This window comes from Rosa chinensis, chromosome 2, assembly GCF_002994745.2.
Source record: "Rosa chinensis cultivar Old Blush chromosome 2, RchiOBHm-V2, whole genome shotgun sequence".
NCBI classification, from domain to species: Eukaryota; Viridiplantae; Streptophyta; class Magnoliopsida; order Rosales; family Rosaceae; genus Rosa; species Rosa chinensis.
In genome coordinates this window covers 85,884,453-86,025,740 of record NC_037089.1, presented here as the reverse complement: position 1 = coordinate 86,025,740, position 141,288 = coordinate 85,884,453, and the positions used below count along the sequence as shown (strand labels likewise).

At 39.0% G+C, this 141,288-nt stretch overlaps 11 protein-coding genes and 2 pseudogenes across 18 annotated transcripts; 5 read left to right on the top strand and 8 right to left on the bottom strand.

Annotated features, from left to right (window-relative positions):
• Positions 1–1,129: 1,129 nt before the first annotated feature.
• Positions 1,130–1,816, bottom strand: LOC112190984 (60S ribosomal protein L27a-3). Its single transcript, XM_024330507.2, has one exon. It carries the CDS (start codon positions 1,732–1,734, stop codon positions 1,294–1,296), a length of 441 nt encoding a protein of 146 aa, XP_024186275.1. The 5' UTR covers positions 1,735–1,816; the 3' UTR covers positions 1,130–1,293.
• A 1,665-nt stretch (positions 1,817–3,481) lies between these two features.
• Positions 3,482–5,403, bottom strand: LOC112187515 (chaperone protein dnaJ C76, chloroplastic). 2 transcript variants are annotated; one of them, XM_024326355.2, is made up of 6 exons: positions 5,191–5,403; positions 4,922–5,096; positions 4,591–4,786; positions 4,232–4,338; positions 3,948–4,158; positions 3,482–3,856 (listed from the first exon to the last, which is right to left on the bottom strand). In XM_024326355.2, exons 1-6 carry the CDS (start codon positions 5,283–5,285, stop codon positions 3,849–3,851), a joined length of 792 nt encoding a protein of 263 aa, XP_024182123.1. In that variant the 5' UTR covers positions 5,286–5,403; the 3' UTR covers positions 3,482–3,848. The 2 variants fall into 2 exon arrangements, with proteins under 2 accessions (XP_024182123.1, XP_024182121.1); XM_024326353.2 differs by having other exon boundaries at positions 3,482–3,842; positions 5,191–5,400.
• A 162-nt stretch (positions 5,404–5,565) lies between these two features.
• On the bottom strand, positions 5,566–8,406 carry LOC112187514 (high affinity nitrate transporter 2.7). Its single transcript, XM_024326352.2, has 2 exons — positions 6,935–8,406; positions 5,566–6,082 (listed from the first exon to the last, which is right to left on the bottom strand). Exons 1-2 carry the CDS (start codon positions 8,092–8,094, stop codon positions 5,833–5,835), a joined length of 1,410 nt encoding a protein of 469 aa, XP_024182120.1. The 5' UTR covers positions 8,095–8,406; the 3' UTR covers positions 5,566–5,832.
• Positions 8,407–12,455: 4,049 nt separating this feature from the next.
• On the bottom strand, positions 12,456–19,418 carry LOC112185613 (protein MICRORCHIDIA 6). Of its 3 annotated transcripts, none has more exons than XM_040513721.1 (20): positions 19,225–19,415; positions 18,600–18,761; positions 18,229–18,303; positions 18,102–18,136; positions 17,758–17,836; positions 17,576–17,665; positions 17,426–17,492; positions 16,799–16,877; positions 16,197–16,331; positions 15,965–16,063; positions 15,792–15,881; positions 15,535–15,708; positions 14,977–15,069; positions 14,676–14,730; positions 14,461–14,572; positions 13,595–13,857; positions 13,384–13,487; positions 13,203–13,267; positions 12,953–12,995; positions 12,456–12,770 (listed from the first exon to the last, which is right to left on the bottom strand). In XM_040513721.1, exons 2-20 carry the CDS (start codon positions 18,754–18,756, stop codon positions 12,669–12,671), a joined length of 1,917 nt encoding a protein of 638 aa, XP_040369655.1. In that variant the 5' UTR covers positions 18,757–18,761; positions 19,225–19,415; the 3' UTR covers positions 12,456–12,668. The 3 variants fall into 3 exon arrangements, 2 of the variants coding, with proteins under 2 accessions (XP_040369655.1, XP_024179644.1); XM_024323876.2 differs by having other exon boundaries at positions 15,562–15,708; positions 19,225–19,414; XR_005805623.1 differs by having other exon boundaries at positions 12,672–12,770; positions 13,143–13,267; positions 19,225–19,418.
• A 1,331-nt stretch (positions 19,419–20,749) lies between these two features.
• LOC112189605 lies at positions 20,750–25,170 on the bottom strand (annotated as a pseudogene).
• Positions 25,171–31,408: 6,238 nt separating this feature from the next.
• Positions 31,409–42,901, top strand: LOC112185288 (annotated as a pseudogene).
• A 10,539-nt stretch (positions 42,902–53,440) lies between these two features.
• On the top strand, positions 53,441–55,540 carry LOC112183411 (AT-rich interactive domain-containing protein 3-like). Its single transcript, XM_024321784.2, has 9 exons — positions 53,441–53,511; positions 53,593–53,670; positions 53,948–54,057; positions 54,180–54,231; positions 54,312–54,387; positions 54,517–54,583; positions 54,666–54,716; positions 54,809–54,869; positions 55,289–55,540. Exons 3-8 carry the CDS (start codon positions 54,016–54,018, stop codon positions 54,824–54,826), a joined length of 306 nt encoding a protein of 101 aa, XP_024177552.1. The 5' UTR covers positions 53,441–53,511; positions 53,593–53,670; positions 53,948–54,015; the 3' UTR covers positions 54,827–54,869; positions 55,289–55,540.
• A 13,679-nt stretch (positions 55,541–69,219) lies between these two features.
• On the top strand, positions 69,220–104,074 carry LOC112185668 (DExH-box ATP-dependent RNA helicase DExH17). Of its 3 annotated transcripts, none has more exons than XM_024323941.2 (28): positions 69,220–69,392; positions 69,983–70,065; positions 70,402–70,585; positions 70,961–71,122; positions 71,545–71,782; positions 71,899–71,935; positions 72,038–72,084; positions 72,874–72,911; positions 72,997–73,018; positions 73,153–73,365; positions 73,464–73,620; positions 73,704–73,755; positions 74,006–74,077; positions 74,249–74,298; positions 74,409–74,526; positions 74,621–74,684; positions 74,812–74,895; positions 74,990–75,115; positions 75,207–75,403; positions 75,503–75,691; positions 75,808–76,059; positions 76,161–76,210; positions 76,371–76,388; positions 76,698–76,780; positions 76,890–77,079; positions 77,199–77,236; positions 77,338–77,712; positions 77,862–80,192. In XM_024323941.2, exons 2-28 carry the CDS (start codon positions 69,998–70,000, stop codon positions 78,347–78,349), a joined length of 3,612 nt encoding a protein of 1,203 aa, XP_024179709.1. In that variant the 5' UTR covers positions 69,220–69,392; positions 69,983–69,997; the 3' UTR covers positions 78,350–80,192. The 3 variants fall into 3 exon arrangements, with proteins under 3 accessions (XP_024179709.1, XP_024179710.1, XP_040371206.1); XM_024323942.2 differs by lacking the exons at positions 77,338–77,712; positions 77,862–80,192 and adding exons at positions 101,106–101,480; positions 103,582–104,074 and having other exon boundaries at positions 69,262–69,392; XM_040515272.1 differs by lacking the exons at positions 69,220–69,392; positions 69,983–70,065; positions 70,402–70,585; positions 71,545–71,782; positions 71,899–71,935 and having other exon boundaries at positions 70,986–71,122.
• LOC112185669 (jacalin-related lectin 3) lies at positions 97,821–99,324 on the top strand. Of its 2 annotated transcripts, none has more exons than XM_024323945.2 (4): positions 97,821–98,018; positions 98,092–98,424; positions 98,525–98,842; positions 99,014–99,324. In XM_024323945.2, the coding sequence occupies exons 1-4, from the start codon at positions 98,016–98,018 to the stop codon at positions 99,233–99,235; spliced, it is 876 nt and encodes a 291-aa protein (XP_024179713.2). In that variant the 5' UTR covers positions 97,821–98,015; the 3' UTR covers positions 99,236–99,324. The 2 variants fall into 2 exon arrangements, with proteins under 2 accessions (XP_024179713.2, XP_024179714.1); XM_024323946.2 differs by having other exon boundaries at positions 97,822–98,018; positions 98,122–98,424.
• A 6,211-nt stretch (positions 104,075–110,285) lies between the features above and the next one.
• On the top strand, positions 110,286–110,952 carry LOC112185667 (putative cytochrome c oxidase subunit 5C-4). Its single transcript, XM_024323940.2, has one exon. It carries the CDS (start codon positions 110,436–110,438, stop codon positions 110,631–110,633), a length of 198 nt encoding a protein of 65 aa, XP_024179708.1. The 5' UTR covers positions 110,286–110,435; the 3' UTR covers positions 110,634–110,952.
• A 1,439-nt stretch (positions 110,953–112,391) lies between these two features.
• LOC112185666 (cysteine-rich receptor-like protein kinase 42) lies at positions 112,392–115,897 on the bottom strand. Of its 2 annotated transcripts, none has more exons than XM_024323935.2 (6): positions 114,977–115,897; positions 114,565–114,672; positions 114,126–114,479; positions 113,724–113,958; positions 113,362–113,515; positions 112,392–113,257 (listed from the first exon to the last, which is right to left on the bottom strand). In XM_024323935.2, exons 1-6 carry the CDS (start codon positions 115,713–115,715, stop codon positions 112,883–112,885), a joined length of 1,965 nt encoding a protein of 654 aa, XP_024179703.1. In that variant the 5' UTR covers positions 115,716–115,897; the 3' UTR covers positions 112,392–112,882. The 2 variants fall into 2 exon arrangements, with proteins under 2 accessions (XP_024179703.1, XP_024179702.1); XM_024323934.2 differs by having other exon boundaries at positions 112,393–113,257; positions 114,565–114,681; positions 114,977–115,885.
• Positions 115,898–118,307: 2,410 nt separating this feature from the next.
• LOC112185287 (putative cysteine-rich receptor-like protein kinase 43) lies at positions 118,308–119,238 on the bottom strand. Its single transcript, XM_024323530.1, has 3 exons — positions 118,999–119,238; positions 118,554–118,881; positions 118,308–118,450 (listed from the first exon to the last, which is right to left on the bottom strand). Exons 1-3 carry the CDS (start codon positions 119,236–119,238, stop codon positions 118,308–118,310), a joined length of 711 nt encoding a protein of 236 aa, XP_024179298.1.
• A 576-nt stretch (positions 119,239–119,814) lies between these two features.
• On the bottom strand, positions 119,815–127,974 carry LOC112185665 (polyribonucleotide nucleotidyltransferase 2, mitochondrial). The gene is made up of 16 exons (XM_024323933.2): positions 127,565–127,974; positions 126,813–126,968; positions 126,552–126,722; positions 126,318–126,443; positions 126,071–126,232; positions 125,814–125,933; positions 125,169–125,306; positions 124,923–125,085; positions 124,134–124,259; positions 123,769–123,899; positions 123,287–123,506; positions 122,840–122,923; positions 122,317–122,396; positions 121,692–121,835; positions 120,909–121,559; positions 119,815–120,286 (listed from the first exon to the last, which is right to left on the bottom strand). Exons 1-16 carry the CDS (start codon positions 127,904–127,906, stop codon positions 120,182–120,184), a joined length of 2,919 nt encoding a protein of 972 aa, XP_024179701.1. The 5' UTR covers positions 127,907–127,974; the 3' UTR covers positions 119,815–120,181.
• Between the last annotated feature and the right edge of the window lie 13,314 nt (positions 127,975–141,288).

The following is a 141,288-nucleotide window of genomic DNA, read 5'->3' as shown; positions in this document are numbered from 1 at the left end:
AATGAACACTCAACTGGTGTGATGCAGCACAAGAACATCTCGAGGCAAACCTAAAAACTTAACACGCTTAACAAGGTTAAGGTGTGCAGAAAAGAATGAAAAAAAGAAGTGATCAAATCTGCATGATGAAGCTTGAAAAAACTAGTCTTCTGTTGCATTATAAGCCATTGCACCAATTGCAGTAATCAGAATTCATTCTAGCTCAAGGCGAAACCAGAAGATGTTCCCAAAAGACGCAAATGCAAGACAAAAATTAACAGGGGGAAATGATGTGACAAGAAATCCATACAAGTCTTAGGATGGTCACTGACCATCCCAAAATCGAACTGGGATGTACCTGAGTTTTCCGAAACTTCAACAATAAATATTACAAACTTACTCATGGTTCTAATAGAACGTTATATGTAAGACATATCTATCGCAGTGTCCATGATTCACCAGCAAGTAGATAACCTATGGCTATAATACCCTTTCACGACTCATCCGTGAAGTTTAAGATACATATCAAATCCATGATGCAATACTCACCATTGGTGCATAAAGCAAAACCAGGAGAACCTAACACACTTTACAATGCCTAGAGAATACATTTCTAACAAAGAAATGATCAAGTAGGCTGATACTTAACAGGACAACGGCTGCGACCAGAAAAGAAGCCATCTTATAGCTACCTAAACAAAGATGAATGAATCCACATTTCCTAAAAACTGCACCAATCACTATGACCATCTTATAGCTGATTTTTACAATGCTTAGAGAACACATTTCCAACAAAGAAATGATCAAGTAGGATGATACTTAACAGGACGACGACTGCGACCAGAAAAGTAACCATCTTATAGCTACATAACCAAAGAAGAATGAAACCACATTTTCTAAAAACCGCACCAGTGACTATGACCATCTTATAGCTGATTCTTACAATATCCTAAGATATATAGCAGTATACATTATTCACCATCAAACACAAGACAAACAATTAGGGATACAATACAATTATAACTACTCCTGCACATATTAAAAACAAGTCGAACCACACTCCTAAGAGGCCACAAGGCATTTTCCTCATGCGATCACATCATTTCCTATCACATCATTTCCACTGTATTCCCAGAATGAAACCACGGAATCAAAAACACACACTAGAATAGAATAACCATAACATCAAAACTGAACAATGAGGCACAAAATTAAGATCCAATTTCATTCTAAACATTAGGATAAAACTCTCAATTAAGCTCAAGTAGCATCATATTATAAACTTAACAAAAACACAATTCCAAAAAGTAAAACCTAGGCGGTGAGCACGACGGCGCCACCAGCCTCCTTGATCTTCTTCTCGGCGACCTTGGAGATCAGCTTGGTCTTCACAACCAACGGCTGAGATCCGGGAAGCTTCCCCTTGCCCAAGACCTTGAAGTAGCCGAACTGAGTGACGTCGAGCATCGGAGCCTCGCCCTTGGTCGCCTTGTCCTTGACCTCCTGGGGCACCATGGACCAGAGCTTCTCGAGGTTGACGATGGGGCAATGGAACTTGTTGCGGAGCTTGTGGAAGTAGCGCATCCCGACTTTACCGAAATACCCCGGGTGGTACTTGTCGAACAGGATCCGGTGGTGGTGCATGCCTCCGGCGTTTCCCCGCCCGCCGGGATGCTTGCGGTGCTTGCCGATACGGCCGTGCCCGGCGCTGACGTGGCCTCTCTTCTTCCGGTTCTTCTTGAACCTCGTCGTCATGGCTGCTCTCTCTCTCTCTCTCTCTGTGAGTGTCGTAGGGTTTTGTGGAGCGGCGAGAGAGTTATGGAGGAGCTAGGGTTGAAAAGATTATATAGAGAGAAGGAATGGTCGAAACGGCGTCGTCGTTCAGCTATGATTGGGAGATTGGGCTCAAAATTTCTAGCCCAACCGTATTGACCATATAAGGCTTTCTTTGTATTGAAAAATCCACATGTATTAAACACTTTCAGAAACTATATAGGCATATATGGGACATGGGAGTATGGGACGATATAACATTGTTCTCGGTCACATTGTCATCTAAGAAGTTTAATTTCCCAGTTATCTAACATTAAGCGATCAAAACAGTTTTATTTAATTTTTACGATTGAAGTTAAATCTAATGAGAAGTAACTATAAAATTCATGGTCACGATCAAATGAACATCTATTTATATTATATATATAGAGATTACTAATAAGTTGCGAAGTAAATCTTATCTTATATTTTTATTTCCACTTCTCTTGAATAATAAAAGTATATTTGTTTGTTTCCAGCCTAATAAAACAAATTATGCTTTACAATTTGTTTGCAAAACAAAACAAATTTCCTAACCAAATCCCTGTAGAAGATATGCTTTTTCTCCTCGTTGATCTAGGAATAGCTAGCTTGTCATTCCTAATCCGGGTAGAAGAGAAGCTTTTCTCCTCGTCTATATATAGCTAGATGTACATATATACCATAGTTTAGTGACCATCAATATTCATATCCCTACCACTTCTTCAAGCATGTCCACCGAGCAGCATTACTATTTTAGCAGAGTGTTGCAAGAAGAAACAAATGAACCTGCACCAGCCGAGGAAGACTGTCTTCCGATCAGTTTTTATCTCGTCAAGCAAAGCCGATGTTGGAATGATGAAACTGTTTCATGTGTAACCTCCCCAGGTGCAAGATCAAGCTCTTCTATCCTTTTCTCATGTAGACACCACAGACGCGTCTATACTGAACTTATGGCTAGTCACCTCTCTAGAATGGGTGTCCCCCAAGAGGAGCGGCCAACTATTCTTGAAAAACTATTTCATGTGGTTCAAGCGGCCGTCCCAGGAGGGCACATTTTTGTGTTAATAGCCGACGTGACTGTGCGCTTATTGGGTAGCTTTAATGATCATGGTAACATTGCTCATCCTTTAAGGGAAAGTTCCATTATCAAAATCCATGTAAACAAGTTGTGCTTTAAAACATATGAGATTCGTGATATTGACTATCATATTATCAGTTCCACTGATACGGTTGCATCGGAATCCCTTGAAACTTATAGAGTCAAGTTTATTCCTGCAACTAGGTCATCAATCGAGGGATTACAGAGAGTGAGGCTTGATAGTTTGGAAGAACCTACTATCAAACAGAACCTGTCATGTAGTATTTGTATGAATGAATTTGCACAAGGCGGTGTTGATCAACTGATTACTCATTTGCCTTGCAGTCACCGTTATCATGTAGTTTGCATTATTCGGTGGTTGGAGACGAGTCATGTGTGCCCCTTGTGTCGATACCCCCTGCCAAGTGTGGAAGATGGCGAGCCTTCAAATTCGTAACGAAGGCCAAAAAATACACATACATCTTCAGAGACAAGTATATCAATTGATCAATTAGCTAAGATAAGCCAAATTGTTTCATCAAAACTGTATGTAGCTAGTTCAACAAATTTTCTAGTTTCTTGTATGATATATATTATGTTATTTGATAAATCTATGTTCAACATCTCACGTGGATCACACACGAAATATATCAACAACCAAATCAGTAACAACATACATGGATGTAGCAGCATGCACAACCTTCATTCTTGTGCCTTTACTTTTTTATGTAACCTCACTATTTTCAATCCCTTCATACTTCTGTGTTCTAAATCTTTCTAAAATTCTGGAACATATAGCCACCCCTTTCAATATCTATCTGAATATATATCACTATATCACCTATTAATTCCGAACCCTCCCCCAAAAGGGTTTCTTAATTTTACTTTTGCCAGTGCCAGAATTTTGAGAATGCTTCCATCTTGATCTTCATACTTGCTTCGGCCCGCGCCTTTGCTTGAGCAGGGGTTTCTTCTTCCACACTCTCACTTGCTGCAATCAAACCACTGTAATTAGTAACTTGATGAAGTCAGTTAGGTAGGCAGTACTGATGAACCTAGCTAAACTGATCCATAGCAATCAGGTGAGAATTATTACTATTTCGGTGATGGTTTCCATTTTCAGCCTCCTCTTTCAGTTGCTTATTGAATGACTTAGCAGCCATGAACACATTTGCTGGTCTTTCCCAACCTCCTCCAAATATTCCATGTCCTTCTGTTGGCCGAGGCTGGATGAGGAACTCGAGCACCGGCAGTTCTTCTCTTTCCACCCAATGAATGCAGTTCACAGGGCATGAGTCAACTGATACCTGTAACTTTCCCAGTTCAATATCACATTTTGATCAGACAATGTTTCGATTGGCAGAAACTTGGTTAGTTTACCTCAATCTTTAGATCATCGTCACCGTATTGAAGTTTAACCCTTGCACATCCGAGAGACTCATCAAACATGTAGGTAGCACTTGCTTGGTGCACACATTGTCTGCAACCTGCCAGAAATTCAGCAGCCAAGGTAGAAATGCTAATCTACATTTCATCTTGCATTGGGAAGTTCTTGACTATTAAAAGAGGCTAGGTCATATGGCATTATTATTCGTACTCCCAGAAAGTCATCCTGCACTCCTTTCTAAGAGTGTTCCAAAAGTATTAACAAAGCTGGAGCGCATAATGACTCTCTAAGGGTTTGAACATATACACTTATAGAAAAGATCTGCAATTTTGTCTGAGCTAGAAATGATGACCTATGCAAGCATTTTCATCAACAAAGAGTGCTTGGGGTCTCAAAACTCCATTCCATGAGCTGCCATCAAAGGTTGAGCTGTTTCCTCTGACAGTACTTACTCTCCTTTGACCAATAGAAGCATCATATTCCTTCCTCAGATTCTCCCTAATCAGAACCTTATAGGCTTCATTCAGCTTTAGGGTATACTCATGACCCTAAGCAACATTAGGCAAATTTAAACACCCTTTTCAATCCAAATCACAGTACTGATTTATTGGCTTAGTTATGATGGTAATTTCTGTTCTTAAACAAACGAATAGACATATATATGTAGTAAAGTGTTTAATTACCTCTTGGCCTGCAATATCTGGGTGATATTTCTTTTGCAAATTCCTATAAGCTTGTTTGATTATCTGGGGGTTTGAATCAACAGCAACTCCAAGTAATTCATAGTAATTCTTCCCTATTGTATTTGCTCTTTCCCCTGACTCTTTGTTACAACATCTTATTCCACTGCATCCCTGCCTAGCATAAATATAAATAAACTAACCAAACTCAACTCCAAATTCAAATTCATTTTAGAATTTCTAAAAAAATTCAAAGCTCTGCATGAGATTACCTCAAGATAGGCTTGCTTGTGGTGAACTGGTGTTGAACTTGGAAACCTTTTGGTACTGAAAATTGGGAAATTGAGACTGCTGCTACAACAGACATATTGGATATGGTCTCTAAAACTTGGCAAAGATTAATAACCTATGATTCTGTGATATCTCGGAAGGAATCTATAGCCTCTAGGAAAATCCTGATAGATATTTCGTTTAGATATTTTCTCAACTTGTCAAAGGTTTTGCCTTGTTTTTTTTTTGTTCAACTATCAGTGTCACATCATCAAAGTTGGGATTAAATGACCACCACAGTACTAAACGACATCGTTTGTCATTTCTTTAAGAAAGGCCAATTCTACTTGCTCCATGGTACTTCAGGCTCAAATATATAAAAGCCTAGTCCTTTCTCAGTTTATGTCTATGTTATCAATGAGGTAAGGAAACGTCTCATGGTACAAGTGTAAGTGAACGCCATTCATTTCTATAAAGAAAGGATACTAATTCATGTAGGATATGTGAGACCCTTTTTAACTGTTGATTTGTATATATAACAGTACCAAACTAATAATCCTCAGTTTACATAAGTAATTCATCTTCCTACTTGCTCCATGGAACTCTGAGGCTATTAAGACCCTTCTTGCTTGTTATGATTCGATCTATTTGAGCAAGCGATAAAGATCTGCTTCTGGATCGAGATCAGGATGATGGGCAGGGCCACAGAGCATTCCACCCCATTGAGGGAAGTACATGAGTGACAGTGGGAGAGTACAAACGATCATCATGATTCCCATAAGAGAAATGCCTGTTTGCTTCGAGTATTTAGAGCCTGAAAACAATAGGAGCTGGGTTATCACCGCCCCCATAGTCCCTCCACCGCCTGTTATCCCTGAAATCACTCCTAGTGACCTGAAAAACCGCATCACACATACGTTATTTGATACATTTTGCCATGTTGCATTGCTGCACACAAAAAATGTGTCATGTCTTCAAGAGTACAAGGTCAACTTGGTGGTCAAAGCAATATACCCAAGAGAAAGATAAAACTTTCTACTCGAGGACAATTGCTTTTACCTCGATGAACCATTCCAACTATGAAACTTTGGTAATCCAATATAACATGCAATTCTGAATCAAAAGACCTTCGATCTCTTTCAGCCAAAAAAGAAGAAGAAGACATTGTCTAAACACAATATGCATACAAATGCAGGTTTTTTTATAATACTAAGTCTGCATTTCAGTGAAAAATACTGGATTTAGATTTCTGTAATTTCTATAAAAGATAATCAATTTTTCACTTATAAACAATCGATTACATTCGTAAAGAGCGTGAATATTGTGCGTATGTATAAAGGGCCAATGGAAGACGTACAATATGAATTTCTACACTACTATCTTAGCTTGTATGCAAAGGAATAACAGTTGGATGATTGAGACTTAATTACTGTCGTTTTATAAGACAAGGTGACAAACTTAACAAGTGTCCATGTTCTTCTTTTTCAAATTTCTATGCATTGCATGTCGTTTTTCGGAAAGACCTATGGCAAATTTGAAAGCTAGAAGTCCAAAACAACAGGGAGAGGGGTGAGTAATGAACTTCATGACCAAACACCACACACCCCTCGCTTACTTCTAAGCACCACCATCATCATCATGAAACAGTTAAAAGGAAAATGGGACACACGTACACAGAGCCAACGACGTCGATGAGTCATCAACGGTCGCCGTGACATGTAACGTAAAACCTGAAAACTCTTTTACCTTTTGGAAACAAATGGAACCACCCCAAACGTGAGTCCCGCGGCGGCCTGAACAAAAACTGAGAACACACACATGACAAGTATGGAGCTCCAGAGAGAGTTAACTCGGCCGAGTAACAAGCACAGCAAACCCGCCACAGTTTGCGTCGCCCACAAACCCCACAGCCTCCCTCTCATCCCGAACCTCCTCCCCAACATATCGGAAAACAAACCCCCGCTCGGCCTGGAAAAGAAGTTCGCCAATCCGAAGCAGGAAGCTATGGTTCCGGCCATCTGAATGTTCACGCCGAACCTGTCGTAGAAGTACTGAGCAATGATGTTGTCAGTGGTCAGCTCCACACCGAAGGAAAACCCGTAGGTCAAAGCCAAGATCCAACCTCTGTAGTTTTTTATCCCGTGGAAGAAGACCTCAAAAAAGCTGTCTTTCGAGCCCTTCTTGGAGGTACGTTTGTAGCTTCCAGAAGGTAGGTCCTGGCCGTAGGTCAGGACCAGTACAGCTGTGCTGGCTTGGAGCACGGCGGGGACTATATATGACAGTCGCCAGGCAGCGGAGGATGGCAAGTTGAATGCTGACATGATAAAGGAGTAGATGAGTGGCATGACAAGCTGGGTGGCGCCGGCGCCCGTGTTGGCCCAGCCGGCGGAGACCCCGTTGGCGAGGCCGACGACGCAGCCTGAGAACATGCGGCTCATCCAGAACTGGTTGGCGACGAAGTTGGCGAGGGAGAAGCCGACGAGGAAGCGGATGGTGATGAAGGCGTTTGGGGAGGAGACGAGGGCGGTGCCGAGGATGATGGGGGAGGTGAGGAGGGAGAGGGTGGCAGAGGCGACCCGTGGGCCTAGGTGGTCGCAGATGGGGCCCATGGCAATGCGGGAGAAGATGGAGCCGATGAAGGCTGCGATGGCGGCGCGTGAGGTGTCGGTTTCGGTGAGGTGGAGGTCGTCGCGGATGACGGCGAGGAGTGGAGGGATGGAGAAGGTGGAGAAGAAGCAAGAGAATAAAGAGAACCATGCGAGGTGGAAGGCTCGCATGTGTGGTGATGCCATTGAGAATGGTCTGAATTCTGTGGCTTTTCCATCTTCATCAACTGGTAAAGCAAAGAGATGAGCAGGGACAGCTTGTTTTAGTGGAACTTGTTCAGGGGCGTGTTCATCTTCCATGGTGGTGGTGCTTAATTAGTTGTTCGATTTCGGTGGAAATGTTAAGTTTAATTTGGAGGAGGAATTGAAGCAAAGAAGAAGATTAGCTAGAAGCAAAATTTAAACTCTGGTGTTGATGTTCATAGCTACATATTTTGGTGCATGGTTTGCTGTGAAGTTTTGAATTGTGTTGGCGTCAGAGATGCTTGGAGAATTTCTGGGAGGGAATGTCTGCGTGTGGCATATATAATATGTAGAAAAGGCTTGTTTGATGGTGATCGATACTATCACTACTCACTTGGCTTCTGGTTAATAATAAGGAGTGCACAAAAAAAAATAATTGCTTTATAAATTAAGCTTCCAATATATGTAGTTTACTTCACGGCATCTAAACTTTTTACTTAAACACTCCTATTGGTCGATATATTTGGATGATTAAATGATTTCCTACCAACCTTATCTCGAAAGGACAATTTAGAAAATAAACTATTGGATAATAACACAACATTATGTCACATATGGTAAAGAACTTGAACGCAAATCGTGTTCAACCCCGTTTAAACGTTATATATGCTTAGCATGCAGGGGCATTAATTACTGCAAAATTAAATGCTCCCTACACCAGTTCAGCCTGTTATCTCAGATTATTTTGTTACTGTGCTCATAATACCTACGAAAGGGAAATGGGCGGGAATTATGAGCACAATGACAGAACGGGCAGAAGTTTCCAAATCTCATTTAATAAAAACTAAGACGTTTGTGTTGGTGATGTCAGATTGTTGTATGGTGGCTTCTTGTTTGCCTTGCATCAAATGCATGTCTCTAGCTATTTGTCACAACGACGGTTACCCCCCCAGGCCCCAGCGAGCTGTTGCTGAGTTTCTTCTTAATTCTGTGATGGTGATCAACATGGATGTCTAGGTCTCAGCTGGGGATGGTTTCTTTTAGGGCACATTTGAATAAGCTTGGCCTTCTTTGGTTTTGTACGTGTGATCAGATCGATACTACAAATCCAGGTCTCAGCTGGGGATGGTTTTGAGCATGTAAACGAGTCAAAAGCAAACAGTTCAAACTTTTGTCCTGGTCATCAATTTGGGATGATCTCTATCATCAATTTATGAGACATATCCTTTCATGGTTAACTCTATTGTATGTCTCCGCAATATATATCATTCATCCCTAAGCTCTATAAATCATGGTGCAATTCGACCGATGTTCAAAAGTGGAGAGTTTCAAATTGCATCCCCAACCCAAAGTAACAACGCTCTTTATCTCGATTTATGTTTTTTGACTGATTTCTTGTTTGCTTTATGCATTTAAAGACATAGCCACAAAGGTTTCATTTATGATATGTTTTTACTATTTCTTTCAACGTACGTTGAAGTTAAAGTTGGCATTATTACGTTTTGGTCTTGCATGTCCATATTTAATTAATATCCTACAATTAGACTAAATTGTAGTTTTCCCATTACTTTTGAGTTTAGACACGAAGTTAAGGTCTTTTGAACGTCAAAATGCACTACTTAGAGAGGATAAATAGTAATTCACCTATAGTTTCTATGTTACCGGAAACTTGTCGAGCTGATTTAAGTTGTTCCTTAATTATTTGGTTCCGACAAAGGTTTCAAATCATAAGCTTGTTGTTCTATATCTTAAACTCTATATATGAACGATATATATTCGTTTGTCACCAAAAGCTATATAATCACGCCATCACTGATAAATTTGACAAAGTTCTACATATTTCATTTACTTTTGATAGAATATTTGTTAAGAGATTGTTGTGTCCTGTTACGTGGGTACACGTACATCTTCATAGGCAAGAAGCATAATTAAATAGCTAGGAATCCTTTGATTGTGAAATATACCGCCAGATACACATGGGAGAAGTCCTTTTTAAGCATAGAGCCGGAGTAAATTTCTGGTTCGGTAAAACTTGTCTACTTTTGAGTAACAGAAACCACAAGTGGTGAAATAAGATGATGAGATGATATTGATGTCGACGAAGGACAATAATGGATGGAGAGGGCAATGATACACCGTACACGTGGATATGAGTGCGAAAAAAAACATAATGATTTGGAGAAAATTTGATATGTCTTTATCCGTTTATGTCAAGCTTGCAATTTGCATCAAATCAAAAATTGCTTAGTGACGACTAGTACGATAGATTCGTTAAGAAGATCGACAACATCATCCCGAATGCACTGGGACCAGACCAATCATGGTAGTGGTATTACGTTATCCTTTCGTCGGTCATGTTCTTAATGCCAATTTGATTCAACGGTAATTATCATAGTGATGTCATAATATTATGGTACACATTTATGTGAATGGTAATTGAAGTATGACTTACAAGTGTATAGACAAGAAGAAATTGTACGTATATGTATTAAATAGATGTGATTCCTCTATAAACAATTCGAGCTAAAATAAAATGTCACCGAGTAATCAAATTTCTGAATTGGGAAGGTGGGGGAGTACTGCAGGCTCTGATGGGATTGGAATATTGGATCTCCATCTGCCAATTCCAATTAGACTAGATACATGAGCGTTTCTTTGAAATTTTTCTTCTATCGTCTCTACGGTCGATGTGTGACTTGCGGGTCGCTGCAGTATGGGTCTCGGAGATGTCCGCTGGCTCATACGCCACCGGTTGCACCGATGATGGAGTGGTTGCTCGTGGCCCCGAAGCAAAACAGACTCGATTTACAGTGGTATTGGTTTCATTCATACAAGTCCTTTTGTAATATAACTACATTATCAATGAAATTATTATTTCTCCTTAAAAAAAAAACTCGTAAACAGTTATTTCTTTCTTTTGTTGAAGGATATTAAAATTCAAATATTCACCATTTTTTTTTTTTGAAATAAAGAGTTGTCGATCTATTAATAAGCTAAAACGTTGGTAACAACATATAGAAGTCATGACTCACCCTAAAGAGTTACATCAATAATGTCATATTAAAGTAACTTAAATGTCTTAAAAGTAACCAAAACATTATTAGGGTGATGGACTAAACATCATCCTAACTTATTCATAAAATCCGGAACCTTCTTAGGACTTCCACACATCACAGGAACCAATGCACCGATTTTATTTAGGGAGAAAGAAAAAAATGAACGAGAAATGATGTGATAATTTAACAAAGCAAAAAATTGAAAAAACCAAGGTGGCTCCAGTTATGGCCTTGGCCATTCTTCTTACCAATTCAAACACGTCAAGACTGGTCCAAATTTCTCATAGGTTGCGGTTAATTGTTTGATTAATAATCATATTAATGGGAGAAATTCCGAAGCCTTGAAGCTTTCCAGAGGATGCTCGAGTCTTGACTTAAGAAAGATGTCAGTAGCTCTCCTTAATTACAGGCTTGTACTGCAAGTGTGGAAAAACTGAGGATTTTGGAGAAGAATGTAGTTTCGTAGGCGGGTCTTGTGTGAATGGACAAATGGAAGAAGCTGGAGTGTTATTTGATAGGATAAATGTGCCAAACAATGTATCTTGGTATACCATGGTCGGAGGTTACTTGGAAATTGTACAAGGCATTTGAAGTGTTTAATGAGATGCTTTTGTGTGGAGAAACCCCAAACACATCCACCTTCTCGAGTACTGTGCTTTCTGGATGTGCAAGCATAGCGTCGTTAGAGATTAATTTGCTGTTGTTCGAGGAAATGAGAAGAATTTCAACTCTTGCTCCTAATGAGCTCATGCTCTTATCAGTTCTTTTTGCTTCTGCTCACACTGGCTTAATTAATCGACAAAGGATTGCAGTACTTTAATTCAATGGAAGGTGTTTATGCTATAAAGCCAAGGGGAAGACATGCACTACAACTCTGAGGTGGATATGCTGTCTCGATCAGGAAGCCTTTCCGAAGCTGAAGAGTTCATAGTGTCCATGACATTTGAGGCTGAAAGTAATGCCTGGGCAGCTCGATTCATGAGATTGCGGAAAGGACAGCCCGGAAGCTTTTGGAGTCGGTAGAAAAAAAAGTCTCTAGGATATGTAATATTGTCGAACATCTATGCTTTGGCTGGGAAATGGATTGATGTTCGGAAGATTAGAAGATTAATGAAGGACGGGGGATTGAAGAAGAGTGTTGGTTCTTGGTTGTAGTTGGGTTGCGGTGAAAAATGTAGTCCACTGTTTTTATGCAGAAGATGCATCTCACTGCCAGTTAGCTGAGATAAATGATCTTTTGGAACTTCCACGGATAGAATTATCACCTAGCATTACTCTTTCGCCAAGTAATGAAGTTCAAAGCCTTCTTATATATGTGACTCTTTGAATAGCATATGAGCCAATTTATTGGTTTTTACAATTTCTTATTCTTTAACTTCAATTTAAGTAGATACCAAATGCAAATAAGTACACTGACAAGTCTACTTGCAAAAGCATGAAACTGATTTCTCTTTTCATATAAAAAGGCACGTCCTCAAGAACAAAAACCGTCACCAGCGTAGTCTGGACATGCTATGTTATCTACCCTCCTCTGAAAAAGGGTAAGGTTATGGTGATATCTAGTGACCTAAGGAGAATGACAATAGAATTTTATACAAATGTTAAAAGTGATTTCTTCTCCTTTATCTAGAAAGTCTAGAAAAAATCTATACTGTTCCCCTCCAACAATTTTGCTTCGAGCAGCATCTGTGTGAATTCTAGCCGTAAGCTCTCTTGTTCACTTCTAAGTTGTTGAACCTGCACAAAATTTTAATTTCATGTTGAATATAGTACTGAAATATAAGGAACTTAAGAACTCAACTACCACAGTGCTAAATGCGTAGCAACAAGTCAACAACAAAGGTCTAAAAAGGAGAAGACTTGCAAATGCAAACACATCTTACTCGACATGGTAATATGTAAGGTATAACCTGAAATACCTTCAAATTGAGTTCTTCCACCGTTTTCTCCTTTTCTGACAACCTGGAATATACAAGACATTGAGAAATTCCAAATTTCACTATAGTTCAAAAGATATAACTATTATTCCAATGAGACGAGCTCTAATGGCACCTAAATCAGCTCTTGTAGCCATAAAGTGGTTGTCTTTAATTCAAACAACGAACTCACCTGAAGGCTAGCTAGAACTAGGTACGTGCTAGATAACTACTATAATTGCTTTGTACTTACTGTGAGCGGAGCCTTTTATTTGTTTGCATCAGTTTTATCTTCTCTGAAACTACAGTGCTATCAGGCTGTCAAAAAATATCACAAGGAACAGTAATAAGTATTTAACACTATACAAGTGAACTAATTATTGCACTCTTTAATAAGCATGATAGAGTTAGTAGTTTCTCAGCATCCAAAAGACCTGTTCAGTATCGTGTTCGATCTGAGTTCCACAGGGCCCCATGTGCCTTTTTGCATGTTGTAGGCTTACTGGAGGATCAAGATGCTTCCTCTTTACGATGAGTCCTAGTAGACAAACACAATTCAAGTTCAAACTCAACTTGTGCACTAACTAATAGGTGTCGAAAAAGAAATTTCAATTGATCGATCAGTATTGACTGCAAAGTATATACCTTCTTGGTTCCTGACTTTGTGGATGTCTGTTGACTTTCCCAGTCCTCCTGCTGAGACTTCTAACGTAGTGACTTCAGAATCTTCAAAGAAACCCACTGCATTCAAAGATGCTCCTGAATTTTCATTTTGAGAACCATGATCTAGTGACTCAGGCTGGTAAAAGCAATTTCGAGTTCTTGAAGAAGGTGATTCCTGATGATCCAATTCTATACGGTGATTTGTTTTAAGTTTCGGATAACCAATTAATTCACAGTGTAGATGCCTGCCAAGCCACAGAGTTAGAAGTTTTTGGACCCAAAATCCTAATCAAGACATGAGATTGTGAAAAACCATATATACATAAAGAACATAATGTAAATTTACTTTAAAGGATCCAATGATAGAAGCATTGGCAAATCTACTTTTACACCAATAAGAAAGCTCCTACTGTCACATGACTAGCATCCAAATATGAAAAGTCATTTTTATTTAAAATATTGCCAACAGAAAGAATATTCAAACAGTCCATTGTTCTATGAAATATCTCATCACTGTCATTACGTGGCACTTAATAACAATATCTCATTGCATTTGCCTAGTGTTTTAGCAAGGTAGTGGCCGCTTTCAGAGTCTAATCTACTTTAGGTAATGAATTTCTGAATTTATCCTTGGTTCGTTTCAGAGTACTATTGCTAATCTGCATGCCTCTCTGTCTGTTAAAAAACCATGGTTTCTTCATATAGACATTCCGGAGCTTGTTATATACTTGCTCAAATATCTTGCAACACAATTACATCATTTTCAGAATAGCTTTTTAAATTCTTTTAAATAAAATCATATTAAAATTAATTATAAGGACCATGCAACTATGCAAGATGAGGCTCACCAGTACTCCAACGTCATTTGCCTCAAACGATCTTCAAGCTTTTGGAAGAGGGGAGTTTTCTCAAAATCTTGCTTATTGTGAGTAGGCTGGATATGATTGGCTTCCAAAACACCTAAAATACCACTACATAAATCATGACCCATATCCAACAGTTTTAACTAGATACACCTTTGAACAAAACCTTGAGAATAGGAAATGCAGTCAGGAGTTCTCACCCACAACACCTTGCCCAGTTCTATTTGTCATGGTTTTCAGTGCACGACAAAATGGCTGCCAAAAAGTAATGAATGCTGAATAAGTAAAACACAAGTGATGAAAAAGGAAAAGTTCATTGTTTTTCTCTCTTTTCTGAGATTACATAGAGCCATAGTATATAAACCCAGGAAATATATCAACAAAATCTGGAATTATATTTTAAAGTACTTAGAATTATATTTTACTAGTATCTAAACTGTCAGAGAAGGCCAGTAAACTTTATCAGATAATCTGGGTAACAATGTAAGAGATGAGAATTACCAGTATTAGACGATTCCGATGGTAGATACAGAAACCATGAATATTCACATGTGGAGCTTCCTTCAGAAACCCTATATCGGTAGTTAACTCAGACTGAACAATGAACAATGAACTAATTAGCAAGAGGGACAGCCAGTGATACCAACAAAACCACATCCACAGTTATATAAACAGAACATGCACACATGCATGCACTTGATCAATAACAGATAGAGTGAATAGGAATTGGGCAGGGGTAAGGGTCATTTTTCTCAATATAGACCCACTTTTGAGCATAATACAGTATTTTAGAATCTCTTCACACATGGTTTGAAATAAGTTAACATGAAGATAATTTCATCCCACTTCCTCACGAAAGCAATAATCTACTCTATTATTCAAGAAGACATGTTGTCCCTGGTCAGAAAACAAAAGTGCAACATGTTTAATTAGCTCCCTCTTAAGGCTTTCAAATTATGATAGTTGCCAATAATCACCACTACTTCTGTAAGAATTTGGGAGTGTTCCATCTAATCGTCCATTTATTACAAAGTATCATTCAACCGGACATTGACTTACAGAAAGCAGTTCATGCGATGCACAAACCTTCATATTTCCAGAAGTTTGTGGCCTATACTTGATGATCTCATGAAACTTAAGATCCAAGGCAATATTGTAGTGTTCAACCACTCGTCCACGCAATATTATTTTGAAGTACTTAGGTAACCGCCAATACAAGATCGATGCATACACCTATGAGGTTGAAACAAGAGCTTAATTTACTGCAGATAAATTTATTTTCATTGTTGACATCAAAATGTGAACTCAATACTTACACGAAGAGAGAACTGAAATTGGTTAGCCACATGATGGTAAAAAATTGGTTTACTTTTCTGACTTGTTTTTCCACCATTGATACAAATATCCTGCAACAAAAAGATTATGGAAGGAAATTATCTAATGTGCTTCAAAGATGAAGAATGAAATAAAGCAAAGGCAGAAACAACACCTTAGGATCAGAATTGAAATCTAGTTCCATATCCCCATCATCATTCAACCAAAGACTGTATATGACAATTTTCGTCCCATGAGGCCCTATATCATCAAACTGAGCATAGGGATAAATCACTTCATTAACAAAGAGCAGTATGTAAAGCAATATATAAAAACTCTGAAGTACTTGTCATGAGGAAAAGTTTAATGCTAAGATTTAATGCGAAATTATTATTTAGCAGGCTTACTTGCTTCAGCAACTCTTCTTCTGTTGAATAAGGAGACCATTGCAACATCATGGTCAAATTTGAGGACAATTGTTGTTTACCATGTTGCAGTAAGGGCTGATATGTTCTAGATGATATGTTAAACTCATAATCCACCTGTAATATGCATTAGTGTCATTGCAATTCCTATATAAAGAGGACTATTAAAGAAAGTGAAAGTACAAATCAGAGCTACAAAGTGAACTCCAATTGAATTAACCAAAAAAAAAAAAAAATCAGCTCATAGCATTTCACCCTGACAAATATACCCAAAGGTGGGGTCAAACCCTGATCCAACAATATAATATGCATATAGATTACTTTGGTGGTCTTGTTTATGGTAACAACAAGGTGATGCAGTGAAGCAAGTAAAAGTACTGACCTGTGTTAACTTTAGGAATATTACTATGAACATGATCACAAAGATGTTCACCTTTAGGCCATTTTTAACTATCAGAAAGGACACTAGAACATCATGTTCACCTTGTTATACTACCCAATTTGGAATGCATATTACTGAATTTAATATTGCATGGACTTGCAAAAGATAGTACCACATATATAAGGTGTTATGACAAACTCACCGTTGGTACAAGTATCTCATCACAGCCCATCCGACTCAAAAATGTATATGAAAGGAGTCCCACACTTTGAGTCAGTGACCTGGAATGGTACACCACCAATATAAACAAAAATTAAGGACTATATACTCACACTTTAAATGTCTATATACAGAAATAAGCACTATATCTATTTTCAGGTGCTTATCTCTATTTTCAGGAAGAGGTTTGTATCTTAATTCCAACATGCTGATGGTTTTCTCCACTTTCTAGTAATTGAGATTGAAACAATTGTACGGGAATCTGTTTGACATTAAAGAGAATAAAAGATCACTCTTCCTAATACAACCAAGATTAGTACATGGAACTGTCAATTGGTTTCTTCCTAAATAATAATAGTTACCAAATCCCCCTTTTTGGACAGTATTTAGAGAATTTAACGAGACTACCAGTACCAGAGTTATCTTTCTTTACTCTCTCTCAAACTCATATACATATATTTTGCAAGGAAATCTTGAGGAAGGGGATCTCTTGTTCATTGAAAATCAATAAATTAATGATTAAATGGATACTTCACGTATGCTGCTATATAAAAGCAATCTTCAATCTCAATAAGTGAAATAATACGTCATTAAGTCAGAGTCATCATACCTGTGGCGACTGAAGACCATAACATCTGCTCCAAGTCTCATAGAGCTGGTCTTGAAACCATTTCCATCTGAAAGGCTAAAAGGATGCTGATCAATAAAAATTCACAGTACATTATGCAAAAAGATCCAATGGCCTGAATACAATTCATACACTGTCCAATGGTCAATTTTGATATCTTATCTGTAAATCCAAAGCTCATACAACGCCTTATAGCCTCTGGGTCCATTCCGCCGCCGTCATCTTTTTGTCAATTTTTCAGAAACCAAAAGTTCATATGAGAATATTGTCCATATGTAGCAAGTTAGCAACTAGCAAAAGGTTTGTTGGCTAACCTTGAATTAACAAAGCTGGCTTCCCATCCCATGGAGTAGAACTCTTGTCTATGGAAACATAAGTTGCTCCATTTTGTATCTAGCTCACGCAAACAAAAGTAAAAATATAAGTGCCAGTCAAACATAACTCAGAGGGTGCCACAGTTAAGCATGCTCAGACACACACATACAGGCAGAAAGAAGAAGAATATAGGTGGTTAACAAGCCATAAAGCCCAATAATTCAATTCCAACCTACTGGAAAAGAAGAAGAGAAAGAATGCTTGTAGTTGATGCATTATAAAAAGGAACCTTTCAATGGATAAACAGAGTAACCAGAATGATACGGAGGGCATTGCAAATTACCTCATCAACTGCATTGTCGAGCAACTCTGCTATGCCTGCAAACAAGTGAAGAAAAGGCCACAAGAACTGAATACGAGCAAGCACATGATAAGGGAAGCAATTGAAACATATTAATGAAATATAGTACCTCCAAAAGCCCACTTATGTGAAGTGGCATTTGAGTGAAGGAACATAGGGTGTATGCGCATATGGTTTTGTTGATCTGCAATTTCGCAACAAAACTCAGACAAATAGGAGAAGCAGTATCATGCAAACATTCAAACAACTATCATTTTGGTTTTTAGCCTATTTCACGCGGCGTAACTTGTTTAGTTCTCAATTTTTTTAAGCTACTCTAATTACTCTTCCCAGTAACAAATTTGACGGGCCACTCATAGATATTGACCATTATGAAGGTAATACACCAATAACTTAACCTCATATGATCTTCCTAATCCAGTATTACAAACTTTAAGCACCCAATGCATGATATAATTATAACTGATAAGAAACTTTTACTTTTATTTCCGGCTTTATGACCCTGTCTCTGTGCACTCTTGTAGTTTCCAGCTTTCCAGAATTGCCGAGATACTGGCGTTGGAGAAACAGAGTTCGAAACGCCAGTTTCATCATCATCATCATCGCTAGATAAATCTACAAAGTTTGAATTGCTCATTATTTCTGCAAAGAGAAAATCAATTTACAGGTGAAGAAGTAATGATTGAATAGAGAAGATCACAGCAAGTCCAAGTCAAATGAAAAGGAGTACTAAAAAAGTAAAAAGGACAGTGAAAAACTGAAATTACAGAAGGCAAGAGACTGAAAGGTGAAAAAAAAAGAGGTCCAACAACCACCTCAAAAAGACTGATGTGCTGTGTTAAGCAATAAATTTCAATTTTTCAACAAACCCCCAAACCAAAACAAGAAAAAGAAGCTTAATTTCATGCTGCATTGCAAAACCCACAAACAAGAACACAAACCCAGCTCAATAAGCACAAAAATAATAAAGCATGCATGAAGATGAATAGTATAACAAACCCAAAAGGTAAAAATATAGTACAAATCCAGAGGAAAGAAACCCAACACTAAAAACTGAAATGGCAGAAAATTCAGGTGAAAAAGACCAACGTTTCCAGCAACCAACCTGAAAACAGAGCAGCAAAGGAAACCCAGTTGTTGAAAGGACCAGGGGAGCGAGAGAGACAAAAGGGCCACCAATAATCTGAGCAGGAAGGGTATTTTGGGAAAATGAAAAGAGGAATCAGTGGAGAGGGTTTGATGAAAGAGAAGAAGTTAAGGTTTGATTTGATGGGAAGCAGGTGAGGAGTTGGCTACAGTACCCAAAACGGTCAAAAAGCATGAACCTTTTTTGGGGGGCCAGAGGAGAAAATCATGAACCCGAGTGTTACCATAAATGTGTGTGTACTTTAGCTTGTGACAGAAGTAAGGATTAACAGAGTTTTACCGTTTATAGAAACAGGTAATGACTAATTTTTGAGTTGGTTTTAATTTACATACTGTTTATTATGCTAAGGTAAGAAATGTTAATGGTAAACTGGAAAATAAAAAACAAAATGTACATCTATTTTCATTGATTTGATTTTGAAATTTAAAGAATTAGAGAAAAAAAAAAAATAGAGTTGCCTCCCACCTGATAAATTGACTCCGGTGACTGTTTGATCTCTCTCTCTCTTCTTTTCCTCCTTTATCTATCTATCTTTGATTTGTAATGGATCTTGACTTCGAGCAGCATATGAAGTTTCATCTAATCTCGCTTTTGTTTGCATCCCAAGATGGCCATTCAACTCGCCAGTTTAAGAACTCACACAAAATGGATTGTGAGATTAGGCCGTTTCTCTAGGGTTATTTGTTTCTTAAAAGCAATATACACCTCCAAATTTAGTCATATTTTTACCCATTAGCAAACATAGAACCCACCGGCCATTAGCTCATCTCCCCCCGGCTACAATATCAGCCAAAGGCCTCACTGTAAAATATGAATAATTTCCATGAGAAATGTTACACTAATTATGAAGAAATACAGAAATGAAAAAAATGCTAGCTAGACGTGCGTTCCCCAAGATGACCCAAATAAATACTTGTCATTATAATTTTGACCCAAAAATGATATGGGGTTGGGTGTTAGGGGAATTATAAAATGGTCCCGGATTATAATACATGTGATTCGGGGTGATATTATTGATCTATATGACTCGTAGTAATTTCTGATTGGTCTCTTAAATTAATTTTTCTTTTATTTTTTAACATTTTTATATGGTTCCCACCACATTCTAGTGATAATATTAGTTGGAACTACCATATTTCAAATTTTTGGAGACCAGAGAGAGCTTCCTTCCACAAGTCTTCACATCTCAGGTCAAGCTGTTAAGAAATTCATATAGGAAGAAAAAGCGGATAGAGAATGTAGTTGTCACTCGGCAAGACGAATTTTTGCATCGATTGCTTTTAAGAACTCAATTTTACAGTCGATAGGCACTGCATGTGTTTCAAATTAGGACTCTAAAGATCATGGATGTGCATAGTAAGAGTATGGTTGGTCTTAAATAATCCGTTAGTGCAGCAGCATCCAGCAGCTGCTTTCATTCATCAAGTGACTTTTGTGGTTTTGAATGCACCATTTGCTATAAGGAGCCGCCTATAGTCCCAGTTGTGACACCTTGTGGACACCTTTACTGTTGGAGTTGTCTACATAGATGGATTTCGCTTTGTTCAATAAAGCGTCATTGCCCAGTATGTACTGCTGTTAGCGTGAGCTGTTAAAGTGCTAGGAACCACATGGAAGAGCATCATGTCGTGAGTGGTAGACATCATGAGTGTAGTTATGTTATAATGGTAGACATCATGAGTGTAGTTAAGTTATAATGGTAGACATCATTAGTGTAGCACTTGGAAGAGTTTTATATTCTTGTAAACGTCTGTAAACCTTCTATATAAACATATGCAAAACAGATGAACAAATCATCAGAGAATTAAGTCTCATACCTCAATCGTGTTATACTTGACTACTGCTACTATAGAGCAAATGAAATTGATCTATATCAAGGGAGGATGGAGTCCATTTTACTGCGGCCGTAGATCGCCATTCGAATGCAACATTTGCCTAGAATTAGCTCAAGCTGAGCCAATTATAACACTATATATGTGGCCACCTTTACTGTAGACCTTGTCTCCACAAAAGGATTCATGTTCACTCAAATTCCAAGAACTCTAAGGACTCCAATAGATCATCTAGCTGCTCGGTTTGTAATTCCCATATAGTGGAGAAGAAATTAATCCCTCTTTATGGACAAGGGATCAGATTATCACATAAGGATGATTCGGAACCAAGTTCTCAGTCTCTACGACCTATTCAGATTCCAAATAGGCCAGAAGCTGGTCATGAAGGACCAAAGTCCTCTGCGATTGCTCCAATTATTCTCACCGGGAACCATTCGTCTTGGGTGTTCGGATAAAAAGCACTCTTATCGTAGTGGTAACATTTGTTGCGACATTAATAGGGGCATTGATCTATGTCCCTGCAGGCAATGCTCCAACTATTTCCAATAGCTTTGCTGCCATTGCCTTTTCTGATCAGAATTGTGATAGTCCGACTTAATTACGACTTAATGAGTTTAAGAGGAGATTTGAGAGATGAAAAAGAAAAAAGAAAAAAAGTTGGGACTACCACGTGACAGTGCCATCCGGAACTACATGTGAAACTACAAAGTTTGAATTGCTCATTATTTCTGCAAAGAGAAAATCAATTTACCGGTGAAGAAGTAATGATTGAATAGAGAAGACCACAGCAAGTCCAAGTCAAATGAAAAGGAGTACTAAAAAGTAAAAAGGACTGTGAAAAACTAAAATTACTGAAGGCAAGAGTCTAAAAGGTCAAAAAAGAGGTCCAACAACCTCCTCAAAAAGACTCATGTGCTGTGGTAAGCAATTAATTTCAATTTTCAACAAAGAAAATGATTTATGGCCTCAATGAGGCCTAAGATGTGGCCACAATCTTAGGTGTCATGTCATGTCATCTACACAAATCACCTATTTATCAAATCATGTCATGTCATTATTGAGAAAAAGACCATCTTATCCTTCAAAAATCTAATGACTCTAAATTATTTTGGCTTTCTTCTAAAAAAAAAAAATTGGCTTTTATTTTTTTTTTTCATTACACTCATGCTTAAATTTAAACAACAATTTTTTTTTTCTTCAATCAAGAGTAGAAAAAATTTCATGTAACTCAGTTAATAGATTTGCACGTACATTCGATTAATAGATTTGTATAACACATGTATATGAATTCAACATTTGTTAGGTTCCTGCAAATTTTGAAAATATAAGGTAAATGAATATGTATTTTATGATTGTATTTATTCTTTTGTTCATTGTTTTCTCTTTATGTAGCTAGGGTTTAAACGTTAAATCTGAATTTATTATTTTTTGTTTGTCTTTCCCTTATATTTAGATTGCAGATGTTAATTAATGGCTGCTAACATGTAATTTTTTTGTACCTCTTAATTTAGAAATAAGTATTTCTCAAATTCAATTAACTAATGCTATATTTTTGTGGATGAAATTAATCAATATTTGGAAAGAAAAGTTAACGTCTATTTCTTGACACATAATTCAATATATTAATGCCATTTGGGAAGAAAAATTAAAGGAAATAATTTAATTAAATGAAGAAAAATATTGATCAAAGAATCTGTAGACATATCTCTTAAATTAATAGCTGATATTTTTTTTTGTCACCTAATTAAATTCATTAATGTAATTGATTCACTCCCTAATTAACATCTAAAAGGAAATGTAAAAGGGTAAAGTTGGTGTTGAAATAGTATGATGTGGCAAAATATATTATATGGAATTGAAAATAAATTTTTATTTACTTATATGACATGACACCTAGGATTTGAGGCCAAAAATCTTAGACCTCATTGAGGCCAAAAATCTTAGACCTCATTGAGGCCCTATATCATTACCCTTTTCAACAAACTAGGGATGGCAAAAATCCCCATCGGGTAGGGTACCCATTGGGTATTCGACCCTAACGGGGAGAAATTAGGGGATAATCGGGTAACGGGGATGGGGATCCCCAGTATTCGAATTCTGAAATCGGGTACGGGGTGGGGATGGTATTTTGATCCCCATCCCCATACCCACCCAATAAAAATTATCTGAAATACATATATATATATTATATATTTTTGATATTATTTATAAATAAATATTTATGTAAACTTTATATTTTTGTTAATATTTAAATTCTATTAATAAATATGTTCAAAAAAAGGAAGATTCTTTTAATAAGAGATCTTTATCAACATGTTAATTTTCCTTAATTGAAATAAGAAATGTATTTTATTTTGATGTTTAATTTTAACTTCATATTTTATAATCCATAATTATTTATATAAATTTTTATATAATAAATTAGTAATATTGTTAACGGGGATTTGGGCGGGTACGGGGACCTAATCCCCAATGGGGATGGGGACGGGGAATCCCCAATATCTTATTACGGGGATTGGGGAGGGTACGGGGATGGAAAATGAAGTCGGGTATGTGGATGATAATTTAATCCCCTTACCCTACCCTCCCCATTGCCATCCGTACAACAAACCCCCAAAACCAAAACAAGACGTAAAAGCTGAAAACTCTTTTACCTTTTGGAAACAAATGGTACCACACCAAACGTCCAAACGTGAGTTCCGCGGCGGCCTGAACAAAAACTGAGAACACACACATGACAAGTATGGAGCTCCAGAGCGAGTTAACTCGGCCGAGTAACAAGCACAGCAAACCCTCCACCGTTTGCGTCTCCCACAAACCCCACAGCCTCCCACTCATCCCGAACTCTCCTCCCCAACATATCGGAAAACAAACCCCGGATCGGCCTGGAAAAGAAGTTCTCCAATCCGAAGCAGGAAGCTATGGTTCCGGCCACCTGAATGTTCACGCCGAACCGGTCGTAGAAGTACTGAGCAATGATGTTGTCAGTGGTCAGCTCCACACCGAAGGAAAACCCGTAGGTCAAAGCCAAGATCCAACCTCTGTAGTTTTTTATCCCGTGGAAGAAGACCTCGAAAAAGCTGTCTTTCGAGCCCTTCTTGGAGGTACGTTTGTAGCTTCCAGAAGGTACGTCCTGGCCGTAGGTCAGCACCAGTACAGCCGTGCTGGCTTGGAGCACGGTGGGGACTATATATGACAGTCGCTAGGCAGTGGAGGATGGCAAGTTGAATGCTGACATGATGAAGTGAGTGGCATGACTAGCTGCGTGGCCCCGGCGCCAGTGTTGGCCCAGCCGGCGGAGACGCAGTTGGCGAGGCCGACGACACAGCCGGAGAACATGCGGCTTATCCAGAACTGGTTGGCGACGAAGTTGGCGAGGCAGAAGCCGACGAGGAAGGCGGATAATGATAAAGACGTTTGGGGAGGAGACGAGGCCGGTGGCGAGGATGATAGGGGAGGCGAGGAGGGAGAGGGTGCCGGAGGCGACGCGGCGGCCGAGGTGGTTGCCGATGGAGCCCATGGCAACGCGGGAGAAGATGGAGCCGATGAAGGCTGCGATGGCGCGGCTCGTGAGGTGTCGGTTTCGGTGAGGTGGAGATCGTCGCGGATGACGGCGAGGAGTGGAGGGATGGAGAAGGTGGAGAAGAAGCAAGAGAATAGGGAGAACCGAAGGCTCGCATGTGTGGTGATGCTATTGAGAATGGTCTGAATTCTGTGGCTTTTCCACCTTCATCAACTGGTAAAGCAAAGAGATGAGTAGGGACAGCTTGTTTTAGTGGAACTTGTTCAGGGGAGTGTTCATCTTCCATGGTTAATTAGTTGTTCGATTTCGGTGGAAATGTTAGTTCAATTTGGAGGATGAATTGAAGCAAAGAAGAAGAGAAGACTAGCTAGAAGCAAAATTTAATTCTGGTGTTGATGTTCATAGCTACATGATTTGGTGCATGGTTTGCTGTGAAGTTTTGAATTGTGTTGGCGTCAGAAATGCTTGTTGGAGAATTTCTGGGAGGGAATCGAATGTCTTTGCGTGTGTCATATAATCATATATAATATGTAGAAAAGGCTTCTTTGATAGTGATGGATATACCATCACTACTAACTTGGCTTCTGGTTAAAGAGACTTATTATATTTGGAGTGAACAGAAAAGAAAAAAAAAATTGCTTTTATAAAGCTTCCAAATATATCTAGTTTTCTTCACGGGATCTAAACTTTTTACTTAAATACTATTGTTCGATATATCTGGATGATTAAATGATTTCCTACCAACCTTATCTCGAAAGGACAATTTAGATTTTAGAAAATAAACTATTGGATAATGTTATTATGTCACATACGCGCGGTAAAGAACTTGAACGCAAGCCCGTTTCGACGTTATATATGCTTAGCATGCGGGAGCATTACTGCAAAAGTAAATGCTTCCTACACCAGTTCAGCCAGTTTATATCAGATTATTTTTGTTACTGTGCTCATAATACCCACAGCCACAACGAAAGGGAAATGGGCTGGTATTAGGAGCACAATGACAGAACACGCAGACGTTTCCGAATCTCATTTAATAAAAACTAAGACTTTTGTGTTGGTGATGTCAGATTGTCGCGTGGTGGCTTCTTGTTTGCCTCTGCATCAAAAGCATGTCTCTAGCTATTTGTCACAACGACGGTTACCCACCCAGCTAGCTCTTGCTGAGTTCGAGTAAGTTTTTTATTTTTTTGGTAAGCGAGTTAAGGAAAAATCTACCCCTTAACTCGAAATTTTATTGAAAATAAACCAAAAAAAAAAAGAACAATAGAGAAAGAGGCACGAGGCCAGAATCTTTCTCACAAATAGAATACAAAATAAGCAGAGAACTAAAACTCTGTTAAAATAAGTTCAAAGCTAGCTAAGTTAATTCTAGCTAGCTAGACTTGGCTCATCATCATCCTTTTCTTCTTAATTCTGTGATGGTGATCAACATGGATGTCTAGGTCTGAGCTGGGGATGGTTTATTTTAGGGCACATTTGAATGAGCTTGGCCTTCTTTGGTTTTGTGATCAGATCGATCGATACTACAAATCCAGGTCTCAGATGGGGATGGTTTTGAGCATGTAAACGAGGCAAAAGCAAACAGTTCAAACTTTTGTCTAAATCGTCAATTTGGGATGATCTCTATCACCAATTTATGAGGCATATCCTTTCATGGTTAACGTACTCTATTGTACGTGCTTGCAATATATAATCATGGATCCCTAAGCTCTGTAAATCACAGTGAATCCGACCGATCGATGTTTAAAAAGTGGGGAGTTTCAAATTGCATCCCCAATCCAAAGTAACAACACTCTTTGTCTCGATTTACGTTTTTTGACTGATTTCTTGTTTGCTTTATGCATGTAAGGACATAGGCACATAGCCACAGAGGTTTCATTTTTGATATGTTTTTACTATTTATTTCAACGTACATTGAAGTTAAAGTTGGCATTATTACGTTTTGGTCCTGCATGTCCATATTTAATTAATATTCTGCAATTAGACTAAATTGTAGTTTTCCAGTCACTTTTGAGTTTAGACACGAAGTTAAGGTCTTTTGAACGTCAAAATGCACTACTTAGAGAGTATAAATAGTAATTCGCCTATAATTTTTCTGTTATCGCGCGGAAACTTGTCGAGCTGATTTAAGTTGTTCGTTAATTATTTGATTCTGATAAAGGTTTCAAATCATAAGCTTGTTGTTTTATTTCTTAAATTATATATATGAGCAATATTCGATTGTCACCAAAAGCTATATAATCACGCCATCACTGATAAATTTGACGGAGTTCTACATTTTTCGTTTACTTTTGATAAATATTTGTTAAAAGATTGTTGCATCCTGTTACGTGAGTACACGTCTTCAGAGGAAAGAAGCATAATTACGGATTTGATTGTGAAATAGACCGCCTGATACACATGGGAGAAGTCCCTTTTTAAGCATACAACCGGAGTAAATTTCTGGGTTGGTAAAACTTGTCTACTTTTGAGTAACAGAAACAACAAGTGGTGAAATAAGATGATGAGATGATATTGATGTCGACGAAGGACAATGATGGATGGAGAGGGCAATGATACATCATACACGTGGATATGAGTGTGAAAAACATAATGGTTATTTGGAGAAATTTTTTTTGATGGAAATAGGTCAGCCCTTTCATTAATATTCAGCAAGCAGTACAAAAACGAAACACCCCTATGGGGTCGACAGAAATAATCTTTTCTTAGAACCTAAGAATCCTATTCTGAGAGAATAAAATCCCAAAATCCCTAATACACCCACCTTTTAGGAAATTCACGCCCCATTATTCAAACAAAAACAAAAAAACCTCGAAGCAGACATAAAAATTCAACTAAGGCACTGATTTTTGCGATCCAACAACAAAACTAAACTAGACTATTGGGAGAAAGTGACTCATCACCTTCTACCGAAACCTCTGCAGTAATAGACTCCTTCAGCAGAGTTACCTCACTCTCCCCCACATGCACACTAGCCATTTCAGTCTCATTAACATCAAGCTTTGAATCAAATCCCAAAGCTTTCCCACGACGCTTATATTTGCGAATCTTTTTCACTTCTTGTTCGTCCAAGGCATTCATTCTATTCTTGCTTCCCTTCGGACGCCCTAGTTTCTTCTTCTTTGGTGAGATCAAAAGCTTGCCATTCTTATGTTGCAGAATCAAAGAAACATTCTCCTCAACCTCAATTGAATCCGGCAAAGCCAAATATTTCTTCCCAAAGCGGTCCAAACTCGCCATAGCCTTTCTTTTTTTCCTTAGCGGCTCCACTTGCATGGATGAAAACTCCACAAGAGCAGAAGTCTTTCTAGGCACAGTTGGACCAGAAGCCAACGCTAGCTGCTCAGAACTGACCTCCCCCTGGACAAGAGGAATTGGCATACAAGGATACAAGAAGCTCGCAGTTTTGATATTAGCCAAAGTATGGTCCAATATAAAGGGACTCCCCACCATCTTGGAACCAAAAGGCAACCCTGCATGGCCACTCTTCCCAGCACTAATTACCCCCTCACCTGAAGAACCCGAACCAGGCTCCAAAATAACAAGAGCGTTATCACTCTTACGATTCCCGCTTACCTTCGCCACAACCCGTCCTGGTAATGATGGGACAGATCTAGCTGCTACCACCGAAACCAAAGATAGGCCCGCCATGGCAGACACAGACGAAACAGTCTGCATCTCCTCTTTCTCTTTGGTGAGAAGCTTATCACAACCAAGTGCATCATGGGTGAACAGCCCACAATCGCGACAGAAACCTTTAACCTTCTCATAGATGAAGGTCAACTCTGGTTTCACCACTGGAGAAAATTCAAACACCTTCCAGGTACGTACCCGACGACGGACATCGAACACAACCTTGATCCTCTGTTCGGCCTCTCTCCGCTGCACAGCATTCTGATCCACTCGGACCATCGATCCCAAGGACGCTCCAATCAAAGCAAGCGCCTTCTTGTTTCTCAGTCCAAACGGCAGTCCCTTCACCACCACCCATGATTCCATCATGTTCAATGGCACCTCCTCTACCGGGCTGAGACCATCATAATCTCCCACCACCAACATAGTGTTACGGTAAAACCAAGGACCCCCATGTAAAATACGATTACGCATTGCCTCAGTCTCAAATTGAAACACAAAACGCTCACCTGCGTCTTGGATGGTAAGGCCCGATCTGAGCCTCCATATCGTCGATATGGTTCCCTTGAACCCCGGCAGACTGGTGTTGAGTCACAAATTACTTACGCAATTGTGCCCCATAATTATGAAAATTGATTTGTCTTCCATGCTATTTTACCTTTTTTAATCCATTTCCTTTTATTTGTAGGAAACCTTGCATTGAGAATAAAATGACTATTTGAGGCTTGAAATGTGGAGATTTGAAGCTAGGGGAAGAAGACACGGAGATTGGAAGAAAATTGCAAATCGACTTTTCCGGCGAAATTTTCCTGCGAGCCGCCACTCATGGAGGGTCTTTTCTCCAGCAAAGGAGGACCATGGTGGTGAGAATCTCCCATCACTTGAAATTCAAATATCTCCATACACCTTGTCCTTTTATCACCTTGCCAATTTGGGACCATTTGGGGGACAATGGTGTAAGAGCATCTCTTGCACACTTGGGGACCAAAGATGACACACCTAGCTGATCAAAAAAAGGCCAAAGACCAATTATTCAGAATGCTTGATTCCATTCAATCATCTTCATCCTATCCAAGATCTATTTTTCTCTCTAGAGAAGACACCACCATTTCCACCACTAAAACCACCATCTCCACCTCTAAAACCTCCATTTCCACCACTACAACCTTCATTTCCTCCACCATTCAACACCACAACTCATCTTAGAGATCCCAAATTTCACTATTCTTACCAATATCAAGAGCTTGGAGCAAGGAGAAGGAGGTGACTACCACCACATCATGTTCTTGGAGACCCATCTCCACCACCTCTTCCGGCATCATCAATAGTCACCCTTTACTCTCTATCTCTTTATGTATTTGATGTTTAATAGAATGTTGAAGCTTGTGTATCTAGCTATGTGTGAGTAGTGAACTAGTTGGGGCTAGGGTTGAAAGCCCTAGGCAAACTTGCTTGGATTGATGCTTTTGTTTATAAATTGATGAAAATTCATGTTGTCATTCTCACATGCTAAGTCAATAGTTGAATGCATTACTTAGACCTAATCAATTTGAGTTATGTGTTTGCCATGACATGAAGTTTTTCCTAGAGATTGATTACCTCTAGGCAAAAAGGGAGCATGAAAGCACACCATGTGTGCATGTGAGGGTAGTGAGCTAAAATCACCTAGAGATAGGATTGGTTTGCTTGCTTGGTTACCTAAACTCTAAGCTTTATGCATTTAGGGGCAAATGATTGAGACCTATCCGGTAATTGAATTTGTCTCTAGGTAGTTAGCTCTAGACTTATCCGGTTAGAGTTAATAAAATGAAAGGGGTTTAAGCCTTAGTAGTCCTATCCGGATGCTAAGAGGGTAGTTGGACAATTAGCTTTGCATCATTCATATTCAATTGCTTTAATGCTTGCAAGGGAGGCAAAAAGTGAAACTCGATGCCCTAACTCCCATCCATTTGATAACAACTTGTTTTGTTTAGGTTAGTTTATATTACTTGCTTTCATTGTTTCAATTTGAATAGAAACCAATCTCAAAATCAAAATCAAATCTCTACACACCATCTTGCACATACTCACCATGAACTTTGGTTCACTTGTGAGCCTTTGTTTGTGATTGTACATTTGCATATTCTTCTAGTTTTTCCTTAGGTTTTCCCTAGCTAGGAAAGGATTTACCAATCTTCATGGGTTCGACATCCTTACTTAATCCCATATTCTATAACTTGTACCTCTTGCACTTGAGGGTGGCTTTAATGCTAACAACTGGCTTTTGGGGCCAACAAGCGTCCAACCAGAAGCCATTGGTCTACCTGAATAGCCGCAGCCCCTGCAGCCCCCAGTGCAACCAAGGATGAGTCTGAATTGATCAATGGCAAGTTCGAATCCATTAGGCCTTCAGCCATCGAATGGAAAACAAGCCGAGAAGAAGAGTTTTGGAAATTTTATTGGTAGAGAACTACCAAGAAACCCTAGCAGAGACGGCTAGGTCAAGAAATACAAAAAGTTTTTTGTGCATTATTTGGAGAAAATTTGATATGTCTTTATCCGTTTATGTCAGCTTGCAATTTTGCATCAAATCAAAGATTGCTTAGTGACGACTAGCACGATAGATTTGTTAAGAAGATCGACAACATCATCCCAGAAGCATTGAGACCAGATCGATCATGGTAGTTATCCTTTCGTCGGTCATGTTCTTAATTGATTCAACGATAATTATCATAGTGATGTCATAATATTATGGTACACATTTATGTGAAAGGTAATTGAAGTATGACTTATAAGTGTGTAGACAAGAAGAAATTGTTCGTATGTATTAAATAGATGTGATTCCTCTATAAACAATTCGAGCTAAAATAAAATGTTCCGGAGTAATTAAATTTCTGAATTGGGAAGGTGTGGGAGTAATGCAGGCTTTGATATTTGTGTTGGAAATTGATTTTGAAGTTTGATTTGGGTATTATCGGGATTTAAAAAAAAAAAAATTTGTCCCAATCATTTTCTAATTTCAATTTGTGAATTGTTCAAAAAACCCCACGAAGACAATTTCTTAATTAATTCCATTCCATTCCATCCCAGAAAGGAAAAGGAGTTCGATTCATTTTCCTATTCTAACATTCGGGTTAGCCAAAGTCTGAAGTGATAATATGGTGTGGTTGGATGACTTTTGGATCCATCAATTCAATTACATGTTCTATTAGTTGATGTTGATAAGGTATATTGACTCAATTATGGATGGAGTTCTGGCTCTATAATACTCTTTTGAAAAAATTGATATAACAAACAAATTTAATGACAAGATTTTCCTTTCTAGTTTTTAAGACATTTGACTATTTGAGCAAGGTCAAAGTGAATCCTTTTGCTTGAAAGTTGAAACTTATGTTAATCTAGTAGAATTTTCTTTTCTTTTCCAACTACAGGTTTGATGTATTATACGGAACATAGTTAGAGACTGGGCAGCAGAGGTACATGATCAGTTACCCTTAATTTCTACGTTCTAGGTCATCTCATCTGTGAGTCCGAGATTTATTTGTTAATTATGTCATCTTATCTAATACAGGGTCAGAAAGAACGTGATCAATGCTACAGGCCTACAGTTGAAGAACTTGATTCACTATATGTTGATCGCTGTAAGGAAAGATACAGTTGTTTTCTATAGTTTATGTTATTCTTTCATTTTGTCTTACTACGGTAACTTCTTTTGTTGACCACAGTAACTAACACGGTCATGTTCCATATTGGCATATTGTCTAAGGTACTTTTATTTTTTTCCATGTTATTATGATGTAAAAATAATGATAGATTATGTTGAAGAGCCCTCCTGCCTGTTTAGTTCCTGGTGCTGGACTTGGGCGGCTTGCATTGGAGATCTCATGTCGAGGTGTGCATACATTGTGGTTGTTAAAAATTCTGTTTTTTTTTAGAGAAAGGAGGTCAATCTTTATTGAAGAAAAGAAAAATTATAAATTATAAGCTTCAGCTGCTAAAGCAGCTTGTAAGAAGGAAGGTGCAGAAAAATAAAAAACCTCATTTGGAATTGAGGAGCAAGAAGCTGCCATAAGATGAGCCATCTTACTTGCACTCCTTTTGGTATGCACAACCTGCAAATTTGGGTTAGCAGCCAGAATAACCCCGAAGTTTTCATAAAGACGTCCCAACATTGATGTATTGACCCCAACATGACTACCAACTGTTGATGCACTAGGAGTGAATCAGTTTCAATCATAGCATGCATAAAAGCCTGTTCAACCGCAAACTTCACAGCCTGCTTACAAGCTTCTACTTCTGCATGCTCTGGAGAGATCAAACCAACCAACGGCTTCCCACCACCGGCAAGCATAGTACCCTGCTAATCCCGTATAACAAAACCTCCACTTCCTGTCTTTGTAGCATGATGAAAAGAGCCATCAACATTAATCTTAAACTAACCTATTGGAGGAGCTACCCAACGGGTCACCTTTACTCCTCTAGTGCCAGTTCTACTTGATTTCATTGCATGAAACCTAAAATCTTGTAGCCTAGAAATTGTCCTGATCAACACATCATTAACCGAGCTAGCCTTGTCATCCCAAACAAGACAATTGCGTTCTTTCCAAACACCCCACAGTAAATATACTAACTCACCCAAACTTCCCAAAGAAAGTTCACTAGCACAAGCGCATAACCATTCCAACAGGTTGTGATTAAAAAAAATGGGGGTTGTAACAAACCTGACATACCACAGCATTGGTTTGCATCAACTGCCTTGTGAAAACACAGTCTCGACAAAGGTGAAGAGTAAACTCCACTGCCAACGAGCACAAGGGACAAAGCATGGACTCTAAATCAACCCTCTTTGAAGCAAGTCTCTCCAATGAAGGTAGAATATCATGACACACTCACCAAATGTGTACCTTAGCAGAACTAGGTATATTCACCTGCCATAAGTTCTTCCAAAACTTTACACCCACTGACAAATCAAAAGGCTTTCTAGAAGAAGACATAGAAAAAGAAAACCGATAAGCAGTCTTCACAGTAAACTTACCATGTTTTTCTAGTTTCCATGTCACTCGATCATTCACCTCTCTTGAAGACAAAGGGATTGATAGTATCGCTGCAGCTTTTGCCAGTGGAAAATGTCTCTAATCAAAGGAACATTCCACACACCGGTTTGAGACATCAGCTCATTAACCAGAGTAATGTTTCCAGCTGCACTATTACCTTCTTGAGGCTTGCAATTCGGTACTCCAGGAATCCAAGCATCAGACCACACATTCACAATGTCTCCCTTACCAACCTGCCAGTAAGTACCATTTCTTAACAATTCACGAGTGCCAAATATGCTTCTCCAAGAGAAGGATGGAGAGGGATGAGGTTCCACATTCCAAAAAAAAGTGTGTGGGAAGTATCTAGCTGTAAAAATTCGTGCACACAAAGGTTCCGGATTAGTAATCACTCGCCAAGCTTGTTTTGCTAACATAGCTGTATTAAATTCGGATAAACTGCGAAACCCTAAGCCCCCTTCCTCTTTAGGGTTACATAGGGCCTTCCACGTCTTCCAATGTATTTTCTTTTATCAAGAGTACTCCCCCACCAGAATCTTGCACACATTTGCTCCAAATCCTCGCAAAAATTCTTTGTCAATTGGAAGACACTCATTACATAAGTGGGTAAAGCATGTGCCACCACTCTAATTAAAATATCACGGCCTGCACCACTCAACAACTTCCCTTGTCAATTAGCCACCTTCTTGGCTAGATTCTCCTAATTCTGTTCATATATTCATACTCAATGCATAAAGTTTCTCATCCTATATGCAGGTTTCATTAACCAGTGAAATTAATTTTCATACCACATGATATGATCATGTTTTATTCTCAATGCGTAAGAATGTCACTACACTTGGTCAAAAAACCATTTTCCTATATATATATATATAAATATATATATATATAAGAAAGTTTTATCTGTAAGAGAGTTTTCAGTTTTCAGTTTTCAGATTGTTCTTTCCAATGTAATTGGTCTTGATTTGTTTATCAGTTGTCAAACTGCTGGAGAGCAGACACTATATCCGTGGATCCACAGCAATTGTAATTCACTTTCAGATGACGACCAACTTTGTCCCTTTTCAGTGCCAGATATTCATCCCGCTAGGTACTTGTGCTGCTACTCGTGTTCTTTTGTCTTTAGAAATGCTACAGAAGCACACTTTTTTGGTTGAATTTCCATTAGTCATGTTGTAACTTCTCCTCGTCCTTAATATGCTACAAAAATATAATTTTCTTTACAAAGATATCATTTCTTGAAAAGCTTTAAAGGATGCTTTAAATTAGTCGTGTCCACGAATCATGAGTTTACATTGAAATTCTACGGGTGCTATTGATGGATACTTGGATAGTCTTCAATTTCTTATCACTATGACCTAGAAACAGATGAGAATAGTTGCCAGCAATTGGTATCCTGGGTAGAAACATACCCTCACAATTTTTTGTCACCGTGCTAATACATATTCCTTGCACTTATTTTGATGAAACAACATGCCATGAAGGTTTATGTTGAATCTCATGCTTTTTTCTTTCTTTCTTGTTTTAATAATTTGAATACTATTTTTCCCCTAAAAGTTTCACTTATGCTCTGTTTACCATCAATTTGGATTTTCATGCAAGCAGTGCAGGGATTACTGAAGGCTTTTCTATGTGTGGCGGTGACTTTGTTGAGGTTTATAACAATATATCCAAGCCAAGTAGGTAAGCAAATATTTTTTTCATAAGGGTACTATTTTTATACTTGTATACGGAGTTTGATGCTCATGAAATTTAATCTTAATGGCATGGATATTTAATCTGCTCTATTTTTATACTCACAAGGAATGGCATGGAGTCCTTGTAAAAATTGATACATGCATGCAACTGCTGCAGGAACATATATGAACTAAACTTTCTATGTATATCTCTCGGAGATTATTTGTGGCACATACAGGTGCTTGGGATGCAGTTGTGACCATTATTTATTGATAAGGCACACAACATTGTTGAATACATTGAAATCATATCAAGAATCTTGAAAGAAGGAGGCGTAAGTTATTCACTCTTTATTGATACGGCACACAACATCGTTGAATACTTAATTCGTTACCTGATGTTATTGCACTATTAATGGCTTGAGTTGATAACAGGTTTGGACAAATATAGATCCCCTACTATATCACTTTGCAGATGTATATGGACAAGGAGATGTAAGTTTCTGTTCGGTAAAGCCCATTTCATGTCCTGACATGCTCCAATAAAGAACTAGATCTTTAAATTTGTTTTCTTTGTTTTTTTAGGATATGTCTAGCTTGAAAGGTTAGGCAGTTTCTCTCAGAAAGGAGATTGAATCTCCTCGGAGCCCAGACGCGTATGAAGCGCCGTAGCTAGAGCTCGTGCCCTTCCCCGCCGCGCCGTTCATCTCCGATCGAGATTCCGCTTCTGAAGCGCAGGTGTGTTCACGGGGGGTGGCGATTGCAATTGCAAAGTGAAGCTTCAGTCGAAGACCCAGATCGACTTCGGACCCAGCTGCCCAGATCGACTTCGCGGCCGACGACGCCGTCGTCTCCAGATCGCCCAGTTTTCCAGTTTCCGGCGCTGCTCCAGATCTCCAGTTTCCGGCTCTCCAGATCTCCAGTTTTCCGGCGCTGCTCTAGTCTGTTTTGGCCCGAACGTTTGCCGCTCTGTCCCCACCAATTTGCGGCGTCACCGGCATCGGTCTCGACCCGCCTCCAGGCACCAGTTCCTTCAGTGTTTTTTTTTTTTTTTTTTTTTTTTTTTTTTTTTTTTTTTTTTTTTTTTTTTTTTTTTTTTTTTTTCTTCTTTCACCCGCCTTTTTCAGCTTCTCCTCCGACGCAGCAAAGCCACTCCTCGCCGGACTCTGCCATTGAACTGAGCGAATGGACTATCAGGACAACATGAATCACGCAAGGAAGCTCTCCTTGCATCGGTGATGGTCTGCAGGTTTTGATGAAATGGAACGAGAAACGGTCAGAACATAGCTTACCACAGTCAGGTCAGTTTTCAGAAATTCTTGATTCAATTCCGTATTATATTATTTGATGATCACAAGAACTCTAGTTGCATTCCCGGCGTGCGCATAGGCTAGTGTAGATGGTGACCGGATGAAATTTATTTTTCTTGGATGTTTTTCGTGTTCCCTGCAATTGCAACGAATGACATTTGTACTGCTGGAAGCATTTGGAAAACTATATATTTGAGTATTCAAGCATCAGATGGCTGTTTGCCCCTGGGCATTCTTGGGAGGCGTGGACACGGCCTCTGCGTCTCCTCCAACAGCCCCAAAATCACGCACTTTTGCATCTATCCTCGCTAACTCAACAGAGGCTGCTATATCTCTCAGCCAACTTCCACCTCCGGTCGTTCGTGGGGATAAAATTTATGTCAAGATCAATGAATCCTTATATCAAGAGCAATTAAAGCAATTCAAAACCAATCTTATTGGTCGTCTTCTTCTTCGTAAGGGTTCTAAACCTCTTAAGGCTGATGCCCTAAAAGGGTTGCTTGCTGCTCTCTGGCAGCCCTCAAAGCCATGGCGTCTTGTACCTCTCGGTAAAGGCTACTTTGACATTCATTTTGCCACTGAAGAGGATCTCCGTAGGGTATGGAGTGGAGGTACTTGTACTCTTCCTGATGGAATTTTTCGCCTAACTCAGTGGAAACCGGACTTTGTTCCAGGAGATACATTTCCTCAAACTCATGCCCAAATTTGGGTTAGGATTTATGGGCTGAGTCAAGATTATTGGCACCAACAACATCTCATGGAAATCGCTCGGGGTGTCGGAACTCCATTGCAAATTGATAAAGCCACAAGGGAAAGGCAATTCGGGTACTTTGCTCGAGTCTTGATTGATGTGGATCTTGCAGGTGACTTACCACCTTCTTTGATGGTGGAGCGGGAAACTCATTGTTTTCCGATTGAAGTGGTCTATGAGAATGTGTGTACTCATTGTGGGAAGGTTGGCCACATGGTTGATCAATGCAGGTTCTTGAAGAGCTCTAACAATGAGCAAAATGCTCAAGAACATAAAGTTGCTAAAAAAACCTCTCGCATTGGACGTCAAGAGTATCGTCCCAAGACGGCTGTAAACAAGGTTTCTGACCAAAATTTGAACACTACCCCTCAGGTGCAACACTCCCCTGAGGTTGCAAACAATGATCAAATTACTAAATTTGTAGAAGATGTTCTCACTGAGGCCGTTGACCAGGAACTGGATAGTATTGCTGATCTGGTCATTAATGAACCCATAGTCAACAGGAAGCCTGAAAGTTGTAAAGGCAACATGTCTCCTCTGATCAATAAGAATAAGTTTACCATCCTTGCAAGCAAGGAAACTGAAGCAGTGGTTGACACTATTCCTAATGAATTTGCTCCAGTTGTTGGAACAACTAGTTTGGAGGACCCTACGGTTCACATTACTGATGGAGATGATGAAGTTGACAGTGATAATGAAATGTGTGATGAAGAGGTGAACTCCAATATGGAGCAAAAGACATACAGTGCCCAGCCAACCAACCCCCTCTCTTCACATAGTGGTCAGAGTTGGCATGATATGGTGGAAGAGGAAAGTCTGATTGATCTGGTTGATTTACCTGCGGGTGCTCCCCCGGGATTTGAACATGTTGCAACTTTAGCCAAGGATGTCGCATTAATTACTGGTCAAGGAGTTAATGAAAATACTGAAAATGGTTTCACTCCGGTTATCTCTAAGTCTCAACAGAAAAAACAAAGACGACAAGCTACTCTAGCTCTTGATCGTGAAACTCCTTATCCAAAGAGGGACAGAAGAAAGAATAAAAAGTACGATCAATGAAGGTCCTTTATTGGAATATTAGGGGAATAGGAAACAATGACTCCCAATCCGAGCTTTCTAATATTTGCCATATTCACAAACCTGATCTTGTTTGCATTGCTGAGCCAAAGATTAAGTTCACCTCTATCTCAGCAGTTTTTTGGTCTTCTTTGAATTTGGATCTTGTTGCAACTAATGACTGTGGAGCGGCTCTTCCAAATCTTTGGCTGTTGAAGGGTTCTCATATTCCTAATCCGGCGATTATTTCCAACTCCGAACAGCAGGTTACAATACAGGTTCCTTTTGACAATGATCCCAGTCAACTTTCTTTTGTATATGCTTCTACCTCTTATATCAAACGCAGGGATTTATGGCAAGATCTTAATGCTCTTCGTCCTCAAACGTCTATCCCATGGATGGTAATCGGGGACTTCAACGCTGTGTTAGGCGCCCATGAAAAATCAGGAGGCCCATCTCCCTCTCGCCTCTCCTGTGCAGATTTTCAAAGTATGTCTGATACTTGTGATTTTGTTCATCTAGATACTTCCGGTTTGTTCTTTACTTGGTCAAATGGTTGGAGCACCCGTGGACATGTTGAGCTTCGTTTGGACAGATGTCTTTGTGATACCACTTGGTTTGAAGCTTGGCCTTTTACTAGTTGTGTTGCTCTTCCCCGCGTTGCTTCTGATCATTCTCCATTGATTTTCTCTGCTTCAAAACTCTCCCCAAGTGGTCCCAAGCCTTTCAAGTTTCAGTCTATGTGGTTGCAGCATCCAAATTTTCATGCAGTAGTGTCTAATTGTTGGAATTCCTTTCAACTTTGTGGCTGCCCAATGTTTGTTACTTTGCAGAAATTAAAGGCTTTGAAACATTGTTTGCGTGATTGGAACAAAGCGGTCTTCGGTAACGTCCATCAAAAGGTTGCTACTGCTCGTGAAAATTTAGTCAACATTCAACAAGATATCGCGACCCGTGGCATGACTGATCAAAGGTTTGAGGATGAGATTGCTGCAAAGTCTGCAGTCTTAGATGCTCTGAGGATGCAAGAAACTTATTGGAAAGATAGAGCTCGGGTTAAGTGGTTTACTGATGGGGATCGAAGTACATCTTTTTTCCATACTTATGCCAAGGTTCGTGCAGCCAAAAGTCAAATGTCTTCTATCCGTGTGGGGGAGAGGATACTTACTGACCCTTCAGACATTGCAGCACATACTGTGGCTTTTTATCAGAATCTCTATGATATTTCCTCCCCTTCTACAAATGTGGATGAGGTTTGTTCAGTTATTCCATCTCTTGTGACTGACGATGAAAATGTGGTGCTATCTGCAATTCCTACATCAGAGGAAATTAGAAGTGCAGTCTTTTCTATGGATGGTTCTAGTGCTCCAGGGCCTGATGGTTTTTCAGGGTCTTTTTATCAAGCTTGTTGGGATATTGTTGGTTCTGATGTGGTGGCATGTGTTCGTCAATTTTTTCTTCAAAACTGGATCCTCCCCAACATGAATTGCAATTTTTTAGTTCTCATTCCAAAAGTCCCAAATGCTCAGCTTATTACTCAGTTTCGCCCAATTGCCTTAGCCAATTTTCTCTTCAAGATTATTCCTAAGATTTTGGCTTCTCGCTTGGGGTCTATTGCTACACGTATAATTTCTCCTCAGCAATCAGCTTTTCTGCCTGGTAGGCGAATTAATCATTGTATTGGTATGGTTTCGGAATGCTTTAACTTATTGGACCGAAAGGCTTATGGTGGAAATGTGGGAATCAAAGTGGATATAGCAAAGGCGTTTGACACTCTAAACTGGGATTTTCTGCTCCGAGTTTTAAGTAATTTTGGGTTCTCTCCCACTTTCACTAGTTGGATCAGCTCTATTCTTCACTCAGCAAGACTATCTCTTTTAATCAATGGCTCTCCTCAAGGTTTCTTTACGTGTTCTCGTGGTGTTAGACAAGGAGATCCCCTTTCTCCACTTTTATTCTGTCTTGCTGAGGAGGCTCTTAGCCGGGGCCTTCACTTACTTCTACAAACCCGTCAATTGAGGCCAATATCTTTTCCCAGGAAATGCACTGCACCGTCTCATGTGTTATATGCAGATGACCTTATGGTGTTTTGTCGTGGGGACAAAAACTCTCTTAAACGGCTGCGTGGGTTTTTTGACCGTTATAGTGCAGCTTCAGGGCAATTCATTAATGCGGAAAAAAGCACTTTCTATCTTGGAGCTAGGTCTCGTCACAGGAAAGGTACAGTTCAACGTATATTGGGTTTTCATGCAGGGCGCCTACCTTTTATTTATCTGGGAGTTCCTATTTTTTGTGGAAAACCCCGCAGCTGCCATCTCCAAGTTATTGCCGATAGAGCTAAGTCAAGGTTAATGGGTTGGCAGGGGAGGCTTCTTTCTATGGCTGGACGCACTCAACTTGTGCAATCTGTTTTTCAAAGTATCCTTCTTCATAGCTTTTCAGTGTATCATTGGCCTGCATACCTTGTGAAGAAGTTATCTACATGGGCGCGTAATTTTATATGGTCTGGAAATATTGAGACTCGGAAAATTGTCACTGTTACTTGGACTCAAGTTTGTGCTCCGAAAAAAGAGGGCGGGGTGGGTATTCGTGACCTGGCAACTCTTAATTCGGCAGCTGTTTTAAGGTTTGCATGGAACTCTTTCACTTCTTTGAGCCAATGGGGTGATTATATGCGAACTCGTTATCCTATATTATCTAGTTCCAAAGTGAGCTACCGCAAATCCTCAATCTGGCCAGGTTTCCGCTCTATTGCTCTTCATATCACCCACAATTGTCGTTGGATTATTGGAGATGGTCGTTCAGTGTCATTTTGGAAAGATAAATGGCTTCAAGATCCAATTTTGGATATGTTGGGTTTTTTCGACTGGTCAGGATTCAGTGATCTACGTGTGGCTGATTTCATCTCTGATCATTCTTGGCAGTTTCCCTCCTTTTTCCTAGATACCTTTCCAGACTTGTACAGGAAAATTTCTGATATCTGTCTCCCTTTAGACACTGAACCTGATATGCTCATTTGGGAGTCTACAGCCTCTGGAGAGTTATCCTTCACTGATTCTTATAACTTGCTTAGACGACACTTTATTTTGAGAGACTGGGCTTCTACTATTTGGCATTCTTTCATTCCTCCACGATTTTCTTTCTTGGCTTGGAGGATTCTCTTAGATCGCTTGCCCACTGATGATCGGCTGAAAAGAGGTGGGATTCCGATTGTGTCCATCTGTCAATTATGCAACAGTTCGGCAGAGTCAGCTTTACACTTATTTTTACACTGCCCTTTCTCCCAACATCTTTGGGGATGGCTGGCAACTCAGTTTGGAACCTCATTTCCTGCTTATGACTCTCTGTTGGATTTTTGGGTTGGCTTTTGTCACAAGGGTTTTTCCCCTCAGCTTTATAATTTGTGGTTGGCAGCTGGTTTGCTTACTTTCATGGAAATTTGGAAGGCGCGAAATAGACTCAGGTTTGATAATCGTTCCCCTACTTTTTCTACACTGTGTTGTTCAATTATGGCATGGATTCGGCAATTCGGTTCTCTTGTTCCTGGTTACTATAAAGGCGTCCTGGATTCCCGCCTTCTCTCTTCCCTTGGGGTGTGCCCCAAGCCTCGTAAAGCGCCCAAGATTCAACGCGTCCTATGGCATCCCCCCCTCCCTCCTTGGGTTAAAGTTAACACTGATGGTCTGGCGAAAGGTAATCCTGGTCCTGCAGCTTGTGGAGGAGTTTTTCGCGATGCTTCTGGGGTTTATTTAGGGAGTTTTTGCCAACCTCTGGGTTGCAATTCTTCCTTTTATGCTGAACTTTATGCTGTTATTGTGTCTATTGAAGTTGCTTTCACTAGAGGTTGGACTACTCTGTGGTTGGAAAGTGATTCTACTAGTGTTTTAGCATCTCTCTCCTCCAACTCTTTCTCTCCTCCATGGGACTTGAGAGTTAGATGGCAAAACTGCTTGAAGAACATTCAGCAAATGCAATTTCGTAGAACTCATATTTTTAGGGAAGGGAATGCAGCTGCAGATAAGATGGCAAACTTAGGTGTTTCAAAACACTCTTTTACCTGGTATCCTAGCCCTCCTGCAGAGCTTCACAAGTACTTGCAGGCGGATTTTTTGGGACTCCCAAGTTATCGCTTCACAGGTTGCTGAGATGATTTGTTCGTCTGCCTTTCTTGCCCGCTCCTTCTCAGAGGCTTTTATTCCCAGGAGGTCGTGCGCAAAGTTAGCTTCATATGCATCTACATGCAGGCGCAACCACAATTCTGGCATATTTCGTGTGTCCAGTTTTCACTTTGTGGCTGGTTTTTCTTTTTGTAGATTTGTTCATGAGGGGGAAGTTTCCCTCTCTTTTATTTCGTTGTTAATTTTGCTTTATCTCTTGGACGATGTATTCTTCTTCTTTATTTTAATAAATTGAGTTGGGGGACGGGCGGTGGGTTCCCAGAGTGGGGCAGACCCTTCACCTTCGGGTTTGAGGGTGGGACTTGTGCCCTACATTGTCTGTCTCCGAGGAACTAATATCGCCTAATCCCTTTCTCCTTAAAAAAAAAAAAAAAAAAAAAAAAAAAAAAAAAAAAAAAAAAAAAAAAAAAAAAAAAAAAAAAAAAAAAAAAAAAAAAAAAAAAAAAAACTGAGTTTGGAGGATGTGAAGAGGGTTGCTTTGCATTATGGATTTCATATAGAGGTAATCTCATTTTCGTTCTTGTTTGTTTATTAGACATATGGGGACAACTATACATGTATAAATTGACTACTTGTTCAACGAGTGCAGAAGGAAAAGACCATTGAGACGACCTACACTATAAATTCCAGATCAATGATGTAAGCATACCCAAGTACTGAAGTTTTTTTTTTTCCCTCTCTTTCTTTGTTTGTCCCTATTTTATTGTATGAGATCTTTGATTTCTTATCCTTGAGCGCTAGCAAGATTCATCTATATGGGAATATAATTGCTGTAAGCAGCAGATGTTAATGTCACTAGGGTCCAAAACTGCTGTTTGGATAAATGCATAGTTTTGAAACTAAAAGGTTTTCAAGTTATATAGGGGACTTTGAATCCTAAATTCAAGGGTTGTTTCTTTCATTTTAAGGTCAATTCAGCAATTTTGATGGGTTATTCATTCAAATGCTATTTCTTCCTTGCAGAACCGATTTTTGGGCAATGAGAAAGAGATCAGCAACCACTCCATAACTGATTGGCTTTTTTTTTTTTTCTTTTTTTTTTTTCACATACTTCAAACTAGTTATTTCACTTATTTGTGGATGGATTGTTTTGACAATGTGAAGCATTGAAATATAGTTCAAGGTGATTTATCTAGGGATGACAAAAATCTTCATCAAGACGGGTCTCCATTGGATTCCTAACCCTAATGGGGGAGGAATTTGGGACAATTGGGGAATGGGAATGGGGATCCCTAATCTTCATTCTTTTAAATTAGGGATTGGCTGGGGATGATATTGTGATCACCACCCCCAAACTTGCCCCAATAACAGTTTCTTTTCTTTCTTTTTAATTTAAAAGTTTTAAAAGTTATATTTTTGTGCCTACATTTTTTTCTTTTTGGGGTTTAAGTGTTTAACTTCATGTTAAAATATATCTTCTGTAAAATTGAGATTCATTTCAGTACGTACTTAAATATTACGAATTTTTGTTACATTGATTCTTGACCCGAAATATATATATTGCTTTTAACTTTTCATAAGAAAATAAGAAAAAACAAAAATTTTGGTTAGTTAAATTCTTATTGAAATTCGAGGCGGGTAAGGAGACCTTATCCATAGTGGGATGGGATGGAGAATCTTCGATTGTGGATTGAGGAGAGGATGGGGATGATGTTTTTTTGAAGAAAGAAAAATGAATTATAACGAAAAACCTCTAGAACGACCAGAGTACAACTTCAAACAATAAGGCATTAGAGGCTTGGGCAGGCACTCTATCAAGCCAACACAAGATATCATTACAATTATGGCCTAGACCCGCTAAGGCATCCACCACAAAGTTCGCTTCCCTAAGTACATGACGAAAGGAGATAGAGCTAAAATTAGTTGCTAGACGATGAATATCTTCCACCAACGTACGCACTCTCCATGGGGGGGGGGGGAGTGAAACCTTTTTCTTTTGCGCAAACCAAACTGTCCTTTAAAGCCCTTGCTTCTGCCACAGGAACCAAAGTATGTCCTGTGTTCTTGGCCACTGCAACAATAGGGTGACCATGAGAATTTCGGATGATGAAACCGCCTGCTGCAGAGTTCATGCATACCGACCTATCGAAGTTTATTTTAACTGTATCCCCAGTAGGCGCTCTCCACCTGATTGAAAAAGAGGGATTTGAAGGTGAAGTAGCGCCACTGTGAATGACGTTAGCCCTGTTTTCTGACTTCCCAGCAGTAGCAGCGGCTGCTACCACAGAAATAGGAGTAGGTTTACCATCCCTAACGATTACATCATTCCTGGCTCTCCAAATCTACCAGCACGTAGTTATCACCAAAGTAAACAGATCCTCTCTAAAAGGATTATTTTCAAACATATCCAAGAAAACTTCAATGTAACCTTCCTCCCAATTTATAGAAGAGGAAAGTCGAGATAAGCACCACACCTCCTTGGCAAAAGTACAGGCACCAAACAGGCAATCTGCAGTTTCATTATCATTTTGGCACATTGGGCAAGTGTTATCATTTATTATCCCAAATCTGGACAGCCGGTCCCTTGTTTTCAACCTTTTTCTTAAAAGTAACCAACCAAAGAGTTTAGCCTTTGGTTGGATGTTCAAAAGCCATAATTTGTTCATAAGAGAAATTCTATCATGTTTCCGCACATCACTTACATGTAACCAAGTAGCAGATTTAATAGTAAAATTACCGTTCGAAGCAGGTCCCCAAACAAATTCATCCCTCTATTCTGTGATCGGAAGAGGTACTCCTAGAATCTGTTTTACAATGACCTAATCCAGAACTGAAGATAATTTCCCAATGTTCCAAGATTGATTGATAATATAATCAGCCACTGTTTCGTTTAAATTCAACTCATCCCGTCTGTTGTTGGGGATCAAGTCCAAGATAGGGTGGTCGAAGACCCAGTTAAAAGTCTAGAAATGAATATCCTTACCATTTCCCACTATCCACCTGAGTCCTTTAAGAATTAGTTGTCTGGTGTCCAATATTGCATTCCAAGCACAGGAGCTTCTTTGCTTCTTCTTGACTTGAAAAAAAGAGTTATTTCGTAAGTACTTTTTCTGAATAAACTGTGTCCACCAATTATTCTGATCATGTATCACTTTCTACGCCAGTTTGGAAAGAGATGCATTGTTAAAAAAAGTTGCTGGTCTTATTCCTAAACCACCAAAGGATTTAGGTTTGTAGACTTGGTCACAAGCAACTGGGGGGCATTTAGTGTCGGACCCCCAAAAGAAATTTCTTGATTTCCTGTCAATTTCATTGGTTAATTTTTTTGGGTATTTAAAACAAGACATAATATGATTTGGTAAACCTGCAAGGTTAGCTTTTATTAGGGTGAGTCTACCTGCTCTGGATAGGGAGCCTTTTTCCCAGCCTGCCAGTTTACCAAAGATCTTGAGCATGAGCTCCTTAGCATTAATAGGATCTTTCCAGAAGAGAACATTATGGATACCTAAATATCTGCCTATGGTAGTTTTTTGTTGAACATACAGGATACCAGAAATGTCCCTCTTGAGGCATGAACTCACTTTTGGTGAAAAATAGACACTAGACTTAGTGTAATTTATCCTTTGACCAGACGCTGCAGAGAAGTTTGTTAGCACTTGGGCAATAGAACGGGCACTTTTCTTTGTTGCTTTAGCAAAGATAAGGCAATCATCAGCAAACATTAAATTTGAGATCCGATAACCTATAGGGGAAGAGAGAATTCCAACTTGTGATTTATAGTCATTAGAGAGAGCATTGAGTTGCCTAATGAGAGGTTCCATTGCTAAAATGAAGATATAAGGAGAGAGGGGATCGCCTTGTCGAATTCCCCTAGTGGGGTGAAACCAGCCATGTGGTTCACCATTAGCCAAAATAGAAAAAGAAGCTGTAGAGATGCAGTTCATCACTAGTTTGATCCACTTTTCATGGAAACCAAACTGTTTTAGACATTGTGCAATATAAGTCCAATTAAGATAGTCATAGACTTTTTCTAGATCCAACTTCAAAGCAAGAGATCCTATCTTGCCGCTCTTTTTCTGGAAATCAGAGAAGAGCTGATGAGCAATGAGAATATTATCTTGGATGACTATTCCCGGAGCAAAAGCACCTTGATTCCGGGAGATACATTTATCCAACAAAGGTCTCAGTCTTTTAACCAAGATTTTGGTTAGAATCTTACAAGAGACATTGCATAAGCTAATTGGTCAGAAGTCGGTAACCTTCTCAGGATTTTCAACCTTAGGAATCAAGGCTATATTGGTATGATTGATCATATTGAGGGAGCTAGTATCTGCGAAGAGCCTTTGGATCATAGGAATTAAAGTACCTTTAGTCTCTTCCCAGCAATTTTGATAGAAGGATGCATGTAGACCGTCTGGTCCAGGGGCCTTCAAGCTGCCAATTGACTTGACCACCTCTATGATTTCAAGTTTTGTGACCTGAGACAATAGAGAGAAATTATTAGCATCATCTATACAAGGTGCTATTACTGATAGAAAATGGTTCATTGTGTTCAAACACTAGGTTGGTTATCAGAGGATGGGGATGATGTTGTGATCGTGATCCCCAACTCACCCTATTGCCCTCCCTTTTTTTTTTTTAATCCCAGTAAGGAAGTAACTTGATGTCAACAAAGTTCAATGGTTGCACCCTGATGGACTCAAAGGCATTTCTGTATCTTCGTGCAAAGTAAAATAGAATGAAGAATGACTATGAAATTTTGTGAATTTAAGGTAAAATAAATTTACAGCCGTTGATTCGTTTAGAGATCGAAGTGAGAGAAAAAAAAAAGTTTAATAAAATGCAAAGTACCCGAAATCTGAAGTTCTAAATAAGTATCATTCAAGTCACCAACTTCCCCCAAGTCACTCATCAAGTAGTGTCCATTAAGCAATACTGTGGTATCTAAGCTTTGTTTGGGGCAATATTGGTTATTGGAAGGCAATTCCTATAGAACATAGATTAAGGAATGGAAAGCTTTTTTTTTTTTTTTTTTTTTTTTTAAGAAAAAGTTGTATGGACATCCACGGAAAAATTATCAAGATGATAAGACTTCGAGTAACTCTTTTTGGATGGGTATGTGCCTATGCAATAGAAGTTCGGTGTTCAATTGTCACTAATATCAATAGTGAGACGCCCCAAAACCCAAGATATATATGCTCTTATGCTCTGAAGAACATAAACGAAATAGGTGAAATTACGAGAGGCAAATAAAAATCAAAATTACTATAGTGGTGAAATGTCTAAATTGGTGGGTAACTTTTGCAATTTTGAATAATAATGTTCCTATTTTGCTTAATCACATAAATACAAGGCCTCCTATTTCCTAGGGTTTTTGGACCAAAACATTTCCACAGAGGGTTTAACTTTTAAGGCAACGACGCTCTCTTAGTCTCACACCATCTCTTAAGGCTCACTAATTGGGAGCCTGCGAGGACAAGTAGTGCTTCATCATATTAGAGTTGGGAGCCTACAAGGAGAAGTAGTTCTTCATCCAAGTAAGTTCTCCCACCAATCTCATTTTTGTTTCCATTGCACTTTGCCTAGGTTCACTACACCAATTTTTCAATCAGACAACACATATCAGACGACAGCAAACATTTTAACTGTCGTCTGAAATAATCAGACAACAGCAAAAAAATATATGTCGTCTGAATTTTCGAATCCAACGACAGTCATTACTTGGCTCTTGTGCAATTAATTTTCAGACAATGGTTGATATAATAAATGTTGTCTGAATGGATCAATTCAGACAACAGTTATTATTTCAATGTTGTCCAAGGTTTATTCAAACAATGGTTGATTTTTGATGTTGTCTGAATGGATCAATTCAGACAACAGTTATTATTTAATGTTGTCCAAAGTTTATTCAGACAATGGTTGATTTTTTATGTTGTCTGAATGGATCAATTCAGACAACAGTTATTATTTCAATGTTGTCCAAGGTTTATTCAGACAATGGTTGATTTTTGATGTTGTCTGATTGTTCAATCACACAACTGTTATTCATTGTCTGTTGTGCAATAACTTTTAAGTCAATACTTGCTAAAAGATATTGTCTGATTTGGTTTCACACAACTATTTTTATTCATCTGTTGTCACATTATCTTCAGACAATGCACCCTAAATGCTGTTGTCTGAAGTTAGATTCCCCTAGGCCTCATCATATGTCCCTTGGGCCCTAAGCCCGCCCGGCCCGGCCCTTCCATTAGGGCGGGCCGGCCCGACCCTTTTTTATTTAGGGTAGGGTATGGGTCACACAAATAAAGCCCGGCCCTACCCTACGGCCCGGCCAGGCCCTTAAAGCCCGACCCTAAAATTTATATTTTATTTTTGTTATTTTCTATTACATGTGTTATATGTATAAAACTATGGAAGTGTAGAAAATTATTTCAATCTGCCATATTAGGAAATGAGTCTTTTAAATTGAGCCATATTTTGAGAAGAAAAAAATATTTTTTTTTAAAGAATTAACCGTTAATTTGGCAAAAACGCCGCCGTTTTAATATAATCTTATGGGTATTCCCTTTAATATTTACCAATAATTACTGTTAACTAATTAACTGTAATAATTACAAAACTATTATTTCAAATTGGACAATATATTCATGTAATACCAATTTTGAAATAAATCAAGTAATCAACATAACTAAAAATAATCAATTGGTCGAGTTGAAACCTTTTTACCAATGTAATGTTAACTTCTTAATGAGCAAAATGGGGGACGAAATGGAATTTTTTAAAATGCACTGCTGGATGTTATTTGCATATGAATATATGTTAGTGGTAGAAATTTCAGCAATTTCCTCCTTCTTTTGGACCTCGATCTACCCGGTCAACTCAATACCCTAAATAGAACATAAAACAAATATGCTCTAGCTTAACCGGTCCTTGGCAATTCACTTTTTTCGATCTTTCAGCTCCCTCACTCTCATGGGTAGGGGGTCTACTTATGGATGTCAAAATTCCGCAACGTTTGTCCGCGCATGGTGCCGCTCCCCTTAGGGAAGTTTGCTTGTGCAAAGCGTTGACCGCTCCGTTACGTGGCTTATTCACGGCGGATCGGCCTAATTTCTTTACACAATACCTATCACTATTGTATAAACATATAAGAATTTTCCGATTGATCGATTTTCATTTCAAAATTTTTGGATCGCACATAATCCTTATATGTCTTGTAATGTAGTATAACTAGTTTATTAGGCTTGTTACCCTCCATGAGCAAAATGGGGGATGAAATTGAATTTTTTAAAATGCACCGCTGGATGTTATTTGCATATGAATATATGTTACGTGGCTTATTCACGGCGGATCGGCCTAATTTCTTTACACAATACCTATCACTATTGTATAAACATATAAGAATTTTCCGATTGATCGATTTTCATTTCAAAATTTTTGGATCGCACATAATCCTTATATGTCTTGTAATGTAGTATAACTAGTTTATTAGGCTTGTTACACTCCATGAGCAAAATGGGGGATGAAATTGAATTTTTTAAAATGCACCGCTGGATGTTATTTGCATATGAATATATATTAGTGGTAGAAATTTCAGCAATTTTCTCCTTCTTTTGGACCTCGATCTATCCGGTCAACTCAATACCCTAAATAGAATATAAAACAAATATGCTCTTAACCGGTCCTTGGCAATTCAATTTTTTCGATCTTTCAGCTCCCACACTCTCATGGGTAGGGGGTCTACTTATGGATGTCAAAATTCCGCAACGTTTGTCCGCGCATGGTGCCGCTCCCCTTAGGGAAGTTTGCTTGTGCAAAGCGTTGACCGCTCCGTTACGTGGCTTATTCACGGCGGATCGGCCTAATTTCTTTACACAATACCTATCACTATTGTATAAACATATAAGAATTTTCCGATTGATCGATTTTCATTTCAAAATTTTTGGATCGCACATAATTCTTATATGTATTGTAATGTATAACTAGTTTATTAGGCTTGTTACCCTCCATGAGCAAAATAGGGGATGAAATGGAATTTTTTAAAATAAACCGCTGGATGTTGTTTGCATATGAATATATGTTAGTGGTAGAAATTTCAACAATTTCCGCATTCAGTTGGACCTCGATCTACCCGGTCAACTCAATACCCTAAATAGAACATAAAACAAACATGCTCTTAACCGGTCCTTGGCAATTCACTTTTTTTTGATCTTTCAGCTCCCACACTCTCATGGGTAAGGGGGTCTACTTACGGATGTCAAAATTCCGCAACTTTTATCCGCGCTTGGTGCCGCTCCCCTTAGGGAAGTTTGCTTGTGCAAAGTGTTGACCGCTCCGTTAGGTGGCTTATTCAAGGCGGATCGGCCTAATTTTTTTACACAATACCTATCAATGTTATATAAACATATGAGAATTTTCAGATTGGTCAATTTCCATTTCAGAATTTTTGGATCACATATAATCCTTATATGTCTTGTAATGTATAACTAGTTTATTAGGCTTGTTACCCTCCATGAGCAAAATGGGAGACGAAATGGAATTTTTTAAAATGAACCGCTGGATGTTGTTTGTATATGAATATATGTTTGTGGTAGAAATTTCAACAATTTCCGCATTCGGTTGGACCTCGATCTACCCGGTCAACTCAATACCCTAAATAGAACATAAATTAAATATGCTCTTAACCGGTCCTTGGCAATTCACTTTTTTTGATCTTTCAGCTCCCACACTCTCATGGGTAGGGGGTCTACTTACGGATGTCAAAATTCCGCAACGTTTGTCCGCGCATGGTGCCGCTCCCCTTAGGGAAGTTTGCTTGTGCAAAGCGTTGACCGCTCCGTTACGTGGCTTATTCACGGCGGATCGGCCTAATTTCTTTACACAATACCTATCACTATTGTATAAACATATAAGAATTTTCCTATCACTTTTTTCCGCGCATGGTGCCGCCCCCCTTGGTTACGTGGCTTATTCAAAGCGTTGACCGCTCCGTTAGGTGACTTATTCACGGCGAATCGGCCTAATTTTTTTACACAATACCTATCAATGTTATATAAACATATGAGAATTTTCAGATTGGTCAATTTCCATTTCAGAATTTTTGGATCACATATAATCCTTATATGTCTTGTAATGTATAACTAGTTTATTAGGCTTGTTATCCTCCATGAGCAAAATGGGGGACGAAATGTAATTTTTTAAAATGAACCGCTGGATGTTGTTTGCATATGAATATATGTTAGTGGTAGAAATTTCAACAATTTCCGCATTCGGTTGGACCTCGATCTACCCGGTCAACTCAATACCCTAAATAGAACATAAAACAAATATGCTCTTAACCGGTCCTTGGCAATTCACTTTTTTTGATCTTTCAGCTCCCACACTCTCATGGGTAGGGGGTCTACTTATGGATGTCAAAATTCCGCAACGTTTGTCCGCGCATGGTGCCGCTCCCCTTATGGAAGTTTGCTTGTGCAAAGCGTTGACCGCTACGTTGGGCGCCTTATGCATGGCAGATCGGCCTAATTTTTTTACACAATACCTATAAATGTTATATAAACATATGAGAATTTTCAGATTGGTCAATTTCTATTTCAGAATTTTTGGATCACATATAATCCTTATATGCCTATTAATATATACCATTAAGCCATATTTTGTAGGGCTGGCTTGAAATGCCGAACCTGCCGGAACCAACCGTGTGCTCTTTACTAGGGTGTGTTATTAACTATTTTTTAACTATTACCGAATAGGATAGATTTTAACTATTTTTTATTATTTTAATTAGTAGGTGTGTTATTAACCGTTGATGTATATCAACAATCAGTTTCAGCCATTGGATCTGAGTCGAAAGTGGGAAAACCCTAAGGGGGTCCGTTAGGGATCTCATTCCCGAAAGCAGCCTCTCGACCCTCTCTCTCTCCCTCTCTCGCGACATCATTCTGGCATTCTCTCAGCCTCTCTTTCTCTCAGAACCCAGCCCCAATTTGTTGATTCCACCCCTAATTCCAGTCCCAAAAACACAATCTAAGCAAGATGCAAACCTCACTAACATAAATTTCAACCAGTATCGTTTGATTTTTGAAATCCCCAAATTTTTCTATCCGATTAGGTCATTTGCGACTTCTGCCTGCAGCGCCTCTCTCTCTCGAGTCTCATCCCTCTCTTGTACGCCGTTCCTCAGTTCCTCTCAGAACTACCCCAGCCCCAATCCAATCCCAAAAACAACAATCGATCAGAACCTCACTAACATTGATGCGAACCCCAGCCCCAATCCAATCCCAGATATTGTTTGATTTTGAAATCCCCAAATCGTTCGACCAACCCAGATATCGTTCGATCAGTTGCTTGGTTCACGTGGTTGCTCGGAGGCTTATACGGTGTTCAAGTGGTGTTTTCAAGCACAAATAATTAGGTAAAATCATTTTCTTTTTAGTTTTGTTCTCTTGTTACTCCTTTTGCCCTAATCTGTATGAAAAAAATGGATTCTGTTGTTGATTATGTTAATTTCATGGTTGAAATTGATCGTGGTTATCTAACATATATGTTAATATGTGTTTTGGTAGGAAAGTCCTTTGAAGCTTGAAGGTATTGACCATGGATTTGAGTTAAGGGTTTATCAGTTTATCCTGAGGCAGACAGGTGATCGAGGTCTTTGATTAGGTAACTAAACGTCTAAACTTGTGTGTGCTTGGTTGAGTTTTGATTCTTTGAACTTGAAGTATTTGCTTCTGACTGTGTATGGGTGTTTATGATTATGACTTTACCAGTTCTTGTGTATAATTATGTTGTATGGATGCTAAAATTCTTTGAACATGATTGGAAAGTATAAACTATTTTATAGTTAAGTATAAACTATACACTGAACATGATTGAAAAGTATGAAGCCATCAGTGTAAAGGCAGCCAATAATCCGGTCATTAGGTGAGTAAATATGTCTCTCCCAATTACAATTGAGGATTGTTTCTGATTTTTTTTTTAAATTCCTTTCAGATTTGAGGAAGAACCACTAGAGCGAAGAAGAAGATAGCCAAACCTACACAAACCGCTTCTTTCCGTCCTCTCTCAGGTACTCCGGCCTCTCTCTCTCTCTCTCTCTCTGTGTTTGTGTTTACCTGATCTACTTTTTCAATCAAAAGCTTCGACTTGGTGGTTTTGAGGGATTTCGGGGTTTTATCTCATCGCCAATTCCCTATCTGTGTTTCAGTTTTTGGTTTAATTTTGTGGTATTTGTTTGGGTTTTAGGGGTAGATTCTCATGCTGCACAGGACTTGTACTATTGTCTCTTGGACTTTTCGGATTTTCTACGAGAAGGTTATGCTCTATTTATTATGTTTTGGTTACTGTATGCCTTGCTGTATGGATCTTGAGTCCCAATTACCATTTTTTTTTCAGGCATTACTTGAGTTTGAAAAGCATAGATGGCATGGCAGTGAGCTTGCTCTTCCTGAACCTTCTAGAGTTGAGATTCGGGTAATAAAAGTTAGCTAATTTTTTATGATGCTAATATTGTTTTCAGTGCTTCAAGAAGATTGATGGTTTTTTCTCTACAGTTATAAAACGTGTGCTCTTTTTTCTGCCTCTGCCCCTTCTAGGGTGTATATGTTTGTTATTTACTAGGGTGTATAAGATGATTAAAGCAATGCTCAGTGTTAAATCAGTAGTACTTAGTTATTGGAACTGTACCTGATTGTCTCTGGTTTATTTTTATTTGTTTTTGATTAAATGATCATTTGGATTTATAATGCAGGCTGATGGTAGTCAAACTTGTGGATCAGGCAGGACACTAAGGGATGCTGCAGCAGTGCAGCTCGTGCCATGCAGGGTTGGCACTCTCAATGCCTTTTTGGAAATGGCGAGGTTGGTGATGCAAATACCAAGGCCTGGAGAATTTTGATGATATATATATATATATATAAATTTATATTCTGTTTTCCTTTTTCCTTTCCTGGTAATCATTTTTTCTTTTGCTTGTATGTTAGGAGAAGCATTTGAGTACTATGCCAAAAAGCGACAAGCAGCTCAAGAGCTCTGGTATCATGAGTGTAATACTTTGACCACATTTTGCTGCAGTATTGGTCTTCTCTTTTTTGAAAATTGGTTTCTCTACGCAGGTTTGTTAAAGCGGAAAAAGCTATCTCCTGGGGATTGTGCTGCCCAGATTACTGACATGAAAGCGACAAAGCCACGGTTACTACGTTTCCTCAGGCGTCATTGGTTTTGTTCATATATAATAACAACAAAATAGTAATAGTTATAATAACTAATAAGTACCTTTTCTCTTGTTAGAGCTCAATGTTTATTTTTCTTTGTTTATAGGTTAGATATGACTGTATTCGATATTGGACAGCCAGCAGATTGGGTGAAAATTAACGTGAAACGATTTGTAAGTTTCTATCATCTTTCTCTTGGGACTTGAAGATATTGGTTTGATTATTTCTCATGAATAAGTTCAAATTTGACTACAGAGCGACTGCTTTGAGGTATGTGCCCTGGTTCCTGGACTTCTGCGTGAGGAGGTTAGCTAGTAAACTAGTTTATTAACAGTATCTCTCTCTTTTTCAACTATTATCTTTGTTTTTGTTGTTAAAGTTGGGATGTTTTTCCCCAGATCGAATTACGCATATGATAATTTTACTACCTTATAACAGAGGACGTCTAAAACAACAAAGGTAGGAATGTAGTTTATCAACCTTGGATATTTTTTTGTCAAAGATGTGACCCGCTTCCGCTTGTTATATTCCTAATGTAGCGGAAGCAAGCAAGAGAACCAATGCCTGGTAAAAACCAAGGGTCGTAGAGAGCCCTCTCTGTAAGGACCTTGAATCTAAAGCGAAAGTTAAGAAAACAGAAGATAGATTGAGAGTTTCTCTCTAATATTCTGATTCAAATATGATATTCTAGATTCGTTCTCCAGGCTACAAAGGGATTTTTTAGGCCCCTAGCAGATAACTTCGTAAAATGAATGCATATGAATCCCTTAAAATGCATTAATTGCAGATGTAAGTTTATATGTTATTCTAGAGATGCATGTTTATGATATGTCATCAGTTCCGTATCTGTCTTTGTTAACAATGATCATTTGTTTCAGTGGCAGCGACGATCCGAATTGTTCTACACCCAAAAGGATGTTGATGTTGTGAGGTCAGAGTGGGCTAAGTTTGTGATGAAGTATCATATTGCATTGCTGTGATGGTTGTTCAAGGCAGGGCTCTTATTTTGGTATTTTGATCACCTGCCTCCTGCTAGCTGGTTTTAGTTTTTGCTTTAGTTATAGGCATGGTTAATGCGCAGTTGAAGGCATTTTTGTTTTGGTATTTTGATGAGCCTCCTGCTAGCTAGTTTTAGTTTTAGGCATGGTTAATGCGCAGTTGAAGGCATTTTTGTTTTGGTATTTTCATGAGCCTCCTGCTAGCTAGTTTTAGTTTTTGCTTTAGTTATAGGCATGGTTAATGCAATGTGGACGTGTTTATGTTTTCCGGCTATATGCAGTTATAGCCACTTAGGCAATGTTAATTCTTATGTAAATGTCTGGATGAATATTGCTGATGAATGAAATGGCTTTTGGAATCAAGGATGTGTTCAATTGTACAGAATGTATGTCTTCTCTTATATCTCAGACAATTCAAAACCAACAGCAAACCATTGTCTAACAAATGAACATGATGAAAAAAGAAAGAAAAATCTGTTGTCTGAATCATCTATCTACAATAGTTATTAGACATATTCAGTTGTCTAACAAGATATAACACAAAAAATAATAATATGTTCTATTGTCTGATGAAAACGAAGACCACAGAGAATTGAAAAGCTACAATTGTATGAATTGATCAACTAGTACAGCATCTTGGGAGGCCATATGGTTGAAAAGAGACTTTAAGGATCCATGAAGCAAGAAAGCTGTAGTTCAACAAAATCTCAGACAACAGTTTATTTTAGGATACAATAGTATGAAGCAATGATACACAATGGCTTTAATAGTTTTGCTCTTGTCTTGTTCAAAGTCAGTCAATAGTATTCAATTACTTTGCAGATGTACAAGCTTCCTTCAGACAACAGTTTTTTACAAATCAATGTTCTCTAAATTTTGATTACACGTCCATATTCTTCTAGGGTCTGTCAATTGAAATTACTTTGCACAACAGTTAAGTTGCCAATTGCTGTTGTTCTTCGTGGTATTCAGACAACAGACAATATAGTAGTCGCTATTGTAGTAAACTTTATCAGACGACAGTTTTTTGGTATTATTGCTGTTGTTCTTTGTGGTATTCAGACAACAGACAATATAGTAGTTGCTGTTGTAGTAAACTTTATCAGACGACAGTTTTTTGGTATTGTCTGATTATGTATCAGACGGCATTGAGATAGACAACAGCAAACTCTATAATCAGACGACAGTGAAAAACTGTCGTCTGATTGAAAAATTGGTGTAGTGGTTCTGGTCTAGATCAGAGGCTCTTTGCCTCTGTTTTCCCTTTCGTTTGTTTTTCTTTCAGGTTTATTTATTTTTTCTGTTGGTTTCTCTCTACCCAACCCATCTTTTTCCAGATCTGCATTTTTTTTTTGGTTACAAGATCTGCTTTTCCTTTATACCTCAGATCGATCATTCCTTGTGCTCCGCTATCTCCGGCGGTTTTATTTTCATGCCCTCTACCATAGATTGTAAATATGCTCCTTGGAAGGGATTGCTCATCATTCCAATGGCTATCTTTTTGTGGACTTCACGAATCCGATTATATATATAACCTCTTTTTGGATTATATATATAATTATATATCACACACACACAACACGTAAAAGATGTGCATCTGGTTTCATTATTAATTAATATTGAAAAATATTATGGTAGCAATCTTCTAATAAAAAAAAAGATTAATTTTGACTAGGTACTTTGAGCATGATGACGGAGAGAGGCTCGATCGAGATTAGAGAAGAGGAAGAGGGTGTTATAGCAACAAACCGAAATGTGAAAGGGAAGGGGAATCTGGAAGAGAAAGTGCTCTCCAATATTGAAGCCATGTTCAGAAATCCATCACCGACTCACACTTGTATTTTCAGAATTCCTGACCGTATAAAGAAGGTTAATGAAATGGAGTTCGTTCCAAGATTAGTTTCAATAGGACCACTCCACCATTGCAAGAAGAGCCTTCAAGCCATGGAAGCAATTAAGTATTGGTACTTGCACAACCTCATTCAAAAAGCCAGTTGCGGGATGTTAGCATTAAAGCCACCCTCAAGTGCAAGAGGTACAAGTTATAGAATAGGGGATTAAGTAAGGATGTCGAACCCACGAGAATTGGTAAATCCTTTCCTAGCTAGGGAAAACCTAAGGAAAAACTAGAAGAATATGCAAATGTACAATCACAAACAAAGGCTCACAAGTGAACCAAAGTTCATGGTGAGTATGTGCAAGATGGTGTGTAGAGATTTGATTTTGATTTTGAGATTGGTTTCTATTCAAATTGAAACAATGAAAGCAAGTAATATAAACTAACCTAAACAAAACAAGTTGTTATCAAATGGATGGGAGTTAGGGCATCGGGTTTCACCTTTTGCCTCCCTTGCAAGCATTAAAGCAATTGAATATGAATGATGCAAAGCTAATTATCCAACTACCCTCTTAGCATCCGGATAGGACTACTAAGGCTTAAACCTCTTTCATTTTATTAACTCTAACCGGATAAGTCTAGAGCTAACTACCTAGAGACAAAGTCAATTACCGGATAGGTCTCAATCATTTGCCCCTAAATGCATAAAGCTTAGAGTTTAGGTAACCAAGCAAGCAAAACCAATCCTATCTCTAGGTGATTTTAGCTCACTACCCTCACATGCACACATGATGTGCTTTCATGCTCCCTTTTTGCCTAGAGGTAATCAATCTCTAGGAAAAACTTCATGTCATGGCAAACACATAACTCAAATTGATTAGGTCTAAGTAATGCATTCAACTATTGACTTAGCATGTAAGAATGACTACATGAATTTGCATCAATTTATAAACAAAAGCATCAATCCAAGCAAGTTTGGCTAGGGCTTTCAACCCTAGCCCCAACTAGTTCACTACTCACACATAGCTAGATACACAAGCTTCAACATTCTATTAAACATCAAATCATAAAGAGATAGAGAGTAAAGGGTGACTATTGATGATGCCGGAAGAGGTGGTGGAGATGGGTCTCCAAGAACATGATGTGGTGGTAGTCACCTCCTTCTCCTTGCTCTAAGCTCTTGATATTGGTAAGAATAGTGAAATTTGGGATCTCTAAGATGAGTTGTGGTGTTGAATTGTGGAGGAAATGAAGGTTGTAGTGGTGGAAATGGAGGTTTTAGAAGTGGATATGGTGGTTTTTGTGGTGGAAATGGTGGTGTCTTCTCTAGAGAGAAAAATGGATTTTGGAGAGGATGAAGATGATTGAATGGAGTCAAGAATTCTGAATAATTGTTCTTTGGTCTCTTTTTGATCAGCTAGGTGTGTCATCTTTGGTTCCCTAGTGTGCAAGAGATGCTCTTACACCATTGTCCCCCAAATGGTCCCAAATTGGCAAGGTGATAAAAGGACAAGGTGTAGGGAGATATTTGAATTCCAAGTGATGGGATATTCTCACCACCATGGTCCTCCTTTGCTGGAGAAAAGACCCTCCATGAGTGGCAGCTCGCCGGAAAAATCGCCGGAAAAGTCGATTTGCAATTTTCTTCCAATCTCCGTGTCTTCTTCCCCTAGCTTCACATCTCCACATTTAAAGCCTCAAATAGTCATTTTATTCTCAATGCAAGGTTTCCTACAAAGAAAAGGAAATGGATAAAAAAAAGGTAAAATAGCATGGAAGACAAATCAATTTTCATAATTATGAGGCACAATTGCGTAAGTAATTTGTGACTCAACAAATACCCCCAAACTTGAATATTGCTTGTCCTCAAGCAAAAGCATTAACCCCAATCCGAAACATAACAAAACTAACACAACCTAATCCTTCCAACATTATCCTCAAAGAACACAATTTGCTCAAGGCTAGAAAATCAAGTCATGTCTCAAAAGTTTATGAAGCTATGGGACAAATGCTAGATTAGAATGTATGTCATGCCATGATTGTCACTTTGATGCACCAAAACCAAGCTTGCACAACAAAACCGTGCTAACCATAAACTCACTAGATTTTCACTCTAATTTTCACACAAGTGTTTAAAGGTTAGTTACACTATCACTCAAACAATCTCATGCAAATGCCGCCATATGCTTGCTTTTCAATCTCATCTCCACGGGTCATGCACAAACCATCTTGGATCAAAAAGGACTTTTATTAGGTTGTAATGAGGCTTAGGGCGAGGGGTTAGAGAAATGAAGTGGATATGAAATCACAAATTCCAAGCAACTTAGCAAGCAACTCCCTTATTGAGATTTTACGAACTTAAGACCTTAAGATGCTTCATATGATTCACTCTCTTAACCATTTCTCCAAACTTTAAACTAAAAACTATTTATTGAACTAGAGAAACTTTCTTTTTGGATTTTCTTTCTTTCTTTCTTTCCTTTTTTTTTTTTTGTTTTGTTTTGTTTTTTTTTTTTTTGAATTTCTTTCTTGACTTTCTTGAAATGTAAAGACAAATTACAAATGCACAACAAACATAATACTCCCCCACACTTATTTCTTTTCAAGTACCCCCAAACTTTGTTTTTTGAAGCATCTTGACATATACAATCTCACATTGCTCACTAAGAAAACTTAGAAAGGGTAAGGCTAGTGTTTAAGCTAGAAGGTAAGACATTTGTGGTGCAAAGAAATGAAAGGCTAACAAAAGGCTATTGGCAATCTAAGGATAATCATCTTTTTAGGACAAGAGCTTATTTGGCCATGGTGGAATTCCTATTGTCTCAATTATTTCCGCGATGTATTCATGCTTGACAAAAGTTTTGAGAGATATAAAGCAAGTTCTAGAGATACAATTCACAAAAGATTGAACACACATGAAGAATAAAGTGCTAAGAGCTATTGGATGCACTTTTATTAGGCTCAAAACTCACATTTGTGGTGCAAATAGTTCTCACAAATCTCATCATGCCAACCATATCTCAATGCATCAACTTGACAATCAAAGGTACCAATGAAGTTAAACATAAGTCCCATAACCTTTATTTGAAAAATTGAGTTCACAAGACATAGACATGCTTTCTATCCCTTTACAAATCAAGTTCAAGTTTCATCATAGGAGTTGGAAGGAACTAAATACAAACAAAACATACAAAAACTAGAAACAACTAAAAGCTAAAAACAATTTTTTTTTTTTTTTAACAATTTGAATTTATTGAATTTAAACTAGACCTTCCCCCCCACACTTGAACTTAACATTGTCCTCAATGTTAAAAAGTATTTTCTTGAAAGCTTTGCAATGAAAGAGTCAAGCATGGTAAGAAAGAGCATGCAAACTATCACAAAAACAAAGAAGTGACCGGAATTTAAACACAATGAAGTACATAAAGCAAGAAAAAGGTTTAGGAATGCTCCCCCTTGTAGACCATGAAGTTCATTCAATTCACCAACATGCAAGGCTTTAAGCCCTTGCCTTCCAAGCTAAACTTTAATGGTGTCATTTCTTCAAGAATGGTTCCAAGGGTTTTCCTCCTCCTTCACTTGCATTATGAGCTTGGCTACCTCCAAGTAGGGCTTTGCTTTAAGGACTTCTAGCCGGTCCGTTGATTCTTCATTCATTCAAGGGGGCTTCTTGAGACTACCATCTCCCTTGTTTACCTTCTTTGAACTTCCAAGGCATGCTCCCATGTCAACAAGTGCTCCCTTGAGCAATCCTCCAATTTGTTTCTTCTTCTTGATGGGGGTGAGGAGTGACTCAAAGCCTTGTGAACATGGTAAGACCGGAAGAGGTGCCCAAACTTCTTTCTTATTTTTCTCATCTCCTCTTACTCTTGCCTCTCCATAGTAACCCAAAAAGTAGCATTCATTCATGTCATCCATAATTTGAAGGGGAGGAAAGATTTGGAACTTGATTTTGTCTCCAAGTACCTTCATGCTCATGGTGCCTTTCTTCACATTAATCTTGACACCGGCAGTGGCCATGAAAGCTCTTCCAAAGATGATAGGAAGCTCATTGTCAACCATAGGGGCTTCCTCCATGTCTAGGACTATAAAATCCACCGGTATCACAAACCTTACAACATTGACAAGCACATTCTCCAAGATTCCTCTAGGATACCTCATGCTTCTATCCGCCAATTGGAGAGTGATTGAAGTTGGTTTCAAAGCTCCTTCAAGACCAAGCTTCTTTAAAGCCGAATAGGGCATTAAATTGACACTTGCCCCAAGATCCATCAAGCAATTGTCAAAAGTAGTTTCTCCAATCTTGCTTGGAATAGTGAAGCTTCCCGGATCTTTGAGCTTTGGTGGAAGCTTTCTTTGAATGATAGCACTCACTTCTTCACAAAGAGCCACTTGCTCATATTCTTTGAACTTTTTCTTCTTCATGCACATATCCTTCAAGAACTTAGCATAAGATGGGATTGTCTTCACGGCTTCAAGGAGTGGAATGTTTATATGAACCTTCTTGAACAAATCAATCATCTCCCTCAATTGGCTCTCTTTCTTGAGTTTTTTGTCTTGTTGCCATATAGCTTGAGGGTAAGGGAGAGACACTTCTTCATCTTGCATAATCTTCAAAGGAGGATTGAAGGTCATACCTCTTTTGAATGGCCTTTCAATTAGAGTAGAAGGAGAGTCTTCATTATCATGAGTTCCAACCTTGGCATTGAAATTGTCCTTCAAGGATTCTTCTTGCTTCTCATCGGCATACGCATTCTTCTTATCATTCAAAACTTCTTCTTCACCATCATTGAAGCCTAAGATGACTTCTCCATGTGACAACTCTCTTGCTTTCCCCTTTGATCTTCTTTCAAAACCGGGTGGCTCCCTTGGAGTTACATCTTCCTCATTGGTAGGCATGTACACATTGTTCTCCACTTGCCTTCCACTTCTCAAGGTGGTAATAGCTTTGGCTTCATGTCTTGGGTTAGTCTCCACTTGGCTTGGAAACACACCTTGCTTCCTTTGACTCAACTCATTAGCTAGTTGACCCATTTGTACCTCAAGCTTGCTCACACTTTGTTGAATGACATTGATCTTCTCATCTTGCTTTGCTTGATTATTCACAAAGGCCGTCATCATTTCTTCAAGGGTAGGTGTCTTTCTTGCTTCTTGAATTGGCACTTGGGGTTGTTGTAGAGGTAGAGGTTGTTGAGGTGGTGCTTGATAAGGTGGTCTAGGAGCATGATAAGCATTGTTTGCTCCTTGATTGTTGAAGTGTGAGTTACTTGCACCTTGATAGCCACCTCCTTGCCTTTGGTAACCTTGACCTTGTTCACGGTTTTGATTCCCGCCCCAACCAAAATTAGGGTGATTCCTCCACCCGGGATTATAAGTGTTGCTATAAGGATCATTCTTTGGCCTTGTTTGGTTGCTGAGAAGATTGCATTGCTCTATCAATTCCGGGTACATGTCACTTTGTGAACACTCCGTTGTGCTATGGTACACACTTTCGCAAATCAAGCAAGCTTGCTCCATGGATTTGACTCCCAAACTAGGCTCCCGAATTTGGCTTGGTGATGCCATTTGATAGAAGGGTCTTCCTTGTGCTTGTAGAATCATGTCAAGTTTCTTTTGCATTTCTCCTTCTATCCGCTTCAACTCTTGTTGCATTTGAACACTTGGAATATCAACATTATACATGCCTCTCCTTTGCTCTTGCTCCCTCATAGGTACTTGTGCACTCTTCATCATCATTGGCTTTCTATCCGAGGCACTATCATAGAGTTGAGAAGATTCACTCATTTCATCTAGAATCTTCATCGCTTCATCTTCGGCCTTGTTCATGAAACATCCCCCACAAGCATTATCAACTCTCCTCCTTGTGTCTTGTGAAAGCCCGGTGTAGAAGGCACTTAGAACCGCTACCTTAGAGAGGCCATGATTGGGAACACCACCTTTTATATCCTTGAATCTCTCCCATGTATCATAGAATGACTCATTTGGCAGCTCTCGGAAGTTCATCAACTCATTCCTCAATGAATTAGACTTGTGAGGAGGGAAATAGAACTTGAGGAATACCCTTTGCATCTCTTCCCAAGTGTGGATACTACTTGGGGGAAGCTTGTACAACCATTTCTTAGCTTTGTCCTTCAATGAAAAAGGGAAGAGCCGAAGACGCAAGTTGCCTTCATCAATACCCAAAAGTTGAACGGTTGAGCATGCTTCATTGAACTCTTGGAGGTGCAAGTATGGCTCATTACTTAGCAAGCCAAAGAAGAGGGGTAAGTTTGCAATAGTCCCCGGCTTTATGTCAAAAGCAACGGCACATGGTGGAAGCACGATGCAACTTGGATGATTGGAGATTGTTGGTAAAGCGTACTCCTTCATGGGGCGTGGTTCATCCATTGTGGGTATCCGGGCTATTTTAGCTTGCAACTCTTCTGCCAATTTCTTTATGAGATCAAGAGTTTCTTGCGGTATCCGAGTTTCTTCACCACTATCTTCAAGAACTTGATCAATAGATATGTTATCTCCACTTGGTGTGCTTGGAGATGATGGAGTGGAATATGTTGAATTGATCCTTGGACTACTTATAGGTGATTCGTGAGACATAAACACCTATAAAATTTCAAAACAAAGGTAAGAAAATAAGTCAAAATACAAAAAGAAACCAAAAACAAGAAATTGAAAAATTCTGAAAACAGGGGAAACGACCGGTCGGCGACACTTGCCTACTGGTCGGTGAGCTTCTGACCCCTAAAATGACACTTGCCGATTGGTCGGAAATTTCCGACGACTGGTCGGCAAAACAAAAATCACACGAAATTAATACAAACGACTGGTGGGAGGAGACCAACGACTGGTCGGTAAATAGAGATAAAATTAAAACAAGGAAAATTTCTAGCTAATCCCTAAGGCTACCCAAGCTAGGGATTGGATTTCACACCAATCCCCGGCAACGGCGCCAAAAACTTGTTAGCATTAAAGCCACCCTCAAGTGCAAGAGGTACAAGTTATAGAATAGGGGATTAAGTAAGGATGTCGAACCCACGAGAATTGGTAAATCCTTTCCTAGCTAGGGAAAACCTAAGGAAAAACTAGAAGAATATGCAAATGTACAATCACAAACAAAGGCTCACAAGTGAACCAAAGTTCATGGTGAGTATGTGCAAGATGGTGTGTAGAGATTTGATTTTGATTTTAAGATTGGTTTCTATTCAAATTGAAACAATGAAAGCAAGTAATATAAACTAACCTAAACAAAACAAGTTGTTATCAAATGGATGGGAGTTAGGGCATCGGGTTTCACCTTTTGCCTCCCTTGCAAGCATTCAAGCAATTGAATATGAATGATGCAAAGCTAATTATCCAACTATCCTCTTAGCATCCGGATAGGACTACTAAGGCTTAAACCTCTTTCATTTTATTAACTCTAACCGGATAAGTCTAGAGCTAACTACCTAGAGACAAAGTCAATTACCGGATAGGTCTCAATCATTTGCCCCTAAATGCATAAAGCTTAGAGTTTAGGTAACCAAGCAAGCAAACCAATCCTATCTCTAGGTGATTTTAGCTCACTACCCTCACATGCACACATGATGTGCTTTCATGCTCCCTTTTTGCCTAGAGGTAATCAATCTCTAGGAAAAACTTCATGTCATGGCAAACGCATAACTCAAATTGATTAGGTCTAAGTAATGCATTCAACTATTGACTTAGCATGTAAGAATGACAACATGAATTTGCATCAATTTATAAACAAAAGCATCAATCCAAGCAAGTTTGGCTAGGGCTTTCAACCCTAGTCCTAACTAGTTCACTACTCACACATAGCTAGATACACAAGCTTCAACATTCTATTAAACATCAAATACATAAAGAGATAGAGAGTAAAGGGTGACTATTGATGATGCCGGAAGAGGTGGTGGAGATGGGTCTCCAAGAACATGATGTGGTGGTAGTCACCTCCTTCTCCTTGCTCTAAGCTCTTGATATTGGTAAGAATAGTGAAATTTGGGATCTCTAAGATGAGTTGTGGTGTTGAATTGTGGAGGAAATGAAGGTTGTAGTGGTGGAAATGGAGGTTTTAGAAGTGGATATGGTGGTTTTTGTGGTGGAAATGGTGGTGTCTTCTCTAGAGAGAAAAATGGATTTTGGAGAGGATGAAGATGATTGAATGGAGTCAAGAATTCTGAATAATTGGTCTTTGGTCTCTTTTTGATCAGCTAGGTGTGTCATCTTTGGTCCCCTAGTGTGCAAGAGATGCTCTTACACCATTGTCCCCCAAATGGTCCCAAATTGGCAAGGTGATAAAAGGACAAGGTGTAGGGAGATATTTGAATTCCAAGTGATGGGATATTCTCACCACCATGGTCCTCCTTTGCTGGAGAAAAGACCCTCCATGAGTGGCGGCTCGCCGGAAAAATCGCCGGAAAAGTCGATTTGCAATTTTCTTCCAATCTCCGTGTCTTCTTCCCCTAGCTTCAAATCTCCACATTTCAAGCCTCAAATAGTCATTTTATTCTCAATGCAAGGTTTCCTACAAATAAAAGGAAATGGATTAAAAAAGGTAAAATAGCATGGAAGACAAATCAATTTTCATAATTATGGGGCACAATTGCGTAAGTAATTTGTGACTCAACACGGGACCAACTTGAAACACATGGTTGAAATAGTTACAAGTATGGAAGAATATTGTCGCGATTGCTATGATGAAAATCTGAATCTCAGTAGCGAAGCATTTGTGGAAATGATGGTTGCTTTATTATTGAATTCTATCGCAGAATGGTAGGAGAGTTTTTCACCATGGAAAATATGCTTCTGTATGCAATCGAAGGCCCAGACTTCCCTCGGTCAGTAGCTGCATCTGACATGCTTCTACTAGAAAACCAGCTGCCTGGGGAGTTGTTGAATGTTTATTCGAACTCATAAAGGAACCCAATCAAGAACGTTCTTGCAACTCTCTGACAGAGCTTTGTGGTATAGTGTGGGGGGATCCGGTTGAGACTGTAGTTTGTGGTAGATCGCTTGGGATTGTAGAGGAGAAATCGAGAAGCCGACATTTACTTGACACTTGGCGACTCTTCTCATCTGGACCAGACCACATATGTGAAGTTTATTCACGGTTCTCGCTCCCTTCTTCTGCAACGGAGCTTTTGCAAATTGGAGTGAAATTCAGAAGAAGACGGAGTGATGACAATATCCTTACCATAACCTTCGTGAAGGGAGTAATAGAGATTTCACCGATATTTGGGAAACCTTTCTGTCTACTGAGAAACCTCGTCGCCATGGAAGAGTGCGATTCGACGGGTCCCCATCAGTATAAGATTACCTCTTATTTCAGGATCATGAATGATCTTATTAAGTCAACCAAAGATGTGGAGCTTCTCATTGAAAAAGGCATTCTTCCGAGGGTCGACATGAGCAAGGAGGAGTTGGTTGGTTTCTTTAATGACATTTGCAACAATACTGTCACAACCTCCACCTCTTCTGCGTCATTTGTTGAAATTTCCAAAAGTGTGTAGCTGTATTATAAGAGGCATTGGGTATGGAGATGGATAGCATGGATCAAGCATGATTATTTGTATAATCCATCAGCAATATGGTCGGTTTCTAATGCAGTGGTTCTTGTTATAATTCTCACCGCCATACGGACTATATATTCAGGTGTCTCTTAGTATAAGTCGACCTAGACGCCAATAGGTAACGATTTTCGACTTAATTTCTCGTTTTTTTTTTTTATGATTTCTGCAATCCAAATATACAAATAGTCCCAAGACATTAGCAAAATCTATAAGATGAAGCGGATGATAAATCCCTTCCATAAAGACCAGCAATGAAGGTGGGCAAAGAATCCCACCATCCAAGATGGATTTGTAACTTCAATATTTGATTTTTGTAAGTTTGTTAAATTAGCATTTTGTTTATTGTTATTAGGATGGAGGAGCAAAATGATCTCTATGTTATCCAGCATGATTTTCTTGGAGAGTTGGCTATTTACCACGCTAAACTAGATCCGATAGAGCACAAGAAAAGAGTGATAATAGAAATATGTGAAGTTAAAGATGTTTAGAATGCAACATCATTAGCAATATCTATGTCAAAGATGTTATACTCTGAATAATGTTTCGAACTGAATGATTTGCTTAGAGAGTTGGTATTTACCATGCTAAACTAGATTTGATAGAGCACAAGAAAATAGTGATAATAGAAATACGTGAAGTTAAAGATGTTTAGAATGCAACATTATTACCAACATTTATGTCAAATATGTTATACTCCGAAGAATGTTTGGAACTAAATGATATTCATTCTATTGATTACAACTTAGATTGAAAAATGTTCTTATCTAATACAAACAAAAGTAAAAGTAGAAGATAAAAAAGTCATTGTGTCAAAGACTCCTTAGGAGAAACAGCACGTATTGAAGAGTAATCACAATTGGATAAGGATGAAGTGATCACCGCCCTTTTCCTGCTAGAAATAATATTAAATTTGGTGGGCAAAGAATCCCACCATCCAGGTTGGATTTGAACTTCAATATTTGATTTTTGTAACTTTGTTAAATCATCATTTTGTTTATTGATTATTAAGATGAATCTGTAAATTCAATATTTGATTTTTATAAGTCTGTTAAATTATCATTTTGTTTATTAATTATTAGGATAGAGGGTCAAGATGATTTCTATGTTATCCAACATGATTTGCTTAGAGAGTTGGCTATTTACCACGCTACATTAGATCCAATAGAGCACCATAAAATTTGATCAAAAAAAAAAAAAAAAAAATAGAGCACCAGAAAAGAGTGATAATAGAAATACGTGAAGTCAAAAATGTTTAGAATGCAACATCATTACCAACATTTACGTCAAAGATGTTATACTCCGAAGAATGTTTGGAATTGAATGATATTCATTCTATTGATTACAACTTAGATAGAAGAATATTCTTATCTAATACAAACAAAATTAAAAGTGAAAGATAAAGAAGTCGTTGTGTCAAAGACTCCTTAGGAGAAACAACACGTATTGAAGAGTGATCACAATTGGATAAGGATGAAGTGATCACTTCCCTTCTCCTTCTAAAAATTATATAGACATGCTCATAAAAATCGTGGTAGCAGTGTTGATTTTTCCTCAAGAACCAAAATCTAGAATATATTCAAAGTGATTCACTTATTTAATGGCTTAGTCATCAATACTAGCTTAATATGGTAGTACTAAATGTTAGAAAATGAGAGATTGAGAGCTATGATGTGGTTCAAAAGAATTGTAGCAATTATATACTAGAGTTTGGGCTTATATTTAATATTGTAGTATATCATTTGAGTAGGGCTGAACACAGATTGGGTTGGATCAGTTTTGACTTCAAACTGTCTCTATTTCAAAATGACAGGTTTATTTTGGACAACCGATCATAAAAAATAAATAAGCTTCATTTGATCAAATCCAATCCAATTAAAGATGTTGTTTTAACTTATATAATATTAATATGATGTGTCAAGAGTAATGCTAGAGATCCTAAATTCTTATACCAAAATTTATTACCAAATGATGTGGTAGGCACCACCTCATCAACATCATTATGAAATTTCAATGACATGGATTTGTTTGTTTAATTAAAAACACAATTGAGAAAAAAATTTGTATACAAATTGTGGAAAAATGATTTACAAAACCTAATCTTTTTGATATATTTACATGTAAAGAAAAAACAATAATCTGCCATTAGAGCGTACCAAGTACTGGAGCAGCCATTAAATTTCATAATGATGTTGATACGTAGTTAGAGCAACGTTGTTAAATCAATAATTATATTTAACAATTTTAATTAAATTTAACTAAAAAATAACTTTTATTGTTAGAGAAAAAACAAGAAAGAAAAAATTCAGTTTAGCCATCAAAGTGCGTTCCGGGTCATCTCCTCCCCCGCCAAAAGGGCCAAACCCGGACTATAAATACCCATCCGTTTCATTTCATTTCATTTCATTTCAGTCCTCATCGTCTTCCTTCACTTCGCACAGTCCAGACCTCTCTACTGCGGCCCCGACCTCTTCACCATAATCGACCTCTGTATCCTTCTTTCACTCTTCACGCGCACGCGCTTAGACTAACCCGATCGGTTTTCAGATCGAAGACCGGTACCGGAATTTCATCTTCAATCCAGGTACCTACGGCTAGGTCTGGATCAGTATTTTCATTGAGATTTCGTCAATGCATATCGATATTGTTCGCTTCGAATCAATAATTTGTTGTTTCGCGAGCTTTGAATACTCAAAACTTACGTATTTTGAAAGAATTCTCGAGTAGTTGGTAGAGTTTTCAACTGAGATGGAGAAATTCGAGGTTCAGGTTTTGAGATCTTGCGATTCTCTTAGTAGTTTACTTCGATTTTCAAAGATTTGAGGACGGATTTGAAGAGAATGAGCAGTTTTGTGTGCTTTGGTATATAGATTTGGTTCTGTAACTCACTGATATGTGTTCTTACAAGTAACTTCTTGTGATTCTCTCCTCACCAATAGCTTGGCAATTTCTAATTTGGTTGACAAAGAACAAGTAGAGGATATGCAGAAGAGTGATATCATTTTTTTGCTTGTGGACAGTTTTGGATTTCACTGATTGTTAAGCAACATTTGGCTCTTGACATGTGTACTGATTGTGTTTCATTTCTGTGAATTATAGCATGAAATTTCATACAACTCCACTGGTTCTGTGGATTGTAAACAAATTATAACATAATTTTGTTGTTTCTGGCAGGAAACGGGTTCAAGCATGGATTCGTATACACTTAAGTCCATGGCAGACTTGCCGGCTCCTTTTCGAGCATGTTTTAATTTTAGGTAGTCACCTGACCTACTCAAGTTCTAGAGGGATTTTGTAGTGTGGCTGTTGTTAAAGCATGAATATTGGCATCGTTTGTTGTTCTTGATACAAGTGTGCATATTGCTGTAACTTGTATTACATAATTCCATTTACATTTATGCAATTGCTGCATATAGATTTTTTTTTTTTTGAAGCTGCATATTCTAACAAAGAAGTTGAACTGTGATTTCGAGATGATAGAATCTATGTGATCTCACAAACGGTTCTTTCATTATCTGCTTGGTGTTGTTATTTTTGTGCTATCCACAAGGTGGAGTAGTTTGTGTAGTTGAAATGTATTCCTTTGTATGCAGGTATTTCAACTCTTTGCAGAGTGAATGCTTTCCTGCATGTTTCCACTCAGATGTGAACATGGTTGTGTCAGCGCCAACTGGAAGTGGTAAAACAGTCATTTTTGAGCTTTGCATTTTGAGGCTTCTTTCAAGATTCATCTCTGAGGATGGGAGGTTTACACCTACAAATGGAACTCTCAAAACAGTAAGCGTCTGATGTCCTCAATCCAAAAGTAAGGTCATAAACATTTTGATAGTTCTAGAATAAATTTGTGGGAACCTTAGTTTTAAGTATTCAGGATTCTAAAGGAACTACAGACACCTTCAATGATGTTCTTTCAAATTTTCTCCAATGATTTATTTATTCTCCCCACTACCTCATTACATGATATGTATCATTCTGATGTAGGCTTGAATGCTTGATCACAGCTAATTTTTCTTTGTTATTTTTATCCTTTTTGTATGAAACCTTTGCTCTTAACTGTTGCACATGTGTAGTAGATTCGGCTAGAAGTTTATGTATAATCTAAATTTCAACCACTTATTCCTTCTCTCTACATTCTTTTTATGTGGCATGAAGATCTATATTGCCCCATCAAAGGCTTTAGTTCAGGAGAAGGTTCGTGATTGGACCCAGAAGTTTGGATCTCGGGGCATAGTTTGCTTGGAGCTCACCGGAGATAATGAATCTTACAACACCAGGAGTTTACAGGAAGCAGACATTATTTTAACCACTCCTGAGGTAAGTATAAAGGTGTAAGGTTATACAGATGGACACACTTACGAATTAAAGTATAGATTGAAATACTTTACCCACTCATTTTAAAGAAGTCACTATCTTCTCAAACAGCACCATAATCATAAATTAACAAAATTGATGAAGCTTCCTTATGTTGCGCTGTCAAGTGCACAATATTTTTCAGGTTTTGGCATTTTTTAAACCCATGTTAACCAGCATTCTCTCCTTTATAACCGCCTGAGCTGAATCCCACTTGCAGTGATTGATCCTGGATTCTATCAGCTTTCATATGCTCATACATTATATGTTTCTTCTTATTCCTTTAAAAAATAGGATTCATATTCAGTTCTTCCATTCTTTCGCAATTGGCTTTGTTCTAGATGATATCATAGGAGCATGACTAATCAATTATTGTCTTTAAATAGAAATTTGATGCTGTAACGCGGTATCGCGTAAAGGATGGTGGATTGGGCTTTTTCAGCGATATTGCACTTCTACTTATTGATGAAGTTCATCTGTTGAATGATCCTCGTGGAGCAGTTTTGGAAGCCATAGTTAGCAGAATAAAAATGCTTGCTTACAACCCTGAAATGAAGTCAAGCGCTCTGGCTCATGTTCGTTTTCTAGCTGTGTCTGCCACCATTCCAAATATTGAAGACCTTGGTGAGATATTTGTTTGTTAAAATACTCAGTAGGATTAGATTTTATTGTATTGACTTTCTTTAAAAGAGTACAAATGGTATATATAATTTAACAACAATGCATGCAAACCACTGTAGCGGAGTGGCTCAAGGTGCCTGTCCAAGGGATTAAAAGGTACTTCAACATTCATTTGATATTGATTAAGAAATACTGTTCATTAATAGAACTATGCAAGTATCCAGTTCTTCTGTTTTAATCTTTCTGCTCTGCATACAGGTTTGGAGAAGAAATGAGGCCTGTAAAGCTGACTACAAAAGTTTTTGGTATGCAAACATGATTTGAATTCACCATTCACAATATATTTATCATATCAAGGACTCCCCATTTTTGAAAAAATAAAATAAAATAAAATATAATAATAATAATAATAATAATAATAATAATAATAATAATAATAATAATAATGATAACGATAATGATAATGATAATGATAATGACAATCAAGTGCCCCGCTTTCCTACTCTTTCTTATCAGAACTCATTAGATGAGATGCACTCTGTTTTTATTTTGCCAAGTATTTTTGGTAACCTGCTTTCCTATCTTTCTTATCAGAACTCATCAGATGAGATGCACTCTGTTTTTATTTTGCCAAGTATTTTTGGTAACTTTTTTACTCACTTTTGGTACCTAAACCTTCTTATGAGGAGGTATTTATGACATACATTTCACCAAAGGAACACAATATTCTTTTTCATTACATTTTTGAACAAGATATTATTTTTCATTTCGGTTATCACTTTTTAAAGATTCTTTTAGTTGATTTTTTTTTTTGAGGCATGTTGTAAAAAAATAAAATAAATAAACATTCCCATGAACACCGAGACATATTCAGTTTTTCATTTATTGTATTTTTAGTTTTTTAATTTTTTTAATAAGAAGAAAAGCTCTCCAATATGTCCTTTATAGGAGGATGACAACTGTTTGTTAGTAATCACTTCTGTGGTTTGATCACTGATGCACGTCTGATATTACAAATTTACTGATGCATGGTTGTCTTTACTTATATTTGGTTCTCATTTATTAATGCATATTCAAAACCGCTTAATTTGCAGGCTACGCCCCAGCAAAAAATGATTTTCTATTTGAAAAGGTAATTTCTAAAGTTAAGAAACTATATATTACAAACTATACCACTATTCACTTTTCTGATGGTTTATGTTTGATCCTTTTTCCAGCGCCTTCAAAACTATATTTTCGGTAAGCAATGAACATGATGCTGGCCTTTTCATAGATGATTCCCCACCCCCCTCTTGGATATAGATGCTTTCAAGATTGAATTCATCGCTAATTAAAGTTCATGAATAACTTATACACTTATAACTGGTGCACAGATATCCTTATGCAATATTCAAGAGGGAAGTCCGCTCTAATTTTTTGCTCAACTAGAAAAGGTGCACAAGAAGCAGCACAGATACTTTCTCAGACAGTCATGGCCTTTGGTCATTCAAATCCATTCATTAAAAGCAGAGAACAGCAAGAGAGGCTAAGGGAAGCTTCATTGTCATGCAGTGACAAACAAATGCAATCTTATATGATTTATGGTGGTATGGAACTACTTTGTTTTGTTGTTCACATTACATTAACTATAACTTACTGCACCTCCCCACATTGACATGTTATCAAATAAATTGCCTGCTTGCAGTTGGTTATCACAACGGTGGCCTTTGCCTCAAGGATCGCAATCTCATTGAAAGTCTTTTTCTTAAGGGTGATGTTCAAATTCTGTGCACAACAAATACTCTTGCTCATGGAATCAACCTACCAGCACATACAGTAGTCATAAAATCAACACAGCACTTGTATGTTGAACTTCGATTTCTTCAAAATCAGTATGATGAAAGTTTCTGGTGTGTTTATTCATTAACATGTGCATTTTGTGCAGCAACAAAGAAAAAGGAGTCTACATGGAAATTGACCGATCTACACTGCTACAGGTTTGTCTATCACACCCTTTCTAAGGAGGACAATTCAAGTAGATAAATTTGGGACATTAGTTAACAGAGCCTTTATATTTTTGTAATACTTCTGTCCAGTATATATCTTGTCTGTACATCAAGGCTCTATTTGAAACAAATGTGCCAGGTCAAACAAGAAAAATTCTTCTGGTGTCTATATGCATGTCAGCACTTTTAGGTAATTTAGCAAATTGCAATTTAATATTTTGTGAGTTGTATCACCATGCAGATGTGTGGGAGGGCAGGTCGCCCACCTTTTGATGATACAGGAATGGTTATAATCATGACAAGAAGAGATACGGTAGTTTATTACTTCTCTTCCTCAGTCTTTACTCCTGTGTGTGTTGGTTTTTGCTTTCCAACTATTTCTGTTCAGTCGTTGTCTTCATATTTCTTGGGATTGAACTAGTCCTGTCTGTTAACAGAAACTTTTGTCTTCGAATTCGTTAATCCTGTTCTTATTGGATATCAGGTTCACTTGTATGAGAATCTCTTGAATGGATGTGAGATGGTGGAATCACAGTACGTGTTATAACTTTAAATTCCAGAACAACTTTGGTGGTCTTTGAAGCTTATATTGCCAAACTATTGGAAATGTCTTCTAATGAGCTTGTATTGTCTTCTGTCATTAGATTGCTTTCATGTTTGACGGAGCATTTAACTGCAGAGATAGTTCAACTGACTGTCTCTGACATTACAAGGGCAATTGAATGGATGAAGTGCTCTTTCTTGTATGTGAGAATGAAGAAGGTATGCTTCTTACACTTCTTTAAAATGGATAGATTTCATATATTCTTTCAACTTTCCCATCTAACTAATTTCTACATGTTTAACGTACAATCAGAATCCCGGACACTATGCAGTTAGAAAAGTGATTTCCAATGATCGTATAGAAAAGCATATGCTAGGTAGTGTGACTGTTTACTTGTACAACTCTCTCTCTCTCTCTCTCTCTCCCTCTCCCCCTCCCCTCTCCCCTCCCATCCCCCTTAATTTGGCCTCGTTTCTCTCCTTATCAATTTTATTTTCTATCAGAGGTCTGTGTACAGAAAGTTAATGAGTTGTCGCAGCATCAGATGATATGGACTGATGAAGATGGTTTTCTGTTGAAACCACTAGGTATTAATAACGTTAACCCATAAAGCAGTACCTTTCAGAAAAGACCAAAATATATTAATTTCTAACCTCCTCCTCCTTTTTTTTCCCTCTTTAGAACCTGGGAGGCTGATGACGAAGTACTACTTGAAATTTGACACAATGAAATACATTATTCAGACACATGCAAACTGCAGCTTGGAAGATGCGCTTCATGTGATATGCCGTGCTGAGGAAATTTCATGTAATGCATATTTAACTACTTGCTGCTATTCACATTTCTTTGACAATACTAATGCAGGAATTATATAACATCTATCTACTGGAATATGAAGGGATACAGCTCAGGCGCAATGAGAAAAAGCTTCTAAATGACATAAACACTGATAAAGATGGTCGACTTCGCTTTCACATTCTTGGTGATAAAGGGAAGCGAAAAAAGCGTATTCAAACCAGAGAAGAAAAGATATTTCTTTTGGCTAATGACTGCTTGACTGGTGATCCATCGGTTCATGATTTATCCCTTACCCAGGTTTCGTTTCTCAGTCTCTACTACATTCCATCATTATCTTGATAACTCTGGTATTTGATTATATTCAGAGCTAAAATCAAATGGGTGTTTGTGCCTTAGGATATGAACTCCATATGCTCAAATGGCTGTAGAATTGCCAGATGCATGAAAGAATTTTTTATTTACCAAAAGAATTACAAAGGAGCCTTGAACTCGATGCTTTTGGCAAAGTCTATGTATCAGAAACTCTGGGATGACAGTCCATACTTGCTGAAACAATTACCAGGGATTGGAATGGTGACTGCGAAGGTGTCTTCCACTTCTTTATATGCTTCGGAAAAAACATGCTTTTTGATATTCTTAGGTCACTCAAATACTGACTCTTTGCTACCCTTATTTTCTTTTTATCTTTATGCTCCTTTCAGGCACTACATTCGATGGGAGTTAAATCATTTGAGACACTAGCTGAGGCTGATCCTAGGAGAATTGAGATAGTCACTGGTCGAAAATACCCATATGGGAACCACATAAAAGAGTCTCTACTGTCTCTACCTCCAAATGTTGAGTTGAAAGTTGAGGAAACTGAATGCCGGGGGCAAGGGAAACTGAAGCTAGCGGTGACACTGACTAGGCTATCACAGACACTCCAATCAACAAAACGACATTATGCTGATATGGTATATACTCTGTAACAGCTCCACGTAATTTCTTCAAATTTTCATGATACAATATAATTTCATTGTTATACAATCTGGCCCTAATATTTTTTCTGTTACAGATTGTAGGTTCAGAAGAAGATAACCTGGTTCTCTTTCATGAGAAAATAAGGTGGGGACAATTTAGAAGCTTACTTTTAGTTGTTGGTTTTTTACAATCCCAAGGGGTTCTATCAACTAGATGTTTCATATATCTAATATTCAGCCCTTTCCTTTTGGCCTGAGGTGGTTTGGTAATCATCCTGTTTCCTCTCTATAATTTGTGGCTGCAGAGTTGATGAATTCTCGAGGTGCGTAGGCTCACAATCTTAATTTTTTTCTTCTGTTTGAGAACATGTAGCATGTCAGATATATCTGTTTGTTAAGCACATCCAGAGTTTCAGGCATTGTGACTAAAAAAAATTATGCCCTGTTAAGTATTTTATGTCCTGGAAAAGACTTTGCTACAAGTGGTAGCTATTATAATGATTTTAATAGTGTAAAATTAAGCTAATACAAAAATTTAAATTTAATCATAACCTGTAATGAGATTAGAAGATAGAGCTCAGGTTGCATGATTATTACCTTGTTTAGTCTGACTTGGATTGTCTCCATTTCAGCCCCTATAGCGCAACAGTTCTCCTGTCAAATCCCCAACAAGGAAAGCTGACTGTTAAGGCTGATCTTATATTTGAAGAATACAGTAAAGTCCCTGCCCTGATATTTCTAGTTTCACTTTACAAGTTACTATTGACTGGTGTAATCGTGAGGTATAAACTTATAATATATAATTTGTCACTTTATCCATGCAGTTGGTATTGATCTAAACCAGGAGCTTATCTTAATGAAGAAAAGCAATTTAAGTGCAAATAACAAACGAGGAAAAAAAGCACCCTCTCTTCCTCTACCTGAGGAAGTATGTATCATAGAAGATGATATTTATGAAGGCCCAAGTGAAGTGCTTCCAAACTCGACGAAATCCAAAAGGGTAGATGGTCCCATGTGGGTATCTCTTTCACTGATATTCCATTTTCATTTCTGCTTACTAAGGTTGTTCTTTCTTGGTCTGAAATCTGAATAACTGATTTCTCTTACTTGATTATATGGGTCTTTTATATCAGGCCCAGTTTCAAGCTTCTAGATGAAGACTCTGAAGAAGGTATAGCTTAATTGAGTATCGATAATACTATAATGTTATCACTTTTTTTTTTTTTTTTGCAATCCGATGTCTGTAAAAACTTGTACCTCAATTTTTTGAAGATGAGGTTGCCAACAAAGTTCATGAAGATGAGATTGCTGCCAAATTTCAAACTGATGACAAAGTTGTGACACAACAAACAGTATTTGACCACATACGTGAAAAGGCAAAGAACTTCCCTGTCTTGGTGTCCTCAAATAGTGTGCTTCCTCCATCATCAGAGCCCTTGGAATTAGCAAGGAAACGTGCTCGTGAGAAGAAGCTTGGACCGGAAAGTGGAGTAGAGGTTCTGGAAGAATTAGAATGGAATAAAGTTCAAAGACGAACTGTGGTCAATCCATCTTCAGAACTTAAAGAAGCAGAACAACATCTTTCTAGTATCAAAAATCATCCAAATCCCAGAAGCTCAGCTGCCCTGAACGTCATGGATGGCAGAGGTGAAATCTTTTTACTGTCAAACACACACACACACACACATGTTATATAAGTCACTCTTTGGTTCTTAGTTATGTGGAGTAGTTACTCGTTATTTTCTTTCCAACTGAAGCTGGGCCTCATACTGACCCTGATGTCAAACCTCTAACAGGAGAAACAATATTCGAGCACATACGCACAAAAGCTAAGAATTTTCCGGTGATCAATAAACCAAATGTGGAGGAGGCTGAGTCTTTAATCCAGACAAAACAACGCCTATATAAGACTGAACCAGAGTTTAGCATGGATATTACTGCCGTGCTGAAAGGAAGAAAACCAAATGAGGTTATCAGAGATACTGAATGTGATGGGAGGTTGCTCTCCGGAAGCTCCTGCAACCCTCATGGAATATTGAATGCTTCTCCCGGAGGTTTAAGCAATGGAGCCAATCTCTCATCAAGTAACATGCCATCTTTCGATATCTCCATGTTCAAGAATCCGAAGCGACCTGCAGATCCAGCAAGCACTATGGAGAATACTAGGAAGAAACATCAACACTCTCCAATTGTACCACCAAGGCACTGCTCGTTGACAGCAGCTGGAAAATCCAGAGAAGTAGAAACATTTCTTGGGTTTGAGAGTGTGTTTTCCTTTCTCTGATGTCTCCTGAATAACCCGAAAATGCGAGGATATCTGCCACTTATCACAGTCATGAATCCCAGCCTTGATTTCTGACAGCAGGTTGAATTTTTCCATGGTTGTTATGTGCAGCCTGATGCTGTTTCAGGTTATAAACTTCATGTAGGGTAAATGGATGGATGCTTATTAGGTTATTACTTATTGTCTAGTCGTCTAGTTACCACTTTCCTATAGCCTATAGGTAAAAGGAATGTAGCAAGATAGTGTTAACAAACATCCCACTTTATTGTTCTTATGAAACTGAACTGTAACTTGCGCTAGTATTGGACACATACAATTGAATCTAGAGCGTCGTTTGTGTCAAACATAGGACACTTGCGCTAGTATTGGACACATACAATTGAATCTAGAGCGTCGTTTGTGTCAAACGTAGGACACTAGAATGAGGAGCCTATGGCCAGAACTAAGGTGGCATTACTACCAAATAACGAAGCCGATAGACACGTGGCCGGTGGCCACCACGTGTCTCACCCCTGAGCAGGTGTTAAACGAAGAAGTACCTAGCTAGAATTCCCGGCTGCATGTTGCTTTATCTCCTTCTTCTCCCTCAGCTTTCTGCTTCTCTGGTATCTCTGCCACCTATATCTGGGTCCTCTTCCTCACTGACATCAGGTTCTTGCTCTCTCTCTGTTTTCATGTTTTTGTAGAGATGTTTAATTTGTGGTTGGATTAACAAAGTGATAAGTGAAACAATTAATGAACGCACATTGAAACAATGTAAAATAATCTACATCAATCTATACAAGTAATCAAGAGAAGTCTAAGAACTGCTAGATTACTCTAAAATATGATCTACAAAGATCATGTTAGTTCTAGAATGTTCATGTAATTAACCAAATGTAGATGTATCTAGAATATGGTTCACAATTATGTGGTTGATAATGAACCACTAAACAAGGTCGCTGGTTTAAGTCGGTTATCAAGCTCAATGAATATGTGATGCATGTCCTCTTTTTCAAAGTTATTGTCCCACTAAACGCCTTTTTCCAAACTCTTCCTCCTAAAACAGTCCTAAATTTGTAATCTCACGCACTTTGTCCTATCCCACTACTACTAAACACTTCACACCAAATTCCAATACTGACAAATTCCAACAATGATCTTGTTATGGATTATTCTGCAGGAATAATGGGTGCCCCTAAGATAGGACATGCTGCATATAAAGGTCCAAGTATATATACTCACGGAGATCTTGTTTGCATGATTAAAACGTCATTACCTCTGTAGCTTGCACGGGGCAGCTGCCTCTCTAGCTTGGCCAGTATACATGGATATCATTTGCTTGCATATTCATTAGCGTCAGTTACTCGTTAGCCTCGCTAACATAGGTGTGTGTATCGTTAGCTAATTTGTATTGATATCGTTAGCCTCTCTTGCTGGCATGAATCTGAGAGCAATTATCCTCGCTAGCGGAGAGTGAGTATCGTTAGCCTCACTGGCAAGTGTGTGGCGTGGGATAATTTACGTCATTAAGCTTGATTACAGTGCTTAATCGATCCTGCCCAACCCAATTGTATTAGTTGGGCGGTTGGGCCACTGTTGCCTTCAAACTTGTTCCTCTCATGAAACAAGTGAGATCCGATTTTGGTTTTTTTTTCGCCACTGGCCATTTTATTGGTCTACGCTAGTAGCTCATGGTAGGGTACCATATGGTTGTATGCGGCTCACTATATATGAGATTGCGTTCACAGCAATTCAATTTCACATGCTAGGTTTCCCACAAAACCTACATGGTACGTAGCCTACGTAGTATATTTCTAGAAGCACACTGCCTCTGTTTTAATCCGATTTAATCCGACCAAGCTGTAGTTCACAATTCCTCTCCCTTTCTCTAGATCTAAAGATGTAATTTTGACGACAAGGGATGGAAGCGGAAGTCCATTAACTCTGGTCTTCATTACAACTGGGAATGAGAGTTTTAGGAAAAGAAAGGGCGATCATGGTGATTGCAGTTTGATCGTTTTTGCATAATTGTTTAGGTTTCTTTATGGAGAAAGAGGTGGTGGCCAAAGGTATTAAAACCTAAGCATGCTCAGCTGCCAGATTACCAAAATCAATCACGGAATGCACCTGCATGCTTATCGATGCATAGAACGCGTGAAGAATCTCTGAAAATTATCTAAAAAAAATTTGTTAGAAGGTCTTCTAGAAATTTATAAAAACTATTCCTCAGCTAGATTCAATCCTGTGTATAAATAGTCTTGTGGAAACAGAATGAAAGCAATTCTTGAAAATCACATCTCTCAGCTTCGTTTTCTCGCTCAATTTTCTGTCTTTTCACCGAAAGGTCTCTCTACACATCAAACCTTCACAACTACTCAACATTTCGCTCCATTCAAGACGAATGTCATCGCATTGCATCAATATGCAATGCCGTGCCGCGTACACGTATAGAAACGAAAGGAACTACTCTTTTTTCATACATATCCAATAATTTTTTTGAATCAAAGTTGAGTTCGGACCTTCCATGATGAGATACATAGGCATCACAGCAGAAGTTGTTAGTCATCTTGGTGAGGCATGTTGGTCCAAGGATGAATCTTCATAGCATTTGTAGTTTTCTTTTCTATGATGAAATTCAAAACTAAAGATAGATGTTCATAGATCTTTGACATAATGATATGTGAATTGATGAAGTATAGCAGTACTTAAATTCAAATATTCAATGAAATCTACAGACAATTGGAAGACCACATAGAAGCAAGTTTATTTCAGTTTCTATTTAAAAAATGTCTCTTTTAACAATCCATTTCTATAGGAAGCTCGATCAAATGAGTTCCTCTGAACAATGTCATCTTGGTTTATATGAAGTGTACTATTTCAGTATTTCTGCTGTAAACATGTAGTCCACTGACCACTATGTTGCATCGGCACTTGCTACATCTCTCTGACAGCGTTCCATCACCTATATGAAACTGAAGTCATGTGTGCGCTTCCATTTTATAAAGATATCACAGACAAGTTTATGAACGAGACAGAGAACCAAAAATCTGAATATCTTTCGGTTCTGAATTCCGGTAAGCTTTCTAATCTCTCTAATTCTGCATTTCTGCTTCTGCATACTGACCTGACCTCCAAGCATGCTTTCCTGAACAAGTTTAAGACGTGGGAAACCTGCTACTTCTGCAAGAGCTTACTCATTTTGTTGATATATGTCCCATATTATCCAAACTAGGCGTGGTGGAAGACTCTGATGATGTGTAGGACGTCTTCCTCTATTATCCAATCAGTTCCTCTTCCTGTGGTACTTATGAAAGCTCCTATCTTAGGGTTCTGAGTTGGAAGACTTTGATATAGATATATATATATATATATATATAAATTAAATAGAGGATTAGGCGATATTAGTTCCTCTGCGATAGCCGATTTGGGGTGACTGGCACCCACCCACAATCTCGAAAGAAAGGGGGTCATCGCAACCGAGAACCCACCGCCCATCTCTCTATTTTATGTTATTAATAAAAGAAAAGAAATTACAAGAAGAGAGGGGGACATGAAACAAAACCTCTTTGAGAACAAAATGAAGTAAATTACTCAAAGTGAGCAATAAGCAATAGTTACAAACTAATGGAAAGAAGGGCATGCAGTAACCATGCAAATATATGTGACCACGCAGCAACCACATATATGGAACACACCTATAGTTCATCAGCAACCATGCAGCAGAAATCACCATAACCCAAACCCACCTTTTCATGAAGTTTATCAAGCACCACAAAATTAGCTAATACGGAAATTCGGTAAACCTTGCAGATTGTGAACAAAGGCAGCCGAAACACAAGGAGGGCAAGAGTCCCACCAATAATGTCCCTCATGATCCACCCCATAGTTATCTAAGCAGTCAGCCACTTGATTCCCTTCTCGATAAATATGTGAAAAACGTATCTGCATAGAGGAGAGAATGGTACAACAATTGACCCAATCAACAGATAGACGCCAAGGGACTGAGCAATTATTAGTGGCAAGAAAGTGAATTGCTACCTCTGAATCACACTCAATCCAGAGAGAATTCCATCCTTTTCCTGATGCTATTGTAACTGCATGAATAATGGCTTGAAGCTCTGCTTCTAGGGCAGTAGCAATACCTATGGAACCAGCAAAACAACCCATAAAATTGCCTAAGTGATCACGAAAAATACCTTCATAGCCTGCAAGCCCTAGCGTCCCACGAGCAGCACCATCAGTATTAACCTTTAATTGAAAAGCACAAGGAGCAAGCCAATTTACTTCATGAATTTGATGTGTTCTTGAGGCTCTACCACTGATTCTAAGAGCACTAAAAATACAAAGCTCATCCACTGAGTTACGCATAATTCCAAAACCCCAAGAGTCAACCTCTCGAATTTGCAGCTTGATAGAGTGAATCAAATAATCAACCGTTAAGCGACGCTCATCAAAACGAATAGAATTTCTAGCATTCCAAAGAGAGTAGAAGCCAGCTCCCATCATTCCCCACCAAAGCAATTGCAATTGAGTACCAAAACCATGTTGTAGTGGGTAAGAGAAGAAAGCGGATATATCCAAGAAAAGAGTAGTGACTTTAAACCAAGATAAAATTGCGGACCAGACCTTCATAGAGAAAGAGCACTAAAAAAAAAGGTGGTGGGCTGTCTCAACTGATGCATGACAGAGGGAGCACATAGAAGCAAAAGAAAAGCCTATCTGAAGCAAGAGATCATTTGTTAAAAGCTTACCATGAAGAAATTTCCATAAAGTAACAGAGTTTCGAGGGAGAAAACACTGACACCAAACCCATCTATCCCAAGGAACAATTGCTTGTTTACTCCTCTTCAACTCATAGGCTATAGATAAAGATAACTTCCCATCAGAAGAATCCAACCACACTAGCCTATCCTCTATGTTTGAATAAGGAAGTCTAATAGCTGAATTTTTTTACCAAAGTGTAGCAAGATCATCATATAAATGAGTAGAGCAATACCAAGAGCCATCTTTGATGAAATCAGAAACCTTGACACATAATAACTTGCCAAGTTGATGGTCAATACCCAATTTGTCAACAACTGAACCATTAAGCCAATTACCATGCCAAAAATCAATTGAACGACCATTGCCCACTAACCATTTAGAGCTATAGAAAATATCCATAAACAAGGGTCGCATGCCAGGCCAAATAGATGATTTTTTATAGTAAGGACATTGCTGACCTGAATGTTGAAGAAACCGAGCAAAAAAAAAAGCAGCCACTGGTGTAAACTTAGTTAAGAAATCCCAAAATTTTTTTAGGAGGAAAGCTTTATTAAGAGCCATAATATTACGAACTCTAATACCACCCTCCTTCAACAGAGCACAACACTTTTTCCAAGACACCGGATGATAGGCTCTAGAAGACACATTGCCGGTCCAAATAAAATTCCTCATCCAATTTCGAACTTGTTGCAATACAGTCCTTGGCCAAACATAAATTGTGAAACTATGGGAAAGCATACTAACCACCACAGAATTGACCATAGTTACCCGTCCTGCCATGGAGAGAGAATGCCCTCTCCATTGAGACATAACATTACGAATTCGATCAGCTAAGACTTGGAAATAAATTCGCTTTGGTCGGCCAACAAAAATTGGCACGCCAAGGTACATGAAGGGCAATTTACCCACTGGAACACCCAACCAAGAATATATTAGAGTACGACAATGAACAGCTGACTTGCCCAAATAAACATGAGACTTGGTTTTGTTCACCAACTGGCCTGAGTTGAGGCCTTACTCCTCAAAGAAAGCCATAAGATTTAGTAGGCTTCTTTGATATAATTATAGCTTTATATAAACTCATATCAGATGAAACTTTACCGCCAGAAGTGAGGGCTTTAGAGTGATGGAAAAGCAAATCTCACCGCTTGGATGGAATTGAAGAATAATGCTTATTTTTGAAGGAATTGAAGTCAGGAATCTCCATCTCCAATTCCATCGATTTTTCTCGCGTAGAAATTGCAAATTTCATAGAGTGTTTATCCAAACAGAGGACTTTGAGTTGTGGAATTGTGAAATACCAATTTTTCTTTAAATTCCCCCGTTTTTTCCCTTATCCAGACACACTCTTAAAGTATTTGAGACGAAGCTGTTTGCGCTATTAGACCTAATGGAGCTGGCTTGCTCTAGCGTCGTGGCATTTAGAAAGGGAGGTTGGTTTGGAATGGGAATGTCACTTTCTTTGTTGGCTGTTAGCATTAGAAATACTTCAGCCATAGATGGTCTCAAGGCAACTGAGGCCTGTGTGCACAGAAGTCCAATTTGAAGAACATTTGATACCTCTTTTGCTGGCAACTCATGATCTCTCAAGCAAGGATCAACCACGTCGGCCAACTCGTTTGATCTGTAGTGTTTCCAAACCTGAAACCCAAACGTAAGATGGTCTAATAAGCTCTTGTTTCTTATATCCCAAAATATAAAACAACAGTCTCATTTGCTATGTCCAAGAGTTGCACAACTTACTTTGTGTAGCAGTGAATCAAAGTCAGTGTCCGCCTGTTTGAAGGTGCTATTCTTCATACCAGACACAATCTCGAGAACTAGCACTCTGAAGCTATAAACGTATGCTTTCTCTATAATTAGTTGCCCTTGAACAAGATACTCTGGGGCCATATAACCTCTGCATAGCCATTTATAATTAGCAACATTATTTATATGGGACTAAAAGATTTTAAGAATCCATCTAAGGTGGTTGAAGAAAGAAGAAATGCACTAATTTTACAAGGCAGTAATTAGTAATTACACTAACAAAAAAGTGCATAATTGCTGCTAATTTTAATCTAGTAAACGATGTAGCTGATGAGTTCGAGACCATAAATTAGAACTTATAGTGTTCCAGCAATATGCCGGTGCTAAGATGAGACTTGTCGGAAGCAAAACACCGGGCAAGGCCAAAGTCTGCAATCTTAATTTGGGCTAAGATTCTCATCCAGAAGAACATTACTGCTTTTTATGTCCCTGTGGATTATTATTACTTCAGAGCCTTCATGAAGATATGCAATCCCTTCAGCTGTTCCGACAATAATATCAAACCGCTGCTTCCAGTTAAGAAACTGATCATTGTTCTTATCTGCATAGTTTAAAAAACCTAGATTAAAAATCTTTGTCACTGTCATCCCTCCAATCCTAGTTTAAAAATGTTCTCAACCAGTATCTTGATTCTTACATGATCAAAATGCTACAGGTTTGAGAAAGATCTAAACCTTTTTTATTCATGAAAAGAGAAGACTATTACCAAAAAGGAATTGATCGAGGCTCCTGTTAGGCACATAGTCATACACCAGCAGGCTCTCAGGGCCTTCAATGCTATAACTCAAAAGCTTCACTAGGTGTTTGTATAAGCTAGCAAATTTGATGAACCAGACATTGTATAGAACCTAAGTATATATTCATATATGATTTAGTTTTGAATTCAAATGTCAAGTATAAGTTAAGGACTTAAGAAAAACATTTTGGTCCAACTTATCACATCTGTTAGAATTTGAAATTCGTAAATATAGTTATGAGTTTATCTGATTTTTTGAAAAAGCAGTTAGGAGGAATTGCCAGTTTCTTGATGGAAGAAATTGACAATACAATGCTTTATATATTAGATATTTTGGTCCCTTCTGATGCACGATTCATCCTCATCAATTAGTCCCATCACTAAGAGAATGCTAAAGGTGAAATCAGGAGAAGACTAAGATGGAAAACTCAACTGTGTCAAGTAAGTTTGTTCTATCTGTTTTCTTGCCGGTGTTTATGTATTCTGCAGATACAGGATTGATATAGCGACTTCAACCCCAAGCCTAAATGCAGAATCTGATGATGCACGGTGATTTCATTTATATATTGCTTTACTTATTATACATATTATACAATATGCATACATAGGATATACATGATGTTTCAATCCTAAATGCTAATTATGATCACTGCTGCTCTGCTGCATATATTTACAAGCTAGCTTACCAAATAAGATAAGGTCGAGGCTTCTGTTTGCTAGGAATTCGCAGATAAGGAAGCAGCTGATGTTGGTGAAGCAACAGCCAAGGAAGCGAACCAATTTCTTATGTTGAGCTTTGCTAATGATATGAATTTCATTGTACACCTCTTGAGTTTGGGTTTTTCCGGTTATGAAAAAACGTTTTATAGCAATTTCTCTACCATCATGTAAAGTGCCCTGCTCGGATGCACAATAGGTTAACAACTGTCAAGTAGATTCAAGGAATTAAATATTAATGTCCACTGGCCTTGATGCCCTTGACGAGCATGTCGTCCACGTAGACCTCTATTATTTTTCTGAGGTGCTCAGCGAACATGGCATTCATCAGCCACTGGTATGTTACTCCAGCATTCTTCAATCCGAAAGGCATGACATTTTAACAGTATAGGCATTTGTCGGTTGTGAAGGTGGTGCATTCCTGGTCGCCGGGATGCATCTTGATTTGATTATATCCGGAGAAGGTGTCCATCATGCTGAACAGCTCATGCCCGGTCGTTGCGTCGACCAGTTGATCAATGCAGGGCAGCGAGAAGCTATCTTTGGGGCATGCCTTGTTGAGGCCTTTGAAGTCTACACACATCCGCCACTTGCTGTTGGGCTTCTTGACCATGACCAAGTTAGAGATCCATTGGGGGTAATTGACTTGGCGGATGAACCCAATGCTCTGTAGCTTTGTTACTTCTTCCCTTATTGCACAATATTTTTCCTCGTCAAAGGCCCTTCTCTTCTGCTTGACTGGATAGAAATATGGTTTGATGCTCAACTTGTGGGTGATAATCTCAGGGGAGATGCCTAGCATGTCGGCATAAAACCATGCAAAAACGGCGGCGTTATCCAGCAGAAATTGTGTGAGTTCTGCTGCAATCTCTAGGGCTAGTTGAGCGCCGATACAGACTGTCTGCTCAGGGTACTCATCAGAGATGCTGACAACTCGTAAGGACGTCTCTGGATTAACAGGCTCCTTCTTCACGTATTTTTCCTCGCTGTCTCTGGGGTTTTCAATTGTCTCTGTCAGCGGTACATGATTTCCCACTGTTAAGATTTCACGACGGCACGCTGACCGTGCCACAATTGTTGAGTAGCATTTTCGGGCTAGTTGTTGGCTTCCTTTCACACAGCCCGTGCCGTTGCGTGTAAGGAACTTCATGAGTAGCATGTATCAGGTGATGATGCACTTTAGCTTGTTGAGAGCCGGTCGACCGATGATGGCATTGTATGAACTGAAGCAGTCGACAATAATAAACTCTGTATGAATCTCCGCTGTGCATGGGCTAGCACCGATAGCTAGGCGCATGTGGTCAGACCCTAGTGGTTATGTAACGTCGCCGGAGAAGTTGAGCAGGGGCTTGTGGTCCTGGAGTAGTTTCCTATTCTGTTGGAGTTTGTTGTAGCAGCCATTAAAGATTACATTGAAGGCGGATCAGCTGTCAATGAGGACTCTTCCCACAGACCACTTATCGAGAATGGCGTCGATCAATAATGGGTCGTCGTGGGGGAGACACACTCCACGCTCTTCTTCCTCCGAGAATGTGATGGGTTCCCACCCATATTTTGGTTGTTTAGCAGGCCTTTCGTAGCGGATGTTGCAAACTTCTTTGGGGTGGTTAGAGCGTGCATAGCGCTTCTTTTCCATGTGAGACATGCCGGTGATAGGAGCCCCGTCGTCGATGGTGTTGATGCAGCTCATGGTTTCGATGTTGGCGACCACTGGTGGTGGCTGGTGCTCTTTGAATTGTTCCAACTTGCCGTCACAGTATAAAGTCTCCACCGCCGTTTTTAGAGCGTTGCAATTGTTGGTGTTGTGACCGCTGTCCTCGTGGTACTTGCACCACTTGTCGGTGTTTCTTGGCTTGCCCACTTTTGGGTACTTCCTTGGTGGTGGTGGCGGGATTTGGTCTTTGCACTGGTCATATATCTCTTCATATGAGGCCGTAAGGACCTTGAACACTGCATACCGCTAGGAGAACTCCGTGTGTTTGTTACGGTTATCCCTATGGGACGAGCGGTTTCCCTTGTGGTAGTGTTGATCTTTTTGCCGCTTGCTCTGATAGTTGCCCTGTTGCCATTCCCTCTTTTTGTCAGTGGGCGGTGCGGCAGTGGTTTTGTTAGCTGTTTCTTGTTGACTGGAGGAAGGTTGAGTAGACTTCATTGGCGTTGGTGGAGGTGGTGGTGTTTCTCTATATGTAATGAATTCCGCCTGGGCGTGGAGGACGGCCTGGTTCATGAGGTGGTAATATGCGTCATTTGGGTGGTTGTAGTTGAGATGGTACAGGAATGGTCATGTTGGTACTCTAAAAATCACAAGGCAAATAAATATGTCGTCGCAACATATTTTAGCATAAACACACAATTTGTATAAAATTCTGTAAGATTATAGAATTTTATACCCGTCTCTCAATTTTAACCCGCCAAGCAAACGCACCCTAGATGTGGACCCAAGCCACATCCATGCATTTTTGGGGCTTGCAGAAGTGGGTGTGGTCTGGAAGGTTACGGAAACACACTACGCTCGTCTATTGATTTAGCATCGTCGGTGGTCTCGATCTTGGGCTCGAGATCCAAGCCCGGTAATTTAAATCAATAGCGAATTGGTGAATGTAGAATTTGGGTCAACCTTTTTTCCTCAAAACCCAAAGCCCAAAGAAAAGCCCAAACCCAAAAGAAATAGGATAGCCCAGCTTTCACCATCTTTCTTCTATCTTCTTTTCCTTTTCCCCGCAGCTCCTAATATACCAGTCGACCCAAAGATCCAGGAGAAACATCGATCTTCCCTATTAGTTGGCAAGAAGGAAATTTCTCGACTGGTGGATGGACATCTCCTTCCCCCTTAAACGATGAGCTCACACCTCCCAAGCCTCCCTGTTAACCTCGTTCTAGGTTTCATGCCACTGCAGCTGTCTCTGCTGCAACCTCCACTCACGGCTACAATGATCTTCTCCTTGTCCCAAAACTCCATTTCTCAAGTAAGCTCTGATTTCCCAGACTTTAAGGCAGAAATCCTGTATGAGCTAAAAGAGAAGCATTTTACCCAGAAAACCAAAGGCCCTGAGCCACCATAACACCCCTCCAATTGAGCCTATAAACGGAGAGATTTGGAACTGAAATGATCATCAAGCAATAACCCAGAAAGCTTAGCAACATCCAAAAGTCTCCAACTCTTCAAGCTTCCAAACCTTTAAGCACATAACCCAGCTCTTAGCCATTGTCCTCCCAAAAACCCCCTTCAAACTCATCTTCCAGAAACCTAAATTCAAAAATCCCCAAATTCTCTCACCGCAGTGTGTTTCTAGCTCCCACACCGTCCTCACGCTGTCAAGCCTCATTCAATATCTGAATCACGCACAAGATTCTCTCATTAACATCAAGTTATTGAGTTAATTTTGGCCTAGTCTTGCTTAATTCAAAAGAACCCTCACAGGTCCTTTCAGGAGTCCTTGCTTAAAGGTTGCCAATGCCATAGTTTTATCAAGGTCGCGGCACCGAGATGTCGCTGCTCTCCACCTGGTAACGAAAGTTTCATATGTACCCTGCTTGACGTTGAATAACTGCCTTGTCTTGTGATGTCCGGCGGCTAACAGGATAAATCTTGACAAGAAAGCGTTTGATAGGGCATGAAATGAGTCGATTGATCCTGGCGGACACTCAAAGAACCAGCTCATCGCCTCACTATCTAACATCTCGCTGAACAAGTGGCAGAGGGTGGCGTCGTCGAATCCCTTATTATTGGTGACCTTCTTGAAGGTGTCCATGGGGACGAAGAGATCGGTCAGGCCACTGTATTGTGGCATCTTTGGTGTTTTTGCATGTATTGGCCTGAAGGCATGTAAGATCCAGGCGGTGAATGTCCACTATGCCAAAAAAGCTATCAGACGACACGCATCAGACGACAGAAGGGTGATTTTCTGTCGTCTGATTTTTTCAGACGACAGATATACTAAATGTGTTGTCTGAATACATAGAAAAACCATACTTGTTTCATTTTTAAAATATGGTTAGATTCATACGACAGTTAAATGTCGTTTGAAAATATTGAAATTTTCTATATTGAACCCTAGCAGAAATTTTCAAATTCCCTCCAACAAGTTTTAGTATTTTTTCCCTTTCAAATGCTCAAACCCTATAACTGACTAGTCAATGGGGTGTTATTCAAACAACACAATTTCTTAATTGTGTTGTCTGAACAAGGTGAGCTTGACTGTTTTTGTTTCAAAGTCTCCTTTGGCATAACACTCGTTCACCATTTCCCATCTGTGCTCACTCGCTCTCCCTCTCTCTTTTTCACCTTCAGTGACATAATCCCCTTTAATCCTTATTACCAATTTCTCTTAGTCCTTGTTCAAATCTGATCACAATTAATGGAGCCAACGTCGTCCTTCTCCTTGCTTTCCATCTTCAAGAAGAAGACCACCCAAATCGATCTCTACCGCCATCTCCTAAATACTCTCTCTCTCTCTCTCTCTCTCTCTCTCTCTCTCTCTCTCTCTCTCTCTCTCTCAAACCCTGTTTCTATCTTAACCTAAATTTCCTGATTCTCTCTCTCTCTTCCTTACCTGTGCCTCAAACCCATATCTCATCTCTCAAAGGATTAATTGTAATTGGAAGGACCAAAGGATGTAGAAAGGGGATCTCGCTCCGTTCCTAGCATCTGTCAATCCCGACTGTCAGTTCGGTCTCTCCGGCTCCAACGATGGTGAGCTTCGTCTCCGGAAGATGGAAGCCATCACCGAATCTTAGGTTTCTTCTTCAATCCAAGAGAAACCCAAAGGAGGAGAAATTATGCAGTTCCGCGGCTCTCCTGGTACTGCCAAACCCAAAGATAACGAGGCTGCTTGAGACAGAGACGAGCTCAGTTGCTGGAAGCATGTGGACGTGGCCAAGGTACTGAATAATTGAATCAATGCTTGATTCGATTTGATGTGAGGCTGTAATTTTGTGATATAGTTTACACATATTTGTTAAATTGTACTTGGTTTGCTCTATGGTGTGTTTTCAGGTTTGGTGTTTGATGTTCTTCATTTAATTTTTTTCCATTGTTTCTTGCTTTCAAGTCAAACTAATCTTCTTTGTTCTAGGTGATTAAAGATTTTTTATTTTCATTTATTTTGTGCTGCTATATCTTTGTCTGGTTTCAGATTCAATGTTCTATGAATTTTTGGTTGTGAACTTAGATGGTGATTTCTGATTATTTCTACATCTCTAGTTTCCCACATGTTTTTTTTTTTTTTTCCAAACTAGTAAGGGTAAGTAATTGCTCGGTAAAGTTTGCTCTGTTTCCTTCTGACACTTTGGTGTTAGAAATTGGGTGTTTTTGATTCTACGATGCCTATCAAATGTATTGTATTAATCCTCTATTTTCTTTTGTACTTGGCACTGATGTGAAATGTTTTGGGATTAGTTTTGGATATTATACTTGTTAGAATTATATTAACAAGCTTATTGCAATTTTAGATGGGTTATGTTCAAAAAGGAGTTTGCAGCAGCTATGTGAGATTTATGAAGGATGGAACCAAGTGGTTGGTGAAGAACACTGAAATCCTTCTTTGTATGCAGCTATCTCAAGTAAGTTCAAATTTCCTATCTTTTCAAGTAAGTTCGTTCTATTTCAATCTTTCCAAGAGTTCGGGTGTGATTTGTTGTAAATTTGGTATAGGTGGCTGGATTTGTAAAATACAATATGGGTGTTAGCAATTGCTATTTTATTTGTTGTAGCAATTGATTGGCTGTATTAGCTGCTGAAATCTAAGGCTTGAGGTAGGGAAAGCAAACTTTTCTCTATAGCTTTGATTATGATTTGGTATGTAATTGGTATGATTGTGTTGGAATGTTTTTCTCTCCAATTTTTAAGTGCAATTTGACAAGCAGAGAGTCACACCACAGATTGTAGATGGTTTAGTTTAGTCACTACCTGGGATATGAAAAGCCAAATGGGGTATTAATGCTTCATGCATCCTCTTTGTATTCCCTTGTTTACTCTCCAATGTAGTAGCTATTCTTTTGGCTTTTAAGCTAGTTCTTTTTGTTGTGTCTCTCTTGTTTACTCTCACAACAAACCAACTTTAAAATCAAAACTTCATATTGTGGTAAAAACAGTTTTGCTGAATTTTCTGAGAAAGTTGCTGATCTGTTAACTTTGAGCTTTGTGTTGCCCTACTTACTGATCTCCAAATGTAGTGAAATTTTGATATATTTCTGTTCTACTAGTTAAAAAATTATCTGAAAAGTTTCACCTTATTTCGATGTAGAATGAATCTTCAGTGATTTTTCTTTTGAGTCTGGTCTGCTTTGGCAAAGTTCCATAATTTTTAGTGTACCCTCTAATTTTCTGCTAAGATTTGAACTTCTATTTGAATCATTTAACCTGTGGTCTTTGTATATATTGAATTAGACATTCCAATAGTTGTTTCAAAATTGATTTCTTGTCAATTGGTTGTCAAATGTATTTTTGGTGGATTTTCTATTTTGATTTTGCTACTGCTATATTTTTCTGAAACCTGACAGTTCAGTCTATTTGTATCCATCATTTCCCTTACTTCTCGAACTATGATTAGTTTGAAATTTAAGTATGTCGTACTTAAATGTGTCATATTTCATTCTGGAAAATTTCAACTTCATTGTTGCACAAATGAATTTTTCGTAAATCCTCAAAGCCAAACTGTTCCTGCCTAAATGTTACACTTTAAGTTGTGTCAAATTTGGTCTTTTTCTGAATTTCTTTTGCACGAGATCACTGGGGGAATGAAGCCTATGAATGCTGGGACAAGCAAAGCTAAGGTGAGTCTAGTAATGGAGCCTTTTCCAAAATTGATGATGAACTGTTTGATTTATTGTCTCTGAAAAACTGTGCAGCCAGAAATGGATAGTTTCATTGTCATATATCCCAAACGGTTTGTTTTGATTCTCTTCCTTTGGTTGAATTTTGTTGCAGAAAGAGTTGAAGCACCTGAAGGTTTTGGGGTTGGTAGTGATTTACATAATGATGCTTGTATTGAATCTGTAAGAGTACACGAAGAAGAACTTAGGCCTCTGAGATCGATTGTGTGGACTGTGGAGGTCGCTATGATCAATATTGTTGCTCTAATCTACTGGAGATTCGAAGTTACTATGATCAATATTGTTGCTCCAATCTACCGGAGATTCGAAGTTACTATGATCAATATTGCTTGATGATTTCCTTGGTTTACTCGACACAAAGGTAAATCACTCTTATCCCTTCTTACACGGGGTTATATAAATGGTAAGAAATTTTGTTTGATTTTCTAGATAAACTATCAGTTGCAGCACTGAAATGATATATATTTGAAATGTATGAAGTAATTAGTAGGTGTTTAGAAAAGAAGAAATGTATGTCAGGCTATCTAGTTAGTTACATGGAGTCTTCATTGTTACCACCTTCTTGTCTGTTTGGTTGTCAAGGAAAAAGGAGATAAAATATAAGAATGTAGATAAATGAAGATACTAGATATTAGAGTAAACAATCTAACTTGGCTAAACTTAAACAAGTTATGCTCTGTGGAGTTGGAAACAGACTTGAACTTTGCACTTTAGCTACATGAGTTCTTACTTATCTTTATCCATAGTGCTTCTACTCCTTGTTTTTCTCATACCCTTCATTTTCTTCCTTTTGATGAAGCAAAATGCTAGAGGAAAGTGGTTGCCTCCTGGTCCTAGGAGGCCACCTACACCATCTTTATGATGAATTAACCCATTCTGTTCTTCAATGTCTTTCTAGGTAATATGGGCCAATCATGTTCTTGCAATTAGGCTCGAAGCCTACTTTAGTAGTCTCCTCAGCCAAAATGGCAAGAGAGGTTTTGAAAACTTATGACCTATTTTTTTTCAGGCAGACCAGCCTTGTATGTTGCAAAGAAGATTGGCTATGGATGTGTCAATCTATCGTTTGCTCCTTATGGTGAGTATTGGAGGGAGGTAAGGAAGTTTGTGATCTTGGAACTACTTGGTCCAAAGAGGGTCCAAATGTTTCAATTTGTGAGAGATGAAGAGGTTGGAGTTATGATCGACTCAATAGCTCATAAGTGTTATGGTATTGTCAATCTCAGTGAAGTGACAGTTATCTTGGCCAACAATGTTTTGTGTCGCTGCGCTTTTGGTAACAAGTATGATGGGGAAGGTGAAATTGGCATGGGCAGAAGTCATTAGTTGCTTAAAGAGTCGGTGGTCCTTTTGGGAGGACTCTATGTATCAGATTTTCTACTATGGATCAGCTAGATAAACAAGTTCAATGGTCTTGAACAAAGAGTAGACACGTGATTTAAGAACTTGGACAATCTCTATAACAAAGTGATAGAGGAACACTTTGATCCTAAAAGGCATAAAACAGAGAATGAAGATCTCATTGATGTTCTGTTCGAGTTCAGAAGGATTAATTCAAGTTAAGCAATACTCCTCAAAATTGAACAAATCAAGGGTGTCATCACTGTACGTTCTATTTCGCCTCTTTCTACATGCACCTCAACATGTTTTCTTTTGTCTATTTACTTTTTATATTTCTTTAACATACATGTTCACTTGCCAGAAGATGTAGCATGTTATGTAGCTAGCTAGACTGTCAAACTAGAGTTTTAGACCCTTAATTCTAGTCTAGCTAAACTTCTATCAACATAACATATTAGACATCTGAAACAATTTACAACTTCATAAATGAAATATCGATATTTATACAGTGCAATTAGTAATTAAAAAAGGTGAAATCTTTTTGCAGGACATGTTTTTAGCAGCAACTGATACCAGCTCAGCCGTACTGGTATGGACAATGACTGAGCTTATGCAGTTATGCAGAACCATCTGGTGTTGAAAAAGCACAAAATGAGGTGAGAAGGGTGGTAATCGAATCTCTATAGTTATAATGTAAACAAGTATCAATCCTTGTTCTGAGCATGAGGCAGCTGCAATGTGATATGTGATTTTGTCCTAAGTTTTTCTCTTGAAATATGTCATCTTTGCTAAATTTCTGTGTTTGTGTTGTTGGCAAATTGCAGGAATTATATGGAACAATGGCTGTCTTCTCTTCAAAACTTTGATGCCTCAATTAGTTGATATCTCTGGAGGATTATCCGCTTGAAGAATTAGAGCTGTTACATAATTGGCTAAATCAAAGCTTCTGCTACTTAGTCGCTCTAGATTAGTATAATTGTTCTAGATAGTAGTTTTTTGCCTTATGAGTTTATTGAGATGATGCTCATTAGGTTTATGTATGATACAATTATGGATGTATTTGCTAGCTGTAATGACAAATTGAAGAATATATGTCATTTGTGTAGTTTCCAGATTACATTATGATAGGAAAATCTATTGTTATTTTCTCACTCAAACAACAGAAAATTGTGGCCTTACAATGAAAACAAAGACAAAAATATATAAACTTTCGTTGACTCAAAACAAAAACAACAACATATAATTGTATCTTGAACGTACGTATAACAACAAATAACTGCCTTCTGTTAGTAGTTTAACTAACAGTTAACTGTTAGTTATTTACCCACTCAAACAACATAAAATTGTGGCCTTACAATAAAAATAAAGACAAAAATATATAAACTTTCATTGACTCAAAACAAAAACAACAACATATAAAATTGTATCTTAAATGAATGTACAACAACAAATAATTGTCTTGTGTTGGTAGTTTAAATAACAGTTAACTGTTATTAGAATATAAAACAAACAACAGTAAACTGTTATTGTAAGTCATTACAAACAACAGATAATTGTCGTATGAATTCATCTAACATATGTCTTGGGTTTAATCAGACAACAGACGACTTGAAAACCTTCTGTCATCTGAAAAATCAGACGACAGAGGAAATCTGTCTTTTGATACCCTTAAGAGACGGCACCGTACTAGACAACATAATTTTTTGATACCCTTAAGAGACGGCACCGTACTAGACAACATAATTTTTTTTTATCAGACGATAGATCTCATCTGTCGTCTAATATCTTTTGTGGCATAGTGGGCCCTGGTCTTGACGCAAACAATGGATTTTGGGTTGGCGCTGGGGCGCCTGCCTTTGCCTGGATTAGCCTTTGTTCCAGTTGCTACACTCTTTCTAAAATTAGGGCTGTTGCATTGTCGGCGGGTCCTGCCTGGAGGTTCCGCTGTGCCAGCTCCCACCTGAGGACATGTGGATTTCTCTTGGTTCTGGCCCTGGTAGCGGAGCGTTTGGTGAGCGGTTTCGACTCCGATTCTTGCTCTATCAGTCGTGGTGGAGGTGGACCCATTCCCAACATCTCTGGTGGGTTCAGCAGTATCTGCATCTGCAGGGTTGGTGCCTGTACCAATCTTCCTGTGTTGGGTCGACTATGCCTGGTGCTCTACGATTGCTCGCTTTGCGCCTAGTCAGCGTTTGCTTCCAACGTCCTCTTTAGTTCGTCGAACATGGACATCAGCGTGGCCACATGTTTCTGGGCCTCGACCTTCTCCCTGCGCTCATGTTCGCGCTCTCTGTTTGCTTTGTGGAGATCCGCCAATGCCAGCTCATACATAGCGGCGAGGTCCTGGCCCGGAGGTCGGTGACTGCTGCCTGGCTGAGCCTCCATCGTAACCTCAGTTTGTAAGATTTGGGGTTCCACGCTGGGATTGATCGGTGTGGTGAATAGTGCACGATTGACGTTAGTCGTTGCGTTAACGTTAGCCGCTGGGTTGGTAGGTTAGGGGTTGACGGATTGGTTAGCTTGCTCTTCAGCATTTCCCCCACTATCGTTAGTCATGGTGATTGTTGTGACGGGATGACATTTTGTTCAAAGGTTCCCACAAACGGCGCCAATGTTAATGTCTAAGAATTCAGCGATAGCTGAATCTCAGTTAATGCTGGTCCGGTAGGCGGATCGCTACTTATAATACTCTTGTCGATTTCGCTACCTGTCAAATGAAATACAAAGGGCGTCAAAGGGAGATCGCGGTGGGTGGTCTTCTCTTCTCCGATGCCTAAGTTAATCAATGTATTTATGTTGACAGGATAACAGTAGGTAAGTAGTAAATGCATAATTAATGAGGAGAGATCAGAGAACTTTTTATAGGTGGGGAAGAGGCTGACCTCTTCCATGTTTTCGATGTGGGACTGATATGCTTCAGTTCTCAGCTTCTGATGCTATCTTGGTGCGGTGCGTCAGAGGTGATTCGGGGGTGAGCCGAGGTTTGGGCGATAGCCTGTCTGGCGGTGCTTCCGTAGGTCACATCATTGATAGTCGTTAGTACCGCTAGCGGTAGTGTGAGCGTGGCTCATTATAGCTAATTAAGCTGGACAAATGCCTATGTAAGTACAACATCGTATCTAATGAGTTTTTGATACGATTATTCATATTCTATAAAGCAGAAGATGCGGAAGAAAATTTGTAACCTATGAGACTTTTATTAGTAGTGGGATGTGGATATATAATTTGATTCTTTTATTCTTCTTTTTTGGTCTAAATATTCCAAACTTAGAACTGGTTCCACTTGCTCAGAATATATTGCTTAGCCTCAATTCTACGCACAAGTACAGTTTGAATGCTAGCTCAAATATTAGCTTCAATTATCCATCCTCCGATAATATCCTTGTCAAATTTAAGTTCATTCATGTACGTACGTACAGCAGCTTGATCTCACTCGCCTTCTGTTCTCCTTTGCTCAACGCTATTAACTACCTCCTACGTACAATGGTAATTACTTGTTTTGATTCATGATTTTGTATACGCTAATCAATCCGTGTAATTTAATTTATTAATTAGCTAGAGTGGAATATGCATGTTAACTTTGCGACAGAATCCTGAGGAATCCAAGAAAACCGTCGTTTCAGTCGGACCGTTTGGATCACCGACGTCGCGAGGAAGACCCTTTAATGATGGAATACACTCAGCAGTGAAAGGTTTGGCGATAGAATATTTGGAAGGGCACACAATTGTTAACGTCCGGTTTGAATATGACGACGACGGAATCTCAGTTTGGTCAGACAAGCATGGTGAAGTAAAGATCCCTCTGGATCTCTTGTCAGGGCTCTCCGAAGTGCTCTCCGACAACAACAAAGTGATCAGAAGAGAAACAGTAAACAAAGTCAGAAGCGAAACAGTACGTACTTAGCCCACACACTCGCATATCAATTAATTTACCGATTTCTAAACAGTAATTAATTGACTAAGCGGTAGAATTTAATTACTGATCCCTGCAGATTAGATTCAATTATCCGGACGAATATTTAACTGCAGTTCATGGACGGTATTGTGACAACTTGTTGGGTGCCGTGCGCGTCGTCAACTCACTTACTTTTAAGACCAATAGAAATACTTACGGACCCTTTGGTTGGACGTCTCAAAATGAAAAACTGATCAACTTAGTCCCTTGTTTCTCAATTCATATGCCTGGAAGTGAGATTGTTGGCTTTCATGGCAGATCAAGCAGGAATAAGTGGTTGGGTGGTATTTATTCAATAGGAGCCTATGTAAAGCCTTATCATCAACAAATTGAATACCCTCCGTCAAAAGCTCTGGTAATATTTTGTTGATCAAAATGTTCTAATAATTTTTGGATTCTTGGATTCTTGGTGTGAGTCAAAATATTCTTCATTCTCCGTTATTATTATTATTATTATTTGACAAGAATCATATGTTCTAATATATAGTACTAATTATAGCATTTCGTATATATGGTGAACGTGCAGATGCTTTATCCATCAGAACCTCCACGTCTACCTGAATTTCATTCTCAAACCAAGCTCAATAAAGATGACAGACCTCAAAACCATAAACATTATACAGTTTCAAATATTCAAGTTAGCAGAAATGAGGGAGATCACAACGGAGCTTTCCATTTGGGCGACATATATGCAAACTGTTATATAGCCAAACAAGAGTCGTCCTCAATCGGTTACGCCTTGAGATGACACCTTCTAGCAGCTAGAGAGACTCTCCCTTGGTGCATCCTGGCAAACAACAAGATGATCCAAGTTATTAAATTCTACTCTTTTCAACCAAAAAAAAAAATGGAAAATATGGTGTCCCTTAATGCAGACCCTATATATATAAAAGTTCTACAAGAATAAACAATACAATGAAACTCTTGATGTAAACCCTTGAGGAGTAGTGAGAGTTCTCTATTGAGAACTATTTATCTCCTTAGTATTGTAATCTTTTTCAAGATTAATAAAGTTATCATATTTTGATAAAAGAAAAAATAATGCAATGAAATTGTCGGAGAACAAACAATTTTTTTTTTATTATAGATATTTAAACATAGATAAAAATAAACAAAAACTAATCTTGGAAGAATAATTGTGGTAGCTGTTATAATGATTTTAATAGTGTAAAATTAAGCTAATACAAAAATTTAAATTTAATCATAACCTATAATGAGATTAGAAGATAGAGCTCAGGTTGCATTATCGTTACCTAGTTTAGTCTGACTTGGATTGTCTCCATTGCAGCCCCTATAGCGCAACAGTTCTCTTATCAAATCCCCAAAAGCTGACTGTTAAAGCTGATCTTATATTTGAAGAAGGAAAGGAACTTGGCTGACTAGCCCTGGTCAGGAGGGGCTGACCACAGCCACTAACAATCTGACAGCTGTCTTTTTTTTTTTTTTTTGCCCCTTCCCTTTCGGTTCTCCTTCTTCAGTTCTTCCTCTTCCTCTTCCCTGTGCTGCTCTGCTCCAATTTTCAAATGCCGAAACTACCCTCCACCACCAGCACCACCCCACCCACCCAACCCAACACCAGTCCCACCACCTCAACAACCACACCCACCACTCGCCGCCGCCACCTCAAACCCCACAGACTCCGCTTCAACCGCCTCCGCCTCCTCCGCGGAGCCCAAGCTCCAAGACCACGTGGACCTCCACAGCCTCCACCGCCATGCCGCCGCCGTCCACGTGGGATTTCTGGGACCCTTTTGTGCCGGCTTCGTCTCGGTCAGTGACCGAGGAGGAATGGGAGACTACGACCACCGCGTCGGAGGCGGTGGTTAAGACTATCACCGTGGCGTCGCCTTCGGTTGTTAGTGGGTTTTCGAAGGACAGTGAGGAAGAGGAAGAGGAAGAACTGAAGAAGGAGAACCGAAAGGGAAAGGGGCAAAAAAAAAAAAAAGAAGACAGCTGTTAGATTGTTAGTGGCTGTGGTCAGCCCCTCCTGACCAGGGCTGGTCAGCCCCTCCTGACCAGGGCTGGTCAGCCAAGTTCTTTCCTTTGAAAAATACAGTAGAGTCCCTGCTTGATATTTCTAGTTTCCTTCACTTTACAAGTTACTATTGACTGGTATAATCGTGAGGTATAAACTTATAATATATAATTTGTCACTTTATCCATGCAGTTGGTATTGATCTAAACCAGGAGCTTATCTTAATGAAGAAAAGCAATTTAAGTGTGAATAACAAACGAGGAAAAAAAAGCACCCTATCTTCCTCTACCTGAGGAAGTATGTATCATAGAAGATGATACTTATGAAGGCCCAAGTGAAGTGCTTCCAAACTCGACGAAATCCAAAAGGGTAGATGGTCCCATTTGGGTATCTCTTTCACTGATATTCCATTTTCATTTCTGCTTACTAAGGTTGTTCTTTCTTGGTCTGAAATCTGAATAACTGATTTCTCTTACTTGATTATTTGGGTCTTTCATATCAGGCCCAGTTTGAAGCTTCTATATAAAGACTCTGAAGAAGGTATAGCTTAATTGAGTATCGATAATACTATAATGTTATCACTTTTTTTTTTTTTTTTTTGCAATCCAATGTCTGTAAAAACTTGTACCTGAATTTTTTGAAGATGAGGTTGCCGACAAAGTTCATGAAGATGAGTTTGCTGCCAAAGTTCAAACTGATGACAAAGTTGTGACACAACAAACAGTATTTGACCACATACGTGAAAAGGCAAAGAACTTCCCTATCTTGGTGTCCTCACATAGTGTGCTTCCTCCATCATCAGAGCCCTTGGAATTAGCAAGGAAACGTGCTCGTGAGAAGAAGCTTGGACCGGAAAGTGGAGTAGAGATTCTAGAAGAATTAGAATGGAATAAAGTTCCAAGGCGAACTGTGGTCAATCCATTTTCAGAACTTAAAGAAGCAGTACAACATCTTTCTAGTATCAAAAATCATCCAAATCCCAGAAGCTCAGCTGCCCTGAACGTCATGGATGGCAGAGGTGAAATCTTTTAACTGTGTTGGTGCCAATTTCGGCATCAACGAGTCAACGGAACAACGGAGGTTCCGTTGAAATCCAAGTGTAAAGTGGTGGGGTTGGTTTCTTCAAGTGGGCCTATCTTTTCCTTCGATTAGTTTTGCTACGTGAGTAGCCCTGGTCGTCCACTTGTGACTGAAGGTATGCCCTGGTAGTCCTGTGCCTAGCCTTGGTCGTTCACCACTAGTGACTGAAGGTATGGCCTCGGGCTTCCTTCACCTGATCCTGGGCCTCCAAGCTACCTTGTTTGGTGAAACTGATAGTCTCGTCTCGAACTTCCTTCACCTGGTGTTGGGCTTCGTCCACCTAATGTTGGGCTTCCAAGCTCCTTTCTTGGGTGGAATTGATGGCTTCACGTCGGGCTTCCTCCACCTCGTTTTGGGCTTCCAAGCTCTTTGTTGGGTGAAGCTAATAGTCTCGTCTCGGACTTCCTTCACTTGATGTTGGGCTTCCTCCACCTGGTGTTGGGCTTCCAAGCTCCTTTCTTGGGTGGAACTGATGGCCTCACGTCGGGGTTCCTCCACCTTGTGTTGGGCTTCCAACCTCCTTGTTGGGTGAAGCTGATAGTCTCGTCTCGGACTTTCTTCACATAATGTTGGGCTTCCTCCACCTGGTGTTGGGCTTCCAAGCTCATTTCTTGGGTGGAACTGATGTCCTCACGTCGGGCTTCCTCCACCTCGTGTTGGGCTTCCAAGCTCCTTGTTGGGTGAAGCTGATAGTCTCATCTCGGACTTCCTTCACCTGATGTTGCGCTTCCAAGCTCCTTTCTTGGGTATAACTGATGGCCTCACGTCGGGCTTCCTCCACCTCGTGTTGGGCTTCCAAGCTCCTTGTTGGGTGAAGCTGATAGTCTCATCTCGGACTTCCTTCACCTGGTGTTGGGCTTCCAAGCTCCTTGTTGGGTGCAGCTGATAGTCTTGTCTCGGACTTCCTTCACATAATGTTGGGCTTCCTCCACCTGGTGTTGGGCTTCCAAGCTCCTTTCTTGGGTGGAACTGATGGCCTCACGTCGGGCTTCCTCCACCTCGTGTTGGGCTTCCAAGCTCCTTGTTGGGTGAAACTGATAGTCTCATCTCGGACTTCCTTTACCTAGTGTTGGGCTTCCAAGCTCCTTTCTTAGGTGGAACTGATGGCCTCACGTCAGGCTTCCTCCACCTCGAGTTGGCGGAGCTCTATGGAAAGGACTATGCATTTTGGCATAGCTTTCGGAGAGAAGAGAAGTTGAAGTCCCTCTTTCTACTTGTGAAGGATTGATATTTATAGGAGAATGAGTAGTTGAGATGTTGAGGGAAGGCATGGGTTCTTCCCGAAAATCAGGGTGTCAGCCCCATGATTTTTGCTTCCTGACACTCCATCTGACAGAGTTGGTGACAGATGTCACAACTATGTGGTCTCTTCCTCTCACGTTACTTTTGGACCATGCCCTCCGACCATACCTATCATCAGAGTATGACACCTGGCCTAATAGGTAAGAGTTGGCCCTTGATTTCCGCTAACTATGTCTCCTTTGCAATCACTTTGTCTAAGAGTGATCCTGGTAGTCGAGGTCTTAGCCTTGGAGGTCGTGGCTTCTAAGCTTAGGGGCCGAACTCTTGGTCTTGGGGGTTGAGGCTTTGGATTATGCCTCTCTAGTAGTGAGGTCATGATATGTTTTTGCCTTGCCATCCAAGATGGTGAGTCAATTACATGGTGACCGTCCAAGACTTAAGAGGTGGAGATCCAAGGTTGAAGACTTGGAGTATCAAAGTGAGGCATCTCACTAGTCATGATTATTTCCATCTTAGAGTTATCTTTTCTATCTTAATGAAATGTTTAAGTGCGTTGAAAGGTCAGAGTCCTACGTGGACTCTTTGACATTTCAACGCGTACCACGTGGAATGGCTTGAAAAGTCAAAAGTATTTGTCGAACCAAATTATGACATCAACAAACTGTCAAAAACAGAGACACACAGACACATGTTATATAAGTCACTCTTTGGTTCTTAGTTATTTGGAGTAGTTAATCATTATTTTCTTTCCAACTGAAGCTGGGCCTCATACTGACCCTATGTCAAACCTCTAACAGGAGAAACAATATTGGAGCACATGCGCACAAAAGTTAAGAATTTTCCGGTGATCAATAAACCAAATGTGGTGGAGGCTGAGTCTTTAATCCAGACAAAACAACGCCTATATAAGACTGAACCAGAGTTTAGCATGGATATTACTGCCGTGCTGAAAGGAACAAAACCAGATGGGTTATCAGAGATACTGAATGTGATAGGAGGTTGCTTTCCGGAAGCTCCTGCAATCCTTATGGAATATTGAATGCTTCTCCTGGATGTTTAAGCAATGGAGCCAATCTCTCATCAAGTAACATGCCATCTTTCGATATCTCCATGTTCAAGAATCCGAAGCGACCTGCAGATCCAGCAAGCACTATGGAGAATACTAGGAAGAAACATCAACACTCTCCAATTGTACCACCAAGGCACTGCTCGTTGACAGCAGTTGGAAAATCCAGAGAAGTAGAAACATTTCTTGGGTTTGAGAGTGTCTTTTCCTTTCTCTGATGTCTCCTGAATTGTTGGCGTGAGTCACTCTCCATAATTGTAGGAATTGTAGTATAATTAAGATTGTATAGTTAAGGAGAATATTATGTAGTTAAGGGGAAGAATATCACGGTGTAATTAGTTTCCTATTAGGAATGTGTATACTTTGTATATGTACTCCATCTTTGGAGAAGATCAATACATCAGAAATTCCCAAACTTTCCCTTTGTCTTTGTTCTGTTTGACTTGAATAACCCGAAAATGCAAGGATATCTGCCACTTATCACAGTCATGAATCCCAGCCTTGATTTCTAACAGTAGGTTGAATTTTACCAAGGTTGTTAAGTGCAGCCTGATGCTGTTTCCAGTTGTAAACTTCATGTAGGGTAAATGGATGGATGCTTATTAGGTTATTACTTATTGTCTAGTCGTCTAGTTACCACTTTCCTATAGCCTATAGGTAAAAGGAATGTAGCAAGATAGTGTAAACAAACATCCCACTCTATTGTTCTTATGAAACTGAACTTTAACTTGCGCTAGTATTGGACACATACAATTGAATCTAGAGCGTCGTTTGTGTCAAACATAGGACACTAGAATGAGGAGCCAATGGCCAGAACTAAGGTGGCATTGCTACCAAATAACGAAGTCGATATACACGTGGCCGGTGGCCACCACGTGTCTCACCCCTGAGCAGGTGTTAAACGAAGAACTACTTTAGCTAGAATTCCCGGCTGCATGTTGCTTTATCTCCTTCTTCTCCCTCAGCTTTCTGCCACCTCTGGCTCCTCTTCCTCACTGACATCAGGTTGTTGCTCTCTCTCTCTCTCTCTCTCTCTCTGTTTTTATATTTTTGTAGAGATGTTTAATTTGTGGTTGGATTAACAAAGTGATACGTGAAACAATTAATGAATGCACATTGAAACAATGTAAAATAAACTACATGAATCTATACAAGTCAAGGGTAATCAAGAGAAGTCTAAGAACTGCTAGATTACTCTAAAATATGATCTACAAATATCATGTTAGGTTCATGTAATTAACCAAATGTAGATGTATCTATATGGATCATGTTTAAGTATATTGATATTGAGAGAGATTGATGAGAGAGATGTGTTCATATTATTGAGAATAGGAGCCCTATATATAGGGATTACAAAGTGCTAGTTCTAATGTTACAAGGAATACCAATCCGTGTAGGATTGGGAAATCTAGAACCTTCTCTCCTATTCCTATTCCTAGTTTGATAAGGCATACTAAACTTGATTTTCCTTCAACACTCCCCCTTGTGCCGCTCAAACTTGGTGGTGACGCTTCATCCGTTGCCTCGTTAAAAACCTTGCCAGGTAACAAAAACCCTGTGGGACAAAAATAATCCTGGTCGAAGGACAAAAAGAGCACAACACGTCCTTCACTCTTCGAGATCAAACATGTAGACATCATAACTCCCCCTGATGTCGATATCTCCCCCTGATTGCTACAATCGTGGGAGTTCGGATAACTTTCTCAATCCGATGCTCTTCACATGTTTCTCGAAGGTGGATTTAGGTAACGACTTAGTGAATAAGTCCGCTACATTATCCTCTGATCGGATTTGATTTACTTCAATCTTTAGAAGTGATTGTTGTTGCTGATTATAAAAGAACTTAGGCGATATATGCTTGGTGTTGTCGCCCTTGATGAAACCTAACTTCATTTGTTCAATACAAGCTGCATTATCCTCATAAATGCATGTAGGTTCATCTGTGGTAGACTTCAAACCACAACTTCCTTGAATGTGTCGAATTACAGACCTTAGCCATACACATTCACGTACAGCTTCATGTAGAGCAATAATCTCTGCATGATTTGAGGAAGTAGCAACAAGGGTCTGTTTCGTAGACCTCCAAGATATCGCAGTGCTTCCCATGGTAAAGACATAACCTGTTTGGGAGCGACCTTTGTGAGGGTCAGAGAGGTACCCTGCATCAGCAAAACCCATCAAGACATCATTGTCGTTTTGATGGAGGGAGATAGGAGGACGCCGGCCACCATGAGCGGCGGCGGCGCCGGCGCCGGCAACATGGCCGGCGGCCATTCCATGGACGGGGGCATTTTGCCTTTTGGGGTCCGATCCCAATTTTCCGTCATTCCTTTTCTCTCTGTAGGGATAGAATAGGCCCATATCAATTGTACCTCTTAGGTATCGAAAGATGGTCTTTACACCAATCCAATGGCGGCGTGTTGGCGCAGAGCTGTGTCGAGCTAACAAGTTCACTGCGAATGAGATATCCGGTCTTGTGCATTGAGCTAAGTACAATAATGCGCCTATTGCACTTAAATAGGGCACTTCGGCCTCTAGGGGTTCTTCGTCCTCATCCCTTGGACGAAACGGATCTTTTCCGGGCTCAAGACTACGGCCGATCATGGGAGTACTCGCAGGCTTTGCTTTATCTTCATTAAAGCGCCTTAGAATTTTCTGAGTATATGCAGACTGATGGATCAAAATCCCATCACTACGGTGCTCGAGTTCTAAACCGAGACAAAACCGTGTTTTCCCAAGATCTTTCATCTCAAATTCGGATTTCAAGTAATTAGCAGTTTCCTTTAACTCATCTAGAGTTCCAATTAGGTTCATGTCATCGACATAAACTGCTACGATTGCAAATCCGGAACTTGTTCTTTTAATGAACACGCATGGGCATATTTCATTGTTAATATATTCCTTCCCAATCAAGTAGTCACTTAGACGGTTATACCACATCCGTCCAGATTGTTTTAATCCATATAGTGAGCGTTTTAATCTTATTGAAAACGCGCTCCGTGGTTTAGAGCCACTTGATTTGGGTAATTGAAGTCCATCTGGAACCTTCATATATATCTCTGAATCTAGATCCCCATAGAGATATGCTGTAACCACATCCATAAGCTGCATGTCAAGTTTTTCGGAAACTACCAAACTGACAAGGTAGCGGAACGTTATAACGTCCATTACGGGAGAATATGTCTCCTCGTAGTCGATTCCAGGGCGTTGTGAGAAACCTTGCGCCACAAGGCGGGCTTTATATCTTACCACCTCATTTTTCTCATTACGCTTTCTAACAAAGACCCATTTATGGCCAACAGGCTTTATACTTGGGGGTGTCTGCGTTACAGGCCCAAATACCTGTCTCTTTGTTAGTGAATCCAATTCAACCTGGATCGCATCTTTCCATTTAGGCCAATCTGCTCTTCGTTGACATTCTTCAACAGAGCGAGGTTCGATATCATCATATTCTATAATCCCTTTCGCAATATGATATGCAAATGCATCATCAATTGCCATAGAATTTCTATCCATCATCTCATGTACACTAGTGTAATTTATGGAGATCTCTCTATTCTCTGGAGTTGGTTCTGACATTGGAGCGTCCCCCAATGATGTCTCTTGGACATAACCATAATCCGGAATATTCTCATGAGATGGATTATTTATATCGATGATTAATGGATTATTCTGTGCCAAACTCGCTTTCTTTCTTGGGCGAGAATCCATCGAACCTATGGGCCTCCCGCGCTTCCTGGCAGGAGCCGTGGGCCTAGCCATAACGTCACCATCATTGAGAGATGGGACGTTGGCGCCATGCTCATGCATTCTTGAGTTGGCGTCATGTCCTCTACTTTTAGGGACATCAATCCTTGCAGGCACGTTTGCAGCAGGTATGTGTGATCTCGTCACTTTAGCGATATCAGAAAACGCATCAGGCATCGATTCTGCTACGTTCTGAAGATCGAGAATTCTCCGCACTTCAATTTCGGACTGTGCGGTTCGGGGATCAAGATGAGACAGAGTGGGGACAGACCACGACAATTCCGGTCGTTCCTGTTGAACATTGGTGTTCTTATCTCCCCCTAACGATGGGAAGACTGTCTCATCGAAGTGACAATCCGCAAATCTTGCGGTAAAGAGATCGCCTGTCAAGGGTTCTATGTAGCGGATAATCGTTGGAGAATCATAACCAACGTAAACGCCTAATCGTCGTTGAGGACCCATTTTGGTGCGTTGTGGAGGCGCAATTGGCACATAAACTGCGCACCCAAATATGCGTAAGTGTGAGACATTGGGCTCATACCCAGTCACCATCTGGGACGCAGAAAAGGGTTGAGTGGCAGTAGGCCTCAGACGAATAAGCACAGCTGCATGCAATATTGCATAGCCCTAAGCAGAAATAGGGAGATTGGTGTGCATTACCAATGCCCTAGCGACCATTTGTAGTCGTTTAATGGTGGCTTCTGCGAGACCATTTTGGGTGTGAACATGAGGAACAGGATGTTCAACATCAATCCCAATGGACATGCAATAATCATCAAAAATCTTTGATGTAAACTCTCCAGCATTGTCTAATCTTATAGACTTAATAGGATGATCAGGGTGGTGAGCCCTTAACTTAATTATTTGTGCTAGGAGTTTAGCAAATGCAGCGTTCCTTGTGGACAATAACATGACATGTGACCAGCGTGTCGATGCATCAACCAATACCATAAAATATCGAAATGGTCCGCATGATGGTTGAATAGGTCCACAAATATCACCTTGGATTCTTTGCAAGAATGGTATATTTTCTTTGGTGTCCTTTGCATAGGATGGTCTCGATCCTAACTTTGCTAAAGAGCAGGCTTTGCAGAACGAATAATGGGCTTTAGAAATAACCAATGAGGATTTTGGTTGAGCCATGAAGTCACTTTTGACTTTAGAAGCAGAAATTGGAGTCAGGGGAGCAGAGGTGGCGTCAAAGCCACCCTGGAGCCGCAGGGGGATGGCGGCGCCGGCTAATGGTGGCCGGACTTGAAGGGGGAAGGCGCCGTGAGGCGCAGGTGCTCCTCCTTGATCCAAATTTCGAGTTTTACTTCCTTTCGTTCTGAAAAAGGGATGTTCGTGTGAAGTCTTTAATATACGGATCATCATGTCACGACCTGGGTGTCCCAAACGGTCGTGCCAAAGCCTATATGTGTCGGAATCCCATAAATCATCTCTCATGACATGGTTGGATTCAATGACTCGAATAGTGGTTGCATACAACCCACTAGAGCGACACATAAGTTTCTCTAAGACTCGTTTATGTCCGTAGTCATTAGAGGTGATGCAAAGGAACTCTTGTCCATTCTCACAATGTGTTTCCACATGAAAACCATTGGCTCTTATATCTTTGAAGCTCAATAGGGTTCTTCCTGCCCTAGGAGCATAAAGAGCTTCGGTGACATTCAAAGTAGTGCCATTAGGCAACATAAATTGAGCTGGTCCTCGACCATGAATCAATTGAGATGGTCCAGCCATCGTAGTCACAGAAGATCGAGTAGGCGCCATCCATAGGAATAGCTGCCTGTTTCGAAGGATGGTATGTGTAGTGGCACTATCCACGAGGCATTCGAGCTCTCCGGGAAACATATTTTTGGTTTTGGATCACGCGCGTGTCGATGCAGGCGTGATGGAGCTAAATAATCCGAGTAGAAGCGTGCAGCGAATGCGGGGCAGCAGGGGCTGCGGTGGTAGTAGTGGTGCAGGAGTAGCGGAGGCAAACTGCAGGGGCAGCAGCAGCAGTGGTGTAGGGCTGCAGGTGCACGGGTGCGTAGGCGGGGCAGCAGCGTGCGCAGGTGTGCGCGGGGAAGCAGTGTGCGCAGGTGTGCGCGGGGCAGCAGATGTGCGGCAGAGCTGCAGGAGCAGCAGGGCAGCGACGCGGGGCTGCAGACGCACGGGTGCGCAGGAAGGGCAGCACGGAGCACAGGGGCGCGCAATGAGCAGGCTGCAACGAAGGCTTGGCTAGCTCGGGCTAGGGGCTGCTGGGGCAGTAGGCACGCAGGTAGGCAGAATAGTTGGTTTCGGTTTTTGTGGCTAGAGTCGTGCTGATAACGTGTTTAAGTATATTGATATTGAGAGAGATTGATGAGAGAGATGTGTTCATATTATTGAGAATAGGAGCCCTATATATAGGGATTACAAAGTGCTAGTTCTAATGTTACAAGGAATACCAATCCGTGTAGGATTGGGAAATCTAGAACCTTCTCTCCTATTCCTATTCCTAGTTTGATAAGGCACACTAAACTTGATTTTCCTTCAACAGTTCACAATTATGTGGTTGATAATGAATTACTAAACAAGGTCGCTGGTTTAAGTCGGTTATCAAGTTCAATGAATATGTGATGCGTGTCCTCTTTTTCAAAGTCATTGTCCCACTAAACTCCTTTTTCCAAGCTCTTCCTCCTAAAACAGTCCTAAACTTTCTCAAAAAAAAAAAAAAAAGTCCTAAATTTGTTATCTTACACCGTTTGTCCTAACCCACTACTACTAAACACTTCCACACCAAATTCTAATAGTGATATCAAAGCCACAAATTCCAACAATGATCTTGTTGTGGATTATTCTGCAGGAATAATGGGTGCCCCTAAGATAGGACATGCTGCATATAAAGGTCCAAGTATACTCAAGGAGATCTTCTATGGGATAACTATTGGGCTCGCGGCCGGTTACCTGTGGAAAATGCAGCACTGGAACGAGCAGAGGAGGAGAAGGGAGTTTTATGATCTGCTTGATGCAGGTAAAATTACTACCGTCGTCGACGAAGACGAGTAGATCTGGCTTCAGCTATAAGCCTAGTTTTCATGAATTCTATGTGTGTTAATGGATAGTGGTAGAAGACTGGACTCTAATAGCTAGTTAGACTCCTTTATTTCGCATGTTTGTTGTACCTCGTTAATTATTTGGGTTGTAGTGGATTACTTAGAGCTAGCTTTGTGTAGCAAGTGTTTCCTCTAATCTAGCTTTGCATGTCGGGATTAGATGTTAATCTTCCCTCTACGAGCTGAAGAGCAGGGGCGGGGTCGTGATTTTGAAAAGGAAACAGAAATTCAAAGAAAATTTTGGTATTGATTCCCACAGAACTTTTTGTGTACTCAACCTCACTTGTCCGATTGTTTCCATGATTAAAACGTCATTACCTCTGTAGCTTGCACGGGGCAGCTGCCTCTCTAGCTTGGCCAGTATACGTGGATATCATTAGCTTGCATATTCATTAGCGTCGTTACTCGTTAGCCTCGCTAACATAGGTGTGTGTATCGTTAGCTAATTTGTATTGATATCGTTAGCCTCTCTTGCTGGCATGAATCTGAGAGCAATTATCCTCGCTAGCGGAGAGTGAGTGTCGTTTGCCTCACTAGCAAGTATGTGGCGTGGGATAATTTACGTCACTAAGCTTGATTACAGTGCTTAATCGATCCTGCCCAACCCAATTATATTAGTTAGGCGGTTGGGCCACTGTTGCCTTCGAACTTGTTCTTGTCATGAAACAAGAATCTCGTTTTCTTTTGCCACTTGCCATTTTATTGGTCCACGCTAGTAGCTCATGGTAGGGTGCCTTATGGTCGTATGCGGCTCACTATATATGAGATTGCGTTCACAGCAATTCAATTTCATATGTTAGGTTTCCCACAAAACCTACATGGTAGCCTACGCAGTATATTTCTAGAAGCACACTGCCTCTGTTTTAGACCGACCAAGCAGTAGTTCACAATTCCTCTTCCATTCTGTAGATCTAAATATGTAATTTTGACGACAAGGGATGGAAGCGGAAGTCCATCAACTCTGGTCTTCATTACATCTGGGAATGAGAGGTTTAGGAAAAGAAAGGGCGACCATGGTGATTGCAGTTTGATCGTTTCTGCATAATTGTTTAGGTTTGTTTATGGAGAAAGAGGTGGTCGCCAAAGGTATTAAAAACCTAAGCATGCTCAGCTCCCAGAAAACCAAGATCAATCACAGAATGCACCTGCATGCCCATCAATGCATAGAACGAGTGAAGAAACTCTAAAAATTATCTAAAAATTTTGTTATAAGGTCTTCTAGAAATTTATAAAAGTTTCTGTTATTCCTCAGCTAGATTCAATCCCTGTGTTTAAATATTCTTGTGGAAACAGAATGAAAGCAATTGGTGAAAATCACATTTCTCTCGGCGTTTCTGTCTTTTCACCATAAGGTCAAGGTTCTCTACACATCAATCCTTCCCAAGTACTCAACGATTCGCTCCATTTAAGACATCGCATCGCATCGCATCAATATGCAATGCCGCGTACGCATATAAAAACGAAAGGAACGACTCTTTTTTCCTACATAACCAATACTGTTTTTGAATCAAAGTTGAGTTCGGACCCTCCATAATGAGATACAATAGGCGTAACAGCAGAAGTTGTTAGTCGACTTGGTGAGGCATGTTGGTCCAAGGATGAATCTTCATAGCATTTGTAGTTTTCTTTTCTATGATGAAATTCAAATCTAAAGATAGATGTTTATAGATTTTGACATAATGATATGTGAATTGATGAAGTATAGCAGTACTTAAATTCAAATATTCAATGAAATATACCGACAATTGGAAAACCACATAGATACAAGTTTATTTCAGTTTCTGTTTAAAAAATGTCTCTTCTAACAATCTATTTCGAGAGAGAGCTCGATCAAATGAGTTCCTCCGAACAATGTCATCATCTTGGTTTATATGAAGTGTACTATTTCAGTATTTCTGCTGTAAACATGTAGTCCACTGACCACTAGGTTGCATCGGCACTTGCTACATCTCTCTGACAGCGTTCTGTCACCTATATGAAACTGAAGTCATGTGTGCGCTTCCATTTTATAAGATATGACAGACAAGTTTATAAACGAGACAGAGAACCAAAAATCTGAATATCTTCCGGTTCTGAATTCCGGTAAGCTCTCTAATCTCTCTAGTTCTGCATTTCTGCTCCTGCATACTGTCCTGATCTCCAAGCATGCTTTCCTGAACAAGTTTAAGACGTGGGAAACCTGCTACTTCTGCAAGAGCTTACTCATTTTGTTGATATATGTCCCATATTATCCAAACTAGGCATGGTGGAAGACTCTGATGAGGTGTAGGACGTCTGAACTTTCGTTAAAGTATTTGAGACGAAGCTGTTTGCGCTATTAGACCTAATGGAGCTGGCTTGCTCTAGCGTCGTGGCATTTAGAAAGGGAGGTTGGTTTGGAATGGGAATGTCACTTTCTTTGTTGGCTGTTAGCATTAGAACTACTTCAGCCATAGATGGTCTCAAAGCAACTGAGGCCTGTGTGCACAGAAGTCCAATTTGAAGAACACTTGATACCTCTTTTGCTGGCAACTCATGATCTCTCAAGCAAGGATCAACCACGTCGGCCAACTCGTTTGATCTGTAGTGTTTCCAAACCTGAAACCCAAGCGTAAGATGGTCTAATAAGCTCTTGTTTCTTTTATCCCAATATATGTAAAACAGCAGTCTCATTTGCTATGTCCAAGAGTTGCACAACTTACTTTGTGTAGTAGTGAATCAAAGTCAGTGTCCGCCTGTTTGAAGGTGCTATTCCTCATACCAGACACAATCTCGAGAACTAGCACTCCGAAGCTATAAACGTCTGCTTTCTCTGTAAGTTGCCCTTGAACAAGATACTCTGGGGCCATATAACCTCTGCATAGCCATTTATAATTAGCAGCATTGTTAGATGGGACTAAAAGATTTTAAGAATCCATCTAAGGTGGTTGAAGAAAGAAGAAATGCACTAATTTTACAAGGCAGTAATTAGTAATTACACCAACAAAAAAGTGCAGAATTGCTGCTAATTTTAATCTGGTAAACGATGTAGCTGATGAGTTCGAGACCATAAATTAGAACTTACAGTGTTCCAGCAATGCCGGTGCTAAGATGAGACTTGTCGGAAGCAAAACACCGAGCAAGGCCAAAGTCTGCAATCTTTGGGCTAAGATTCTCATCCAGAAGAACATTGCTGCTTTTTATGTCCCTGTGGATTATTCTTACTTCAGAGCCTTCATGAAGATACGCAATCCCTTCAGCTATTCCGACAATAATATCAAACCGCTGCTTCCAGTTAAGAAACTGATCATTGTTCTTATCTGCATAGTTTAAAAACCAAGTAGATTAAAAATCTTTGTCACCGTCATCCCTGCAATCCTAGTTTAAAAATGTTCTCAACCAGAATCTTAATTCTTACATGATCAAAATGCTACAAGTTGGAGAAAGATCTAAACCTTTTTGAGTCATGAAAAGAGAGGACTATTACCGAAAAGGAATTGATCGAGGCTCCTGTTAGGCACATATTCATACACCAGCAGGCTCTCAGGGCCTTCAATGCTACAACCCAAAAGCTTCACTAGGTGCTTGTGCTGAATTCCACTGATCAAATTCACCTCATTGAAGAACTCATCTACCCATTGCCTTGTATTGTAGAACAATCTCTTAACAGCTACGGTTTTGCGATTCGGAAGAGTCCCCTTAAACACAGTACCACCTCCCCCTTCCCCTATTTTTCTCGAGGTGTTAAAATAATCTGTGGCCTTCTCTAGTGTTTCATACTTGAAACTCAAGCCAGAATACTTGCTAATGCTTATTGACACCAAGCCTAGATTACTGCACTCTGAACAAAGAATAAATCTCATTACTGAAGCCTAAAATCTATATCCTAAATGCAACAATGACAAATTTTTCTCAAAAGTTCGTACCTTTTCTGATCTGCACCAGCTTTGTATAGCCTGCATAAGCAGCAAAGAGAGACAGCATTGTGAAAGCAACTGCTCCCAAAACAATTGCTATGATGATTCCCCTTCTATCTGTAAACCCTTCACATACAATTTCAGATTAACTAAAACAATTCAAGTTCAAAAAAGTCAAAACCATTCCTCTATATTCTGGTTGGTAACCAAGAAAAAGTGAGAACAGAACAGGAATAGTAAGATTAAGCAATAAGACAAAGTAACTCCAGATACACTATAACACAGATAACTCGAACAGTTCTATCTGAAGATTCCAATGCTCGGTTTAGCAGTCAACTAAAGACCAACTTAACGAAAAAGTAAAAACTCGAACAGTTCGATAACAATGAAAGATCAATTTGGAAGAACATAAATAACTAACCATGCTCGTGCTCTGCTTCCCCCTCGTCATTATAGAACTTCCGAGTCGAATACCTCAAGTAACATCCAGCATTCAAAGCCTTGCCTTCTGTCTTCAACCCACAGCCTCTCACCGCCTCACCTCCCTTCTCCAAACACTCTCTACACCCATCACCATCCACCGTCTTCCAGCACTGCCCCAAAGCATACACCTCCCCACCCACTTCCCCTACCCCAAACCCCCCATTCTCCGCCGCGGACCTCTTAACCCTCTCAATCACCTCCGCAACGTTCTCCTTAAACACTGCCGCGTCCGCCGCCTCTTCTTGGCCGCAGACGACGGAGTCGACTGCGGGGACTGAAGCTTCGGAGTAGAAGCTGTAGTTGTCGTAGCGGAGGAAGCAGCCGTCGAGAAAGATGCGGGCGGAGAGGGAGGGGAGGCAGCGGGGGATCTCGGTGCGGCTGGCGGCGTAGCAGAGAAGACAATCAGTGTGCGACAGGTCGTTGTAGCATTCCGCTAGGCCGTACATGGGGGTCGTGGAGTTAAAGAAATGGGTGCCCCAGTGGTGTTTGGTGATGAGCTCTGATAAACTCTCCATTTCTGCGACAAAAGTTGGAATGAAGCTAGAGTTTGGTGGTGGCTTGGCAGCTCCGCAGTAGAGGCCAGCTTCCGAGGTTCTGGGATCACAGAGAAAAAGGTAGAAAAGCGAGAAGAAGGTGAAGATGAAGAAGAAGAGCCATGTTGAGGTTTTGGTATGCATGCCTTGGATTTGTGGAGGTTGCTAGCTTTGATCAATTAATGGGAGTTATGGGACTATAGGAGAGTAACAAGATTAATTTGTGTATACATATCATCACCAACATGTGATGAGATTTTGCTGCATTGTCTCTATATATTATATATTCAATTCTGTCTGTGTCATTGGTTTTATGACTTTGCTGGCAAAAAGGTGAGTTGGTTGTGATTAATGTGAGACAGTGAAGGTGTGAAGTTGACATGAGAAGAGGGAGAGAATGAGAGAGGAGATGAAGAATTGAAGATGATGCTGTGCTTGTTGGTCTTAGCTTTCACAACGGCACCGTCCCGGTGGGACCCAATGGTGGACTTCTACCTGCATTATTTACTGGTCTATCGCACGCTCGCCACGTTTACTCCTGATTTGGTGGAGACGACCCAATGGTGCACTTCCACCAGCATTATTTACAGGTCCTATCGTACACTTGCCACGTTTTACTCCTCATTTGGTGGAGACGTCTCTCTGTGTGACTCTCTCTCTCATTGTTAAGTGAAACATGGCTATCCGATTGAATTCACAACGGACAGTTGAACATAACTCGATATGAACATAATCGGATTTAGGTTTAAGTGGATTATGGAATATGCTTAAACGTGTGTATTCGGCACTAAAGTTCAAAAATTTAATTATTAAAAAGTTAAATCAATCTTCAAAGATTTTATGTAAAAGATAAATCAATATAAACATAAATCATTAAATCGTTTGTTTGTCAAAATGCATCAAACAAATTGTTGGTTGGTCATGAAAATGTCAACTTCACAGGAACTTTTCATTTGTATAATGCAATTGCATAATTAAATGATTTTTGTTGACAACTTGACATTTTGAAGGTTGATTTGACTTTTTGATGGTTTTATTGAGAGTTGGATACATAGTATGCACCAAGTATTGTTTCTTTCTTTAAAATAGTCGTGTCGTGTCTATACTCTATGGTACATTGAAAGAGTGACATTTTCATCATCAAATTTCCACATCATCAAGTTCATATTCAATCAGTTCGAAGAGAGATTTTATTTTTCACTTTCCGAGTTATCTTCCAACTGATATATAATAGAAAACAGTTCAGATTCAAAACCATAGTGCGTCGAATTCAAAATTCTGATTGCATGTACATAAATCAGAACCTAATGATGATGATGTTTCATATATACAATATCAAGGAAAGGTGGCTTTGATGGCTCTGGCAATGCCAAGTCTCTTCGTATAAGCATTCGAATTACTGATGTCATGGTAGGACGTAACTCTGGTAATTCTTGAGTGCACAACAGACCCACCTGAACAACTCTTTTAATTTCTTCAATGTCTTCAATCTTCATACTCTTATCGATAATTCGAGAAATCGTATTATTTTGGACATGGTCCCACACCTGTGTACTAGTAATTAAACATCGAAGTTCTTAGAGGAAGATAGTATTACCTGATCCAAGATAAATAGGCTATGAAAGGTTGGTAATTAGTTTGGAACTTACATCAGTGACTAAAGTTTGCAGAGGATAGGACACGATCGTTGAGTTGTTATAAGAACTGTATAAATCAATGAATAGATCCGATTTTGTGAGAAGTTACTTACATTGTGCCAGCAATGAGAGTGCTACTTAAGCTTGTGTTGGATGAATAAAACCTTGCAAGACCAAAATTTGCAATTTTTGGTCTGTGTTTCAGGTCCAATAAGATGTTGCTAGCTTGTGTTGCTAGCTCGATGAACTATTCTTACTGGACAGTCTTTTTGGAGGTACTCCAAACCTTCTGCTGTTCCTACAATTATTCCTAGCCGTTTCTTCCAGTCTAACACTCCCTTCTTCGCTCTCGTGGTACCGGTCTTTCTTCCGTAGGTAGGTAGCAACAAGTAATAGAGGCGTTAGAGATGAAACAATTGAGACTTAGTTACTAGCTCTTTTTACATTTTGAATCTCATACTAAAGTTACCACTGCAGTTAATATTTCAAGCTGGCTTACCAAATAATATAAGGTCGAGGCTTCTGTTTGCTAGGAATTCGTAGATAAGGAAACAGCTGATGTTGGTGAAGCAGCAGCCAAGGAAGCGAACCAAGTTCTTATGTTGAGCTTTTCTAATGATATGAATTTCATTGTACACCTCTTGAGTTTGGGTTTTTCCGGTTATGAACAAACGTTTTATAGCAATTTCTCTACCATCATGTAAAGTGCCCTGCTCAGATGCACAGTAGGATAACAACTGTCAAGTAGATTCAAGGAATTAAATATTGAAAAACTGAAATTAAGTACCTTAAATACTTCACCATATGCTCCTTGACCAAGCTTATGGGCTTCATCGAAGCACTCGGTTGCTTTCACTAGTGTTGAGTACTTAAAATTCTGGAACTCTGAGCTTTGGTTAAAAACTGCCATCTCCCTCTCCTTTCCCTTAGCTGCCACAAATTACAGGAAGATGACAATATATATATATATATATATATATATATATATATATCTCGGTTAAATGTTAAACAACTCATTAACTATCATATATATAACTTCTATATGAGAGAAAATGAAGAACGATATAAGAGCTGGGATTGTGATTTTGTATCATATCATTTATTTCTCAACATTACCATTTGATTTTCTCTGGTGACGTATTCGTCTATAACTAGATTTACCCGCACAAATTCCGAGCATAATAATCAATGCGAACAAGGCCAACGCAAGAATAATATATGAGGCGGTCTTTAGTGCAGATTCTACAAATCAGTTACAAGAGATTAGCAAAACATAATATAAGAAAGGCATTACGTACGTACTATCTTGATTCGGCATGTTTATAAAATCTTCAAACAAACAAACCTTTGATTTCGAGGGCTCGAGGGTTATTGCCAAAGTAATAATCAGAGTAACGTAAAACGCAGCCAGAATTGAGCACACGACCCTCAGACGATGGCAAGCATGAAATTGCACGGTTGGCTGCATTTTCTACACATGAAGAACACTTACTACTGTCTAGACTCCTCCAGCAATTAGCCATAGCAAACACTGTAAAACCATTAAAACCATTTGAGCTATCTTTGGCGACTGCAAATCCATCATTATGCTCAGCCAACTTCACAAGTTTTTTGAACACTTTCTCTGGTGTTTGGTTAAATTTCTGATTGAACTCGGCATTGTCGCTGCAATGCTATAGTTTCCACCCATTTCCCAAGAGGAAAGGAATTCATTGCTGAATGAAGAAAATATATTCATCATAAGGCTTTGAAGCCGCTATCATAACCCCATGAGGAAAGACGAAAGTTACCTTGAAATCTTTATCTTGGAATGTCTCATCAAAGAAGCTGTAATTTTCAGCCCTTATAAAGCAACCATCAAATAAAGCACGACCTCCTGTGTTAGGAAGGCAACCAGCCAAGGCATGATTACTCAAATCATAGCACGTCTTACATTCATTGACCGAAAGATCTGTCATGCACTGAGCCAACATATAAAGCCGGTCAGGAGGCTCACCCTCTTCCGCAGTCCCAAAGTTGTTACGGAGCATTTTTTTTATCCATCTCAGCCACCACCTTGTTGAAGGTAACATGGTAACTTGCTGTATGAATTGCACGCGTATGGCTGCATGCGCGTGCAACCAACTCTGTTCGAGGGTCTCCAAAGACCAAGTGTATGAGAGAAATGATGAGGAGCAAAACCAAAGACGTCAAGGACTCCATGGCCGCCATGAAAATGGCCAGAGGAAGAGAAGGGCAGGTGCATGTTGATTTACATTATTTGTTATGTTTGTGTTGGCTTAGCCTGTAATTGAGGTTGAAATATGGGGGACGGAGGTGGCATAACTAATATTGATTCAACTGAAGAGTGCTGACCAGGGATGTTGTCTGTTGCCTTGGGTTGGCTGCTCTTCTGTTTTCTTTGCTAATTGCTATACATACCCTCCTTCATATCTGCCAGGTCATCGATATAACTATAACACGACTACCCAAAAAAAAAAATTGAGCTTCAGTCTACCCAAATTGTAAACTATCAGATTTACCATAGACACATTTGATTTCCGTAAATATGCACCATTTGATTCAATGCCTTGGATAAGATTACTGAAGATATGCCTACATTGATAGTCAGGAAGATAAAACTGAGCATTTGGTACTTCCATTATTTTTGCGCACCCAAAAAAGCCTTTAAAGGCAGCCAGCTAACGCTATTATACATCAGTCATAAATAGAAACCATAATTTACAAAATGGTAACATGTCAAGGGCACCTAACTAATCGAGACATCAATGTCAATTTCCCGTGACTGTTATTCCCAAAATGTACTCCAATCATGCCATAAACTTCCAACCGGTTTATATGAAACATTCAAAGCTTAACCCTCTGCACTTCTTCTTGGAATTTACTCAGGCCACTGCCACCAGAGTTCTTCAAGGCAATTATCTTGAAGTCATCATCTACATGACACGGTGTAAAAGAATGGCTTATACGATGCTATTCATCATCCACCAAAGACATTACCGGAATCCCCTTGCTAGAAAAACTAACACACTCAACTCGCAACTCATCGTTGACATCAAAGTCCTTCTTAGCATTGGCCTGCATTGAAAATAACAAGGTTAGTAAGTACATCTCTTTTAAAAAGGAAAAAGTCTTGCCAATCATCTTAAAGCAAAAGAAGGATTCCGATTACAGGTAATTGCATGTTGCTGTTTCCCAATCCTCCCTTTGAGGTGAAAAAGTAGGATGATTGAGAAACTAGAAGTTCTTACTGCTTCCATATGATACACTAGTTTTCCCACAAGTGTAAGGCGTGGAAAAGAATCCATCAAAAAGGAAGAGCAAGGAAGATGTTAATCCTATAAATGCTGAGAGCCTTAAAGATAGATAAGTAACTGACTTGGAACACTCAAGTAAAGCTCAGGAATTCACTGAAAGAACAAACCAGGTGCGACTTGAATAGTTAATTTGGATACAGGACATTGAGAGACTGGATTAGTGGCACAACATTTGGAAATGTCAGAAAGATGGAGGCTGCTTTAGACAGTAGATCGTATGAGAAGACAACAAAGTAGACCAAGACTGATGGTGCTAGGAAGACAATATTCTACACCCAAAAGGCTAAGAATAATATTTAAAGGGAGTGGGAGTAAATACTGGAAAGGGTCTATTTATCACTACAAAAAAAAAAAATGTCATATAAAAAAAATATGACACGTACCTCAAACCGATACATTCCTCGAAGTCCCCTACCCAGATCAAGCACCAGCCCACCTGTGCGGATCTGATAAACCTTAGCAGTAACCTTTGTTCCTAGCTTCAGACTTTTTGCAGTTACAGGGTCTTCCTTGTTACTCAAATCATTACTAGAGTGGTTTTGGGATGCAATATTGTGTTCCTTCTCATCTTTATCTCGTTCCTTTTGTAAGAAAGATTTTGATGTCTTAGGAGTAGATTGAACCGTCTTGCACTCTGGTTTCAAACCACCAATGGGTTCAGAAGTAGTTTTAGAATTTTGAACAAAACCACTAGATCTTTCCTCCTCGTCGCACTCTTCAGCACTTCTGACTAGAACTGGTGGACTAGAGGAAGCAGAGGATTTTATCGCATTAACTTCATATTTACTCACTGGCAATTCCTCAGACAAATGGCTATGCTTTTCTTTGCCACTACACACATCTCCAGCAGCTGCCCAAACACTAGGAGCTTGTTTCATAGATGGAACAGATTCCACAGCCAAATTATTTGTCTGAGATTGTGGTCGAGGTAATGTAGCTTTCAGGGACAACTTAATGTTACCACGAACATCCTGGCCTATGCACATCAAAGAGAGCTGCTGGCCTACAGACACTACATCTGAAATCCGTGACACCTGAAAATATAAAAGAACTATAGAAGTCAGAAATAAATAAATCATACTAGAAAGAATGAGCAGCACAAATCAATATAGAGAAGGTGTAGAAAGCAATCAGTACTGTAAACCCACAGCTATTCTTCTACATACCGGTTCATGTGACAACTCGGAAATGTGTAGAAGGCCTTGTTGCCCTCCATTAAACTCCACAAATGCGCCATATTCTTTGATTGAAGCTACAGTCCCTTTATAGACCCCACCAATTTCAATTTCACGTCCAAGTACAAAATCAACCTGAAGTACAGAATAAATCCACAATAGACTTAAACAGAGCAAAGCAAACACTCAGCAACATGACCTCACAACTTGCCAAAAGAAAATAAAAAAATTTCAGGAAGGTTACTCCCTACTTGCTCTAATTATATAGTTCTACAGAATTGCGATTTTGATTAGTAGCACCAATAAGTTCAACCTCTTCATTTGATCTAGCAATAAAATCAGGTCCAATAAACCATCGGAAGCTCATGATCTGAAAGCGTAACTTGCTCCTTCCCTCTCTTTGTTGTGGGAGTCTAGGGCAAAGGAAATTGTAAGTTCTATATTACTTTGGCTGTAGGAAGGGTTTATAAAAAGGTCAATATCTATTCCTTTCAGAAGAGCTAGGGGGTACTCGGGGACCCATCAGACTTCTAGAGCTTTCAATAGAATCCAAGTGCCACAGAAGAACAATATTTTAACCACTAAGAAATGTATTAGCTAATTGAGTTACAAATACCTTTTCGAGTACTTTGTCCATTGCAGATTGATTCTTAGCAACTATGGTGAGTGTTCCATCACTTACAGAGATCCGTGTACCTGAAGGTGGCAATACAGTGTGAACAAGGATGTCAATGTTAAACAGTAAATTGCACCATGAAGCAGTTTCATCAGCAAATTGGTGGTGTTTGGGGGGGGGGGACACAAAGGAGGACAGTCTACTGATAGAGAGAGGACATTCTACTGATAATAGTATTCTCCTCAGCCTCTCATGGATATATACACAATGTGTGTATGTGTGTTATTTACTTATTTTGAGTGAAACATTACATAATGTGACCAAACCAACAATGCACAGAGATCACCTTGATAGCAAACTAATCCTACATGGAAGAACAACCAAACTTGAATAAAGATGCAGTATCAGGACCGTAACTACCAATTGAAAAGATTCAATAGTTTCTAATATCTGCAGACATTCACATGCTTGAACTAGACTCTCTAATCTCTACTATTACATAAATTATAACAAAGAATCCCACCTGTTTCGTCTTCTATTTTTCTTTTAAGAGCACCCAGAGGCCCAAGCAATCGACGAAGTGCATCATTGCTGTACTTCAACGTAGCTGAAACATCAATCATAACCTTTCAGAATCAACAAAACATATATTTTCTAAGGCCTCATTTGTTTCATGGATTGGAGGATTTGGGAATGGGAAATTATATTTTTGTTCTCATGTTCAGTAAGTGCAAGATTGGGAAAAGACTCCTGCTACAAGGAAAAAGAGGGCATAATTGGACCCTCCAGTCCCCTTGGGGTTTCTTTCCCCTTCTCCTTTACTAGGACCAAAATGCTCCTCTTAATATAGCTTATATGGGACTCTTGGTTTCTCATCCCTTGGGAAAACCAAAGGAATAGATTTCCCAAGAGCTCTACTCCACAAACCAAATGAGAACAAAGCAAAAACAACCAAAGTTGAGAACTGAACCTAATCGAGGAGAATTTCTATCATCTTGAGTGCGAGGTGCACTGATCTCTCTCTCCATGTGATCAAGAATTTGGATACGACCTTTACGTGCTGCCTCCAAGCTTTCACAAACAATATCTAAAGGAATTCCAGCAGGTTTTATATCCAATTGAATTGCGGTGATTCCATCTTGCGTGCCAACAATTTTGAAGTCCATGTCCCCCAAATGATCTTCCAGACCCTAAAGATATTAAATATATTTCTAAGTCAACCAAAAATAAAAATTTAAACATAATTATAGGTATAATTCTTGAAATCTTGAATCAAAAACCACAAGCTGCAGTTGAGAGTTGCAACTACAAAGATCATGACAAGTGAAGGTTCACATTAGCAGTTAAAGACTTGTAGCATTCATTCATATTGAGATACAGAAACTACAGAATATTTTCAGAAAGACATCATGTGGAACACAAAACTCAACATTAAGCCCTGTCAAATCTCACCAGAATGTCAGTCAATATACGGTATTCCTTTATTGTGCCAGTTGATTGATCAACTTCACTAACAAGACCTACGGAGACACCAGCTACATGTTTGCGCAGTGGAATGCCAGCATCCATCAAAGCCATACTGCCTACAGAAGAGATATTACTTGCATGGTGTGTAGAATATAGTATTCATAATCATGCATATTCTGAAGATTAAATAAAGAGACATGACATGGAATACAAAAAATGAATCAAAAGTCATAGTAATTCTGTATTCTACAAAAGATATATAAGAAAGTAAGAAACAAGTTTGCCAGGTAATAAATAGTTGTATACATTGAAACATTGGAAAATAGCTACTGTAGAAGTAAAAAGAGTACCTCCACAGACAGAAGCCATAGATGTTGAACCATCAGAAGCCATTACTTCAGAATTGATACGAACAGTGTATGGAAAGTCATCTTCAGGAGGTAACACGGCAAGCAGAGCTTTTTCCGCCAAAGTTCCTACAAATCATTACCAAACCGAACTACAGTGTTTAACTTGTTTAGCAACTATTATCTTTTTACTTTCTCTATGCAATGCAAAACTTCTCAGTATTATTGAGATCTAAACAGACATCTTGGAAATCTAATCAGGAACAAAACGATAACCACAACCTAATTTCATAAACAGTCTGACAATAGGTTGTAAAAATGGAATACTAAATGCGTTTATGCAAACCTATGACAGATTTTTGCTTAAGGTTTAATATGCTATTAGATAGTATTGTTACTTCAATAATTAAAGATAGTTCCAAATCAAGGATGAGGTGCAAATAAATTTGCAGCCATGAGATGACAAAATAGGATAGAGAAACACAATACATTAACTAAATAGCACCTAGAGATATAGATCTATGACAATCTTAAAATTTTAGGAATGTGATCTCAGACTCATGTCCCTAGGCAAACCACATTCAATTATTTAAAAAGTACCCCACCAGTTCTAACTATTGCCTCTAGGAATGGGCTTTAGAAAACATATATGTAGTGTGGGCATTCAATTTAGAGGAACTAGGTATCCGTGCAGTTGGATAACACCAAACAAATATTTATAGTCAGACGACGTAAACAAAATCTTGTTTAACTAATTAGTGTGCTCCTATTCAAAAGGTAGATAATAATTACCATGACCAACTTCACGCCTGTTCAAGCCACCATGTTTACCGACCTCATTTATACAGAATGGCGGGAAACTGTAGTGAAGCATGAAGCGCTTTGATGGGGGGCCCACCACAGATTCCAAGCGTTGTGCATCGCCAGGTGCCCCAAGTGTTACGGTACAGAGTACCTGTATATAACGCCACATATGTACCAATAGTTGGAACCAGGTTTTAAACAGAGCAAAGACCAGTACTATTAAAATGTACTGACCTGCGTGTCTCCACGAGAAAAAAGTGATGACCCATGCAACATAGGCAAATTACCAGATTCACAGTACACGGGCCTAACTTCATCCAGTCGCCTCCCATCAAGTCTTGATCCTTCCGCAATTATTCTTCTTCGGACAACCTAATATTTAATTATTTATCACTAAATATATAAGAACTTAACTCTCATAAATATCAGAACAAAAAAAAACAGTAAGTGTGTGTGTGTGTGAACGCATATTTTTGAATGCATGTGTGTGAAACAAAATAATACAACTAAAAATAAAGAAACTAAGCCGACAGCCTAAAGAAAATCTAACTGCCAAATTCAGACAAATGTTTCCTAAACTCCATTTTCTGTTTATCACATGATAGGTAGTACCACTTATCTGGAAGATACAATCACAAATGTCCGGGTTTCTCTAAACAAAGATATATCTAATGTGAAATATACACAGATGTATAACTATGGGAAGTAAAGCAAGATAAAAACTAAGTGTAAGTGAATAGCTATCATCAGTGAGACCTATAATTCAAGAAATTTATAACAAAATCAAATATATCCAAGTCAGTATAAATTTAAGACCTCATATGGATGATATTAATCAAGCTACTGCAGTCAGATTAGGTTCATTTTGGCATGACTTACCTTTTTCCTCACTGTGTCTACTGCTTTCGGTAAAAGTCTCAAGCTTTCTTCATCACACTCTTCTTCAAGTGCTTTTCTCACATCTTGCGCAATATTCTCCAGGGCTTCTCCACGTTCAAACTGGATGTTAAAGTTTTCCACACATATGAAAACTAGATTAGATTCCATACAGAAGTGCCATGCATGCAGAAAGAGACACATTTATGAAATAAATGTGTCCAAAAACATAAATGTGTCCAAAAAATGATGATATGCACCTTTCCATACTTGGGATCAGTGAAAACTTCTTCTATGGGAGCTTCTGCCAATTGAGCGACTTTCTCCAATGTTCTCTCCGGCATCAGTGACAATTTATATTCCTTCTTATGCTTGCCAGCTTTAGCAGCCAGTCTGATTTGAGGTTCAAGATATTTAACTGCCTGTATGATCAAAATCCAGTTCCTTAATAGAACTCCATTAAATAACAGACTTCAAATGATAATAGTTGCAGGTCTCAACACTTACTTCAGGATGAGCCAATCTCATCCCAGCTTCTAGATCTTTTTCTGAAATCTCACGAGCTTGCACATCAATCATTAACGTTTTGTCCCTTGTACATGCATACACTAAGTTGAGATCACTTAAGCTAAGCTGCATTGTTACCAATTAAGTAATTGAATTAGACACTGATAACAATGTAAGTAAGAAACAATATCTGCTACAGACAATTGAAAGGGAAGAATTGACAATAAGCATCACCTCATCCATAGTTGGGTTAACAATAAACTTCCCCTCGATCCTCCCAATGCGAATCATTCCAATGGGGCCTGCCCACGGAATGTCTGATAACATAAGAGCAGCAGACGTAGCATTAGCTGCCATTACATCTGGATCTTGCTTTCCATCAGAAGAAAGAACACTCGCCATCACCTACATTAATCACACATTCAGAGACAACATTTCGAGAACAATTTCAACGAATGAGGGCCCATCAAACAAGCCTAAACAGTAACACCATACCTGAACCTCATGGAAAAATCCTGCAGGGAACAAAGGACGAATTGGCCGATCAATCAAACGACCACACAAGAGCTCACGCTCTTTCGGTGCGCCCTCCCTTCTCATGAATGTGTTTGGTATAATACCTTGTGCAAATTGCTTCTCTTGATAATCAACCTTTCAACACGTAAAAATGCCAGAATCCAATAAGAACCACAACAATGAGTTACTAAAAACTCAAACTTTAAACCAAAATCCAACACTTCTTACCTCACTGAAACTTTAAACTATCAAAGAATTAGAGAAATATAGATATAATTTACCATACAGTGAGGGTAAAACCCCCAAAATTCAACAAGAACCACAGCATTGAACTACTAAAAAGTCAAACTTTAAGCCCCAAATTATCGGAGAATTAGAGTAATATCGCGATGTAATGTAAATTAGAGACCTACAGTGAGGGTAAAAACCCCACAATTCAATAAGAACCACAACATTGTGGCATTGAGCTACTAAAAACTCAAACGTTAAACCCAAATCCAACACTTTCTACCTCACTAAAACTCTAAACTATCAAAGAATTACAGTAATATAGAAATGTACGGTAAATTTAGAGACATGCAGTGAGAAGTAAAAACCCCAAAATCCAATAAGAACCCTAAAAACTCAAACTTTAATCCCCAAATGCAACAATTTTCACCTCACTGAAACTCTAAATTACCTAAGAGCTAGAGTAATTACAGAGAGAGGTAAGGTTAAAATCAGAGACATACGGTAAGGGGTAAAAAGTCTTTAACGGCGTCACCCTTGGCGGAGCAGACGGTGGAGAGAACTCTGGTCTCGTCCATGCCCAAAACGACGGCGCCGTTAGCGAAACGTGCGATCTTTCCGGTTTCGAGTGTGATGAGGCGCGATCCGATCTCGAATTGTTCTGTGAAGGTTTCGAGGAGCTTGGTTCCGGGGAGAGTACGGGTTTCGGGTTCGGGTTCGGGTTGAGAGTGGGACGAGAAGCCCATGCGGCCGCTGCAGATGGTGCGGAAGCGTAGGGATCGCCATGTGAGGAAATGAGGGAGGTGGTGGAGGAGTGGGTTGCCGCGGTGGGCCACGGAGGCCATGGGCGGTTGTGGAAATGTGAGAGAGAGAGTGTGTGAGGGTTTAGGGTTTAAGAGATTTAGCGCGAAGAAGAAAGAAGGCTGGGAAATAAGAGAGTGGGGTTTTGGCGTTTGGATTCGGTGCAACGCGGTACAACTTTTTTTTTTTTCTGTCCAATAGCTGACTAGTTTGTTAAGTGATTGGTTGGATTATGGAAAACAAATTATGAAATGGGGCTGAACAATTTTGAGGAGGGCCAAGATCATCTGGAAAAGAGATTGTTGTTTTATTTTGGTAATTTTTTAGAGAAAGAGGTTTGGACCCCGAGCTAAGTTGGGAGGTGTTGTCAGCGAAATGAGTGAGCGAGATTTCTTGTTTTGAGCCGTGTGAATAAATGTTAGGGTAAATTCCTTCTATAGTACTTAAGGTATGGCTAATTGGACAGATTGATACCTGATGTATTAAAGGGGACAGTTTGGTACCTGATGTCTTAGAGCATCTCTGAAAGACTACTTATTTCAACATAAATTTAATATTTAGCTAATTTTAGGCTAAAATTTTACTCCAGCAGAATACTTAAACAAAAGTTAAATTTAACTTTTGCTAAATTTTCTAGCTATATTTAGCTAGAGATGGAGATAATTTAACTAAAACCTAAATTTGGTTTGGGATTTAGGTATTCTGCTGGAGCATAACTCAATAGCTAAGAGCATCTTTAGCAATGCTAGCCATTTTTGAGTCAAATTTTAGCTAAAGTAGCTAAAAAGTTATTTTAGCTAGCCACTTTAGAATTACGTCTGCATCAATACTCTCTATGTTAGCTAGTTTTGAATTTATATTATTTTTTAAATGAAGATTAAATAGTTTAAATATATTTATAAATTACATAAAATAACTTAAAAAGAATGTTTTAAATTATAGAGAGCCTCATCCCGCTCTCTATATTTAGGAGCAAGATAGCCAAAAGTTATAATAGAGAGCCACTTAGGAGCCTGGTGCAGCACTTAAAATAGATAAGAAGCTAAACATGCTCTCTAAAATAGCTAAGGAGCCAAAATAGAGAGTCTGCTAAAGATGCTCTAACTAGTTATATTTCACTTTTAGCTAAGAAAATAAGTATCACTGTTGGAGATACTCTTATTACTTCGTTAAACCTTGTAGTACTTCTGTCAATATTTATAGTTAAAATTAGTCATGTGCCGCGCATGTGACTAATTTTTAGGACTATTTTTGTAATTCCATTTCCAACCCCTTCAAAATCAGACTCTATACTTTCTGATCGATCAAAACCAAGACCTAGCTCATGTTAGAGTGAGAAAGAAAGAAGTCGGGTTCTTTAAATCTCTGCTTCTTGCAATTAAGATAGGTGGAGTGAACGATTCTCATCTTTGTTTCGAAATGGAGATTTTCAATTGAAGAAAGTATCAAAAGTCAGTGATGTCAGATCATTGGAGGGAATTTAGAGTTTGTGGAGAGCTCCAATATCATGGTAAAAATCTCTCAAATTATCCCCCTTTTGTTTCATCAATGATTTATCTATGGCTTTTATGCTTGTGTTTGTGCCTTAAGTTATTCACCTTGTCCCCCTTCTAATGAATTGACGAATTGAATGTCTCAAGAGTCAGGTCCATGTGCATATACTGGGATTGTGGTCCTGAAATCTAATGACAAAATTTTCTTTATTCTTTTGTTTATTGAATTCCCTTGAATAAATATCAAATTGCGAATAAACTAGTATGAAGTAGGTTGTAGTGTTTCGACCATTAACTTGGTTTAGTATGGAGAAAGATTTGGGGCAGTGATTGAAGAGTAGTTTGAATAATATATGCTTTTTATTCTCTACGGCCAGCCGCCCTTATTATTCTTTGCTTTGTTAATTAACTATATTGGCTTGTAACTCTTGTCGTAATCTCAGAAAAATTTAAAATTTATAGTTCTCTATCATTAATATTACTGGGAACTTTAATATACATCACTGTGCATGTTTAATGAATCTGCTTATTTGCTGTGTTATTAATACATATAGTTACAAATCTGAAAATTTAAGAAGTGTTCATTACTAAAATAATGTATTGTAAGATCTAAAACTCGATCAAAGTCTGGATTTGGGTTTTATTCCCAAGTTCTAAAGGCTCAAATATTATTTTGAAAGTGCCCTGCATCATTGTAGATCATTTATTAACCTGTCAATTACTTAATACCAGTGCATTGGTAATTCATTTAACTTTTTCAATTATTAGTTAATGTGATTTGTCATTGATATTTATTCTTACAGGTTAGGAGAAACATAAGTAAGGTTGGTGTAGCATCTAGATCAAAAACAGTATCTTCCCAAAGTGATGCTTCAAACTCTATGCATACATCATCTCAACCATCAATTCCCACAACAATTTTCCAGCTTAACCACTCATTCTTAAGTCAGCCTATTGGTTCATCTAGGAAGAGCAAAGTGTCATATGTTAAAGATGGGACTACTGAAGGGAAGACTTGAAAGTATTGACATATCAGTCAATCTATTTTGTTATGTAGTGAACTTATTCTAGCTAGGCATGTTGGATTATGGTTGTTAGTTTGATTTCTGCCTTGTTTTGAGAATTATGGAATTGGCCTTTTGGATTCGGTATTGTTTCATGCACTAGGTTGTTTATGGATTATTTAGTATTATTTTAGGTGTACTTTGAGACTTACGGAACTATTAATGTATATCAGAATGCACAATCCTTATGTCATTCTTATCTTGTGCTATTTTGCATTTTTATTTCATCATCAAATAGGTTGTTACTTGAGTTGAAGTGAAATTACTTTCCAGTTGCATATCATCGCATTGTGTTCAAAAGCCTTTTTCTATTTTGTACCTATTTTGATTTTAGATAGATATGTTTAGTGTATGGATGAAGAGAAGAGGAGGGAAAATCAGTGGATTCATAGAGAATAGTACAAAAAAAATTCTGATTTTGAAATGTTGGAACTAAAGTTACGAAACTAGCCTTGAAAATTAGTCACATGCGCGGCACATGACTAATTTTAACTACAAATATTGACAGAAGTACTACAAGGTCTAACAGAGTAAGACATCAGGTACCAAACTGTCCCCTTTAATACATCAGGTATCAAACTGGCCAATTGGCCATACCTCAGGTACTACAGGAGGAATTTACACTAAATGTTATTGGATGTTGAAACTCTTCTGTGGAAGTTGAGAGAATCTTCAATCATGGTAGAGGGATTTTGGGTTTGGGTTTGACTTGGTTCTGCTACAAGTCTACAACTGAGACAAGAAGTCCATGTAGCCGTTGCAAATGGTACGAAATCCTAATAATCGCCATGTGAGGAAATGAGAGACAGTGTTGAGGAGTGGATTGGCTTAGTGGACTAAGAAAGACGCAGTGATTGTGGATTTAGGGTTAATTTAAAAGATTTCATATAGGAAAAAATTATTATATAGTCTTGGATCATCACTCAGATTGTGGTCCACATTAATGTAATTGGTTCAAATGATATTAGTTCAGGTTAAGTGTGGTAATTGGCACTGCATTAGACTCCACCACCGATATGATGAGATGCTATTGGCTTGACTACCGCTTGACACATAATATTCCACAACCATAGAAGAATTATTCAAGAAAAAAATTAGGATCGAGATTTAACAGAGAGAAGCCTCATATTTTGATGCGAGAGCTGTAAAACGAGGATTGAGAATTAACAGAGAGAAATGTTTTTAGGTTTGGATGCGAGAGTTGTTGAGAGTTTAAGAGATTTAGGGGGTTTGGGTTCGCTGTGACTCAGTTCAAGTTTAAACAGTTTCGTCCTTTTTCTTCTGGACAATGGATGACCATTTTTTTTAAATAAAGGCTGGTGCGGCCATCCTCAAGTCTTAATTAATGGAACTGTTGAATAAAATAGGGGTATTCGGACTTGGGTCAAGTTATCTTGTAAACGGGTATTTAGGATTCCTTTATTTTATTGTCCTAAGCCCTTTTATGGATTCTGATCCTAAAATCTGATATAAGAGCTCTCGATCCAATATGAGCAAGCTGTGGTTTGCTCCCGATGATCCCTCCCTCTTACCAAGATAGACGACAATGAAAGTGAACATGGGCACATGGCACAACAGTGTTTCACCGTTATGTGAAGCATTTTTTGTAGTAGTAACCCCCCTCTTTATATAGCCATAAGGATATTATTTTTCTTTATTGATTAGGGAACTCATTCCTATTGGGGGTAGGCAATCACGCTTTCTCTTTCTCTGTAACCGACAAGGATTACAAGTAATCCTACATCAATAAGGATACTTTTTCCTTATTGGAACTCCATTCATCAGTGGGAATCCAAAACCTATTGAGTAAATTCGTACTCTAAGACAATTGTCTTAGAAAATACTCATGGGCCAGAAACTCAATAGCACGTGCCACATGATAAAACAACACTCACAAGACAGAAATATTTCTTCAATATATTCAACATTTGAAACTCCAACTTAGTGTTCCAGTAAATAATAATAAACATTACAGAACAAAAATACGTAAATAAATAAAAATAAAAACTCAGATGCAACCATGCATGCAATCTGGGAAAAACTAACATCATTATATGCTAAAGAAGTGCAGCGTGCTAGCACCCCTTCCAGGTTGCTCTTGGTGCACACAAATCTATGAGTGTGTTTTGTTTTCTGTAGTAATCCTCCAACAAGTTGTCTGAAAGTAGAGAGGATTGCCCATAAGGATTAAGGATTTAGTAGAGGTATACACAACAATTAATCTACTGTTTTATAAATAAATTCAAACTTTTTTTTAAAATTAAATAGAGAATTAGGCGATATTAGTTCCTCTGCGATAGCCAATTTGGGGTGACTGGCACCCACCCACAATCTTATTGAAAGAAAGGGGGCCATCACAACAGGGAACCCATCGCCCGTGCCTCTATTTTATGTTATTAATAAACGAAAAGAAAATACAAGAAGAGAGAGGGGGACATGAAATAAAACCTCTCTGAGAACAAAATGAAGTAAAGTACTCAAAGTGAGCACCAAGCAATAGTTACAAACTGAAGGATAGAGGAAGATCATGCAATAACCATGCATAAATATATGTATGTGACCATGCAGCAACCACATATGCAGAACACACATATAGTGCATCAGCAACCATGTAGCAGAAACCACCATAACCCAAGCCCACCTCTTCATGAAATCTATCAAGCACATCAGAATTAGCTGACACGGGAATTCGGTAAACCTTGCAGATTATGAACAAAGGCAGTCGAAGCATAAGGAGGGCAAGAGTCCCACCAATAATGCCCCTCATGATCCACCCCATAGTTAGCTAAGCAGTCAGGTACTTGATTCCCTTCTCAATAAATATGTGAAAATCGAATCTGCAGAGAGGAGAGAATGATATAACAATTGATCCAATCAACAGTTAGACGCCAAGGGACCAAACAAGTTTTATCACTACTACAGAAAATGAATCACACGACACCTCTCAGACGACGTCATACTGTTTTCTGTGGTGTGAATCATTTCTCATTATTGAGACGACGGTTGTAAAATTTCCGTCTTCTAATATGAATTCAACTAACGGGTGTTTTTCATGCTGAAATTATGCATTGCTTCAGAAGACGTTTATAAATGGAAGCGTGGTGTGAGGTTAAATTGTCATAGAGGCGGCAAGTTTCGCACCAATTGGCACCAGTTAAATTTCCTCAGCATGTAGTGTTTATACGACGGTTACTTTAAAACTGTGGTGTGAATTGATAGATTTGCAAGCCAAAACATGTTCACTGGCATTCCCTCTCACATTTCCCTCCATTGTCTTCCCCCCAAATTTATTTCCCTCTCAGCAGGCAATATGAGGAGGCAAAATTGAAAATTTTGAAGTGGCATTCAGACAACATATATGTGAAAAACCGTGGTCTGATGTCTTATATGGCAAGTTTCCCACAATTTGGCAGCACTTAAATATAGCGGTGATACGACAGTTAGTTTAAAACTGTGGTATGAATCCATAGTTTTCGAAGAAAGAACGTGTCTACCAACATTCCTCCAAACATTTCCCTCCATTCTCCCATTTCCCTCCCATGCGCAACAAGATGAGGCAAATTGAAAATTTAAAAAATGGCATTCAGACAACGTGTATGTGAAAAACCATGGTCTGATGCCTTGTACTTGCATGCATTAACCAATGACTTATCTAGCCATGTGTCCTAAACCACTACACGTTTAGACCAAGTTAGAGGAAAAAAATTAAAAAAAAAGCCCCCAATAACACACGCACTCCATCACTACCAGCCCTAGATACAGGCACACGGCGGCATTCACTCCAAATCTTCACCACGCCAAGATGAGTGCTCTAATTTCGACTTCACCAGAGCCTCCGGTAGCACAGCAGTATCTTTCCAAAACTCCACCGAGCCCGACTCTCTCCGACACCAAAGCCGTCAACCCTAAATCCACCGCCTCCGAATCCCTCAATCCCAACTCGCTGGTACCAATCCTTGACTCTCTGGTACCAATCCCCAACTCTCGTGGTAGCATTAACTCTCTTTCCAGAATTCCACTGCTACTCCGACACTCCCTTTCCCAATCCCCGACTCCAAAGCCATTGGCCACGAATCCACTGCCTCCTAGATCTCTCAGGTACCAATCCCCAACTCCGAGCCCCTTGACCACGACTCCACCACCTCTGAGATCTCTCTGGTACCAATCCCTGAAGCCCTTGACCATGACTCCACTGCCTCCGAAACCTCTTTGGTACCAATCCATGATTTGTCTTCGAATATGATAAATTCTCGTCCTCTCGAATCTGGTAACTTCAATTGGGTGTTTGATTTTGTGTCAAAGTTTGGGCATTTGATTTTGGGTAAAAATTTGGGGGTTTTGAGCTTGGTTTCGGGTTGTCAATGATTTTGGGTATATGATATTATGATTAACATTTTTTGGTATGCAGGAATTGGGTAAGAGTTCAGCAGACTTTGTGCAATTTTGGCTTTTGGGCTTGATTGCAGAAGTGCTTACTGACATCAAATAGTAAGCCTCCTTGTCCCCCATTGCGATTGTTCCTTTGAACTTAATCAAGTATTGTTTTCAAAGGTCTCCAGTTATTGCTATGGCGAGTTCACACAAGAAGATTACTACTTCTAGAGTGTAGTTTACAGAAGAAGACATAAACTTACCAAAGGTTGTTCTGAGTTCTGACCGGTTCAAATGGCTGGTACATTCTAATGATTTGTGGGTTCTTACGTTTTAGATGAATTTAGAAAAGGCTGATGAAATTTTGAATTTTTTATTCTAATGGGTCATTGAATTTGTAGCTAAATTTGCATATGCAATTGAAAAGTTGAGATTTTTGTACTAATAGGTTATTGAATGTGTAGCTGAATTTGCATATGGGAATGAAAAGTTGATATTTTTATGCTGATGGTAATTGAATTTGTTGGGTTGCAGTGAGGGAGATGTGTATCTATTCAGTGGTTGCATTACATCATGGAAACTACCAAATGGGAAAAACCTCTTTTTTGTGACCTGATGTTGTGTTTAATGGGAAGAAACCGATCAGGTTGTTTCAAATTTTTGTGTGCTTGAATGCTTATATGGTAAAAATAGAGAACATTTGTAATGATCAATTCACAATCTCTTTTGGGTTAGTTATGCAATGAATATAGGGAGTTTGTGGTATATGATTTTCATTTTGTATTCCTGCACTCGAAGCCACTAGTTTGTGGTTTTTATCTTGTTCATTTGTTCAATAAAACCTCTTCCTTCAATGTGGAACATGACCACTGAACTCTTTTATTTTTTTTTTTTTTTTTGGGTAACTTTGTGCTATGTCAAGTTGTGGAATTTGTTCCCACACTGAGGACATTTGCTTAAACATGAAAGATAAATTTAGAATCCCACCGCTAAGGGTTTTCTTCTTTAGCTTTTAATGACAGCACCTCGTCTAAGCTTTTTGCATTGAAATTGGTCCAAAGATGCCGCAACATTAGGATGAATTTGCAGCTTGCTTATTGCACTCGACCAACAAGTGTACCAATTTGTCATATATACTTATTTGTATCTTGATAGATTGCACCCCAAAATCCTATACTTGTCATCTTTTGGTATTAAGCCTTGGATCGTGTTTTGGTTGTTTTGGCCTTCTGCAAATGTAAAGACCTGTGCATCAAGTTTGTCTTGGAATTGGTTGCTTCAAAGTTTGTATTTAACAAAATTTTTTGCCGTGCAGGTATAAGCAGGAGTAGTTAATTGTAGTCATTTAAGGGTGAGATTCTTCTCCAAGTGCCAGTTATGGTTTCATCTTGTTTCCAAACGTAATTAAGGTGTACAGTCTGCTGCAGAATTTTTCCATATACCTTGATTTTGTTCTTAAATCATTTGAGTTATGATTGTGCAGGTTTGACGAGACTACAGTCTCTCAATGTTGGATATTGTAAATGCATCACAGATTCAGACTTAAAAAGGCCATCTCATGTGCATTTTGGTGTAGGTCATTGTATTTTTGTGTAATAACCATGGTCATGTTTTTGAGGTTTGGAACTCCTTTTGTTTGCACAGTTTTCTTCTATCTATTTTTATAGATCTGTTTTTGACTCTTTTGCATTTTTCTTTCTTCTCTTATCCCTGTCTTTGGCTACTAGTTTTTGTTGTAAATTGTGAATCATATGAATATGTATCACAAATCAAATAAATAAAATAAATTAGGATTTCTTCTATACTTGTGCAATATATATAGTTTGTTGTAAGTTCCATACTTCTACATCTGTTTTCACCTATCTTCTGTATTTTTAGTTTAGTATCCGTTTTGGTCTAGTTACATTCATATATCTCAGCTCTCAAATTTTTTGATTGCAGACATGGTGGTTGTGGCACGCATTATGAATGCGACCTTGGTCATTCCTCAATTGGATAAACGTTCATTCTGGCATGACTCAAGGTTGTTACAATTGCTCCATTTCCTTCTAAAGGTGTTTTGAGTGCTTTAGTTTATTGAGCATTAACATGAGAAATATCCCGTGGCTCATAATTTTACCAATCTCTATATCCATTATAGGAAAAATAAATATCGATTTGCTTGCTGCTGAAAATATGCTCTCTTGAAAATCTATAATTAATTTTTTTTCGTGAAGTGAATATCTAATACAACCTTCACCAGCTAGACTCTTTTTCATCTGCTCATGCCTTCAAAGAACTGCTGATGCTTCTTAGTTGCAGTAGTGTTGATTTTTGTCAAACAAGAGAGCTTGATTGGTTTCTTGCATAACTGATTGTTGTGATTAATTTTCTTGCATAATTTTCTGTGCACATCTGAGTTACTCGTGAAGTTTACACGCTCAGGTTGTTGAACCAAGGTCAGTTTCAAACTTTCGATTCAAGCTTGTGAACATTATCTGAAGTTCTTTTATGTGATCCATCGTCTTGTGCACCTTATAATTTAGCATGGCTATAGTTAGAGCCAGCATATCCTGATTTCTACAAGATAGGATTTGTTAGAAGTATGAGAGCTTATGGAATTGCGTTTAAAGAAGACCAAAATGAGTTTGAAGTTTTTTAACCTTGTTTATGCAATATCATTGTTAAAATTTGGATATTGTTTGATCGATTTGTTTGGAAAATGAGTCATTTATTGTGTATATTGCTAACAATGGTCACAAATTTATTTGCAGGAAAGTGTACACAAATATAAAGGAAGAGGATATGGCATATTGAAGTAATGCTCGGGGTATTCCTTTCTGAACTGTGAATTTTGTTTCTCATTTGTTCTTGGTATCAAGTTTTCTTGAGGTGGTAGACCTTGACAACAATATTATCTTTCATTGTTTTGTTTTTGTTCAAGCAAATAGCATTAACTTATATAAGAATGCAAACACTTACATATGAAATCTTCCTTCTTCTTTTTTTTTTTTGGGTTTTACATTTCCCACCATGGCACGTAATGTTATCTTTGTTCCCTTTGTATGTGGTAGGAAGAGACGGATAGTGGGCTCGAGATTGCTGTCTATTTTGTACCTTTATGCAGTCTGCATATCTAGAGGAGTTCGAAGAAGAATTTAAGGGTATTAACCAAGAGCAGATCTGCAGACTTCACAAAATGCTCACTCCTTATCTTCTTTCAAGTATAAATGTAAACTCTATTAAGCATATGTAAATGTGCACCGTTTCAGAGTATGTAAATGTTCAACGTTTCTTAAGATTGAATGTGAAATTTAGCAAGCAAACAAAACCGCAGCATTGCTCGGGGTACCTCGTTAGTAATAGCTATTTATTATGAGAAAATTACTGTTTATTTTGTCAATTTTTGGTTTCAGCTTAATTTGAATCTTACTATTACCGAATCAAACAACAGTAGGAAAAATGAAAAATATGTCGTCTGATGAGGATTATAGGGTGGAATCAAACAAAATTTCTACAATTCAGACGACGGTTCTTACTGATATCATTGTTGGGTACACACATAGACAACAAGTATTGGCAAAAACCATTGTCTCAAATATCACTATACAACGGTTAGACTTATAACTGTCGTGTGAAAGCACATATACACTGAATTTTTAAGTCGTTACACCACATTTATGCTGGAAGAACTGTCGTGTGAATACAATTTGCACAACGTCTTAAAAATAAAACCGTGGTATGAATAAAAGTTACACCACGGAAAATTTCTGTCGATAGCTTGTCGACAGCATGTCGACAGATCTGCCTATCCATCAGACGACGAAGTTAGCTGCAAACCGTCGACCCAATGATCGGTATATGACGGTTGAAAACCATCGTCTGACGACGTTTCATCAGACGACGCCTCGATAGACCACGGAAATGCAAAATGTGAGACGACAGTTTTAAACCGTCGTGTGAAGCCTTTTGTGTAGTAGTGTATTGTCAAGAAAGTGAATTGTTATTGCTGAATCACACTCAATACAGAGAGAAGTCCATCCTTTTCTTGATGCTATTGAAACTACATACAACCCATACAATTGCCCAAGTGATCACGAAAAATACCTCCATAGCCCGCAAGCCCTGTTCCATGAGCAGCACCATATGTATTAACCTTTAATTGAAAAGCAGACGGAGCATGTCAATTTACTGCACGAATTTGATGTGTTCTTGAGGCTCTACCACTAATTCCAAGATCACTAAGAATACAAAGCTCATCTACTGAGTTACGCATAATTCCAAAACCCTAAGAATCAACCTCTCGATTTTACAGCTTGATAGAATGAATCAAATAATCAACCGTTAAGCGACGCTCATCAAACTGAATAGAATTTCTACATCCCAAAGAGAGTAGAAGCGAACTCCCATCATTCCCCACCATAGCAATTGCAATTGAGTACCAAAATCATGTTGTAGTGGGTAAAAGAAGAAAGTTTATATATCCAGGAAATGGGTATTGACTTTAAACCAAGATAAAACAGCAGACCAGACCTTCGTAGAGAAAGAGCACTAAAAAAAAAAGTGGTGGGATGTCTCAGCAAATGCACGACAAAGAGGACATAGAAGAAAAAGAAAAGCCTCGCTGAAGCAAGAGATCATCTGTTAAAAGCTTACCATGGAGAAATTTTCATAAAGTAACAGAGTTTCGAGGGCGAAAGCACTTACGCCAAACCCATCTATCCCAAAGAATAATTGCTTGTTTACTCCTTTTCAACTCATATGCTATAGATAATGATAAGCTCCCATCAGCAGAATCCAACCACACTAACCTATCCTCCATGTCTGAATAAGGAAGACTAATAGTTGAAATTTCTTAACGTTGAAGTACCGTAGCCAATTCGAATTACGTGATGATCAGGACAACAACGTATAATTAATATAATATATAGATTCTGGACCAAACAATAAGCAAGCAAGAAAGTATAATCTCAAATCCTGAAGAACCAACCTAAAAATGTTCAACAAAATAGAGTAAAGAAACCCAATGTCACCTACAAAATTCCCAACAAAATAAATAAAAGGATGATGCACTAAAAAAAATTAAATTATTTCAGTAGTAGCTAATTACTAATTATAAAAACAAGTAGCAGGCAGCAGTGAAATTAAGAATAGGACCTAGCTAGCCTCTTGGCATGCATGCAGCAGCATTGCTGCACATATCTACTGAACTGCTATTGATTCAACTGATGTCTGGTTGGCATTGGGTATCGGCAGTCGGCAGAGAGGACATAGATGGCTGATCTCCAGCCACTGGACAGTGCAATGTACCTGATAATGGTGTCAGCAGGGGGGCAACCCAGTAATCGGTTCTTGTTGATCATCTACAAAAGCAGCAAAATCCTCCAAACAAATTGCACACGAAAGCCTGGTGTTCTGCACAACAGTTTTTGTGTTGCTGATTCTCATTCAAGCTGAACTACCTTCACTTAAATTGCTATAACTCCTTCTAGAAAAGTTGGAATCGCAAACTGTAAAATTCCTTAGAAACTAGACACATGAGGCTTTCTGTCCATATATGGTACAGCTCCTAGTTCTATCCGAGTAGTTCCCAGTAATTCATCGAAGTTAGGTGTTCTGTACAACTATTTCTATGTTATTTATATAATATTTTTTGTTTGCGGGATTTACGGGCCGGGCCTAATGGGCTTTTGTTAGGCCGGGCCTATGGACGGGTCGGATTTCAAACCTCTAAACCAAGCTCCGCCCTCTACCCACAGGGCCGGGCCTATGGCAGGCTTTTTGATAGGCTGGGCCTGGCTTTTGGCCCTCCGGGCCGGCGGGCCTCCATTGGCCCACTTGATCAGCGAGCTTTTTGATGAGGCCTAAATTATATATATATATATTTTTTTTTCTTCATTACTTTGAAAAGAGGAATAAAAGATTTCACTCCTACCCCCATGGTGACTCGAACCCATGACCTGGATCTTAAGTAGTGGGTGCTCTAACCACTGAGCTATATATATTTGAAATTGGAAGTTTTTACATAATTTTCCGGCAAAAAAATATAGACGAAATCATTATTTCCTCCCTAATGGTTGCTTTTGACGAGGAAATAGTTCCTCATAAAAGATGAACTTTAGCGAGGAAACCATACTTTTTGTGGCCATTGAATTTGGCAGGTTGTACACAATTTTACGCCAAAATCATAACGATGAAATTGTTATTTCCTCCCTAATTGCTTCTTTTGAAGAGGAAATAGTTCCTCGTAAAAGACAGACTTTTAGCGAGGAAACCATACTTTTGTATCCATTGAATTTGGATTGGTTTACATAATTTTCCGCCAAACAAATAATGACGAAATCCTTATTTCCTCCCTAATTGCTTCTTTTGATGAGGAAATAGTTCCTCGTAAAAGACGGATTTTTAGCGAGGAAACCATATTTTTGTCGCCCTTGAATTTGGAGGGTTATACATAATTTTCTACCAAATAAATAACGACGAAATCGTTATTTCCTCCCTAATTGCTTCTTTTGACGA

Coding starts and splice junctions, on each gene's coding strand:
- LOC112190984 (XM_024330507.2), bottom strand. CDS start 1,734: ATGACGACGAGGTTCAAGAAGAACCGGAAGAAGAGAGGCCACGTCAGC.
- LOC112187515 (XM_024326353.2), bottom strand. CDS start 5,285: ATGTCTGTTGTAGCAGCAGTCTCAATTTCCCAATTTTCAGTACCAAAA. Junction 4,787..4,921: donor CAGATATTGCAGGCCAAGAG/GTAATTAAACAC, acceptor AATGTTGCTTAG/GGTCATGAGTATACCCTAAA. Junction 4,339..4,590: donor TGATGAAAATGCTTGCATAG/GTCATCATTTCT, acceptor AATTTCTGGCAG/GTTGCAGACAATGTGTGCAC.
- LOC112187514 (XM_024326352.2), bottom strand. CDS start 8,094: ATGGAAGATGAACACGCCCCTGAACAAGTTCCACTAAAACAAGCTGTC. Junction 6,083..6,934: donor GTTCCATTTGTTTCCAAAAG/GTAAAAGAGTTT, acceptor GCGGTTTTTCAG/GTCACTAGGAGTGATTTCAG.
- LOC112185613 (XM_040513721.1), bottom strand. CDS start 18,756: ATGAGCAATTCAAACTTTGTAGATTTATCTAGCGATGATGATGATGAT. Junction 13,858..14,460: donor CAAATGACGTTGGAGTACTG/GTGAGCCTCATC, acceptor GTGGCTTGGCAG/GCATCTACACTGTGAATTAA. Junction 12,771..12,952: donor TGGAAGAACTCAATTTGAAG/GTATTTCAGGTT, acceptor AATTTTGTGCAG/GTTCAACAACTTAGAAGTGA.
- LOC112183411 (XM_024321784.2), top strand. CDS start 54,016: ATGCAGGGTTGGCACTCTCAATGCCTTTTTGGAAATGGCGAG. Junction 54,058..54,179: donor GCCTTTTTGGAAATGGCGAG/GTTGGTGATGCA, acceptor CTTGTATGTTAG/GAGAAGCATTTGAGTACTAT. Junction 54,584..54,665: donor AAATTAACGTGAAACGATTT/GTAAGTTTCTAT, acceptor ATTTGACTACAG/AGCGACTGCTTTGAGGTATG.
- LOC112185668 (XM_024323941.2), top strand. CDS start 69,998: ATGGATTCGTATACACTTAAGTCCATGGCAGACTTGCCGGCTCCTTTT. Junction 71,783..71,898: donor TCCAAATATTGAAGACCTTG/GTGAGATATTTG, acceptor AAACCACTGTAG/CGGAGTGGCTCAAGGTGCCT. Junction 77,713..77,861: donor GAACGTCATGGATGGCAGAG/GTGAAATCTTTT, acceptor AACCTCTAACAG/GAGAAACAATATTCGAGCAC.
- LOC112185669 (XM_024323945.2), top strand. Junction 98,425..98,524: donor ACAAAGTCAGAAGCGAAACA/GTACGTACTTAG, acceptor TGATCCCTGCAG/ATTAGATTCAATTATCCGGA. Junction 98,843..99,013: donor ACCCTCCGTCAAAAGCTCTG/GTAATATTTTGT, acceptor GTGAACGTGCAG/ATGCTTTATCCATCAGAACC.
- LOC112185667 (XM_024323940.2), top strand. CDS start 110,436: ATGGGTGCCCCTAAGATAGGACATGCTGCATATAAAGGTCCAAGTATA.
- LOC112185666 (XM_024323934.2), bottom strand. CDS start 115,715: ATGCATACCAAAACCTCAACATGGCTCTTCTTCTTCATCTTCACCTTC. Junction 114,480..114,564: donor GCTGGTGCAGATCAGAAAAG/GTACGAACTTTT, acceptor TTCTTTGTTCAG/AGTGCAGTAATCTAGGCTTG. Junction 113,959..114,125: donor CCTCGATCAATTCCTTTTCG/GTAATAGTCCTC, acceptor TAAACTATGCAG/ATAAGAACAATGATCAGTTT.
- LOC112185287 (XM_024323530.1), bottom strand. CDS start 119,238: ATGCTCCGTAACAACTTTGGGACTGCGGAAGAGGGTGAGCCTCCTGAC. Junction 118,882..118,998: donor TCCAAGATAAAGATTTCAAG/GTAACTTTCGTC, acceptor TGGAAACTATAG/CATTGCAGCGACAATGCCGA. Junction 118,451..118,553: donor TCGAGCCCTCGAAATCAAAG/GTTTGTTTGTTT, acceptor ACTGATTTGTAG/AATCTGCACTAAAGACCGCC.
- LOC112185665 (XM_024323933.2), bottom strand. CDS start 127,906: ATGGCCTCCGTGGCCCACCGCGGCAACCCACTCCTCCACCACCTCCCT. Junction 125,934..126,070: donor CTGATCCCAAGTATGGAAAG/GTGCATATCATC, acceptor TTTAACATCCAG/TTTGAACGTGGAGAAGCCCT. Junction 120,287..120,908: donor GAGGAATGTATCGGTTTGAG/GTACGTGTCATA, acceptor TTTTCAATGCAG/GCCAATGCTAAGAAGGACTT.